The 120296-nt window shown below is 30.0% G+C and overlaps 6 protein-coding genes across 7 annotated transcripts in view; all 6 read left to right on the forward strand.

Moving 5' to 3' along the window:
• The window catches only part of LOC105638570 (uncharacterized), a 5062-nt gene extending 4010 nt beyond the window's left edge, over positions 1-1052 (forward strand). The window contains exon 5 of the mRNA XM_012222390.4: positions 756-1052. Coding sequence (XP_012077780.1) covers positions 756-810 — 55 coding nt within the window. The 3' untranslated portion in view covers positions 811-1052. The remainder of the gene's footprint in view (positions 1-755) is intronic.
• Positions 1053-4948: 3896 nt separating this feature from the next.
• On the forward strand, positions 4949-6878 carry LOC105638607 (putative transcription factor bHLH086). Its single transcript, XM_012222438.4, has 5 exons — positions 4949-5505; positions 5600-5704; positions 6232-6297; positions 6397-6462; positions 6602-6878. Exons 1-5 carry the CDS (start codon positions 4993-4995, stop codon positions 6728-6730), a joined length of 879 nt encoding a protein of 292 aa, XP_012077828.1. The 5' UTR covers positions 4949-4992; the 3' UTR covers positions 6731-6878.
• A 35557-nt stretch (positions 6879-42435) lies between these two features.
• On the forward strand, positions 42436-45607 carry LOC105648200 (ARM repeat superfamily protein). Its single transcript, XM_012234512.4, has 2 exons — positions 42436-43007; positions 44396-45607. Exons 1-2 carry the CDS (start codon positions 42718-42720, stop codon positions 45246-45248), a joined length of 1143 nt encoding a protein of 380 aa, XP_012089902.1. The 5' UTR covers positions 42436-42717; the 3' UTR covers positions 45249-45607.
• Positions 45608-47543: 1936 nt separating this feature from the next.
• On the forward strand, positions 47544-49091 carry LOC105648223 (putative aquaporin NIP-type). The gene is made up of 5 exons (XM_012234544.4): positions 47544-47775; positions 47839-48060; positions 48267-48464; positions 48620-48681; positions 48810-49091. Exons 1-5 carry the CDS (start codon positions 47638-47640, stop codon positions 48979-48981), a joined length of 792 nt encoding a protein of 263 aa, XP_012089934.1. The 5' UTR covers positions 47544-47637; the 3' UTR covers positions 48982-49091.
• A 2249-nt stretch (positions 49092-51340) lies between these two features.
• Positions 51341-79124, forward strand: LOC105648201 (protease Do-like 7). 2 transcript variants are annotated; one of them, XM_012234513.4, is made up of 24 exons: positions 51341-51778; positions 54492-54562; positions 55422-55556; positions 57384-57442; positions 58164-58200; positions 59543-59668; positions 61475-61564; positions 62786-62851; positions 63042-63098; positions 63216-63281; positions 64292-64399; positions 65003-65083; positions 66115-66164; positions 70923-71088; positions 71396-71899; positions 72932-73114; positions 73183-73288; positions 74206-74373; positions 74451-74530; positions 74605-74832; positions 75429-75644; positions 75805-75962; positions 76977-77088; positions 78795-79124. In XM_012234513.4, the coding sequence occupies exons 1-24, from the start codon at positions 51505-51507 to the stop codon at positions 78957-78959; spliced, it is 3306 nt and encodes a 1101-aa protein (XP_012089903.1). In that variant the 5' UTR covers positions 51341-51504; the 3' UTR covers positions 78960-79124. The 2 variants fall into 2 exon arrangements, with proteins under 2 accessions (XP_012089903.1, XP_089576604.1); XM_089720478.1 differs by lacking the exons at positions 51341-51778; positions 54492-54562 and adding an exon at positions 55054-55199.
• Positions 79125-86694: 7570 nt separating this feature from the next.
• On the forward strand, positions 86695-106095 carry LOC105648202 (protease Do-like 7). The gene is given in 26 exon segments (XM_012234514.3): positions 86695-87156; positions 89785-89855; positions 90763-90897; positions 91872-91930; positions 92734-92770; positions 93321-93446; positions 95794-95883; positions 98244-98309; positions 98412-98468; positions 98546-98611; positions 98903-99010; positions 99826-99906; positions 100383-100432; positions 100858-101023; positions 101312-101740; positions 101743-101826; positions 102543-102725; positions 102798-102903; positions 103189-103359; positions 103440-103519; positions 103598-103825; positions 104715-104930; positions 105022-105045; positions 105047-105180; positions 105531-105642; positions 105719-106095. Coding segments are annotated over 26 exon segments (3336 nt in total). The 5' UTR covers positions 86695-86867; the 3' UTR covers positions 105887-106095.
• Positions 106096-120296: the final 14201 nt, after the last annotated feature.

The following is a 120296-nucleotide window of genomic DNA, read 5'->3' on the forward strand; positions in this document are numbered from 1 at the left end:
GGAAGTCTCTAAACTCTATTGGGTCAGCTAACCTTTTTTTGACCATTGAACACCTCGGAATTCTTTTTGTTGAATCTATGCGGTTCAATTTGCCCAAATTACTTCTTTGGGTGTTAAAAATAAATGGATAGAGATGACAAGAGGTAAGGAAAGTGGTTGGATTGTACCACTAGAGAAGGTGGTGTAAAAATGAAGAGGTGCATATTTTAAACATATTGTATTTGATTTTTGATTCTATGTTGTTTGAAGATATTAAGTTTAGGTTTTGGTCGTGATAAAATGAACTACCTTGTGTGTGCAGATATACATAAATCAGAGTCAATAGTTATGGAAATAAAAATTTGCGTTTAATAGGTCAAATTGAAGATGAAAGGTTCAGTATACTCATATTTTTAACTAAGGTGTTAGGGTTGTCCTTGTGCATATAGTTTATCCCAGAATTATGGCTTTATTATTCATTTGTATACCAACTTCAGAATTTTGTGCATTAAGTTAGGAGGAGAAACAATTTATAGACATTATATGTGTTTCTGATCTTATATGCTAGTAATTATATGAATATATAAATGTAAACATAAATTTGAGTGTTGAAAAATTGCAATTTGATTAGACTCGAACTTTTTTGGTCTTAAACCAAAAACCAAGGGGAAAAAGAACACAAATTGACTGATTTAATTAAATTTTGCTGTGTACTCTTACAGAAATGAATACAGTAACATGATATAATGGTGTGAGGTATGAATCTTGAATTGCAGGTTGCCTATCAATTCAATTCCTTTTAGTCAGGCCTCACCTTATCCTGTAGCTTGATAATAAGCTCAGATTTCTGTTGTATGTTTTCTTGGCTGTGGATGAAAACTCTCATGTATATTTTCAGGATATACGCTAGTTTTAACCTTCAGTTTCAGTTAGTAGCAATTGATGTTAAAGGGTCGGAACCTTGGTGAAAGGTTCTGACTCGAACTGAAGAGAAAATTTTAATCATCTAGGTAGTTTCTCTCTTTAACATATGTATCTGAATAACAAGTATTATTGTTTTTGTATTTCTGTCAGGCTATTGTTATTTTTTTTATCATTAGGATTATTGTTAGTTTAGCCTGTAATTAAGTATGAAGTATACCGACCATGGTATATGTTGATCAGTGTAGAATCTTTAAAAGGCGAGCAGGAAGCATAGGTTGATCAATGTAGAATCTTTAAAAGGTGAGCAGGAAGCATACGTTGATCAATGTAGAATCTTTAAAAAGTAACATGTAGAATCTTTAAAAGGTTGAGTAGGAAGTATACCGACCATGTAGCATCTTCAGAAAGTGGTTCTCAATTTTACATGTCCTATTTTAAAGTTTATAAAATATTAAAAGCTTAGCGACTATGAACCAGACACAAAGTACCAGTACTGCGCGTAAAAGTACCTGTTTTTCTTCAGGTTTATCAGAAAGTTCGGGTCACTTTGTTTCTTTATTTTTCAAATTTATTACTCAAATTATTCTAGATGAGAGCCCTGGTAAGAAAAATAGTCAATTAGAAATTAACTTTCCCAAACTCAGCTTCAATTAGGGTTAGAATGAATTTATTTTTTCATGGAACGGTTTCACTCGCTGCAATTAAATTAAATCAAAGAAGAAGTGGTTGGAGAATCGTTGTATCATTCGTCGTCGTCGCTGTGCCAGTAACGTCAACTGCTGGTCATCACGTGCTGGCTGACCACCATTAAAGCCACTGTTTCTTAGTGGTGTTTGAAACTTTCAACTCCTTTTAATTATAATCTATGAACTATTCCTCAATATGCCAATAAAAGAAAGAAATTTGTTTTGGAACTGAATTTATGAAAGAATTTAAATTTACCCTTAAATTTTGTAATATTGTGCAGTTCTTCACACTAATAATAACAATAATAGTGCGCCACTCATGTTTGATTTATGTGTTTGTGCCTTTTGTGACAAAGCCCATGAATAAGAATGTGTCGCTCATGTTTGATGAAATGCCTATATAGGCCCATGGCTACTCTCTGTAGATGTAATAACTAACAACCATGAACCCTGTAAGAAAATAAAAAAGAAATGTAACATATAAATAAAAATCAGGTAAAAAAAGTTGAACTCCCAGACTCAAACCTGACTTGAGGCGGATCAGATAGCGGATGGAGTGAGAAAATTTTCTGGTTGGCTGAGTTCAAATTTTGCAAAACTAGATCCAAGCCCAGCACTGCCCGTCCCTAGTTTTGAATAATACTTCTTGCGATGGAGGCAGGGTAAACATTGGGCTAGTTCGATAAATTTGAATAACATTTTTAACCGAATTTAATTGAATTAATTTTTTAATCGAATTATTTTAGTCGAATTAATTTTGATCATTAATCGAACCGAAGTAAAAAAAATTTAATTAACTGATCGAATTTAATCAAAATTTATGATTCACCGATTTTAATTGAAATAAAAACTAACCAAAGTTATTAATAAAAAATAAACCGAAATAAAAACAAATCGAAATAAAAATAAAAACTAACCGATGATATTTTTTTAATTTTTAATTTTATTATCTACTAAATCAAATGACCTAATTTTAGGAGTCGGTTAATTTGATTAAATTAATTCAAAAATAAAAGATACAGAGGTATTTTATCATCAAAATCAAGTAAAGAATTAATTGTCACTATAAAGATTTATATTTATTAACAATATCACCTTAAAGCAAAAAGATCTAATAATAGTTTTTTTTATTTTAATTTTATTATTTAAAAGAATATATACAATTCTTTTTATTTATTAGAAGATCAGAAAACTCCGTCAACTACAATAATGAATTCTATATATCAATTCTTGTAATATTATTATTAACAAATTATACTTCAGAAAAAGCTTTGTTTTTTTTTTTTTTTTTTTTAAGTTTCCACATGTGTTTCCACTTTGCACGCTTAAATTGAAATAATATAACGACAATAATAAATAGTCAAGTCTCATTGTATAAATATTGTTAAATCATATGAAATATATGTCATATATGATAAAATTTCTTGTTATAAATAAAGAGATTCATATATATATAAATCCGAACTAATAAAAATTTTCCTAAAATAATAAATAGTATTCAAAGTCTAGAACAGCTCAAGGAATCAAATATTCCTTCATAAATGTGCATGTGCTTTTTTGCGTGTATGCCAGTGTTACCATAAGAATAACATTTATGAAAAAGAAAATCGTCTCTTTTGCTCATGAATATAACGATAAATTATTTATTTCTTAATTAATTTAATAGTAGCAAACAAATTTTTAATTTTTGACAAATGATAATAATCTATAATTTCCATCTGAAATGAAAAAGAGAGAGAAACAATTCCAAAAGTAAAACGTGCCAGGTGGAATCTGAAAGTAGTCTAGTAAGCGGTAGGAAGGCTAACTATTTCCCAAGTAATTAATTAAGAAAAATAGAAATCTGAAGATAAGATGAGCAACCATTAAAGAAACAAATGGATAAGGGATTCCAAATTCATTGAAAAACATTTCCTCGAGACAAGGAATTAACAAGTCTTATTATTTCAATGCCAGCTTCTCCCCAAATTCACATTTCTTGTCTTCTAAATAAAACATACATGTGGATTATAATCTTCATTGGGTTTCTAAAATCTGTAATTAAATATCTTTATTTTTTTAAGAGAAATTTCCACTTTTTTGTATACCACTTAAATCTGATAACCATTAAAATTATTGGTTAGAAATGACTATTTAATTTACCATTGAAATTATTATGCTTAAGAGTAATTAATTAGGTTTAATTTTGTGGTCCCTAGTTTACTAGCTTTGAATCTTTAGCCGGTAGTTATCTATATAACACTTTAAATTAAAATTGTTTAAATAACTATTTAATTTAAAATGAGAAAGGAAGACATTAATTGTTTAATTATTCAAATTCTAAGGAAGAAAGTAATACATATGATTGTCAAAAAAAATTTAATTAAAAGATAAAACACTAAATGTTAAAAGTTAATGTTTCATAAAATCTTCCCTCAATTCATAAAGCTATTACCCAACACTATAATTAATACACATAGAGTTTTAATTTGGTCTAAACGTGAAAAGCTGGCTCAAAACAAGACGGGAAGGAACAAACAATAAGAACAAGATCATACTCACTCACATGTGAGGAATTCTTGAAACAAGGCTGAACAGAGGCAAACAATATCCATATTTCTTCTTTAATCACTAATTTATAGCAATCAAGAATTTTAAAAACCAATCTCCCATGACTAGTATAGTGTACACATCAAGCATGGAATTAATGTAACATATATATATATATATATATATATATGAGATTCCACGTGGTGAAGCAAGAAGGGAAAGAGTATAGGAAGCAACCTTTTAGGTTCTTGATCAAGAAAGTGAGAACTGTCTATACTCCATAATATGGGAATCTTGAAAGACGTGGGATGGCTGAAGATCCGGCGAGCCCTTCGCTGCTTTGCTTTGCTATGGCTAATTATTACCTTACTGTGTTTATTCTTCTCTTCCATTTTTATTCACCTCTGCCAGCTAACAATTCTAATACTCCTTTGCAACTTCATTAATCTATTGAATGTGTTTAATAAAATACATTACTTTGTTTGTGCGTTTCTTGTTCCCTTTGCTGTTTTGACTACTGATTAAGATTAGAGTTTACAAAACATAAACATTAGAACTAATTCATAAACATAAACAATTAAAGTAATTCTTGGATTCAAACTAAAAATATCCTTTATTAATATAAAAAAAAGGTGCAAATCAGTACAACTGAGATATTAACATCTGGATTTGCAAGCTCATATATATTTATTTTTGTACATTTCCTGTTTTCTATAGCTATTTAGACATGCAGTTTAACCAGCCTCAATCACACACCTTAATGAATCACCATTAATATAAATAGCCCTTTGTAGCATCTCCATCTTCATATGCTTATAGTTACTTGAAAACCAGAGCCAAGTAACCTCAACTCTCTCTCTCTCTTTCTCTTTAAATGGCACTAGCCAAAGATCGCACTTGGGCTTATAAGTTCCAGGTGGAAGAAGGTGAAACCAACAGTTTTGATCATATCATAAACAGTACTAATAACTTTGCTATGAGCCATTCTTCTTCTTCTCTTGGCAGTCCAAGCAGCGCGAATTCGAACGATTTCTTGTTTCATTCTAATAATAGTGGTATTAGTAATCAAACTGAAGAAGCTCATTCTTTGATCAATTTTGCCGGCGGATTTGATAATTTCATCCATGCTAATGGATCGTTGCTTAGTTTTCAGCATAATAACAATAATTTCAATTACAGCTATAAGTGTAATAGTGTAGATCCTCGTTTATCAGAGGATATTAATTGTTTCCAAACAGCCACTAATTCCAATCCCATGACAAATTTTGGAAAAGAAAATATTGGGGATTGGTTGTACTGTGAGAAAACTATGGGTACTGATGATGATTCCATTATTCAAGAATCTGGAGAAGTGCAAGAAGTCAACTTTCATAAGCGTCCTAATTTGGTAATTTTTTTTTCTTTTATTTTTTTTTAAATTGAAATGGCCTTTTGTTTATCATACAGTTCTTGAGTTAAAAAAATTGTTTTTTGGGTTGCAGGGAGAGAATATGCAGGCTTTGAAGAAGCAATGCAATAGTGCAACTAAGAAGTCAAAAATAACAAAACCATCTCCGTCTAAGGATCCGCAAAGTATTGCAGCCAAGGTTTGTTCTTTGTTTCCTTTTCTTTTTCTTTTTCTTTTTTTTTTTTTTAGATTTCATAATCAATTTTATCATGAATCAATTTTCATTTACTATGCTAAGAATTTGTTTACCGAAGTAATGTACTCCTTTAGTTCAAAATATAAATTATTTTTGAGTGATTATTTTATCTCAAAATGCGTTATTTTGAGTATTTTAAAGAGGAATAAATAATGTTCTTTCAATGTTATATAGTCCATTGATGACAATTGGCATCAGTGGTTAATTATTAGCAATTCAAGAGGTAAATGCTAACATTTGGAAATATTAATTAATATTACTCCAATATTACCAAATAAGGCGAAATTTTCCATATAAAATAGAATGCCCACATAGAAAAGTTCCTATATAAAAAAAACGAAGAAAGTACTATTTCCAAACGAATCCTAAGTCAACCTCTTTAGTTTTGCCTTAGTATTAAGCCAAAAAGAAAAATCAACATAGGATTTTTGCTTTTGGGTTCATAAGATAATGTTTAATTTTCTAATCAGAATCGACGAGAGCGGATTAGCGAGCGGCTTAAGATATTACAGGAGCTGGTGCCTAATGGCTCAAAGGTACTCATGAATTATGAATATTATTAATTATCTATTTCAAGAAAGAATAACAATTTTCTGTACACAATAGTTGCCAATTCTTGATAATTTCTTCCGCAGGTTGATTTAGTTACCATGTTAGAGAAAGCCATTAGTTATGTCAAGTTTCTTCAATTGCAAGTAAAGGTAATAACCTAATCAAAAACATATTTTAGCCTTTTTTTTTTTTTTTTTTTTTTTTTTACCTTAATGATTTTCATATGTATGGTGTTAAAACCATAATAATTGACCTTGTTTTGAAAAAAGTTATTTTCTGATATTGTAGGTGTTGGCAACAGATGAATTTTGGCCGGTTCAAGGTGGGAAAGCTCCCGATATTTCTCAAGTAAAGGAAGCCATTGATGCCATCCTTTCATCTCAAAAAGACAGGAATTCAAGTTCAAGTTCAAAGTAATTAATTTAATGGTAATTATCCAAGAAGAAGATGATGATGAGAAGCAAGAGAAGAAACATTATATATATTGAAAAGATCGAACTTTGCAAGCAAATTATTTTGGAAATTAGAAATGTTGGTTTAATTAATTATTAAGAAATTAGCAAAATCAAAATACATAATTATTTTTGTTTTATTTTCTTCTAAAAAGACTTGTAAGGAATTCATAATATTAATAGATATACTTTTGTGATGTAATGAAACTTGAGATTGCAAATCTTGGTTTCAAGTTTGATCGTAAAAAGTTATATTAGAAAAGGATCAACATATATATTAACCGTATGCTAATTAATTAGAGAGTGAATCTAATTAACAACCATTATGTTATCTTCCTTTTGCTTTTGTTTTGAAGAAACAAAAAATCCAAAATTACAAATTATGGCTCCCATGTTTTTTCCGACTTAGATTTTTCTTTTGGAGAAATTGAGCTAAGTAAATTTCGATTGACAAAAAGCTTTTCTTTTTTTTTTTTTTAACTTCATTAACTAAAAGCTTAACAGAAAGAGTGTTTTGCATGTATTATTATTGAATGAGGAATAAAGGGTCCCAAGATTACATATCTTTAGCCAATCCTAGTAATAACGAGGAAAGTTAATAAACATGGGATAAATTTGTCTAGACAGAGTCTATAATTTCATCCGCTGACTAAACTAATTAAAATAAAAATTTTCGTTCAAATGAGAATATTTCTGATAAAAAAAGAAACAAGAAAGTAAATAATAAAATCACAATTTCAACAACAAAAATTAACGATATAATACAACCAGCTAAAATTGAAACTACGCTAAAATGGTAGGTTTTGACCTCCAAATAGCTAGGAGGCTTAGATTTCAGGTCAATTTAGAGATAGGATAATAATTTCATAAAATAGCAAATTTATTATTATTATTTTTTTGAAATTTAAATATTTTAATAATTTATTATATGTAAAAACACATTTTCAAATTTATAAAGAGTGAATAATTGTTATTTTATTCCTGATTATTCCATTATGTAAACCAAAGAAGTTTAGATTGGTATCATCTGTATCCTCTAAATAATATTTCCATCTAAATCTTATGTTAACTTGATGCCTTTTTATAACTTATGGACTACATATATGGGTTTTGATACTATTGCTACAAGAATTACTTCACTGTAAATCTTGGAAAAAATATTTTTAACCTAATTTTGAAGATTATTATAATCAATATTATTGTTTATCGTTTATTTTTAGTCCATCGGAAATACTTGAAGTTGAAGGGCGACGAAATACTTTGGACGATTGAAAATAAGATAAAATGCTTTGATCTAGTATATTTAGATTACCTCATTTGTAGTGGATTGAAACTAACAAGGCTAATGGCTTGATTTTGGAATTTGGACGTGAAAATAAGTGATTGAAGGTGGATTGAGAAAATTATATAGACATGTGAAACACTTATGGATCAGAATTAGCATGAACTTGTCAAATATATAAATTTAGTAAAATCAAGTGAGACAACAGAACTTAGTGATAGGGTAAGAAGGGGACCATTAGGCAGATGTTGTTTTTAAATGATCATCACATGATTAATCACATGTTCTAATCCCATATAAACCGGTATTCAAACAACTCAAATTAAATGAACCAACAAAATAAAATTAATAAATGTTTACTATATTTATTATTATTATTATTATTATTATTTGGTTAGCAACGAAAGAGTTTCCTTTTTTTTTTTTTTAATTTTATAAAAAAATTGTGTTATTGAGTTAATTGTTTAATACATAGTCTAATGTTTATACTGACGTACATTTTTTAATTTTAGTTTGAATTTTTTTTTTATCAAAAAGGGTTTGTGTTGTATTACATTGACAATTAAGATTTTTGATAAAATATTAAAAAAAACAAATTAATTAAGGTCATGTTCTAATATACTTGGCAGGAATCTGTGAAAGATTAGTGGAACTCCAAGAAATTAAAAAGAAATTTCAAATGAAGATATGTTTGTCTCTTAAGCACCCCAGAGCATCCATCACGCTCATGTTTCCCTTAATTGGGTAATCTTCATTTGCTTTTTATATGGATTAAAGCAAGTCTAACTAATCTTTTTTTTTTATTACCATAAGTGTTTCTGTGTCTTCTTTTTAAATGTTTGACTATTCTCATTTTAAGATTCCGTAGATTTTTTTTACCTATAAATATTTTTTCCGCGGATCAAATTTAAGCGTTTTATTAATTGAGCTACTTGTTATGGGAAATAATAACTAACCCCTTTTTAATTTTAAAAAAGAAGTTTAGTTGCTAGATGCATTAATAGAATTCAGGGGGAGAAGGGAGAGTCTTGGGCCTCAGTCAGCCAGTCTAAAAATCTTATCTTGTAACTAAAAATATCTCGACTTATTTTCTCTCATGGGCTCCTCAATTACCAGTAAAGTTCTTTCAATTTTTGTGGTAATTAAAGTATATTTATCTTCTTCTCCCTTTGAATCCCAAAATTAATAAATGGTATTGAAATTTAAAAGAAGTACTTATTTATAAACATGATTTTTAATTAATAAGAATGTATTGGTCTTATGATCCAAAATACATGGATATGAAAATGAATGTCAAAAAGTCAAAAAAAAAAAAATTCAAAATTAATAAAAGAAGAATATGATCCAAGTAGGAATTTAGGACAAGCTGTTAAGCATGTAATTGCACATGAGAAAGAGAAGAGAGAAAAGAAGTAGTACATGCCATTGGTCATGTGACATGAAAGAATTATTAGCAGGATGGATGTAATTCTACATAATATATAATTTAGTAAATAAATACATGCATCATACCAACTCAAGTAATATACATTATGTTAGCCACATGCACGTGTGATTTAACATGATAATAATAACACTAATAATAATAATAATAATAATAATAATAATATAGTATATGGCTAATACTATAATGAGTTGACAATATATTGCTGAGCTTAATTATTGGTTAACGTGGAAACAGGCTAATACTACACTTTGCATTCCTATTTAATCATTTCTTAATAACTTACATTTCTCATATATATATATACACACACAAGTTCCAAATGGCTAACTTAAATTATAAAGATAATTCTTTTTTTCGACTTCTGAATATTGAGAGAAAATTCAAACATAATCTTATTGTTAGGTTATATATTTTGTGCCTTTTTCTCGGCTTTATAATATTTATTTAAATACTTCAAGAATAGCATAACAAATACCTATGTAACAATACAAGTTTGAGTTAAAGGAAAATATTATTTTAAAAACAAAAAGAAAGGACTCGAAATTTTAGAAATGACCAATTTTCTCTTTTTTATTGGTTGCAATAATAAAATTACTGAACTATTGTTGACACCAGCCTAATCCCAGCCTAAATGGACATGGCCAAGAATGGAGCCACAATAGAATGACAAATCAAGCAAGTGGCCTAAAACCCAACTTTGTAAATATTTTGCAAACCCTGTATTTATACTGTATAGAAACGTGGTAACAGAGAAATAATAAGTTTTTCGATACCCATTAGTGTAATTTAAAATATGCTAAAATAATTTTGGTTATAATTAATTAAAAAAATTAAAAGTTAGATATATTTATAAAATTTATTTTTTAAAATAAATACTACATACATAATTAAACATTTCAAAATTTTAAGTTCTATCTTTTTAAAATTTATTTTTAATAAATATATATGATAAGGAGACATTTAAAAATTTTTGTATTTTATTTTTTAAATATTTGATTTGATTTTAATTTAATTTAAAATATTTTATTTTGGAGAAAAATAAAAAAAAGAAAAAAAATATTTTTTTATTAATATTCCTTATATTTGTATTATTTGAATGGATATATTTTTTAAAAAATAATTTTCAAATAGGATATACATAATATTTTGTTTAGGAGAGAGATAAAAAAGGAAAAAAAAAACGATTAGTTTTATTATTATTTTTTGTTTGTATGATTTGATTGAGTGGGTATATTTTTTTAAAAAATACAATGAACATAATTAAACCTTTCCAAATTTTTAAATTTTTTTACTTTTCACAACTTATGTTAAATAAAATGAACATATGTTTGTGAGAGATTGGCAAATAATTTAAAATTTAAATTTAAAAAATATATGCATATTTTATTGATATATTTATATATTTATATATATTGCAACTTTTTTGTGAGTTATGGAATGAGTTTTATTCTTAATAATAATTTTTTATTTTTATTTTATTTTTTCATTACTAAATCATTTATTTTTTCATTAAATATATAAAAAGTAACATTACAAGTAGCTTGTCCAATAAAGTATAATACAAATTAACCATTTGTATTTATTTTAATCTAAATAAAAACTTATACTTTAATATTATATAGATAAAAAATTAAAAGAGTATAAAAAATAATTATATAACGAGTATAATTAACGTGCAACACACATCATAAAAAGACTAAAATAATAAAAATTATAAATGCTATAAAAATTATATGGAACTATAGATATTTTAGAATATTTACTTTCTTAATACTATTGTAAATTATACGAAATCCAATACATACAAACTTGATTGCACTAGTATTTATTCTCTTTCTCTCCCCTCTATTTCTATCTCTTGATCCCTTTCTTTGAACTAATGGTCCATGGCCCATTAATCTACACTATCCGACCCACATTTACAAAGATTTCGATAGATGTCCAACGGGTCTTGTCCAACCACTTTTAGACCGAACAACTATTATCATTTTTTTTTTTTTTTTAAATCATCCGGTATCCGAAATTCATTAGTTCGATTAATCCAAATTCGCACATGGTAGGCTCACATCAGGGCATAGCACTCTCTCTCCCGAGTATTTAAAAGAACTTCATACTCAGGGCTCGCACTCGAGACCTTTGGTTAAGGGAGAGATAATCTTGTCATCCTATCTCATTATGCATGGCCACCGATTCATTTTGAACCAAAATCAAATCGTACTGTAGATGAATTAAAATTAAATTGTATTGTCAGTTGAAAGTTTTGAGCCGGAACTGGCTGTTTAAGGCAGATTAAAATTCATGTGAATATTCAAATTTGAACCTGAACCGACCTGAAACCAGCGGCTTTGATCCGGTTTCAAACCGAAAATTTTTTATTTTTATTTTCAAAATTATAATCACTTAGTGTATTCTCCATACTTCTAAAAGCCAAATAATATTTTACTACATTATACACTTTATTTTAGATTTTTTTTTAAAATACACTTTACTTAAAAGTTAAAAATCTAAAAAAGTAAAACAGTAAAATAATGAATATTTCGTCTAAAATTATATTGTTTGATAGAAATAGGAGTCTAACTCTTTTTCCTTTTAAATTATTTACTTAGTTCAAAATACATTGTTTGAAGCATTTTAAAAAATTTTCTAACAATGTACTTAATTAATAACATTTAGACAAAATAAAATGATAATTTATTTGATTATTTTGTAAAATTAATTAATTTTATTCTTATATGAATATGAGCATTCTAAAATTTATTTAAAATAAAATTTATCAATATTTTTTAAATTCATATTAATTTTTTCGAAAGAAAGATGTAATATTAGAACTGATTTTTTTTATAAAAAAATAATAGATACATTGTCGAAAACCATGATCGTAACCGTTGATTTATCGAAACCGCACTGGAATTAGCCAGAACTGGAACTGGATTGAAACTAATAGTTTAAAAACCGATATAGGTTCACATTTTAAAAATTTTGAACTGACGATTTAATGAACCGAGCATGCCTACATCTCACTCCTCGGATACAACTATTATCATTTTTAGGTATCTTGACATTAAAATTTTGTATATTATTTTCTTTTGAAAAAGAAAAGAAAAAAGGGCTAGCGATAATTTAGTTTTAAAATTAATTGATACTCTCTCTCTTCTTTTGTCCTCCCTGTTTTTTAAATATGGCCTTGCCCGTTAGACGCCTTCACCTTTAGGAATAGTACCACATTGAAAATCTTTGAGCCTAGAACATTATCGAAAAATGGAAAATAGTTGTGGCAGAAGCCTTGGCCAGGCCCATAACAAGTGATCATGGAAAGCTACTAAGCATATGTATGCGTATATAAACTTGGATGGAGATTTAGTTGGTTCGGTTAACTATTTATCAAATTTAATGTTTATCGATTTATCGATTTACGGATAGAATTTTACTTTTTATTGACTGATTTATTAATTAATCAATTGACCATATAACAATTGGCTTTTTCTTATCAAAAAAAAATTAAACGTCACCATTTTGAATAAATCAGTAAATCGAAAATTCTAAATGTTTTGAGTACTTTACCGAACTATTTTTATTGAATAAACTCAATTTGAATTGGTAAACCGGTAATTATCGAAGTTTATTCACCCCTGAGTTAAACCATATGTCATATGTTGCTTCGTTATTTTCATCAATTCTCTTAGTTCTTTTTTGTCAAGAGAAACGCCTACCTCCACTGGCATAGGAATCCACTTATATACAAAGCGGAAAAGGAAAGGCAAAATAACAATAAATTGTAATAGTTTTTGTAAGATCATAATTAATTATTAACTTGAGATTTATAGTGAATTCATTGCTTGCATTTTGTTAAAATCATGTTTATATTCCCAATCAGATAAGGTATAGTTGGTTTTTTATGTCTTATAATTAAGAAGAAGAGATCTCAAACTCGAATTTGAGTAATGTCAAGTAAAGAACATAAATTTTACTATCAAGCAGTTAATTTGGGCATTAATGATTGACCGATCATTACTTAATCTTTTTAGATTTATTATACTCGAGTTTCTATTTGTATCTGCTACCAGTTTTTTAGTTATCTATAGTTTGGTCTTTTGTTAAATTACATCTATTACAGTCTGTTAGATATTTATGTTGTTTTTTAGTTATTTATGATTTTTTTTTTTTTTGGTTAAATAACAGATGTTTATGCGTATGCTAAGTTATATGTCATATATGGCTCATCAATTCTCTAATTCTTTTTTGCCAAGAGAAATACCTACATGCACCTAGTGTAGGAATCCACTTATATGCCAAGCGCAAAAAAAAAAAAAAAAAAAAAAAAAAAGACAAATTAATAATAAATTGTAATTGTTTTGCAAGATCAACAATTAATTATTGACTTCATTTATAATGGATTCATTGCATGTATTTTATTAAAATTATCTTTGTATTGCCAATCAGATAAGAGTTAGTTGATTTTTATATGTCTTATAAATAAGAAGAAAGAGATCTCGAATTCGAGTGTTGTCCAAGTAAGGAACATAAATTTTATTATCAAGCGGTTAATTTGGATATTAATAATTGACTGATCATAATTGAATCTTTTAGATTTATACGCTCTGACCTTCTATTTACATTTGCTACCAGCTTTTAGTTATTTATGGTTTGGCCTTTTGTTAAATTAGAAATATACTGTTGGTATATTTATTATTGTCTATCAGATATTTATGTGTATGCCAAGCTAGAGATGAACATTCGATCGGTATGGTTAACCGCTTACCAAATTTTCATTTACCGATTACCGATTGAGTATTTACTGTTTATCGACCGATTTAAATATTTATCGAATTTATGATTTATCGATTTACAGATAGAGTTTTACCATTTATTATATTAATCAATTTACTATATGCAAGTTGACTTTTTTAACAAAAAAAATTAAACGATACTGTTTTGAATAAATCAGTAAATCAGAAATTTTGAATTTTTTGAGTACCTTATTGAACCATTCATAGTTTATCAAATTTTGTCTAAAAAATTTACCGATCATTTATCGAGTTACTTTTTATCGAATAACTTTGATCTGGCTCAGTAAATTGATAATTACCGAAGTTTGTCCACCCCTTGTATGTACTCAGGAGAAAGAAAAATAAATCAAATGAATGTGGCCCACTACCATTTAGATATTTGGTATTTTTATTCAAACAAAATAAATAATATTTGCAGATTAAAAAAGTAAAAAATTTAAATTTAAATTAAAAAAAATAAAAATTAATTTCGATACGGTAGAATATAAATATTTTTTAGGGACCTAACTGTTGATTTATACATAGAGATCTAAAAAATTTTGAGGATCAATAATAATGTTTGGTACTAATTTCTATTCAGGATTACAAATTTTCTTAAGAAGCCCCTTTGATATCTCTAAATCTGCAAAGAATTCTCAATGTAAAAATGCAGAGACGAAGGGTTGATATTTGAATAGGAAAAAGAATGGATCACATAGTCCCACATGAATTGATTTATTTGGAAAAACCTTATTCTTTAGAAGATCTATCTCGTATCTGATATTGTATGGTTGTACTCTACAAGAACTCCGAACTATTCTCTTGAAGCTCATCCTCTTCATCATAAATGATCTGCTTGCCTGGAATGACTAGTCCAATAGAGAAATCCCAAGTCATTGGACATTTCGATACAATCAATTAGGGAACTCAAAAGGCGGCATATTTTAGGAGTCTAAACTATATGATTGAATAAATCATTCTCTATCTGTTGCAGGTTGAGGGCTCCTTCTCTTTCTTTAAACTCTGATTTGTATTTTTCACAGAGAAATCTCTATTAAACTACACTGATTTAGTGGATGTCAATCTATATACAGAGTCTTTTAGATTTCTTTAGAGGACGCTCAATTAACTATCGATTGAAATCCCTTTATTCAGTTACATAATTGTCGTACTAATTTAAGCACTGGTCTAACCTAAGCTTCTTTCTTTACATTTGTCTTTCGGAATTCTACGTGCGAGTCCTAAAAATATAAGATTAGACCTCAAATTTGGAGGCTATACTACATATACAGACTTATGTCAGTGTATATTACAGATATACAAATAATGAATTTATGAAAAATATATATAATAATAGTAAGTTGGATTGATTATTCAATTTTACATCAAGAGATCATTACAAATCCCAATAGGCAATAGCCTAGAAACTCCATTCACATAGTAATTACATTTTTTCTCCCCTTAAGTATCACAATCATAATCTTCTAACTGACACCTCCGCGTCATATATTTCTCATATGTCAAACATAGTTTACCCATCTATTTTTTTAAGATTCTAAAATTTCACAATAAAAATCATCTTAAGGTTTTAAATAACATAGCCAGAATTTTGTGTTATGGGAACTGAAATTTTAGAATCTTAGCCCAAAAAAAAAAAAAAAAAAAAAAAAAAAAAAGAAAAGAAAAACATGACACTATATAGAGATTATCCCAAAAAAAAAAAAATTAAAATTCTAATTTAGATGTATAACAAGTTTAATATCGGTTTTAAATTGATTAATGTGATGTGCACAGGCACTCTATTGATGAAATTGCCCCACTATTATCTAAATTTTCAAAATGAAATTGCTTTGAGCGGTTATGTGTAGTTGTCAAGATTGAATGTGCAAATTATTATCCATCATCCAGTGATTTAATTTCATGTCATCATCAGAGATTTATTATCATAAAAATGAAAGCTTCCTGCCTACCATATATACATTTGACTAACACAACTAAAATTCAAATTATTTTCTGTTAAAAATAAACTCGATTCACTGTAAGCATAATTATTGTAATTTTTAAATAATTATTATAAATGAACTTAATTAATTACTCATCGATAAAACGCTTAGCAAAAATATAATATTTTTAAAATTATATATTGAATTCAACTCATAAATCAAAATAACAAAATTTAAAATAAAAATAAAAAACCAAACTAATCGATGTATGCTCACATCTAATTAACAACTTGTATTGATCCATCAATTTCTTTTATTTGATGTGATTATATTGCTTTTGGTTATTAATAAAGTTTTCATCATTTAAAAAAAAATAATAATTAAGGTTAGATTATAAAATAAAACTTGTTACTATATATATATATATATATATATATATATATATATATATATATATATATATATATATTTTTTTTTTTTTTTTCTCTAGTGGATAATTAAAAATACTTTTATTTTAGTTGAAAAACTGTTTTTAATCATACATCGGTGTAGGTTTTTTTTTTTTTTTTTTTTTTTTTTTTTTGAATTATAAATATTTGTTTTTCAATGGTATGCATTTGAAATATAATAACAATATTATTGACAATTACTGTGTAACAAGTTACTAAAATACAAAAAAAATAAATAAATAAGTGGCCAAAGTTGAATTTTCTAAGCAATAAATGTAAAATTGACATGTAAGGTTGTCCTATTTCATCTTTAAAATTTTGACACGTAAGAACATTTCAATTATGCAGACATGTTAATGCTAAATGGCTAAAAACAAAAAACAACGCAAATAGTAACTTGTTAATTAAAAATAACAACTATTCATTATAGACCAATATGCTTGCTTTCAAACCATTAACAAGTTTTGAACAATTTTTTTTTTCTTGTTTTGGGCAAAATAAAAACAATATTAAACGATGTTTGTCCATTGGCTCCATCACTATTTCTAGCCACTAGGACCAAGTACCCATATATTCCTCTTTCTTAAAAAAAATATTTAAAATTAATAAAAGATAAAATAAAAATGCAAAAAAAAAAAAAAAAAAAAAAAGAAAGAATATGTGAAGAAAAAATAAAATTCCTACATGAAATAGATCGCATCATATAAGTAAAGTCTACTCCATATATAAGAGATGATTTGCATATATAATATTAATCTAAATGCAGACTTTGAATTTAATCTAATTTATTTTGATTAATAATAAATAAAACATTTTCACTTAGCTAAATTCCATCAAATATAACTCAATTTGAACTTCCATCAAATTCCATATATTTGTATTCTTATTTTAATTTAAAGAAAAATTATTATTTCATCCTTCAGATTTGACAAAATTAACTAAATAGTCCTTGTAATTTAATAAAATATCTAAATATTCCTGAGATTTGTCTTTGCCTAACCATATAGTCTCTTGTTTTTGCGTTAAATTGTTGTGAAGACTAAAATACCCTCAACTACCTCTCTTTTCCTTGGACCTTTCTCCGCTAAACAAACTCTACCTGAAGCGATGCAACTATTTCAAGCAATCCCATAGTTATTGTATTAATCGTTTGACTTTTTCATATTCAACGATTCGTATATGTTGCACATTCTCGTCTCTCACTCGATAGATACTAGGTGAAAGAAAAAAAAAAAAAAACATGTTATTGTTAATTGTTGTTTCACGGCAAGTTATTTTTCGATAAATTATTTTACGAAAATAAATAAAATTTAAATATATTATAAATTGTTGATTAAATTAAATTTAATTAATTTGTTCTTATGATTTATATTCTTAATAGTTTTCATATATAGAACCCATAATTTATATTTTTTATTTGATAATTTTGATTCATTTCAAATGTAGAGTGCAATTACATAAAAATAAAATAAAATTAGAGTGTCTTGAAAGTTAATATCGTTTGAGTATAATCACTAGAAGTTGGAAATTTGGGGATTTTCATATAATTTAGCCTATATATAATGTTGAATTGATTGATAGGTTTATGTGAGAACTCACACGTGGAGTAAAACTGGAGTGATGGTGAAAACGACACATCAACGAATGCTTTTTCTCAATCAGTTGGCTTTGATATTTTAATTTTTAATTAACTCAATAAAATTATGACTTATTATCTACAAATAACAAGACCGTTACATCTAAAAAGAAAAAAAGAGACCGTTGCATAATCATTGCAATGTCATCCAAAATTAACTAAATTAAAAAATATTACAAAAAGTAATCAATTAAAAAATTTCTACTAAATATTCTTGGTGACTGATTATTTTTCTTAATTAATTCAATCAAGCTAGCTAATTGATAAATTAAAATATATAGTTATTATAATATTGCACCATTTAAAATTTCAGTTGCATAAAAATACAAAATAAATATTAAATTAAAATTTTAAAATAAGGAAAATAAATCGTAAATCATGATGATCCAAGTCTAAGGTCATAAAGATACATACAAACTTACATACTTCAAAAAAATTTTTAATAAACAATTACATTTCAAATCAATCAACAAAATAAATTTATGGGTTTTAAGCTTATTCTAACCCTACAAATGAAGATCACCTAAAAGTCTTTAACACTTATAATTCTAAAAAAAATTGATTTTAGCTTAAACATGATTCATCATTCTCGCAAACATCATTCATCATTGCACATTGGTGGAGGTAGATTTTAGCTTAAACGGTGTTATAGTATAGTTTATACATTTAATTATTTTCTTATAGACATAGACTTATCATCATAAATATCGTTAACTAAATTATCATACTATTAAATTTTTCGCCCCCTAAACTATATTATTTCTCATGTGTACAAATGAGTAACTCAGGTGCACTATGGAGATTCACATCAAATTCTATTCCCCATCACAAAATCACGTTTAGTAAATATTCATCAAATTATTTTTTCAATTGTTCTTATTTTCTTTTCTTATCTCGAGAAGAGACTTTAAGCTTATGTATAGTCTAGCAAGTTTTTTCACTTAGTAGTTCCGAATTAAGATGAGTATATTGTGGAGGTCTAATGGCACAGGTTTAAATGCTTGGCTATATTAAGTTTTTTTCGAATTTTAATAATAAAAGAAATTTTTGCTGATAAAAAATTGCACTTTTAAATTTAATTACCAATTGAACATACATAATCCTTACACAAAACCATTGTCCAAAAAGCAAGCCATGTGTATTAATTGATCAACTAATCCAACACTTATTAACTCAACATTTTGATCTTACTTTCAGACCAAAACTTTTTAAACATCTCAAACATTACCACACCACAGAAGACTTCCTAACAAATCCAACCCCTTAAAAATCATTTAAGGCATGTACGGTAAAATTAACTGTTTTGATAACTGTTAGTTATTTTAATAGCGTTTAGTTATTAGATGTTTGAGTATCATTTTATGAGTTAAACGTTACATGAGTTAATTTTTTATAACATGGTTCTTTAATCTATAAAAACTAATTCAAACATTATATCATCGAACACTATAAAAAATATGATTTAACATTTTGACCAGAAGCTATTTAAAAAATTACTGACGAACATAGTCTTAGTACCATATGACCCTCCAAAAATAACTCTGTACAGGCTATGGGCCTCAAATTTCCATAAAGAGGGCATTTGATCCAATTGTGTTCCATTAGAACAGTCTGCGCTAATGAAGTGTGGGACGTAAATTTTGCTTTCCTTCTAAGCCAAAACGATATTAAGATTTTTTTACCGGGAGCGGGTTTGATGGTACCCTTATGCTGGATAAATTCTCCTTTAAAGCCATGGCTACAGGAGGATAAATTAATTATTCATTAAAAATCAGGTGAAGAATAGCTCAATTAGGTCTCTAAATAGATTCCGTAAAAGCCTATCTCGAACCAACTCTCTATCAAATTGCCTGCATCCACTGAATTATATTTCTCCAAAATTTACACTATAAAAATAGACCTCTAAGAGTGTAATATAGTCAAATTTCAGGCCCTAATGCCATCCCAAACTTTAGATATATTCCCTCTGTTTCAAAAAATTAATCTTATTTCTTTTTCACACATATTAAGAATGAATAGTTAAATTAATTCAACCATAACATTTTTCTTTCTTTTTCCGTATAAACCGCTATATTAATAATCATTTGATTAAATTTTGGAATTGCTTACAGAGTTTTTTAATAAAAAATTAATATATCAAAACATGTTTCAATTATTTTATATTTATATTTGATTAAATAATTAGTAATTCTAGTTATACAAATTATTTTGTAAGATATTATTGGAAAGTTAATAAAAAGATAATTTTCAAAAATAAAAATGGGACTATTATTTTGAGACACCCATTATGAAAAGTGGGACTATTTTTTAGGATGAAATGAGTAAATTTTACAATCTAGTCCTACCGGAAAGTCCTTAAATAACTACTAATACCATTAATTTTGATAATTAATTAAATTAATCATACAATACGTGTTTTTACTCCAGGCGATGCATTGTTTTAAATTCATATAGACACGTTTAATCCATTTGTCTTGATCATTGTTTGGCCGACTAATTAAATTATTCAAAGAAAAGAGGAGTTATAGTTTGACCTTATGATTGCTGAATACTGTCGGCCAAAAGCTGGATGACAGACACCGGTTTAATAGTTTGCCAAAATATAAACTTTTAGTGGTCATTATGCTGGTGGAATATGATACATATAACTTTAAAATTTTGCTGGAGAAAAATGTTTTAATTCAATAGAGTATTTTGTCGTTATATAAACATGCATAATTGATATGGTAAAGGTGTAGAATTAATAATTATTTTAGAGACATTCCTGGCTAGTGCAGATTTATTATTTTACAAGTTTTAATCTTTTTGAAATGTAACGGAGTATAATAAAAATGTTAATATTTTAATTAAATATAGTTTGATTGGTTTTTTCATTTCTCATTAATATTATTTGACTTCGAATCCTCTCGACCATAAGAGTTTTCATCAATTTAATATTCATGTGGCATAGACCGTCATATTATTTCACGAGAGTTGGTGGTTCATGTTATTCGAAACTCTTATCAAGATGTTTTCTATTTTAGTTCTATTCTTCCAAATTGTAAAACTCTCCTGAATGGGTTTTCATCATTTTCGGTTTCTTTTATTAAAAAACCCAATGAATCAGGTTGCTTATTTATTAGCTCGAGCATTAGCTTCTTTACCTGGTTTAATGGAATGAGATTTAATCCATCCAATTTTTTTTTTTTTTTTGATGTATTGGTTTTAGATTTGATTAATTAACTTTGAGTTTTAAAAAAAAAAGTTATTTTACGAATATAGCTCTAATAAAAAGGTTAACAGCCTAACATGGCTTTATTACTTGCTTTGTTGTTTTAAAATTTTTGTTTAAGAATGTGAGAAGTGGTAACTCTTGGATTCAGTTCATTATTTCGACTACAAGAGTTTCACTTTTCACTAATGTAATAATTGATATTTAAAAAGAAAAACTATTTCTGCTGCATAAGTTATAATATTATTTTAACTCATTGGATACTCTAATGAATTAAAAAAAAGAAAAATAAAAAATGTAACTATATTTTTTAGTGAAGCCTCTAAAATCTAAATGATCTACCTAGATGAAACATAGAATTATCAGTTAGGATTAAATTTATGAGTAAGTTCTTTACATTAAGGAATAGATATTTAAGGAGTACTTGGTTTTGTTAGAAATCAATTCGAACATCACGCTTCAAAGTAAATAAAGCAGTAGCTCTAAATAATTAATTTGATATTAATTAATTATTCCAAAATTTTAATTAATTTATTTTTTTGTCACATACTGATAATTAATTTGATGTTATGTGATCTACCAAGATGAAACATAGGAGTAACAAAAGTATCGTTTCAAACTATTTTTTTTATATACTTATATAAGGTTTTTAGATCCGTATTCATTTTAATGGTCCATAATAAATATCTATATCAATTGCATAATATTATTTTTTTTAATGTATGGGAGGACCAGACTAATATTGTGCCATACGCGATAAGAGTAATCTCCATTTTGAATAATATTATTTAATTTGTTAAAATAATATTTTTACCATTTTGCACCAATTAATTTAAGATCGTAATTGGCTTTTTAAAGAACAATCTTTTCAATAAAATAATTTTTGTTCTAATTTTGTTGAGTCTGTAAAGTTTTCTAATGACATTTTCGGTATATTATTTTTTCTAATTTTTAATAACAACTTAAATGGTATAAAAGTTTAAAGTTAAAATTGCAATATGAAAACAGTACCTTTTTGTTAGAAAGAATAAGAATTTGATGATTTTCTCCAAAAAAAAAAAAAAAAGAATTTGATGAATTTCATAACCATATTTAAAATTTTATTAGTTATTTGTGTTGAATATATTATAGGAGTTTTTATAAATTAAAATATTTCAATGACTTAGAAAGAAAAATGAAATTAAAAAGGGATATATATATTTGGATAGAGATTTTCTTTTTTAAAATTTTGTTTTGAACTTTTTTGCATTACTAAAAAAAAAAAAAAGATTATTAGCTTACCAACCCAACCCTTTTTTATGCATAATAAAAACACAGGACACGTGCCGCAATTGGGACAATTGCTAAGTGGATGGAACGTCCATCGATCTGATGTCCACTATCAAGAGACTATAGCTTTCTGATGTGAATAGAAAAAACATAAACCTCGAGATCCCAAGATTTCAAAGACATCTTGTTGATAATTAAAAAAAAAAAAAAAACACACAACACTTCTATAATATGATATTTAACATTTAATGGAGGCATAAATAATATAGATTTCACAAATTTATTTCATTCAAATAATTACTAATTTGATGTAGAGTCTGTTCGGTAAAATTAGTTATTTTGGTAGCTGTTAGCTGTTTTAATAGCGTTTAGCTGTTAGTTATTTGAGTAGTTTTTTTATGAAACACGAGAAGCTAAACGTACGTGAGTTAACTTTTCACAAAACAATATCTTAACTTTTAAAAATACAAATGTTATGTTACCGAATACTATAAAAAAATAATGTTTAACATTTTGATCAATCAAAATGTTAAAAGCAATTTAAAAAGTTATTACTAAACACGACCGTTAAAAAGTTATTGTTGAACACGGCCGAAATTCCTTATGATACGGTGATTTTAATGTAACATTCTCTTTCTATAATAATACGGATATTAGATTTATAAATAGTTTCAATTTAATATTATATTAATAAATGATTTTTGAAACTAACATTATTTTTCTCAATCTCCCACGTAAACAAAATTTATAGATTTAACAAACTCAGCATGTTGAAATAATTGGTGAATAGAGGAGAGTTGCTTATACCTCCTTTTTCAGCAGCAATAATGCATTATTGATCAATAATGCATATCTTAAAGAATGGTTGACTACTAAATTACTTTATGCACAAACATTAATTAAGCTATAATCTTTGAAAGTTAAAACTATAATCTTTGAAAACGTAAAGTGCTTCTATTGGTGCACTTGGTAAATACAAGTACAGATCAAACATCAATAGTATTTTTTTTTTTTTTCATACTTGCGTGTTTAGATCCATGTCTATCTTAATGATTCACGAAAAATCTGATTAATTTTTATTCGTTTTCAGAGATAAAAGAGTTGGTCTGAGAGGATTTACATGGTAAAAAATCGAACTCAGATTTAATTAATCCACGTCATATCATGGTTGGTAGAGGACATTTTTAGGTGGAAGATATATATTTAAATCACTTGCAGCCAACACGTGGAGGGAAGTGTGATGTCACTCAACTTTGAATTATTTATTTATAATAATAATGATTTTGTACTAGAGTATGATTTGTCACGCAAGAAGAAGAAGAAGAAGAAGAAGAAGACAAAGAAGGGAAGAGAGATGGTGATGGTGGGAATTTGGGTGAAGAATCGACTTAAGTATGAACGCCTGTGATTAAAACAAAGTAGCGACGCTCTTCTCATTCGTTAATGTCAAACTCAAATCATATCACGTACCAGCAAATTCAAATCCAATAAGGAATTGTTTTTTAATCATACAAGGCGTATTGTTACATTATTGAAATATATAAGTAAGCACGGGTATAGTTTCAAGTGACAATTTCAAAATAACTGATTCTAATTATAAAAAAAATTGTCACTGAAATCGAATTATTTTTAAGCAGTTTTTAAAATAATTATATATATATATATATATATATATATATATATAATTAGAAAGTCTTGGCTGGATTACCTTATTTTTTGGGGGAAAAAGTTAGGAATTTTATTAAACAGCAACATAGTAATCCTATACCTTACGATAAATTAACATATGGTCAATTAATTAGTATAATTTATAAAGAAGGTCTACAAATCTGTCATGATTTGAAACTTCAAAGAAATTTAAAATATGAAATGCGTAAAACTGAAAGAGAATTAGGATCTTATTGTAAACAATTTGATTATGGCATAACATCTCCTCCAAGATGTGATGGCCAGTGTTCTAGATCACATAAACCTAATAAATATTCTAAACGACATTATAAAAATAAATCTTATCAAAATGACAAATTTGATTCTAATAAAAGAAAATATCATAAAACTTCTTATAACGATTTGACATGTTATACATGTGGTAAGAAGGGACATACGTCTAACTTTTGTAAATTCAATCAAAAATTAAATGCATTAAATTTGGAAAAAGAAGTTTTGAATAAAATCTATAAACTGTATATTGATTCAGATAATTCAGAATCTGAATTTAGAAAAAGTAAAAATCAAATTGATGAATTAGATTCAACAACCAGTTCATCCGAATAAAATATTTTTGTATTATACAGTATCTTTGTATTTCTAGTAAAATTCCTTAGTATATACTTGTTTGATAAACACTACTTATTTTTAAAGTACGATCTAAACAGTAACTGTTTTTGAAAACAGTATTGATATATAGGCTGGAAACCCAGAAGTGCGGGCTACTGGTCCAAAGGACTATTTAATTAGTCGTCTTCTTGGTATAACAACGCCACGTATCATACTTAAAATCATTTTCATAATTTAAATTCATATTTTTTAATTTACTATATATCTCTATCTATAACTACTTTCCTATATTTTGCTCTTGCCTACTTTAAATCTTCCTTGCATCCTTACAAGAACAATGGAGAGAAGGAAAGCTACTGAGAGTAAACACTCACCCATTAAAGCTCTTTCAGAGCAAATTGAGGTTATTACTAAATCCCTTACCACTAAAATATCCCTCTCTAGCGATATGAAACAATGGATTGATACTTATCCTCAATCCACTAAAATCCTTCTAAAGATTTTATATGATATAGTATCTTCTTCAGCGGAAGATACGCAGGTATGACTTCTAAACTTAAACGCGATCATACCCGATCATGGTATGGCTATTCCGTCTCAAACGGTAGACGGTAAAGAATTATCAAATCCGTTAATGGCTGTGGATTTGCCAAAAATCCAATATATTGATTATTTAATTGATTGCTCAGGCTATATGTAAAGACATTGTTTGATTAAATTGTTTAATATCACTATTTTAAAACCCATACTCGAAAAATCAGGCTGGCTTTCTTTTTGCCCTGGGTATATTATAGGTATATTAGTAAGCCCATATAATAGGCCCAAATGGTCTCAATAATATTTTGCATAAAGAAAAAGATAAAATTATATTATCATCATCACCTTCACCTTCACATGGCGATGGTGCAATTCATGATGATATTCCATTATTAAAGTCAAAAGATAAAAGATAAATCAAAGAAAAGAAATGTGAAGATAAAAAGAAAAAAAGTAAAAAGAAGGACAACTCATCGTCCTCATCTTCTTGTAAAAGGCAGAAGGAACCTTATTCCTTCAAATTTGATCTCATAAAAATCCAAGATATTATCTCCAACTAAACAGGTGGCAGACAACCCACTGTTCATCCACAGTAGAGATTCGGTGGCAGACAACCCACTGTTCATCCACAGTAAAGATTCGGTGGCAGACAAGTCACTATTCATCAACAGTAAAAAGTAAATAGTAAAGATTCTTTCTTTTGTTATTTAAAGAGAGCCTCTCCTCTTTGTGAAGGCATTGTCCAATTATAGGCAATCCTAAGCCCAAAAGCTTAGTTAGTAAACCCCTCTCCTCTCTTTCCAACGTCCACTGTAAGGATTCAAGGTTAGAGATTCTTTACACTTTGTAAGTCTAATCTTTTAAATTTTGTATATGTCTTTCAATTTTGTAAATCAAATTTAATCTTTGTAATTAAATAAAGTTTTATATTATTTATAAATTGCTACTTCCTAAAGCCCTGTTAAAGGCTTCCTTCTCTTCTCCCTCCACAATCTGACTTGATTATGGGGATCCCAGGTCAAGGTTGCAGGAACCCTAAACCCTTTAAATTTGTTCTTGCGTAAAATTGTATGTTGTATAAGTATGCTCTGTGGTTGCACTTTAGTGTGATCTTCCACATCAGAAAATTGTAAATTTGTATGTTGATTCTGAAGTAAAATTCATTATTGTGATAATTATAAAATTAAATCATTTCATCATAGCATTTACTTCACTAAAAATTATTCCTTTTACAAGATTCAAATCTGTTAAACGGTCCTAAAAGCTTTTGTTGGTATCAGAGCCAAAGGATTTAGATCTGCTAATTGGTATACATATAAAGCCTTTGTTTTATAACATATCATAGATAGTCTTGACATTGTGCCACTGAATCCGTTCCATTGAACCCGTGTAAGACCCATGAGTGAAGGGCAGTAAAAGGGTATAACCGGAGGGTATAACCGGACAGTTGTCATTAATATTTATGATTCTTATAAAATGGATCCTTTATTATGTAGATCGGCTAGTAGTAATAGATCTGAAGACTCAGATAACTCCGAAATTAAAAGAGTAATAAATAGAAATGAATTAATTTTATAAGATTTTAGTAAAGCTATTGATGAATGGGAAATTCCTAAAGTTGATAAAGAACAAATTTATAAAATTTCTAAATTTAATTTATTTAAAATTGATTATGTTATTAAAACCGAAGAAAGAGATTTTCAATTAAGTAAACCTTTTGAAAGAATAACTCTTTTATCTTCTAAAACTTTGCAACATCATAAAAGTAAAAAATATAAATATATTCATATAGGATTAATTCAAGTGGGAATAAAACCTTTAACCAGAGAAGGATTAAATACTAGTATTCTTGCAGTAGTAAGAGACGCTAGATTTTTAAATTTTCAAGATTCTTTATTAGGATCAGTTGAGACTAGCTTAAGTGAAGGACCGATCTCCTTTGAGGTTTATCCAGATATGACTGTCTCATTAAATGATTTAAATATTTTAGAAAGTATAGTTTTGGAAATTAAAACTCATAATTATAAAATGAAGCAAGGATCAATTCCTATAGCTTTAATTTATAAAATTCATTATAAGGCAATGAATTCAGCTTTTGGTACTAAATATAAACTACAACCTAAAATTGGTGAAACAAGATTTCTTCAAACAGATTTGACTAAAACGAACACAGTAATTTCTAAAACCATCCAATGGAAGGATATAACACTTCCAGATGAATGGATTTTAGAGGGGGTTGTACCTCCTCCAGTTATTGATAAACTAAAACCAAACATCAATTTGCAAAAAATTGAACAATTTGAAGATGGTAAAGTAACTTTAAAATTTAATAGAAGTCAAAGTATGAGGTATGCAGGGTCATCTTCCTCTATAACTACAGATGAAAATGATAAACCTACTTCATCTATACCTTCTGTTATTTATGCTAAATATAAAGAGACTGAGCCTAAACCAATAATTCAAACATTAGTAAAACCGAGATATTCTACTTCGGATATTCCAAACTTAAATCTTAAAATGAAAGGTGTTGATTATAGTAATTCTATACCACAGGCAGTTTATAATCCTGTAGATAACTATGTTAATCAACAATCTAATTTGGTAAATTCATCTCCAGAATCACCAACAGCTTCAGCTATAACTGAAAATGTTAGTGCAATAGACAGAGAATTAAATGTTCTTACTAAAGAAAATATTGAAAAGAATTTAATAAAAGAAATATCTAAAACAAAAAATTTATTAAAAATAAAAAAGATATTAAAAACATATACTTTTGAAGAATTAAAATCTGAATATTTAGAATATAAATTAAATAATCAAACTGAAATTAAATTCTTTGATTGGTATAACTTAATTAAAGAAAATAAATTTGAGAATAGTCTAAACCCAATAACTATTAGAGACAAGAGACCAGAATTTGTAGTAAATGATCAAACAATAAAGAGTGATTTTCCACCTAAAACAATTAGTAAATTAAAACACCATGATAATGAAATTACTTGTGCCCCATACAAAACTGCTCAAGATAATGATGTAAATAAAAAAATAATCGAACAAAATAATTTTAGTAATGCAAGTTTAATTTGTTTAAATACACAATTAAAAAGAATTGAAAACTTATTGGACAATAATATAATTGTGAATGAAACGGTAAATGGTAAAGAAAAAGTACAATCTCATATGTTTAAACCTTTTCAAATTTCCCAATCAAGTAAAAAAGAATTTGTACATCAATTAAAAGATCAATTAAGTAAAATTCAAGTTAGATCTGCGACTACCCAACATGTAGCTCAGGATACTCCTCAATCATCAGCATCAAGAAACATAAATATAATTGAAGAAAACACCAACTCTGATGTTAGTGAACCTGACTCAGAAAATATTCAACAATTTGAAATCAATCCTATAAATCATCATAGAGAAATAGTAAATAGAGCACCAGACTTAGGAATTATTGATAAACCTAATACTATATCTCAATTTAAATATAATGCTTCAACAATCTATGAATGGAACATAGATGGTTTAAGTGAATATAATATCTTAAGTATTTTGCAACAAATGACAATGGCTGCAAATGCTTATAAAACACAGTCAATCATTTCTGATAAAGCTATAGCAGAAATCTTAATTGCTGGATTTACCGGCCAACTTAAAGGATGGTGGGATTATCATCTCACTGACCAACAACATTTAGAAATTCTAAATTCAATTCAAATAAATGATGAAGGTGAACCTATATATGATGAAAATGGTGAAGTAATTCAAGATGCGGTGTCATCTTTAATTCTCACCATTTCACTTCATTTTATAGGAGATCCATCTCACTTAAAAGATAAAAATGCCGAGTTACTTAGTAATTTAAAATGTAAACATTTAGGTGATTTTCAAAATTATAAAACGACTTTTCTCACTAGATTAATGTTAAGGGAAGACTCTAATCAAAGCTTTTGGAAAGAAAAGTTTTTAGCTGGGTTACCTTATTTCTTGGGAGAAAAAGTTAGAAATCATATTAAACAACAACATGGTCAACCTATACCTTATAGTAAGTTAACCTATGGACAATTAATTAGTATAATTCAAAAGGAAGGTTTGCAAATATGTCATGATCTAAAACTTCAAAGAAAGATAAAATATGAAATGCAGAAAACTAAAAAGAATTAGGATCTTTTTGTAAACAATTTGACTATAGTATAACTTCTCCACAGAAATGTGAGGGCCAATGTTCTAAAACCAATAAGCCTAAAAAATATTATAGAAATAAATACTCTAAAAAACAATATAGATATACACCTAGTCAAGATAAATTTTATAGTAAAAAGAGAACAAAATCTTCTTATAGAAACAAAAATAAACAACCTTCTAAATCTACCACTAAAACTTCTTATAAAAATTTAACTTGTTACAATTGTGGTAAAAAAGGGCATACATCTAAATTTTGTAAATTTAATAAAAGATTACATGAATTAAATTTGGAAGAAAACGTTTTAAATAAAATATACGAACTCTATATTGATTTGAATTCTTCGGAATCTGAGACTAATGAAAGTGAAAATCAAATTGATGAATTAGGAACTACTTCAAGTTCTTCTAGTTCATCAAAATTTTCTTTAAACATGTTATCTAAAGATCAAAGCAATTTATTAACAGTAGTTAATGATATTGAAGATCAAGAAACTAAAGCTAAACTTCTTAAAAAACTAATAAACAGTTTTGAAGACGTAGATGAAGTAAAAAATATTACTCCTAAAATTCAGTCTAATATTTATGATTTAACTACCATTTTAAATAAAAATCAACCTAAAAAGGTCGATATAGATGACTCTACTAAAGAATTATATAAAGAAATTAAGATGCTAAAAAATGAAGTAAAAGAATTAAAAACCCAACTTCAACAAAATTCTAAAAAAATAAAAATATTAGAATCTCAACTTATTTCCAGTTCTTCTTCAGAAGAAGACGAACCAGATAATAATTTAAAAATAAATGAATTAGATGAAGATGTAGATTGTAATTTTCTCAATTTATTACAAGAAATCACTTCACGAAAATATTTAGTAAAAATAAACATTCAAATAAATGATTTTGTGATAGATGCAATTGCACTCTTTGACACAGGTGCAGATTTAAACTGTATAAAATCTGATCTAGTTCCTAAAAGATATTGGTTAAAAACTAGTGAAAAATTAAGTACAGCCAATAAATCTAAACTTGAAATTATAGGAAAGACAGATGCAATAATCATAAATCAAGAATTAGAAATAAACACAGTATTTTTACTATCTCCTCAAATAAATTATATGGTCATTTTAGGTACTCCTTTTATAAACCTAATAACACCATACTCAGTAAAAGAAGATTGTATTAAATTCAAAATAAGAAATAGTAGAGCTAGATTAGAATTTACAGAAAAACCTAAAACAAAACAATTAAATTTGTTAAAAGCTCATTCAGTTAAAATATTAGAAATCAATTCTTTAATAAAATCAAAAGAAGAAAATATAAAAGATTTAAATAACAATATCCATTTAAATAGAATTCAAACTCAATTAGGCAGAGATCTTGTTAAACATAAAATTCAAAATCTCCAAACATTAATGGAAAAAGAACTATGTGCTGAGCATCCAAGTGCATTTTGGGATCGTAAACAACACATGGTAGATTTACCATATGAAAAAGATTTTGATGAAAAAACTATTAAAACTAAAGCTCGACCAATTCAGATGAATCCTGAATTAATTGAGCATTGTAAAATAGAAATTCAAGATTTAATAAATAAAAAATTAATTTGTAAATCTAGAAGTCCTTGGTCATGTGCAGCTTTTTATGTCAATAAAAATGCTGAAATTGAACGAGGTGTTCCAAGACTAGTAATAAATTATAAACCATTAAATACAGCTTTAAAATGGATCAGATATCCAATTCCTAATAAAAAAGACCTATTAAAGAAATTATACAATGCAAATATTTTTAGTAAATTTGATATGAAATCTGGTTATTGGCAGATTCAAATTGATCCTAAAGACAGATATAAAACAGCATTCACAGTTCCATTTGGTCAATATGAATGGAATGTAATGCCTTTTGGATTAAAAAATGCTCCTTCTGAATTTCAGAGGATCATGAATGACATATTTAATCCCTATAGTAAATTTTGTATAGTATACATTGATGATGTGTTAATATTTAGTCAAACTATTGATGATCATTTTAAACACTTAAAAACTTTTTGTATGGTAATTAGGCAAAATGGTTTAGCACTTAGTAAAACAAAGATGGATCTATTCAAAACTAAAATTAGATTTTTAGGCCATTATATTGAACAAGGTAAGATTCAACCTATAGAAAGAGCACTTGTTTTTGGTGAAAAATTTCCTGATGAAATTACTAATAAACCCCAATTACAACGTTTTCTTGGTTGTTTAAATTATGTTATTGATTTTTATCCAAATTTAAATTGCATGATAAAACCTTTACATAATAGACTTTGTAAAAATGCTGGTCCTTGGACAACTCAGCATACTCAACTCGTAAAAAAGATAAAATCATTAGTAAAAGAAATTCCTTATTTATATATTCCTGATCCTACTGCTTTTAAAATTGTTGAAACTGATGCTTCTAATATTGGTTATGGCGGAATTTTAAAACAAAAAATTAATAGTAAAGAAAGAATAATCCAATATACTTCAGGTCATTGGACTCCAACTCAATTAAATTATTCTACCATTAAAAAAGAAATTTTAAGCATTGTTATTTGTATAAATAAATTTCAATCTGATCTTTTAAATCAAAAATTTTTACTTCGTATTGATTGTAAATCTGCAAAAGAAGTTTTGCAGAAAGATGTCCAAAACCTTGCCTCTAAACAAATTTTTGCTCGATGGCAAGCGCTTTTAAGTATTTTTGAATTTGACATAGAATATATTAAAGGTAATGATAATAATATTCCAGACTTTCTAACTAGAGAATTCTTACAGAACAATGGGAAGAAAGAAGGATAAAGGGAAAGAAATTAAACAAGATTCCAGCTCTCCAACTAAAGCTCTTTCTGAGCACTCTGAAGATCTTAGTAAAACCTTAACCACTAAAACCACCTCTCCTAAAGACCTTAAAAAATGGATTGAGGAACTTTCTCAATCTCCTGAAGTAATTAAAGCACTGCAGGGAATGGCATCCTCTTCAACAGAGGACCCAGGTATGTCTTCTAAATCTAAAGCGATCGTATCCGCTCATGATACGACTACTCTGTCTCAAACGGTAGACAGTAAAGAGTTATCAAATCCGTTGATGGCTGTGGATTTGCCAAAAATCCAATATAAATCTACTGGTAATATACATAAATGGTTTGATAAAAATTTATTTGATTTTGAAATCGAAGTTGAGGATGGTTATAATCATAATAATCCTTGGCAAATTATAAAAAATTATTATCCTGAGAATTGGTTTTTTATGCCAACAGATTTGTCAAAACCTCAGGCCTATTATAATAATATATTATTAGATACTGAATCAGTAAACATCAAACATACTTTTGATAAAAATGGCATTATTTCTTATTCTTCTATAAAAATAAAACGCGTCATCCATCCTAAGGATTGGCCCGTACCTTCTTTAGTAACACCAGTAAAATTTAAAGGATTACATAAATATAATATGAGTTATAATTATTTTGATTATAAAAAAGCGTGGGATAAGATATTTTGTCTTCAAAATCCCACCACTACTCATTCATGGTTAATATATTTTGATCAAAATATACGCACTGATTTAAAAATCCCAAATTGGTTTAAAAGATGGTGGCAATTTAAAGGAATTTCAGAGGAAATCATTCCTCATGATATCCATTATTTGTACCAGTTCTTTAAAACCCATTATAAACCTAAACCTGAAGAAGTTCATATTCCTTCTTTGATGTATTATTGTATGACCTTCTTTACCCCATGGGTATATCAATGGTATTTTGATTATCAGTATGTTCCAGGAAGCCAAATTCCCATGATAATAAAAAGACATAAAATAAAATGGTGGGGATCATTCAAGAATTCCACCACTGAACATAAAATTAGTCAATGGATCCGCAATAAATTATCCAGCCCATCTAAACCAGCTTTAACCTATGCCCATACATTAGCTATTCAGGATAACCCCCAGTTTGGTATCCAAAAAGCCCAATGTCAGGCTCGGTTAGCTGCAGCTAAAACAGCAGAAGAATATAGATTGATCTGTCAAGAGATGTCTGAACAACTCTCAACCAGTTCAAATCAGCCCATAAAACCATCCACCAGTAAAGCCCACAGTGCATCCTCCAGTAAATCTTCAAACACTACACACCATAAAAGCAAGGGTAAAATCGTTTTACCATCATCCTCATCATCTAGTTCATCTAGTGACGACAGTGATGATAGCGATATCATAAAAATCCGAAGCAAAGCAAGTCAAAAGCAAAAAGATAAAGACAAGAAAGGCAAAGCTAAAGGAAAAAGAAAAGAAAAAATAAAAAGAAAAGCAAAGAAAAAGGACACGTTAACTTCTTCCTCCTCATCATGTTCCGACACATTGTAAAAGAGGCATTTGCAACAGTAAAAGTTAAGTCACCAAGTCATTTTCAAATAGTAAAAGCCAAGGCATCTCCAACAGTAAAGGCCAAGGCATCTCCAACAGTAAAGGCCAAGGCATCTTCCTCAGCCAGTGGCAGACAAGGAACTATTCATTAATAGTAAAGATTCGCCAATTTTCCTATTAAAAAGGGAGCCTCTCCCCTTGTGAAGGCATAAGTTTTAGTCTTTAAGTTATTACCTAGAATCCCTCTCTCCTTCTGTGCTCCTAGTTCAAGTTGTAAGAGTTCAAGTGGAGAAAGTATCTAAAACTATTGTAAGTTTTAAATCTTGTATTTATATTTTGTAAATAAATAAAGTTTGTATTTTATTTTAAACTGCTACGAATATAAGTCCGTGTTTACGGCACCTTTCTCTTCTCCCTCCACACTCTGACTTAATTCTGGGGATCCCAGGTTAAGGTTGCAGGAACCCTAAACCTTAATTAAAATAAATTAATTAAAATTGGTTGAGTTGTTGGTACAAAAAATTATTTGGTAAATTGATTTTGTTTGTGATAAGTATGCTCTGTGGATGCAGCTTAGTCTGATCTTCCACATCAGAAAAACTGTTTAAATTGTATGTTGATTTTATATTTAATGAATTATATAAGTATTCATATAAATCCAATTAATCATAGCATTTTAGTTCATAGTTATAATCTATATTTAAATATTTGTGTATGTATCTATATCAATCCTAGTAATAATCTTTCTTCTCTTCATATTTATGAATTGTAAAGACGTGTTGAATAAAGACTTCTTTGTTTCTTTAAAGACTTGACTAGATTAAAGTAAAGACTTGACTAGCTTTAAAGACTTGACTACAAACTTGTAAAGAATTGCAAAACTTCTCATATATTATTCATTTTCTTTAAATTACTCCTTTTCTGAAGTAAAATTCATTATTGTGATAAATATAAAATTAAATCATTTCATCATAGTATTTACTTCACTAAAAATTATTCCTTTTACAAGATTCAAATCTGTTAAACGGTCCTAAAAGCTTTTGTTGGTAATCCGTAAATCCCTGTTAAAGACTTGACTAGCTTTAAAACTTGACTAGCTTATATATATATATGTTTTACGATTTAAAAAAAATAAAGAAAAGAAACCAAACTGTAAATATATAATTCCATTATGGTTTCAATCTGAAAACTATTGAATATAATTTCAATTTGATTTAAATTTAAAACTAAACCGCAATCATACCAAAATGAGCAACATGAATAAAGGGTGAAAATTATAAATGCAGATATAAATTGAATCCATAAACGAAAAAATAACAATTTAAATACAAATTACAGGATTGAGGATAGACTTTCGAACTTGAGACCAACAATAGGAGTGAAATTTCAAACTGGGCACCAATCAGTTATGGCACTAAGAGTGCACGTTTGGTTTAGCTAATTCATGCAACTGTTTCATATCCAACAGATAAGTTGCAGGTGTTTGGTAAGCTTTTTAATTAGTAACAGACAGCTGATAGAAGTCTCAATCAGCTATTGTTTCTATAAAACTATATTTAAAAACTTTTTCACATGAGCTGGTAGCTGATTCGTATTTATATTATTTTGGACTTCATTAACCTCAGAAGAAAATAATTGTTAATAAAATTATTTTTTTTAAATTAATATTTTCATGATAATTTTGTTTATACTTATTCAAAACTTTTTTAAATATTATTTTGAAATTTTAATTAATATTGTTATTTATATAATAAATTAAAATAAAATTAATATAGTCACCTTAAATTTTTTATATATATATATATATAGAAATGAGGCGGAAATAATGTGATTGCCGATACCATCCTTGTGAAATTTAAGATATTCTAAAATAACCTTAGTTTAACCAATTAAAAAATTTTAAACTAAAAATATATATAATATTTTTATAATTTGATTGGATTTTTTTGATTTTTTTAATAGATAATTAAATATAGTTAGTAAGCATTTCAAAATTTTAAATTTTTACTATTGTTATCTTATTGTGTCTAATTATATTTTATTTCATTATATTATTATGTAAATTAATAATAATAATTTAATAATTTGTTATTATTATTATTATTATTATTATTATTATTATTATTATTATTATTATTATTATTATTTATAATATGGCTTCAACATTATTATTTTAAATAATATATGTAAATGAGACATTTGAAAATTTTTACATTTTTTTCAATTTATTTTAAATAATTATATCTAGATGATTTAGATTTGATTTGGAAAGGATATGGTTAAATTTTTTTAATTACAAATTATGCTCTAATTTGGTTAGCCAAAAAATAAAATAAAAAATTATTATTTTTAAGCATCTCGAATTTAATTGGTTATATTGATATCTTATATAATTCAAATCCTATGTCTATTAAAGAATATAATTTTATTAATAATTTTTTAAAATGCTTTCATGATTTTGATTGGCTAAAAAAATAAAAATAAAAATATATTATTATTTAATATATATATATATATATATAAAATTATGCTTTAATAGTCATTTTATATTTTAACAAGAACAACTACTAAAGTTTTATCAAACACAAATAATGATCAGCTAACTGCTATCAGCCAATAGCTATCAGCCACCAGCTATTAGTAACCGCTATCAGCTGATTAGAACCACCGAACAAACAGGCTATAATTCCCAATAAAAAGTTGTTTTACACCATCATTCTTGGGAAATGGCCTAATAGGTCTATTTATCCAGGATGTTGGATTTATTGTGAACATTTCACATCTAAATTTTGTACTATGGTGTCCCAATTTGTAATTTTACGATTAATTTAACCCCTAAATAGATTTGGAAAAAGAATTCATTCCATAATTGTTTCTAATTATTGTACTCTCTCCGTTCTATTTTGTTTGCTTGTTATTCTTTTTTGAATGTCTCAAAATGTTTGCAATATTTTTAAATTTATATATGTAAACAATTAGTTTTATCACGATAACTTTTATGATCCTTCATCAAATGAAAAACTTTTATTAATACCTTAACGAGTTAAGGGTAAAAAAAGGTAAAATAATTTTTATTGACTAAATTCTTAATATATGTGTTTTATTAAATCATGTAAACAATATGGAACGGGAGAGTATTACATTTAAATATGTCCAATTATAAGATTAAACTGAACACCATTACTGAGATCCTCTCTTTTTTCTTCTCTCAACCCTAACAACAGCCTCTAGTGACTTTGTGTAGGTCATTGCCGGTGATACTTAACATGTATTCCTTCCATCCTATAAAGATAGTATACTATTCCATTTTGGGACATCATAAAATAATGGTTTACTTCTATTTGTTGTGTGCATTTAAAATTCCTTTTTTTTTTTATTTTACCTTTCAATAAATTCACTTTTATATGTAGTTGCATTTAATTACATCTACAAAGTTAGAGCTAATTTACTATGTGAATAAGGGTAAAAAAAATGAAAAATATAAACTGTGAATAAGGGTAAAAAAAATGAAAAATATAAACTATCACAGCATTGATTGCATTTTCTTAAAATTTATAAAAAAGAAAATGTGACGATCTTTTTGGGACATGGTATAATAGCTACTCCATTTATTCCAAAATATAAGTCGTTTTTGATTTGTTATTTTATCACAAAATATAAGTCATTTTGTGTATTTCAAGAAATAATAAATGATATTTTTCCAATGTTGCCCTTTTACACTAAATATAATAAATACTTCACAAATAACTATTGATTTTGAGATAAAGGATAATTTGGTTAAATTACTTTTGAGTTTGTTATAATTTAGTAGAGTTAATTGCTTCTTTAATCCTTGTGCAAAAACTTTAAACGACTTATATTTTAAGACAAAGGGAATATCTTTTTGTCTTCTTTTTTTCTTTCCATTCTTTTTCCTTGTTTTTGTAGCTTTTCCCACCCTTCAGGGCTTGGCTTAATCCATGGTCTCATCCATTTTTACCAAGATAGATTTATGGACCTACTCTTTCTTTGTGCAATTCTATGCATGTGGCCGCTTAAGGAATTCTTGTTTATATATTTTCATATGGAGTTCCAGTATTTCACTTTAAAAGGCCATGAGGGTCCATGAAAAATTAGCAATTTGGAAAATTTCTCTCTGCATTTATTAGTAGATTGCTTAGACAATCTTTTCTTTTCTGGCAACTCACTCTAATTTGGCTTTCAAGACTTCCTCCCAAGATTCAATCTCTAAATCATGATAGCGGTAATAAATAGGTGACACCTATGAGCTTTTTCCTTTCATTGCTCTTCTATTTTGAGTTTGGTGATTTTTCTTATGGTTTTGTATCTTTTTCTAGATCTTGTAATTTAGATTTGATTTCATCAAGTTTATTCTTTGTTCAAAAAATATATATATATATAAGAGATTAAGCCAAATTAATTCAATTTATTTATACTATGTAAATCAATTATTAAATTGAAATATTTATAATAAAAAACTATTTATACAAAAGGGGGTTGGATTTCTCCATTCCTAATCTAATTTGATTTTACACGTTACCTATGTCATAAAATATAGATTAGATATTTGGTAAGATGGTCAGTTTATCCATCCATTTATGAGTTTATTAAAGATGGAAGGGAAATTTACGAAGATGATTAGAGTGTCAAAGGAAGGTAGCATCATTTACTATTTCTGTTACGATACTGCTGATGAAGTGTATGGGTAATCCCATATTGAATAAATACACCTAATACTAAGTGGTATATAAATGAGAAAGGTGAACTAATTAAAATGGCTTAGGCTGTGTTGAAAGTAAGCGCAACCAAAGGCGGATCTAGGAAAAAAAATTATGATCATACCTTTATTATACATTTGGCTTTAGGTTTGATCTTACCTTTAATTGGTTATTTCATAATTTGAAGAGAATACACACAAAAATAGTATTAATTATTAATTATTTAATGTTAATGGACTTGAAATTGAAATAATATCAATAATATGGTAATTTTTATTATAAAATCTTACTAAAATTTTTCAATTTATTTTTTAATAATGACTTTGAGTGAATTTTAATATAGAATTAATTGTTAATTATTTTAGGCATTGATGCAGTGTTATTAAACCCTGCTCAGACATTAACCAGATAAAAAACTGAATGGATTGATCGTTGGTTTAACCGGTGGGTTAATGCTTAATTAGTGGTCATGAAAATATTAATAATATATATTAATTAAATAATTATAATTTAAGATAATTATAATATAATAATAAATAATTAAAAATACTAAGAAATCTGTTTGGATCAATCGATTTTGTGGCCGGTTCAATCACGGGTCAACCGATTCAATCCAGTTCTCTTTCATCAATGATTGATGGAGCTAGAACTAAAATAAAATTAAAAAAAAAAGTCTCATTTTACTCTCTAACTCGTTCAATGTACAAAAAGCCCCAAAATGATTTTTTTTTTTTTTTTTTACAAATTACACTCCAAATTAGTCATATTTGTTCATTTTTCTATCAAATGGACCGGAAATATGTCGTGTGGTTCATGCGGTCAAAGAAAAAAAAAAAAAAAGCTGAATGTTCCTCTTAATCGACCATTAACGTTTGGGGGAGGAAGAATAGTATTTCATTGCTACAAATATAGATCATTGAAAAGAATAATATATGTATTTGGATATTTCTCTATTTAAAAATGGCTGCTTTCATAACTCCACGTTTCATTCCTAAACTTTCGTAATGAATATGCTTCATGATGACTTGAAAGCATGATATTGGGTGGGAATAAGTTATAAGAGGGCTCATTCATATATGTCAATCTATAAAGAAAAAATGAAAATAGCTCTTAAAAATCAAGAAAAGGTTAGTTTGAATATAAATTGTTGAAATCTCAAGATGGAATTTATTTAAATCAGAGATCACATTAGAAAATTAAGATAAGAAATTAATTACATAATTCTTCATTCACTATTTTATATTCAAGAATCAAAACAATAATGTCAACAATAATTTTGCTTTTATTTTTCCAAATTTTCTCTCATGAAAATTAAATCACAAATGGCTAGAGTTTAACCTTACCAAACCAAACCAAACCCTCAACCTCTAATCAATACCCATATTAAACGCATAACATAGGGATGGAAGCAGTGCGGGAGTATTTTAAGGTACCCGCCACATTCCAATCCATTTAAATAAGATAGAGTAGTTATAAATGGGTTTGAGACAGTTACAACTAGTGAAATTACTACTTATAATGAATATGGGTAAGGTATAGATATAGATCTTTGGATATCCACTACCCACTATTGGGTACCCCACGGGTATCCTGTCCACTATTGATAAAGATTGTATTTTAAATAAGTTTGGATTTGGATAGTTAAAATTCGCGGATATCCTACCCGTATAAGGTTATTTTAAACGGGTTTATAACGGGTATGGATGGTAAAAATTTAAATGGATTTGGGTAATGGATATTTAAATGGATACAAATAGTAAAATTCTAAATAGATATGGATATGAGTAGCTTAAATTTTGCGGGTATCTGCCCCGCCTCCATCTCTACGCATAAGTCATCCACCCAAATAACTTTAAATGCTAAATTAATAAATATAGAAAACTTATGTTTGCTGAAAGTTCAGATATCACCACAAACCCCACATCTCTTGATGAGATCCTAAGTTATATTTAAACCAAAGTTGGAAAGCAAACGAGGTATATTTTATATAGAGATTGCATAGGCAAGTCATCATCGCCGTGGACATGGTCAAGGAAGCTATCTCTTTGCCTGTGACTTTTCAGTTGCCCATGAAGAGGAGAGAGAGGGGCGTTTTTCATGGAGAAGAAGAAACACAGAAGGGAAAAGGAAGAATTTGATATCCCACGCACTTCTCTGTCTTCAATGATCATGCACATTGACGAAACAAATTAATGGGTGCATGTACTACCAAGATATAATCTAATATTAAGTGCATATACGACCTGATAATATATATAGATTCGAATCCTCCTCTTTTAATACTCCAAAAAAAAAAAAAATCTAAGCAATATAATAAAGATTGTGATAAATTTGTAAACTAATATATGTTAATTTGATAAGCTTTAAAGTTAATTTTAAATTGTTATTGGCTAAGTAGTTCAATGATTGATTATCCATGAAGGAATTTATCCCTCTTCTCAAAGACGAATGCAGAAATTAAAAACGGCTTACTATCCCAACCAATATATTATTGGTAAAAAAATAATGTAAATATAAAGGATTCTTACTTCCTTCAAATATACTTCTGTTGTAAAAAAAAATTATATTAAATTTGGAAAAGAAGTTAGGGGTTCTTCTTTCAACAAGGGTAGCAATTTGCAGTAGAGTCGTATGGGAATACATTTAAGATTTTCATTTTTAAACCGAATTGAAATTAGGATTGAAGCTGGTTCTTTTAATAGAAAGACGTAGCCATTTTTAGAAATTGAATCTCATCAGCATGCATTGCAATTTGAAATGAACAAATGAACGAAAATTGATATGATAGCTTCGGAATTAGAATCTTTATTTAAGGTCTCGTTGTTTCAAAATAATTAATTCACTGTATTAAAACTGCTATTTCAATGAACCAACAAAGACCAAAATAAATATTGTGAAGTTACCATTTAATATTTGAAGCACAAGTTAGGATTTTATAATCAATTAAGAAAATATCTAAAAGTTAAAACAACAAATTAAAAACAAGAGCTCTCAAAAAAAAAAAAAAAAAAAAAAAAAACAAGGGAAAGTTACCATTTTTCATAATATATAATATATAATATCGCATATATATTTTTAAAAATATATAATTTTGTATTTTTTTGTATCTGTGTTATATTATTATGTCTTTTTTTTATCAATTTTTTATATTTTTTCGTCAATACATTACTATTTTTTCATTGTATTTTTTTTTTTAAATTGATTAATCTATTCTTATATTTATTGACTATTTTGTTATATATTTTATCAAAATTAACTATGTTGTTTTGTATTTTACGAAATACAGAATAATATAACAACATAGTGCAATCAAAAAATAAGAATAAAATTATGTATTTAAAAAAAATACAAGAGCAAAGTCATATATTTTGATAAAGTTCAATAATAAAATAGTAAAAAGAAAAAAAAAGAAAAAGAAAACATAAAACCTCAAAGAAGAATTTACCAAACTAAAAAAAAAATAAAAAAAATAAAAACAACTAAAGAGACCATGCTGCCAACATCAACTACCATCCTATATTTGCTTGCTTATATTGGAAAGCCAAACTACCCTCTCTAGTCTCTAGAAAGCAAAAATAAAATAAAATAAAAAAAGCAAAGCACACCCCACACACGACTCCTCCCTAGCTCCCATCTTTAACTTACTATTTTTAACCGTTGCTTAACGCCTCTCCCATCACTACCACCGCAACCATACGTTTCTTCTCTCTCTCTCTTCTTTCTCTTGCATAAATTCTCGCAGATTTTTTCTCTCTCTTGCCCGGACACATACACGATAGTACTTTCCTCCTCCTCCTCCTTCATCTTCTCTTCTTCTTTTTCTTCTTTTTCTTCTTTTTATTTTTTTTCTTTTGAATGGATTCTTGCACAGAGAACCAGGGCTTTTCTTCCCCCGATACCGGTACGCCTCGAGCTGCCATCTCTTCCGTACAACGAGCTCTGTGGCTCATCCAATCTGACGACCTTGATTCCAAGATTGAAGCTGCTAAAGAAATCCGCCGCCTCACTAAGACCTCTCAGCGGTGTCGCCGCCAATTAGCTCAAGCTGTTAATCCGCTTGTTTCTATGCTTCGAATTGTCGACTCAACTGAGTGCCATGAGTCCGCTCTCCTCGCCCTTCTCAATCTTGCTGTTCAAGACGAGAAGTATGCATTTTCTCTGTTTCTCTTTAAGTTATTCTTGGCCTTGTTTTTTGAAAATTTTTATGAATTTTTAATTTAATTTCATCTTCGTTTTCCATTTTTATTTGTTCAAGTCCTGGGAATTATTTAAGTTCATATGTGCTTTTATGTGTATTATTTGAGATTTCCCGATTTTTTAAACTGAGATATTTTATGTTTTCGAATTTTAAAAGGAAAGTTGTTCTTTGCTTGAGATGCAACTCAACTGTATTTCAGTTTAGACTAACTTTTTGCTTTGTTTCTTCTTAATATATTATTTTTCCTCGGATTCCTCAATATGGGTATTGAAAAAAGAGAATATATTCTTCGGAATCTATTCTTTACTCAATTCTAATCTTCGTAGTAACTTTTTTCTTTTACTTCTAATTACATGGCTTTAATTATATGTCCAAGTGCCTTTATTGGAAAATGAAATTCCAGAAAAAGGGATTCCAAGTTTCATGTTAATTTTTCTTTTATTTTCCTTTTTCTTCATTTTGTGGGCATCCAAACAGAAGGATTGTTTTATATATTGCTAGATGACCTGAATCACGTTTTGGTTAAATAAATACCATATATTATTTCTTTTTGGCATGATATTTTTGTGTCGGTGCTTTTTTCACAAATGAGCTTAATTAGTGTTTATAAAGAAAGAATTGGATGCTTTTTTAGTTGAAAGTTGAAATTCGTTTGATTGGCGGGCGGTGGTTGTTCTTTGCTTCACAGGTTACTCTTTCTTTTTGTCAATTTTATGTCTTTTTAATTTTTCTTTTCTCCTTATCTTTTCTTTGAAGTTATCACAATAACAATGAGATCAGTTTGGTGAGGATGAAAGTTTCTTTCTTTTCTTTTCTTGGTCTTTCTTTTCCATGGAAAAGTTATTATTTACCAAGAAAAATATTCTGTAATTATATTTTTTACCTCACATTTTCTTTCCATATTTCTCAATTCACCTAATAGTTTGATAGTGGGAAAACCAATTCAATAATGCTGCTGTCATAAAGCCTTTATTCTTAAAATAGCAAAACTTTTTGTTTTTATTTTAACACCCGTTTTTTCCATTCGACAATTCAATGAACATTTTGATTGTGGGGAAATCAATCCAATTATAGTGCTGAGAGAAAACTCTTTAACCTTTAGATGATAGAACTTTTTGCTTTTATATAGCACACATTCTCTTGTGGCTGTAGAAATTATGTGGCATAATTGGATGTTGTTCTGTTCTTTTGTTGATTTTCGCTCGCTATTAGTGTTATTTAATTAACATATTCTTTGTCTGTAATAATTTTGTAATGGGGGCTATTTTGATGATTTTTACTGTACATGCACTCTGTTTTGCCAAGACTTCTTATACACATGAATATATTTTGCAGGAATAAAAAGAGCATTGTTGAAGCTGGAGCCTTGGAACCGATAATTGGCTTTCTGCAATCAGATAATTTAAACTTGCAGGAATATGCAACAGCATCTTTGCTTACTCTATCAGCATCTGCTGTTAACAAGCCGATTATAAGTGCTTCTGGTGCCATTCCTCTATTAGTGGAAATCCTTAGATATGGAAGTTTACAAGCTCAGTTTGACGCAGTAATGGCTCTTTCTAATCTTTCAACACATCCGGATAATCTCAACATTATTAAAGAAACTAATCCGATGCCTTCTCTAGTTAGTTTGTTGAAGACATGTAAAAAATCTTCAAAAATAGCTGAAAAATGTTGTGCTCTAATAGAATCCTTAGTGGATTTCGATGAAGGTAGAACTGCATTGACATTGGAGGAAGGTGGAGTTCTTGCCGTTGTTGAAGTACTTGAAAACGGGTCAGTGCAAAGTCGAGAACATGCTGTTGGGGCTTTATTGACAATGTGTCAAAGTGATAGGTGTAAATATAGAGAACCAATTCTTCAAGAAGGTGTTATTCCCGGTCTTCTTGAGCTTACAGTACAAGGAACGCCAAAATCTCAGATAAAAGCGCACACGCTATTGCAGTTACTGAGGGAGACTCCATATCCAAGGTCAGAACTTCAACCAGATACACTACAAAATATTGTGTGCAACATTATTTCGCAGATAGATGGTGATGAACAATCTAGTAAAGCAAAAAAGATGTTAGCTGAGATGGTTCAAGTTAGCATGGAACAGAGTTTGAGACATTTACAACAAAGAGCTATGGTTTGCACACCAAGTGATCTGCCTATTGGCACTTGTACTTCTGAAGTTTCCCTAAAATGATTATTTGGGTATCAAATTTTCTCCCTTTTATCTTTTTTGTCATTTGGGTTTTGTGAGATAAGGCTTTCCTTTATAAAACAGAAAAAGAAAAAAAAAAGTATAGTGAAGAAAAATGCCAGTCCAGGCCCTAGTGTTGGTATCAGGTGACTGGTGAGCAACAATAATCTTGAAGTTGTGTCAGAAGCTGAAATCATAGTCTGTAGTTGTAAAAAACCCAAAAAAAAAAAAAAAAAAAAAAAAAGAGTTGGCTTGTAAAGAAACTATTGTAACAAATATTATACAGTTCGTAAAACCTTCCCTGTCACTTATGTTTCCTTCGATTTCGAAATGAAATGCACCTGATTTTGTTGATCTTGAAACTAATTTTATTTTCCGTTGTCCACAGAACCAGCAGAAAATTTTGAAATATTTTGGCTCTGCTTTACCATTATGACTGGAAATCTCTATTGATACATGAAACAGAACCATAAGGTCTGCTATGTCCCAGGGGTCGGAATTCAATTCACTATGCAGTTTCTTGATAAGGACAGTGTTAGTGAGTGGAATTGGTTATGGGTTGGCCTTCTTTTCAAGATTTATGGGCATGAAGTCATAATCATTATGGTGTTTAATAATTTTTTCTTTCCCCTTTGCTTCTTTTATTAGTTTCTGCAAATGCTTTGTTTGGCTCAACTACTGCTTTCTTTAGTAGGGCAGTTAGGCTGGTTGCTTTGTTTTGGTATAAAAGAATATAAGGAATCATTCTTTTTTTTTTTTTTTTTTTTTTAAGAATATGATTTTTAGCAAGTTTGGTAGGAGAATTGGAAATTAGGAGGCAAGAATCATGAGAATTTAGAAATTTCAGATTCAAAGAGTTGAAAGGAGTTTTCAAATTCCTTGTACCAACCAAGGAGTCTACTCTTTGTAGCAACCTTTCAATTTTGGCTTTCTGGTATTCGTTGCAACCACTTTGTCGTTAGTAATTATATTATATTATATTAAGCTGATCCTAAATGCCTAATCATGTTTTTGACGGCCTCCACTGTTTTTTCGTTTCTATTCATTCAAATTTCACATGCTTTTTTTTTTTTTTTTACTTGATTAATCCGTATTTGTGTTGAATAGATCCACAAAAAGATAAAACGCTCTCTATTTATAAAAAAGAAAAACGCTCACTTTCGAGAAATTAATTTTATATCTAAAGTTTAAATGAACGCTGCGTATAAATAAAATGTAAAATAAAGTTTTCTAGCTTCACAAATTGCTTTTTCATATTTAGACTCTTGCATCAATGACCAACGAACAGTATGACATATTTATAGTACTCCAAGAGTCAAACCGTTGCATGGCAATATGATTGACAACCGATAGAAGTGTTGTTAAATGATTTTATTCGATAGAGGATAGTTAGTGCTTGCTTCCAGGTATATAGTTTTCTAATTAATGCTTGTTTAACAAAATTATAAATCGGCACGTTAAGACATACTTCAGTGATAAATATATTTACGGTATAAAGTCAGGTTCGAATTCTCTTTTTTAATACTAAAAACAATAAATCATTAATCTTAAAGCATGGCCATTTTTCATATGTAAAAGATAATTAAGTTGGCCAACAATAATTATGGGCTTTAATTAAAAAAAAAAAAAAAAAAAACTTCAAGGCATATGTTAACAAATCCCCACTTTGAATTGAAATTTTCAAAATTAATAGAATTTTTTCCACCTTCCCCATCCAAGAGCCTTAATTATTATTTTGAGAAATACTAAGTCTGCTTGCTGAAAAAGATTTGGTCATGATATAAATTGAATTATCTGCAATACTAATCTTTTTTAATTGAAATGTTACTTTAAAAAAAATAAAATTATGAACGAAATGGTACCTCACATCAATATATTTCGTCTTTTCACGAATAATTTGATCTTTTGTTAAATGAATGACACTTTGACGATCATAGTAGACAACAATCATCTATCGATTTAAAAGGCGTTTACCAAATAAATCTCTTCACAAAATAGATCCCTTTATAGCTTCAGCCATTTTTATAATTACAAATTTTTAGCCTGCACAAAAACACATATATACGAATTTAAAATAAAATAAAAAATCGGAAATTGAAAAATAAAATTTAACTAACAAAATGTAGCGCCATCACGTTCTAAGAAAGATCTCCACGTTCACTAAGCTACTGTGTTCAAAAATAAAAATCAAAGTATGGATAAGCCTCCAAATCTTCAACAACTCCCTAAATTAACTCAACTGCATATCCATAATAATAAATCCAAACTCCACCTCATTTATATATACAAACTCAAAAACCTAATTAACAAAAACCCTCAAACCGTCCTGATCCTCTTCTTCTATACTAATTCTTCACATTAGCCCTTCTTAATTACTAGCTTTGCTTTAACAATGCCTGATATAATTGAAGAAGAAACACAGATTTCCAATACAGAAAAAGGGTTAGTGGTGAAATCTAGTAAACCTAATAATCCAAATGACAATACTGCCTCTCGCTCATCTACTTGTTTTGTCACCATCATACAAAAGGTAATTAATTAGTTAATTAATTATTAATTATGAGATTAGCTGATTAATAATCTTATTTTTTAGTTAGTTGCTGAGGTTATTGGAACCTATTTTGTAATATTTGCTGGTTGTGGAGCTGTTGCTGTGAACAAAATCTATGGATCAGTCACATTTCCAGGCATATGTGTGTCTTGGGGTCTAATTGTAATGGTTATGATTTATACCGTTGGTCATGTCTCCGGTGCACATTTTAATCCGGCCGTCACTATTGCTTCTGCCATTTTTCGCCGGTTTCCTTTTCGGGAGGTGAGATATTTCTTAACTAGTCAATTATCCGAAGATAAATATTGAACCAAACATAACGGAAATATTTAGAACAACATCATTCTTGATTTAATTATAATCATTTTTAATAATAGTTATAATTTTAAGAAAAATAAATAAATGAAATGCCCAAATTGGGTATGGATGCTTTTTCTTTGCTCATGAGGTAAGTGTTTTGGTGGTTATAGGTACCATTATACATTGTTGCACAAGTAATTGGATCAATTCTTGCTAGTGGCACATTAGCCTTACTGTTTGATATAACTCCTATGGCATATTTTGGAACCCTACCAGTTGGATCAAATGTGCAGTCATTAGTAATAGAAATCATCATCACCTTCCTCCTCATGTTCGTCGTTTCCGGCGTTAACACTGATGATAGAGCGGTTTGTCATTCTATCCCAACTTTGTATGTATATAATTGAACGAAAATGCGCAAATTTGCAAATTTGCAATTTTTATTTCTATTTTTCTTGAACATATAATTATTTTTCTTTTTGGATTGTCTTGTAAAATTGCTAATTAAATTTGTTTTTCACAGGTTGGAGACCTAGGAGGGATTGCTGTTGGTATGACAATACTGTTGAATGTCTTTGTGGCAGGGTAAATCAATGTCAACTTTTCTACCTTAAGTATATAATTAGTCAAAAATAAATACCAATAAATGATTGTTCAAAATTATATAATTGCACAATTAATAATGAATATTAAGAAATAATTATATCTTGCAGACCAGTTTCAGGAGCTTCAATGAACCCAGCAAGGAGCCTGGGGCCAGCAATAGTTAAGCATACATATAAAGGATTATGGGTATATATAGCAGGGCCAATTGTTGGAGCCATTGCAGGAGCATTTGCATATAACTTGTTAAGATCCACTGATAAGCCACTTGATGATGAGTAAAAGAAGAAGAGGTTATTGAAAAATAGCATGTCAAATAATTAAATTCTTTGTTGATAAAATTGTATTATTATTTATTATTGCTATATTTTAGCAGAGTTTTTTTGTTTTTATTTTTATTTTATTTATTTATTTATTTGTCTCTCTTGCTTTATGTATATATGGAAGAATTGCTGAATTAGTTTGTTGGAATGAACTAGATAAACCTAACTTTAATTCATGCATTAGGATATTTAATATGTAGGTAGCAGAATTTTGAATCAATAGAGGTACCAAAAAATTGGATAAATCAATTTTTTCAATCTGGTTTTATACTGCTTTGGGTATTTATATTTAAATTTCATAATGGTAAATTGTCTTCTTGATTGGCTAAAAAATAAAATAAGAAATTATTATTTTTTAACTAAATCATTAATATTTTCATTAAATTAGAAATTTAATGTCTAATTTTTAGCTCTCTAATATTAATTAATAGAAGTTATCTTATTTTGTATTAGTATTGATATTAATTTAACTCACTAAAAACTTTTAAAAAATTTTTAAAAAGAAACTATACTTAATTGAACATAATTAAGTATTTAATTCCCAGGAAAATTCGAAAGATCCCTTTAACAATTATCATTATTTTTTTTAGAATGTGACTATCATCAATTGAACACTGTTAATCATTTAACTTCTATAAAAATTGTAAAAAATATATAATTAATAAAATCAAAAGGAGTAGTAGCTAACAACATTCATTAATTAATACTATTATAAAATCATTATATATTGTTTCCTTTAAAATATAATTTAATTCCAATTCAATAAATTAAATATTTTAATGTTAGACCATGTCATCAAGCATTCCTTAGTGTGTGTATATATATATATATATATATAAACGATCCTTCCATCTCATTTTCTAGCCGGATCAATGTCTAAACCGATTTTAATAAGCACATCTCTAATGTTAACCGTGATGTCATACGAAATAGAAGGCTAAATTTTTAATAAGATCATGTAAGGATGATCATGGATGGATTCAAATTAGATTATGTAAAATTCACATCCGATTTGTAAAGATATTCAGATATCCACGCACATATCCGCTCTGCTTAGATTCGGATATCCAATTTTATAATGTTTAAAAGAAAAAGAAAAAGAAAATAATAATTTAATAAAAATTAATATTATTTATTGTTCTTAAAAATACAAAACTTCTTAACAATAATTAAAATACTATATACTATGACAATTAGAAGAAACATTAAGAATTATTAAGCGAAAAAGAAATCATGCTAGTTGTCGTAATGTTCAGACTTATATTATTTTGTTTGAAGTAGAGGTTAAAAAAATGTGAAAATGGTGAAATAGTTGGAGATAATGATTTAAAATATAAATGGAAAAGAAAGAAAGAAAAGAGAATAAAGGCAACTGCAACTCTAAAATTATAATCAACAATTTTAGAAATATAAGAAAAAAACAAAATTATCTTTCACGAATTGGATTCATATTGGATTATACTATATTCGTATCCGATCCATATTCACGTGCATTTTATTTTTAAAATTTATATTCGATCCACCACTGTTCGGATTAGATTTTATTCGCTCTATTCGAATCAAATCGGAACAGATATCCAACAGATTGAGATTTGGTCATCCCTAAGAACATGTGTCATATGAATAGAAAGTCAAATTTTAATAAAAACATGTGTTATATGGAATAGAGAGTTGGAATGGTATCCTCTTACATTTTTTTTTTTTTTGCTTTTTTGAGTCCATAATTTAATATGCCAATCATAGAGGAACATTATCTAGAAGACCCTATATCAATAGGATGCATGATTGACAACATCTATTTATTAAATGTCTATTAATTTTTTTTATATACCAAATATATATTAGCATTTGATTGCATTTTTTAAAAAATGTTTTTATTTTTTGATTTGGCAATTAAATAAAAGCAATTCGCTGTAGCATTTGAAATGCTCTAACAGTGATTAAAAATCAAAATCCATTAGTAATAAGTAAACAAATCATAACTTATTTTTTTTTTAACAAAAATTAACGTAAAATTGACACAACAAGTTAATATGTTTAAAAAATAAAAATTTTGTCAATTAAATTCAACAAAGTATACAATATTTTGTGGTAAAAATTAGACAAAATAAAATTATATTACATGAAATTTTACAAATTCTGAAATTGTAACCATATAAATAGATCAAATCTTGAGACTAACTAATTTATTTTTATTTTTACATGTGATATCTTAACTCAATTACTTAGCATAATTACTATTCCTTGCTAAGAACCCATTTATATGATTTTCTATTAAAAAAAAGGACCCATTTATAATTTTAAATGACCTAATATAGGCCAATGGCCCATCGGATTTCATTTCTCAATCTGCAATTGCAATTTTTTAGTAAGATTGACGAAGACAAACACAAACTACCAAAACAAGAAACTACTACGAACTAATAAATGAAGAAGACTTCAAATTCCAAGTCAATCGAATTCTTTTTTCAGATAGAGAGAAATGGAATTGGAATGGGAGAGGGACTCTACCAGGATAGGATCGAGCGAGGATGAGGATGTCGAGGATTTGAACGATGTGCCTTTTAAGGAGAAGACGGACAATGCCGCCGATTGGAGAGAGACGATCAACAAGGTGGTTCCTGCGGTGGTTGTGCTACGTACCACTGCCTGTCGCGCCTTTGACACCGAACTTCCTTCATCCGGCTATGCCACAGGATTCGTTGTCGATAAGCTACGTGGCATCATCCTCACCAATCGCCATGTCGTCAAGCCTGGTACGGTTTCATTCGATCTCAATCATATTATTTACAGAATGGTAGAGTTGTTGTTGAGAAGAAAAAAATTGCTGCTGCCACTCTGCCAGAGCAGAAAATTATGGATGGACTCCGGCTGCGTTTTTCCTTTTTCTTTTTTTCCGAAAACGTTTTTAACTTTTTTTGAAGAAACGTTTTTTTAATAATAATTTTTAACTTATATAAAAAAAATGCATAAAATTAAATGGTATCCTGGGTAGCCCGTCATTGTTGGCTGTGTTCTGTGGTGATGACAGCCATAAATTATTGGGTGTTATAGATTAATCTATATAGTGGTGTTATAGATTTTTGTGATTATTAAGTTTATAGATGACAAAAAATTATTAAGGATTTTAATTTGATTGGTTAAAAAATAAAGGTAATATAATTTTGATTGATCATATTAATTAACTATTTTAATATAAATTCTATTGGATAAAACTAGAAATTAGAAATTATATTATATACTATATCATTTTAATTTTATTGGTTGAAAATTAAGATAATTTAATTTTAATTGTTTATATTATACTGTGTAAGATATATATTAATTATGGTAAGAATATAATATGTTCAATTATTGTTTTTAATAAATATTTAATTTGATTTTACTACATCTAACTAATTTTACAAAAAAATAAAATAAATGTAATTGATTATTATTTATTAAGGAATATATTATAAGATTTATTGTTTGATATAAAGTAAAAAATAAAATTCACTAGAAATGTATATAAAATATGAGATAACACGTTATATTAGCAAACTATATAACATTAAAAGGATTTTTTTTCTCAAAGAAGACAATCATAAAATTAGTTATATGCTCACATACTTTAGCAAAAAGTAAAAAAAAAAAAAAAAAGAAAATACTAAAATTATAAATGATGCTCTGAAACATTGATTAATATTTTAATTATTATAATAGCTAATACCGGTTTCTCAAGTTTTAGTAATATAAATAGTTTATGGTATTATATTATATACGAAAAACCTTAAGTTAATTAAATGTAAATTGTTATAAAAAAATTTAAATTGGTTAATAAGTAATTTTATTTTCATAAATATTTGATTCTGAAATTATAATAATGTTTTATTATTATAAATATATTATTTCCTTAATAAGTTATTTAATTATTCAATTTTTTTATTTTATTATTTCGTCAAATGTTATTTTTCTTATTTTGTGAATGCTCTTAGATTTTTAGTAATATAAATTGTTCATAATATTATAATTTATATAAAAAATAATGAAAACTTATATATATAAATTAAATTATATTTACTTGCAACGTATAAAAATCAACAAGCACAAATAACGTGCAACGTAATTTCTAGAAAACTGGTCTTTATAAGTGTTCCAAATGCTAGACAATATGAATGGCACTTTCCCTGAAAAGAGCCTTGATAATTTTGTCTTTTTATCCAATATTATCTGAATCTGATATTGCATATTTAAATCTTTATACTTGTGAAAATATTCTTATTCTTATCAATATTTTACTCCCTCGCTTTGGTTATATTTGATCGTTTTTAACTTTTTTTCCCATTACTTTTAGAAAAGTATTTCCATTAAACTTTGTAAAATTACTCTTATATTTTCTTAAAATATATGTGATTCACTCATTTTCTTAACTCTGTACAAACGCAAACATTGTCAAATTTAAAAATAAAATTAAATGGAACTAATGTTTATGAATTTACAAATAATGCTTAAAAAATTACAAAAAATTAAAATATACGGATAATTTTAAATTCATCATGGAAGAACAAAACTAACGTAAATTTAAATTTTTAATGATTTCTTTTACATGTGTATATCCACAATAAAAATAATGAAAAATATATTTGGCTTAGATTGGTATTGGCACAATTTTCATTGTAGAAGGTCAAAATGTCTAAAACGCTCTGTGTGTATATTGCGTTTCAAAATCAGCCCCATTAAACATGTTGAGAGCATTATGGATAGTTTGATGAGATTGTGCCAAGCACAAGTTTTGCCATTCAACAGGACTCAATAAAAACTCAAATACTTGTATTAGAGAAAAAATATATATAACTCAATATATAACTGTGCAAGAATTTTATTTAGCAAAGATTGATATCAATCAAATAAGTAGTTAGAAAAAATTGAGGTACTTTTTAGATAATATTTATTATGTAATTGTGGTTTTTATTTATTTTCTATGTGACTACCATAATTGTTTGGCCAGTTTTCATTTGTCTCCATATTCTTTCATAAAGTTTTGTTATTTTTGTTACTAACCTAATTGGGATATGGGTAGGGTTGTAAATTAGTCGAGCTGCTAGTGAGGTGCTCTTGGCTTGGAACAAGATTGCTCCATTTTTTTTCAATAAATTTAAGTAATTGAGCTTGATAGCTCGTTTAATAAATGAGTGAGAGAACTAGTTGTTTAATAAATGAGTGAGAGAACTAGTTGCGAGCCTTAAAACTGCCTTGTTTTGATGTGGGGTTCTCAAATTTATTCTTTTTGTTTTCAGAAGATACTATTTTGTTTTCTCTTTTATACTCTTTTTTCATGGAATTGTTTCATTTCTTCGTTTCTTCGTTCCTAATACGGTAGATATTTATTTTCTTCTCAATTTTTATTTGGCTAGTTGACTCATATAAAGTGTAGCCTTTATGTATAAAGTTGTTTGTTTTAAATCTTTATTTATTCTTTTGGTGTTGTAGGCCCTGTAGTTGCACAAGCGATATTTGTAAACCATGAAGAAATTCCTGTATATCCTATATACAGAGATCCAGTGAGTTGACTCTTTATATTTCATTTGCCTTAAATAAATCCTTCTACAGATATATTATTTTAAATGAAAGATGAATAAAATTAAGTGAAAGAAGAATGAAATTAAGTGGATAGGCAGTAAAGAAAACCCACTAAGGGAAGGTTGAAATGTTCATAGACAGAACGTGTATTCCTTGAATCATTAATATAGAGTTTCAGAATGAAAAAGTAATGGTAAAACTCAAAATATGTTCAGATACTTGCTCTGGTGGGAAGAGGTAAGCATGTAAAAAAAAATTTTTTTGAATGCACAGTTAAAAGCAAAATTGTTTCAAGGTAAAAAAATTTAGATGTTTAGAACCTAATTAGAAGCACCATAGTTGTCTTCTTATGATGAAAAGTAAGCATCGTAAACATTTTTTCAACTAACCCTAAAAAAGAATCTGTTTGTTGCTTCGAATCTTGCTTTATTGTTCTTCTCATACCCACAAGTGCCCTTTTCTGATCACTCTTACATCTCTACATGTTATGGTTACCCCTTTACTAGGTCCTTATATGGGGTTCAAATGTCTTGCACAAAATGGGATCTGGTTATTCTGTGTACCAATTATTCTTCAGTGATGTTAACATTACCTGCTATTTGGATTGAGGGGTTTATGGTATGGGAAATTGGTTAATCAAGTCTATCTAATTTACAATGTGTAGTACTCATGATTAATGATCATATAACTGGGCTGCAAAACATATCCATCGCTGTCTCTGTTTTTCCTCCTGCATGCTGACTTGCTTAGAGGATACGTGCATAACCTGCTTAACTTTGTTGCATCTATTTGTAATTATTTATATATTTTTTTGACGGACACTTTTTCAATTTTACCTAGGTCCATGATTTCGGCTTCTATCATTATGATCCTGGTGCAATACAATTTCTGAACTATGAGGAGATTCCTCTTGCTCCTGAGGCTGCTTGTGTTGGACTCGATATCCGAGTTGTTGGTAATGATAGCTGTGAGAAGGTATTTACTGTGCTTCACATGTCATGTAGTTTTCTGAACCTTAGTTTATTTATTACTTAGTGCAACGTGAGGATTTACATATTCAATTTACAGTAGATGGAGAATTTGTGTTTTGAGAAGAATATAATTTATTGGCAATGATTGGTTTCTGTTGTTGGTCATTACATTTGTTTCTGTATTGCTATATGAAATGTGAGAAATTTGGGAGCATAATAAGCAATTATCCTAGTTGCAGGACAATCCACTGATTGCATAGAATATTAGTAGGTGTAAATTTTGACGTTGGATGCCCAATAGTCAACTTGCCAGGTGTTGTTCACATCTTATTTACTTTATTTGATAAAACTAATTTTTGCTTCCATTTCTTTATATATGTTATCATTGTGCATACTGCAATGGCTCATGCTATTAGTTTTTGCATGACATCCTTTTATTACAATTATCTGTTTGAAATTTTCATTTAATTGTTTACTAGTCGCTGAGATCACATTAGCGCACTCACCCTTGACCTTATTTGGATTCAGAACCTTTGATCTGCTTACACTTTTTGCAAGAGATGTTTCAAGAGGCTAGTGGTGTAGTCACATTGATCACGTGAAGTTCCTTCTTGCTGAAGTTCAGTTTAATGCCTACAGATTGAACTAAATATAAAAATTGTTATCTAATCCTCATGGTTTCATTTGTTGTTCAATGCTGATGTAGATGAAATATAGACGACCTCAGGTTGGAAAATGCTTAGTTTGTCTGGCTTCCTTGCATGGCTACAAAGTCATATCGAGAAATAGGAAAAAGCAAAAGAAAAACCACAGGATGGTGCACCTCTTTTCAAGAGATGATAAATGGTTTTACTAGATGGTTTTAGTGGTACGATGCAAAACAAAAAAAAAAGAGAATGCAAAACATACAAAAACAATGGGAATGAGAAGAAACAGAAGAGCAGTATAGGAAAGAGAAAAGGAGTATAGGAGCAGCAAAGAAATATGAGGAGGAGAATGAGAAAATGTAATTATTCAATCAAATTTTCAATTCAAGCAAACAGGAATGGAGTGCACTTCTTCAAGCACCAAAGATAGCCACTGAACAGGAAATAGGACTCCCTAAAAATGAAGAATTTCTTGATTGAGGTTTAATTCTCTAAATAGGAAAATGCCATTGAAATTTATGTCGAGTCATCAATAAGTTAATAATAACAATTGCTTGTGTACAACACTACTCTTTGATGTAGTTCATATTCCTCACAGGCATAGCTAGAGGTTGAATCTTTTATTCTACCCTATCTATGGGAGAAGACATCTTTGCAATCAGTAATAGTTTATATTTCATTTAAGGCTGGTTAGAAGATTTAATATTGTGTAGGACTTGTTAGTAATTTTCTATGCTGTAACCTTGACAGGCCCTACTTCGTTTTTGAATTGAATAGAAGTGTTTTAGCTGTGAGAATCTAGGGTCCTAACCGACTCTTGTAGAGGAGGCCAAAATCTTGATTACAGCTAACAAACATGTTATAAACTTATTTTTTTTCATGATTGTGCCGTGATAAGTTGTTAGGACAATAATCTGGTTTCTATAATTATGGTCGTCTTCTTCTTCTTCTTCTTTTTATTATTATTGTTTTAAGAAAACTGGACTTCACTCAAATATAATAATTTCATCATCTTATTTGAAACTCTCCTTGTAGTTGTTGTTGTGTCTTCTCCCTCCGTTGTTTTCATTTGTGCTCCTTGAGTCATATGATTGTGATGTTATAAAAATTTGGCTTACTCTGCTCTCATGTTACCCTTAATCCTTCTGCTTAGTGATATTTTCAATTTAAAATTTAATTCACAGGTATCCATTTTGGCTGGTACCATTGCTCGTTTGGATCGGGATGCTCCTACATATAGAAAGTATAGTAATTTTTTGGTCTTTAGCCCAATACTCTTTTAAGTAAAAGGTTCCTTTCAATGGTATGTGATCGACTTTATATAGCATTCTATGTAAGTGATGGTTATGATGCTTACATCTATATAAGTGTTTTTATCATCCAATTGTCGATTCAACCATTTTGATCATATTGGATGATCTTAAACCAATTTATATCTTTCAAAATGTTATCATTGATTGCATGATAGGGTTGTTATTAAGGTAATTTTGGCTCAGGTTTTAATGCTGCAAGCTATATATGTAATGCATAAATCCACACAAAATCATCATATTCACAGTTGCATGTTTTCCCCAAAAAAGCTTGAAGTTCCTACAGTTTTTAGTAAAATCATAGATCCTTGCATTTAACATGATAATCTTTTGTTTTTCTCTTATATGTTTGCATACATGCACAATTTCTTGTTAAAATAATGAAGGTAAGGATGTTGGCTTGAGCTTAATGATGCAAGATTACTTTCTTAAGTTGTGATAAAGTTAGAATGTGGATTGAGGATAAAGTTCTTGGCCTATGTTATGGCTTTTGGACAAGGTGCCAAGCCTTCATACTCTAAAAAATTACAATTAAAGAATTAGTTATTGCTTCTAATATTGATTTGCTCATTATGTAGGGTAGTTCTCTCCAGTGATCATTGGTTCTTCAAACACTTCATCATAGTGGTTAATAATGAATATTTTTTGGTGCAGGGATGGTTATAACGACTTCAATACATTTTACATTCAAGTAAGTAGTTAATTATTTATGCTACTGATTGAAGAATGTGATGAGCATATTTCATTATTTGGTGTTATAACAAAATTTACGATGATCCGGTTAAATTTGAAAATGCATTTGTATAGGCAGCAACATGCGTGTGAGGTTGAGAGGTGTTTGCAATTAGACTTGTGAGGAAAAATCATTTTAGAGGTTTTTGGGACAATTCAAGTGTTTATCAAATGAGTTTCTGAAGAGGTGATAATAGTTAGAAGGAAACCTTCTGAGGAGCATTATTTTAAGGAGGTTGAATAGCTTCTTTGGTCTATGATATGTTAGAAACCTCCAAATACTCTTATGACTAGTAGTTTAAAACTAGTTGACAATTTAGTACGTTCCTACCTGTTTTTACAGGCAAAGACAACTTTATCTTCAAAACTAGCAACTCTCCTTCGAAATCATGGAGACATCATAGAAATTTGCATGGACACCATGGGGTCACAAAACTTTGTGCTTACTTTCCTCTTCCGTGTCCTTAAGTTTTACAGCACTACTTCCACCAAATATGAATAGCTGGGGGGACATGGGCTTGGGGCTTCTAAAAGGATTCTAAAAGAAGCAATATAAGTAAGGAGGGGCATGAAATTTACTGCTATTTGAGCACATAATGTACAAAAAAGCAGTTAATGTTATATTGGTTCTCACATATAGAAAAATACTGTTTATCCTTGTGAAGACAATTGACTAACAGAAGTATTGACCTCAAAATAGAATTGGGCGGATCTTAGATAAAATTTTGGCATGGTCTTACATAGTTCTGGGCTTCTACACATAATGCCTAAAGTTTTAGGTAGGATGATTTTCACCTAATGTAGAAACTCGCTGATATGAGGTGCACTGTTGTAGCCATTATTGCTTTTCTGCTAGCTTGGTCATCATTGTTATTGTCCAGTTTGTTATATTCTTTTATTGTGATGTTTATGCACATGAGAATATGTTCAAGTTTTTGGATTGAATTTTTACATTTTTCTTTCTCATTTTGGAAAGAAAATATAAAGTAGTAATTCCATTAAATTTCCAGAATGGAGCAGAAGTGCTATAGTTGTGAAATAAATTTCTCTGATATTCTGTAGTTTTACAGTTTGAGCGCTTCGTAATAATTTGGTCTTCAAATTCACGTTTTTCTTAGGGACCTTTTGGACACCAAAATACATATCAGGAATCATTACTTTGCCATTGGACATACTATGAAGAAACTAAAACCACATCTTTGTGCTGTTAATGGACTTGTTTCATATAGCAAAAAGTATGCTATCTTACGATTATATTTATGGTATAAATGTCCTTTACTTGTTTTACACATTACTTTTAGGCAGCATCCGGAACTAAGGGTGGTTCTAGCGGTTCACCAGTTATTGATCGACAAGGTAGGGCAGTGGCCCTAAATGCTGGGGGCAGGGTATCAACTTCATCAGCATTCTTTTTACCTTTAGTGCGAGTAAGAATTTTATTATGATTTGATTATTTCATAATGCTTCTTTCTTAGTCTTGTAATTGGCGAAATTTAAATCTAAGCTGAGATGACAAGTTTGTGGTAATAAAATAATGAGATCATTTAACTTGCCTTATTTGCAGTAGTTTTTGAAAAATGTTACTGATAACAGTATTAGTAGCCGTAGCTGGTGAATGTAACAACTATTGTTAAAACCTTGCTTGTTTTGGTCATCTATTAGCAATAGCTGGTTAATGTTGAGTGTTACATTGGATTATCTATCTGTTCAGGAGTTACTTTCTGAACGAAGTCTGATTCATCTAATGATTTTTTTTATTTAGTTAGGCAATTCTATGCAGAGAAATGAGAAGCCATTAAGTTGCTTTTAATAGGAAAACTTAGTGTAATTTTAGGATTGCAGAAAAAAGTTAATGTTGATACTATACATTTTAATAGGATAATTTAGCATAGCCATTAAAAGGTTGAGCATTATCAGGAGTATCAATAGCCCACATTTACTGCTTTTTAACTCTAATGAAACAAGTTGGTCGAAATATAATAGGAGGCTGGGCAGTTTCCCATTTTATTGGGGGAAATCATAGAGTATTTCTTAGTATTTTATGGTTTCATGCTTATATAGGGTTTATTGGGGGAAATCATAGAGTATTTCTTAGTATTTTATGGTTTTATGCTTATATCTAATAAATAAGCTGCTGGCCCAGCATTTCAAAAACGGGGGCAATATTGTAATTTATAGCTTTTATTGGAAAGCCTGTCCCTGTTGCTTTAAGAGTCTTCATATTCATGTTAACTCTTATCTTGAAGTTCTTGTTTGGATGGGATAGTATTATTCCTTTTTATGTTGGAGTCAAAATCTAGAGGATGTGGACTATAATACTTTTGCTTCAGCTTTGTTATTCAATAAAATTATTAGCAAAGTTGTTTCATGCAATTCAACCATTGGTGTAATGCTTGTGAAATGTTGGTTTGATGTCTAAGAATGTTTATTGGAGAAGCCTAAACACTTATCCTTCTATTTGCCGTTCAAACATTTATGAATTGCTATTCACAAGTACTATTCTTCAATTACTATTCTCGTCAGTATTCATGGTATTGTTCACTGACACTGTTCAAAGTGCCATAAGAGCGCCATAACCCTTCATTTTGTGTTCTTTTTGCTTCCTTAACCTATTCCCACACAAACCCTAAAGATTCCCCAACACAGTTTTCCATTCTGGCCCTTAAATAAACTCAAAATCAGCCAAAATAACCTTTTCTAGCGAGCCCCTAAGCTGCCCTGTGTCAATTGAACATCTTTATAATTCTATAGTTTGGATTTTGGAGAATTATTTGAGTAGTAATGGAAAATTTTTTTTCTTTACTTTTTAGAAAAAAATGGTGAGAAACCAAATAAATCTCTACTGTTGATGTTTTAAAGAGTGTGGTATTGCATTTTACCTGTAACCAAGTTGGTCTGACTTTTGAAGGGTGAATAGTTAACTGCCGTCTGTGGTTATTTTGAGAATTATTTGTGGGGTAGTAAAGCAAAATTTTAACTTCTTTTTTTTTTTTTTTTTTTTGTATTTTTAAATTTGAAAGAATCTAGATACTTTATATTGAGGAATTGAAGAACGCCTTGATGCTGGTGATTTAATTTATTGTTGAATTATCAAGGGTTTTAGATCTGACATTATATTTTTGCAGAAGTTTGGCTGCTGTCAACAAATAAAACTTAAACATGAGCACAAGGTCTTGAACAAAATTAGGTAGTTTTACTTTTTGGACAATAAATTTGAAGTATGTAATTTGCAGGTTGTTAGGGCATTGAGACTTATTCAAAACAGCAGAGATTCTAATACAGGTAAAGGGGAGGCAGCTCTAATACCACGTGGTACACTTCAGGTCTGTTGTTATATTTACGTGTTCTGCAATTATTTAAGCATTATATCAGAATTGCTCAACAAAAGCATGGAAATTTTTTGGTTAACAATGTACCTTTTTTTTATATTCTAACTCTGTAATCTTTGTCCTGACTTGATTTAGTAGTGATATGTTCTCGAAAATATGTCTTTTGTTCCCCTTGGTCTCTAGTCTCTTACTTGTGTTTGTTTAAATGATATGTTATATATATTTGTTTGTCTTTATAAATGTTCATATGGGAGGATAATATGCCATTCAAAAGAGGTAGTTGGAAAATCAGGCATTGAGTTGAAAATACAAGTTTTATGAATCAACTTGTCAAGGTCTTGTCTAAAGAATGCAACACATGTTAATAAATCGAGTAAAATTGAAATAGAAATTCTTATGATAATGTGACAACAGGAGTCACTATTTATGGATCTTCCCCTCAAAGTAGTGTAGTTTAAATGGAAATTACTTATAGATTGGAATTCCTGCATGGGCCACAGGCCCACAGTGCAAACCTTGTCATCACCTTACAGTCGATTGTAGTTACCTTTTATTTTCTCTGGGTGTTTCTTGATTATAATATTGATTTAATGATCTCACTGCTTGATATAAATGTTTAGAATAAATTTTCTCTTCCAATTATTTTTTTGACTAATATTGTGCTAAAGTAATCTCCTAAATTTGCCTTCAGTGAAAAGTAAAGTTGGCTTGTGCAATTCTCACATAAACCCAAGTTATTCCTTGGCATTGAGGATATCCCCATGATTTACCAAGCTGCTTTACCCTGAATGATGAAGAGAATAATTGGAAACTAATCTAATGGACAAAAAAAGATTCGATGTGCCCACTAGTGGGTTTCTGTGTCGTAAGTTGAATGGTTGTCTAACAAACTTCGACACATTTGAGGGATTTTTTTTTCTTGGCTTAGTTCTTGTTGTTGTGTGGGATGTGGAGAGGAGGGGAACATGATATATTTGAAATTCTTGAAGAAAACTTGGCCTTAAGGAAGACAGACTAGGAAATTGAGGTTTCATGCACGTCTAAAAAATGGTCAACAATGACCTCTCTAAAAATGCTTCTTTGTTGAGTGCATGTTTATATTTACTCTTCAAGATCCAGGTTTTGATAGTTGTGCATTTGATTGCAATGTTTGGGGTTTTCTTTTTGTATCTGGGGTTTTCTTTTTGTATGTTGTACTAATGATTTATAATTTAGGTGACATTTCACTATAAAGGATTTGATGAAGTTCGGCGTCTTGGTCTTCAACGTGAAACAGAGCAGGTATGTACTTCTTCCTCAAGGATAATTAAGTGTTAAGACTATAATTATGTGATTGCTGTACATAGATGCCTAATCCTGCTTCTTCAAGAGGTGAATTTGGATTACTTGTCCATTTTGTGGTTATTCCTCATGGATAATGGTTACGAACTGTGAGTCAGTGACTCATGGCTCATACTCTTGGCTTGTGTAGATGGTACGCTGTGCTTCTCTACCAGGAGAAACTGGAATGCTTGTTGTTCACTCTGTGGTGAGCACATTTTTTTTTGTTTACTATTGTATAAAATTGTAATTTAAATTTAATCATCCTAATGTTTATTTATGATTAATTATTTTCCACTTCAATTCTTATGATCTTGGATACCAGGTTCCAGGTGGTCCGGCTCATCTGCAGTTACAGCCAGGGGATGTGCTAGTACGTGTGAATGGGGAAGTAAGTTTTGCCTAAAATCACATGACACTCTGTCTCATTGTAACAAGAAAATTTTGATGATATTTGGTGTTATAATTTTGTTGTTAAATGGAATTATGAATGATAAAACTCTTTTAGCTTTAGATTCATATTCATTCCCTCTCTTTCTTTTTAATTTCTTTTATTTTTTCTTATCTGTTGGAATTAAGGCTTAGTTAGTTGAGTTGTGTTTATTTGAGTATGTCCTCTTGTTTCCTTTTTACCTTTGAGCTTTTGTTACTATGAATAGGTTTGCAATATTATGGGATTAACAGTTGATACATGCTTACGGTTGAGTCTTTATAATAACTAGAAAGATTATTCTTAGATATATTGAATGGTTGAAGTTTACCTTTTGTTTGTTCAACCATCCGCTTGATCATAGTTGATAGGTCATATCATTATGATAACATAAGCATATTAATTTAAATTAACAAAAAACTTCAACATTTAGCATAAATGTGTGTGTGTGTACCTAACAAAAATGAAAGCAACCTTATACTTTCATATCATCTCAAAGATAAAAAAAACTTTCAACAAATTCACCATCTGCAAATTTTTGTAGTTGTCAACTATGCTATGACGTAAAATATTACGTCATATGGTCAAAAGAGTTTCATGCTCAAATGAAATATTAAGCATGCTTCATGTATTGTAATGAAAAATATAAAGAAGAATATATGTTGAGATTTGTCATGTGTGATTACATGCTAAATGATGATGGGTAACTTGTTGGTCTGGCTATTTGTTTTTTTTTTTTTTTTTTTTTTTTTTGTCTATTGGAGCCATGGACAGTTGGATCTTGTACTCTACTTAATTTTTCGAACTTATTAGTAGGAATTCTATTGATGTACATCACTTGGTTTCTACTTCACCTCTTTCATAAGGAGTTTATTGGAAAACATTTCATGCCAAATGTGCAAGTTTTGGTTATTTGTCATCATAATATAGTTCTGAAATGTTGACTATATAGTTAAACAACTCTAATGCAGATAACCACTCAATTTTTGAAACTGGAGACATTGCTTGATGATAATGTCGATCAAAAGATTGAAATACAAATTGAAAGGGGTGGCACATCCTTGACCATAAACATAGTGGTAAGACTTATTCTCGATTTATTTATCCTCCATTAATAATAAATTCACATTGGTTTTACTTGCTATAATTTTCATGACTGGAAAACAGTGTGTAGCTATCTTAGAAATACACTTGTTCATTTTATGGACTGAACTTGATCCTACATTCCTAACATCAAATGTGATATATATAATTTGGGTTGAACCAAATGCATCAAAAGGTGCATGTACTGTTTCTAGAAGATGGAGTTTTATCCTAATCGACTTTATCCAGAAATATTAATTTTTTATGTCAAGACATTGATAGCGAAATCTCAAATCAACTTATTGGTTTTATGGTATATCAGTACAAAGGGCAAGGCCAAAGGTTTATATTTGTTTATATATACAAGAATGGTTGAGTAAATCATTTCTTCTATGTTCTTTCAAGGCCTACAAATACAATAGAAAGAAGTGAGAGTTTTAGTAAACATCATATATATTTGTTACAATATGATTTGGTCCTTAGTTGATAGAATTTCATGGTACGTTTGTATTGCATTTAACAACTAATAAAGTGAAAAAGCATCAGCTTGATTTTTCCTGTTGCTTAATGTTAACATATTCAAACTTGATATTTGTCAGGTTCAAAATTTACACTCTATAACTCCTAATCACTTCTTGGAAGTTAGTGGAGCAGTGATTCATCCATTGTCTTATCAACAGGTAGGTTGGACTGATTTAGAGGGTGTTTGGTTTGCTTTTAAGTTGGTTAAACCTACTTTTATGTAGAAAGTCACAAATAGAATAATGTTTGATTAGGCTTTTAAATCGAAAAATCTACTTAAAATATTTACTTCTTTAAACTACTCTTTGAACTAGTGAAATATCTTTAAAACTTTTAAAACTACCAGCACTATCTTTGTTCTTAACAAACCCTTAAACCTCCTATTTAATTAATATATCCTTTTTGGTAATTGTGATAAATTAAGTTACTTGTACCTATTAACCAAACACTTAAACTATTTACAATTATTTTTAAATAATTTTGCCAAACACTAACTATTTATTTTTTATTTTTTAAATTGACTTATTAAGTTCAAAAAAAAAATTTAAATAAATAATTTTGCCAAACACTAACTATTTATTTTTTAAATTGACTTATTAAGTTCAAAACAAAAAAAATGAAATCAAAAGTTAAAAGTAGCCAAAAAAGGGGGAGGGGTTAAAATGGGTTATGACATGGGAATACGATTCAACTAACGCAAAAACTAAACGAGTTAGGGATTAATCTAAATGTGTTCATGCCTCAAACATGTGACCTGTATATGATACGGATTTAAACAGGTTGACTTGTCTAATCCGTTTATTTAAGGATAAAAATGTAATTTATATATAATATGTGGATTAGGCCGGTTATGCGGATTATATGTGTCGTGTTTTTGACCCGTATATGACTCATTTAGTAAAATTTGGTTGAATTTTTTGACTCATATATGATCTATTTAATTAAATTGGTTATATGTATCATGTTCAGATTACTCGTTTAATTTTCGTGTCGTGTTTATGTTGACCTTAATTGTATTGTGTGTTCTCGTTAACCCAATTCGACACCCTTACAAACAAAACACTCTTAATAATTTCAAATAGTTCCTCATGAGTGCGCCTAAAGTGTAGCTTGTGTTCTTATTCTTATTAAAATACTCACTCTTGTTTGTTTAAAAACATCATAATATGTGCTACTTCTTTTGGAACAGGCCAGAAACTTCCGCTTCCATTGTGGTCTTGTATATGTTTCAAATCCTGGGTCAGTCAATTGAGATCTTTTCACATTTTATTTTAATGTTATTTGATATTTTATCACGGAAACTCAAAGTCATACAAAAGGTAGCATTTTATAGCTAAGGAGAATCAATTACCAATGAAGGATTCACCATATGTCTGAAGTTTTAAGGAAGAGAACTTATAACCATAAAGTTATTTGCTGAAAAATAATCTCAAACAGTAACAAGCTTTTTGTTTAGCGTAATATCATATTAACATCAAATGTAGGAGTCAAGTCAATTCTAATATTTTGGGGAAAAAAAATATAGAAGTCAATAATTAATTTTTATATATTGATTTTGAATAAAGATAGCAACTTTATCAAGCCCAAATTGGGCGGGCTTTACTTTACAAAAAGCATCAAGGTGGTAAAATAGTTATTAAAGGTGCGCTTTAGGCGCACCTTACTGAAGGCTCAACGGCTTGTGCCGAAAAGTCCTCAAGCAGGTGACTTCACTTAAGTTATCACCTCTGGGTATAAACGTGCACCTTTTTAGGCCTAAGGCTCAAGAAAGGCATGCCTTTGTGCAACACAAAATCAATAATATGCATTTGTGATCCAGCCTCCTGTCATGACCCAAATCCATGGGCCGGACCAGCATTAGGGCCTAAGTAAGCATAAGGTCCCTAAAGCCCATAGTAAACCTGAACAACTAAACTTAATCAATTCGAAATGAATCACAGGAACAGTAAACCCATATTCTATATAACAAATCTTACGGTCGTTCTCTATCCTAACCCAAATCCAACATTTCAAATATTTCATAACTAGGAACAATTACATTACACAATATCTATAATATGGGCTAACTGGTCCATACATGTACATATAGATCTGTCAATCATCAACCTAAAGTTATCGCTTAACATGATCACACTCGTACAAAATTGGAATTATTATAATCCTATAATAGGGGTTTTCACAATCCTACAACTGCGGAGTTCAATATCAAATACAAATAAATAAGTTCTTGTACATAATGCTCACAATTTAAATAATTACTGGAATTAGGAAATTTCTTTCCTAGCTCTGCGGTGAAGGAAACAGAGCTTTAGCCGGGACAAAGAAGAATCTACTTCCTGGAAAAGTTAAACACAAGAAATGTGAGTTTAATAATGAATGGTAATTATTGCATAATACAAGCATTCACACGAAATGCTTCCTAAAGCACTAAAATGAATACATAGCCGGTCAAGCATATGGCACAACATCAGCATCCACAAGTAATTACACTTTCAGTTAATCAAACAAGTGGAAATTGATCAGTGGCGTCACCGAAAACCCCGATGAGCCATCCTCTCACATGGCTCATCCTCTTATGACGTGTGCACCAGGGAGCCGATCCTCTATACATGGCCGACCGGTCTAATTCTCACTTGACTAGCCCTCTCATTTTTCTTATACTCTCTTTTCTTTCCATACCAACAAGAGGCCACCCTGTGGTTTTTTATAAAATCCATATCATCATATGCACACGGGGACGCCGATCTCCCCATACATGGTTGAAGACCGCCCTCACAAACCCAATGGTGACCCACTTCATCCCAATTCCACACAAACAAGGCATATCATCATCACAACACATCTAATCAAACATTGTATTTAAAGACAAGCACGTTATATAAACAAACATTGTTATGCAAATATTCAAATATACACATATAAATCAAGTACAAAATAATGGATATTTACGCTATAAACTAAATAAATAAGTAATAATTAAAGTAAGAAATGGTAATATTATATAATAATGTATGTATACATGACGCAAATGATGATATACTATTTATTATAACTCGCGGCAATAAGAAAGGGAATACTCTAATCGTAGTTCTGTTTTGTTTTTTTTTTTTTTTTTTTAAAAGCAAAAGACAATCTTGAATAATCTATATGAAGTAGAATTGAAAAGAGAGAAGAATTAACTAAAGAATAAGAAATCATTCTAAATAAATCTAACAATCTATTTATTAAGTATGATTATCTGAGATTCTGCCAAATTTTGGCAGAATCTCCCCTAAAAATAGGACTTTCCACCTGACTAAATGTCATAATAACATCAAATATTTTCAATCAATACACATAGCCCATCCGTTGGGCATTCAATCAAATCAAATACCCATTCTCCTTCAATAACAATATCATAGCTAACAAACCATTTAAATCGTCTATCCATTATACATTACTCATTTTTACATGTATGTCCTTCTAATACAACACAAAAACTCAAATTGCTACCAACTTGCAGAAATCGAAGTTTTCTATGTTAAAATCATGGATTAAACATTAACTAACTAATTCCCATCAAAATCAAATTTACAACTTCAATATACTATACTGAGCTACAACTTACAAAAATAAATTGAAATAACTGCTGCCAAATCCAAAAGTCTAGGCTTCATGATTAAATTTTCATATTTTACACACTAGCTCAAGGAATTCAAAATTTTCTACTTAATACCCATAATATATCCACTGGTTCGCACATAACTTAATAAAATTCAATTTATAACTCATTCAAAATGAAAGTAGTTCAATAATTCCTTCATAGGATAGTAAGAACTTAAGCATATAGCTAACTAGCTATTTTCAACCTAAAGAACCCTTAATTCTCTGTAAAGATTTATAATAGACGCAATAGCAACATAGGAATCAGTTTATATACCAATTTAAAGAGCAAAAATCCGAAATTCCTAATCACATTCACCTAAACAATAGCTTGATGTATAAATTTCTGCAATAGCTCAAGCATTAGTGGCAATGTTGCTGTCATAATCATGCTATATCTATTTTTAAACTAAAATCCCCTTGTTCATGCTAACTTATCCATTAATTTAGCTAATAATTTGAACTAAATTCGAGAATCAAATTTTTCCTTTAAAAAAATGTATAAACAGTAGGAGCTAGGGTCTAAATTTATGCAATAGTTTGATTCATGATTCAAAACCTCCATCTTTGATCAAGGAACTCATAAACTAAACTGATGAAGGTTGGAAATTGACTTACCCAGCTGCGATACATGCTGGAAATCGAAATTTTCTGGTTAGAACAATCGGCAGTGGCTCCTTTGTTCAAAAGCCAATCCTGTTGATGCTAACTTGATCGGAAATGAATAGGATGGTGGCTGGAGAAATGCTAGAGATGAGGAGAGGGCCTGTGATGAGCTGGTGTCGCCAGAAATGGCAAAAGAACAGAGGGAGAGCGTTGTCTCGATCGGAAAAAAACAAAATCGCAGCTTCACCTGTGATCGCTGCACTATAGCCGTAAACAGGAAGGAAGAGAGTGGCGGAGGAACGACAATGGCAAGGAGAAAATTCTCTTAGAAAAAATATTTTCTAAAAACAAAGTCTCAATAGTAATAATTGAAGTTTATATATTTATAATAAAATATATAAGTATCATTAAATTTTAGCATTATGCTTTGATTTTCGAAAAAATTTATGAGTTATTAAATTTATACACTAAATTGATTATACACACACACACACACACACACATATACACCTTTGACATATAAATATAAAATTTTTTCAAAATTTGAAAATTATATAATTTATTACTTAATATTATTGTTTCTTCCTAGAATAGTAACTAATAATATACAAAATTATAGACATACATTTGCAACTAGTGATAAAGAAAATGACATTTAATACTTTATAAAATATTATTAAAAAATGAAGTGGATACACTTGTCCTTGCCTTGCACTCTTCTTATTTTGTCAACCATTTTCTATGCGGGTAGGGTTGCAGTGGGAATGGAATGGAAAAACTTGCACATTCCCTTGATATTCCTATTTCTCAGTGAAATTTTCAGTTGAAAAACAGTGCTGACGGTTAGTTTGATGTGAACTTTTGACTTCTTTTTTTTAATTGAATAAGTAAATTTTGAGATAGTGAAACCATCTTGTTTTTAACAGAGAGTTAAACCTGAAATTAATGGCTAAAAGGAATGTAGATTAGAGTTCTATGAACAAAGACGAAGAGGCAGTATTTTACCTGACTAATGAAAAATAAGAAAATGAAGAAAGCATGGGAGGAGTGTAAAGTCTCAGGGATTCAACCATTCTGTAGCCTGTGAGGGAAAAAAGGATGGCCTAGGAATACATCTGTCTTGGTTATGTCTGAAGACCATATTTCTTTTGGTTACCAAGAAAACTATCTTATCTTTCTCTTTTGAAAAAAACTCTAATTCAATTTTTGGATTTTTCTTAATTAGTTAATTAGTGGGCTTGCCTAATTGATTGGAGCTCATGGATTTAATCATCAATATATAAAATTCTAAATTATTTGATGGAATGCAGTTGCCTTCGTTATTTTTGGATAACGGGTAAAGGATTGAATTTGCAAGCTTTTAAAATCTTCATTCGATGTTTAAAAAAACTGTTATATGCTCTTAAGTTTTTGATAAAAGAGTTGTTTTGTTGTCATTTTTACTTTGGCAAATGTTGTGGATAGCCTTTTCTGCTGTGCATATAAAATGCTTATTCCTAGCATGCATGGGTGACATCGACAAGCGCCTTTTATTATTAGTCTTATGCTCATTGACAATTAAGAGAGAGACTATAAGAAGAAAACCATGAAATTGAATTCTTACAAGCATAAAAACAGTAAAAGAATGAATAGATAAATTATATTATTTCAAAGGAATTGTGGAATAGTAACAGGATTTAAATGGTCCCTGTTGTTTATAAGACCTGTGTAGACCTTTTACTAAATGTTACCACTACCAACATATGACAGATATATGCTATCTAGAGCTGGTGTTCCTCGCCATGCCATCATTAAGAAGTTTTCTGATGCAGAGATATCACGACTTGAAGAGCTAATCTCAGTTTTGCCAAACCTGTCTCCGGGTGCTCAAGTGCCAATAGAGTATATAACCCACAAGGATCGTCATAGAAGCAAGGTATGCAAAAATTATATAACTTGTAACCTAGAGAACATATTCTTCCAACACCCACTTTTTGTTGTTTAAATTTGTGAATGTTTTATATTCAATCAATTAGCACTTATGCTTTGTGTTTGTTCCATAATCTATTCATGTAAATTGGATATCCCAAAAGATGAAATGGGAGTTTTTGACTTTAAGAATATGAACATGGATGATAATTTGTTGTCATGTATTCACATGTAAACCCTTATTTTTTTTCTCCCTGATTAATATCATTCAGGAGATAAGTAGATTTTCTTTTTAACATCTGTGGTAACTGCAGTTTGCGCTGGTCACAACTGATTGCCATCAATGGTATGATACTCCAAAGATATACACTCGTGATGATAGTTTCGGTTTGTGGATAGCAAGACCTGCTATTCAGCCTGAAGCTCTGTTGCTTTCATCTTGTATTGCCAATCCCGGACAAGGTTTAAAAGAAGAAACATTTGCATTTAGTTGTGAATCCAATCTTGTGGAAGACATGCCTCAAAATAACAACTTGGAGTTGACTGACAATATGGGAACTTGTCATGATCATGCTTCTAAGGAAGTTGGTTCCAGAGATGAATGTGATGTTGCAATAAATACACAAGTACTAGGAGATTTGTCCATAAATAACATTGTTGTTCCCAACAGTTCCTCACATGAAGCTGGAGAAATTAAGTTGGAGAATCCAGTAATCACGGAAAATGCAAATTCAAATCACCCTGAGTTTGCAACAGAAGCTGAAGCTAAGGCTCCATCTCCAGACCGTGTGATTGAACCTGCTCTTGTACTGGTTGAGGTAATATGTGAAAAGTTCTAGGCTATTGTTATTTGTTCTCACAACTATGTTATGAAGTCACTATTTCATATCTGTTCTAGCTCTATCAACATTTGTTTTCCAATTAGAAAAAAATGCAACTAAACAGCTACCTTCCACTTTCAACGCTAACATTATTAACTAGGTTGGATATAGCCTTCAGAAAGAGCTTTTTTACTTTTCTACATAGTTTGCTGTGGTTTTAAATATTTTTTGATTGAAAAAAAGTTTGCAGTTAATTATAACTCCAACCTAAATTTATCTATTTCAATTCTCAAGTTTGGGATTGTTCCACTGTGCAATGATTTATGGAAATCTCTATGGCTATAGAATAGAATTCTCCTCCAAAACCTTGAAATCCACTTTTTAATCAGGGAAAAAAAACACTTTATCTTACTATAGTTATCTAGCAATAGTTTAATCTTGTAGCCCTTACCTGGAATGGAATCTGGTTATTTTAATGAAACAAAAATATCTAGTTATGTACTGATTCAAGTTGAGTGATATGCAGAAATTTAATGACCATGAGTAAATTAATTTGTTCCTTGAGCATTCAATCAAATCTTCAGCATTCACGTTAATAGTCTTTGTGGAACCGTAGCCAAGTTGTAGTGGTAAATTGCTATAGTGTTGACTGAAATGTGCAGTTGCCATGCGCCATCACATAATACAACTGATACTCAACTTCTGCACTAGATCTGGCAACCACTAATGCTTCTATATCAGTGCATATTATTCTTTTTTTCAGTACTATGTGCTGGTTCATAGATGTTTTGATTATTCTTATACTACCTTGTTATAATACTTGTGACTTGTTTTTGTTTTCTTTACTCTTTGTTCATTGTGGTACCAAGTTTGGCTTACTTTTGTTCTCATAACTCTGTTTCTTGTGAACTTGTATTCAGAAGAAAGAATTATTGTTTGTTTTGATCAGTTATTTTGATAATCTATGCTGACTCCCTATTAAATCTATCTTATTAGTGAAATAAATGATTGTTTGTTTTGTACTTCCAGGTTAATGTGCCTTCATCGTGTTTGCTTGATGGTGTCAGTTCACAAAATTTTTTTGGAACTGGTGTCATTGTGCATCACTCTCAAGGAATGGGATTGGTTGCAGTTGACCAGAACACAGTTGCAATATCTGCATCTGATGTGATGTTATCCTTTGCTGCATTTCCTATTGAAATTCCGGGACAGGTAAATTTTGTAGTAGGAATGTTCAAAACATTTTTGTGGCATTTCATGCACCGTCTATTTCATTGCAGGTGGTTTTTCTTCATCCCGTTTACAATTTCGCTCTTGTTGCCTATAACCCGTCTGCTCTAGGAGCTGTGGGCGCTTCAATGGTTTGTGCTGCGGAACTTCTTCCTGGTAGGTTTGAGTTTGACTTTATGTAGTTTCCCCCTGCCTTTGGTACTCTTATTAAGAAAAGATTGCGGAGAAAGAAAGAAAGCAGACTGCATGGAGATTTCATGATTTATCATATTTTTTTTTAAGTAGTGGCATATTCTCATCATGGAGTGAATGAGGAGGAATTAGGACTAGAATTAGCTAAGTAGTGCTGAGCTTCTAGTTGTTTGAATTTAGTTTGCTCAAAAATAAAGAAGCTTAAGTCCATCCCAAGTTCGGAGAATTTAGCTTGAGCTTATATCACTGTTGTCTAAGCTCATTAATTAATCTGGTTCAATTTAAGATCAACTCATTTGAGTCATCAACATCTGGCTGCTTCAGTTTTAACCAGTTCAATGAGGATAGGTGCTACTTTATGGCTGCCCTGAGTGAAAGATTTAGAAATCAACAAGCGAGCAAGAAAGTAGGCTTTTTTTAACTGCAGTAATTATGTGGAGGAAAAGCAAATTGAGCCTTTTATTTTTTCTCCATAGCGTCTTACTATCATCAATTCATTGCACTTTATATTTGATTGCAAATAACTGGAAATAATTTGAAGGCATAGTGAACACCTGTTGCTTTTATGGAGAGGTGAAGCCCCTCCCTGTTATCTTTGTTCACAGTGAGATCCTTGGTTCACTGTCTTTCTGATAGATGATATTCAAGAAGGTAGATCCCTGTCCAGAATTGCCTAACAGCTTGTGAGGTTGTAAAGTAAGGTCTAGGAATTTCAATCGTGAGCTATTATTTTCAGGCTTGCTTGATGGATCCACTCTTTTGCAGCCTTACTTGTTTGGTCACACGCCCATGTGCCCTTTTTTCTTGTTTTATTCTCTCCATACTGATTATATTGCTTTACTTTTTTGTTTTAAAGAATTATATTTATACTTTTCGAGCAGAGCCTCCTTTATGTAGTGGAGATCCAGTATATCTTGTGGGGTTGAGAAATCTACAAGCAATATCAAGGAAATCTACTGTAACAAATGCATGTCTCTCATTGCATGTTCCCAAAGCTGATCCTCCTTGTAACAGAGCAATCAATATGGAGGTTATTGAGCTTGATTCTGGTAAGGGAATAGTTCTTAATTACCCATATATCTATTAATTTGTATGGGTGTGGTTCTTATTTTATGCTATAATCCAGATTTTGGTTATATGTTTACGGGAGTTCTAAGCAATAAGCGTGGAAAAGTTCAAGCTCTGTGGGCAAGCTTTTCAGCTAAGGTTGTGACTGTTCTTTTAATTTACTTCATGTTTTGTCTTATATTATGCTACAACTCTCAGATCTTCATTTTCAGAAAAAATCTGGTAGCAGTGCATCAAAAGATCCTCAATTTGTTAAAGGGATTCCAATCTATATGATCAGCCAAGTAGTTGACAAGATCACATCTGGTGCAAATGGACCATCTGTTCTAATAAATGGTGTCAAAAGGCCGATGCCACTTGTTAGGATTTTAGAGGTTGAATTTGTTACTAGATTGCTTTCAAAGGCTCGGAGTTTTGGTTTGAGTGATGATTGGATTCAAGTACGTTTTAATTTTTTTTTTTCTTGTACAGTACATAAATTCCTGTCTTTTCTGTAACCGCAGTCTAAAAATGCATTATCTTCTTAGTGCTTGCTCTTCTTTCACGTGGTTGAAGAAATTTTTGCCAATTTTTCTTTGTTTCTCTTGCTTTACAAGTACACATTACTTGTTTAATGAAATTGCCTAGGTGTCAGTGCATTAATTGGAACTCTTAAATGACCAAGTAGGAGATGTACATTATCAAAATGACAAAAAATAACAATAGTCTTTCTATAAGTTGGTTGTTGTCCAATTTAATATGTTATGATGCTGTGATGCAGAAAGTATGGCATATTTCAGTTTTGAATTTCTTTAATCAAATAACTGCTCTAGTATTTATAAGGGGTTACACTATTGGCTATTACAATTTCTTATGGTTAGCCTTGCTATCCTTTTTCTGTTAATGTTTTTCACATTCAAAATAAATCAAGTCATTCTTATTTCACTACCATCTATTGGTTTCTATGCTTCATAAGTGCTCTTCAACTTAACTTTGCACAAATGCTGTAGGGCTTTGCTATATCATTGTTGTAGATACTAGTGGTTGTTTTCTGTAGGCTTTGATCAAGAAAGATCCAATAAGGCGACAAGTATTACGTGTTAAAGGGTGTTTGGCTGGATCTAAAGCTGAAAATGTATTAAAAGAAGGTGACATGGTGCTGGCAGTGAATAAAGAGCCTGTCACTTGTTTCCGTGATATAGAAAATGCTTGCAAAGCATTAGAGAACAATGCTGACAAGGGTGGGAAACTTAACATGACCATATTTCAACGAGTAAGCAAACACCAAGTGGATATGCACAATGCTTTTAACTCACTGTGTATATATATATATATATATTAATTGGAAAATGTATAGTTTGACATGGTATATGTTTATAATATGTTGGTAATTAATAAATTAATTTGACACCCTTGTCTGCATGATTTTCTAGGGACGTGCAGTTGATATTGTTGTAGAAACAGATATTAGAGATGGAAATGGCACGACACGTATGATAAATTGGTGTGGTTGTATTGTTCAATATCCTCATCTTGCAGTGCGTGCGCTTGGGTTTCTTCCTGAGGAAGGGCATGGTGTATATGTTACAAAGTAAGAATCTTGTTTTTTGCCACAAATATCAAGCTCTTGATTCTAAGATAATGCTAGAATCGGAATGATAGCAACAATGCACTGGGATTTGCTTTTCTTTTAATGCTTTGTATAGCATCAGATGGAAAATATACAATCTTTTTAAAGTAGTTAGCATGTTTACTAAGCAATATCCAAATGTTGAAGAACTGCTTGTGAGCTAAACAAAGCTGGGCTGCATGTTGATTCTAGAAATGTAAAAGTTTGGACAAGGTAATTTTTGAAGCTGGTCAAACATAGTTGACATAAAAATGGGTTGACATGGATCACTGACCATTCAACCCATGAACCTTAGGTGAAACCTTCTAGAACCCCTAAAATGTCAATTGAATGCAATTTTACTACAAATAGACATTATCTTTGCTCTCAAATTACACAAGGGATTCATTTACATTTGAGTAGGGTCAATTAATGTTATTTCAGGGAAGAACTAGAGTATGAGTTTTGAATGAGCGGTTTTTGGGGGTTTTATTAAATTTACTTCACTTTAACTTGTTTTAAAGAATAAAGATAGGAAATTTGGCTCAGTTTTGTACTTCGATAAAAAATAGTCAGAAGAACATAAACCTGATTATTTTGAAGAGTTATCACTATTGCAACTAGTTTGGGACTAAGGCTTCTTGTTGTTATTGTATCATTGTTGCCATATAAATCTAGTATTTTTTAGTACTTCAAATGGTACTTAGATTTAAGTTACATTTTGATTGTTTAATAATCATTCTACACTATATTCTTAATTATATACATTAAGTTGTTCCAAGTTATAATTATAATTAAATTATAATGTTCTTATTATTAATTGGATTTGGATGTAATTTAATCTGTGTTTACATTTTCAAATTGCAATTAAACTGACTTGTTGAATTATTGGCCCTTAGAAAATATTTCGGCCCCACTATTGTTTCAAATGATAATCAATTACATAAGAGTGCTAAAATTACTGAATAAAGTTTTGTAAATTTCTGATTTTCTTAGGTATTATCGTGGAAGTCCTGCAGACAGATATGGTCTATGTGGTCTTCGATGGATAGTTGAAGTCAATGGAAAACCGACTCCTGATTTGGATGCCTTTGCTAATGTGACAAAGGTACAAAACATTCTAGTTCTTTTTGCTTCTCTGAGCAAATATATGCATGCGTGGTTCTGAACTTGTCATCCTTATTTTCAATGCCTCTTATCTTTCTTTTTTTTTTTTTTTTTTTTTTTTTTCTCATTGCTTAATGATTATGGGATTTTTTTTTCTTTTTATGCTGGTAGCTATTATTCTAGAGCATGTGATGTTGCTTTAAGGTTGCTTTAATTTGAAAAACAATGAATCAAAGAAACTTTTCAAGGGACAGATATAGGAAAAGATGAATGAAAAATGAAAGCATTACGTGTATAAGGCTGCATTGATTTGGATGAGATTTATGATATATATTAGTTAGTTAAACTAATAAATGGAGATTAAACTAATTTGATTGAACTTGTGATTTCTCCTGCTATCAAATTGTCCTTTCATTATAATGTATATATCCTTTCATAAACTTGGGACTTTTTGTTCCCATGATTGTTTTGCACTTTGACAATGGATTTGATAGAATAAATTAGGTTCTTGCATATAGCTTCTCCCCACCCACAATGCCAAAAATCGTCCATATTATTCATATACTTGAGTGAACAGTAGGATATAGATTTGTCATTATTTGCATATTTATATCTTGTATTCCTACTCTGATGCTCGTTATATGCTTATTCTTTATACTCGTTTAATTTTTTATTTATATAATATTAAAATATAAATTATTATTTAGATTAAGTTGTTAAAATACATTACACTTCATAGATATAGTAAATATTTTTTTTTTTTGGTTATATGTCATGATTCATATATTAGTTGCTTTCATTTTCTTTTTTAAAGAAAATCCAAATTGAATTATAAAAAATCAGCGTATAGCTTCTATTAGAAGTTTTATCATATTTATTCTTATTTTTTTTTAGCCAATTAAAATCATGAAAGCATTTAAACATTATTAATAAAATTATTTTCTTTAATAGAACTAAGATTTGAATTATATAAGATATCAATATAACTAATAAAATTTGAGATATTTAAAAATAATAATTTTTTATCTTAATTTTAGACCAACTAAATTAGAGTGCAATTTGTAATTAAAGAAATTTAATCATACCCTTTTTAAATCAAAATTTGAATTATCTAGATATATTTATTTAAAAAAAATTCAAAAAAAAAAAATGTAAAAGTTTTCAAATGCCTCATATTTACACATATTAGTTAAGATAATATTGTTGAAGCTAAATTATAAATTATAATAATAATAAATTATTAAAAATTATTAAATTATTATTAATAATTTACAGAATAATAAAATGAAATAAAATATAATTAGACATAGTAAGATAATAATAATAAAAATTTAAAATTTTAAAATGCTTAATTATCTATATATATTTATCTATTAAAAAAAATATATATATATATCCTATCAAATTATAGAAATTATATATATATTTTTAGGTTAAAATTTTTTAATTAGCTAAGAGTAAGGTTATTCTATGATATCTTAAATTTCATAAGGACAATTTCTGCGATCACATTATCCCCTCTCCTATTTCTCCTTTTATATATAGTATAGTATAGTATAGATTTAAACTAATTGATTAACTAATGATGGTGTATATTAGGATTGTTCAATTCGGTCCACTTGGACCTGATTTAAACATATTGTTTGAAAAAGTAACGAATTTGTTATTATATATTTAACTATATTTTTCACTTTTGTATTATATCAGGAATTAGGAAGTGAGGAATTTGTTCGAATAAGAACTATCAACTTGGATGGAAAGCCACAAGTGCTAACATTGAAGCAAGACTTGCATTATTGGCCCACGTGGGAACTGAGATTTGATCCGGACACTGCAATCTGGCGTAGAGAGACAATCAAGGCATTGCAGTAAAGTGCTTGTGTATCCTTTGAAGAGTGAGATTGTGATTGGACCATCAAAAGTCTATTTCATATTGTCAAATTGTAAGTTTCAATTTGCAACCTTATAGTGGTTTTCTGAATGATAAATGTTTCTTAGTTCAAAATTTCAATCCATTTACAAATTGTTCTGGTTTCATCAGAAGAGTCATTTTGCTTGTTGGATATCTTCTATTTTCTTTTAAAAATTACTTCCTCCTTTTCCACCGGTGAGACTTTTGCTTCGTGCAATACAAATAATACTATTATTTGTATTAATGATAAATATTCACATAATACTACATATTGTTACTCTTCAACAATTCTCATGTTTTAGTTAAGCATTTTAGGGTTGAATTTTGTGCATTATTATAATAACACCTAGCTTCTTTTTTTTTTTTTTTTTTTCTCAATTAGGTACATAACAAACATATATGGCTTCTGCCTCAACATATAGCCTCTAATTTTAATTTTGGCCGCTCACTAAATTTACTCCTAGTGCATTATATCTTAGCCATGGTAATGTCAAGCTCTCAAAAGCATCACAATGTACATGAATAATTCTAATTGACAACATTACTCCTGGTGCGAATGATTTTAATACAGAGTAGTGTAATTTTCCAATGGAATGCAAATGACTGATTGTAAAATAACCGCGAGTTTGACTATAATTTTATATTTAATTACAAAAGATTTGTCTTTATATTCTTCTTCATTCATATCAGAAACAAAAGTAGTGTAAAATAAAATGTATAGAATTACTTTTGTTAGCATATCTGTGATGCTAGTTGAGAATAAATAAAGGAAAAGTAAATTGTAGTGAATGAAGAAAGAATGAATGATATAAATGGTGATTAAGGGTTAATTAGTGCACAAAAAAGTTCAAGTAACTAAGTTTACTTATTGAAGAGATATGAAGCTAATTTGCTCTTTTTAATGATATTAAAATCAAAATATGCCTCCCAAGCACAAATGACATATGTGATGAGACGTTACTCCCTCTTTAAATTGATTAGTTTCCTCACCCATCTCACGTGTGATTTTGTGCCAATAATACAAAAACTTGTTTAAAATGTAATTTTATCTAGATAATTGATGGAATATAGATATATAACCTAGCAATAAAGTTAAATTTAAATTTCTTCTCTTCTAATACCTAAAAAAAAAGTTTTATTTTGAACATAGAGTTTCACAGATTTAAAAAGAGATCTCTTTTATTTCTTCAGCTTCAAAAATTATTATTACGTTGATGCAGCCTTGTACATATATACAAGGAAAAGCAAGACATTGAATGAAAGAATAGTTAGGTTATCCATTACAAATGCATGATTGAATAATTTTATTTTTTAAAACTTATAAATGATGATTGAATGATAGTTAGGTTATTTATATTTAATGGATGATTGGCTGTGTATGCAAATATATATATATATATTTAAAAGCAGAGCAATTTGCATTATATAAAATCCAAAATCAAGTGTAAGTCTTCGAAATTGTCAAGTATGAGAATGACAACAATTATTTGGCACGGTTGTAAGAAGATAAGATGTAATGACAGCAATTGTAAGGAGATAAATTGTTTTATATTTTTAGATAATGTCTTTATCATGATAATATTTATTAGTTACATCACATCAAGATAATGCGTTAAATTAAATTAAAATTTAATTAAAATACAAATAACTCAAGCTATAAAATAAGAAATAATTAATTTCTTGAATGAGATTATGTTGATTTTCCATTACATCTGTACTCAACTAGATAAAGTCTTTCCTAACTGATGAGCTCCAGTTCCTTCTAAATGGAGAATTTTTGGTTTTATTCTTGTAATTTCTGTTTTGTAGTTTTTTTGATATGCCTTATAGCAGTTTAGAAAGTTATAGTAGTCTCATATACCAAAGCTGAGTTGCATGGAAATGAGACATGAGATACAAAACGTACGAGATACAATAATTTTTAAAAAAAGTTAGAACATTCACTCGCTTAAAATACACTACACTATTAATATTTCAAATAAATAAACAATCATTTATAATAAACATAAAATAAAAAAACACTAAATTTCTTATCAACGACACAAAAGCAAATTAAAGAAAATATTTCTTTTTTTTTTTAAAAGTCTTCAACTTAATTGAATTTTTGTTTAAAAAAGTTGGAACTTATTTTTTGTAAATTCTCTCCGTTAAATTTGGATCATTGAGTTGGAATTTCCAATTTTTCATTTAGATATCCCTGAAAGACTATATTGATTGGAGCGAAATAGAAGATGTTATCTGTATGGATAGATGAATATTGTGTTTCCCTAACCTTTCTCTTGCCCTTAGCAGAACTTGAGTTTCCTCTACTTGTCATTATAAGAAAATAATATGTAAATTGGAAAATTGAACAAAAAAATTAGAGAGAATAATTAGAAATTGGATTTTGAATAAATTAATTGACAATAATTTGGACAAATAATTAGAGATTGGATTTTGAAAAAATTATTTTGTAATATTTTAGATAATAATTTATAAATCAAAATTGGAGAGATTGTAGAGTAGACAATAATATTGGTAAATAAAAAAACATCGGTTGATTAGCTTGATATACGTAGTATCATATATCATGAGCTAGGTTGCACGAACACGAGATACGAGAACTTATGGATACGATAATTTTTAAAAAGTAAAACATCCATATACTTAGGAAATACTCATATATTAATATTTCAAATAAATAAATAATCATTTATAATAAATCATAAACATAAGATAAAAAATACTTAAATTCTTATTTCAATATAATTAGTTAGATTCTTAAAATTATTATTACTATTGAAAAATACATTAATAGTGTGTATGCAATTTCTTATGTAGGTCATACCATGCATGACTTTTGCTATTGCATACTTTATGAAAAATTTCGGATAATATTTAAAAATACATATTTTAGCATCGTAACTTTTCAGCATATCTCAATAAGATACATTTTTATCATATATAATTTACTATTTTTGAATGATATTATAAAATACTATTTCATCTTTTAATATTACCCTGCACATTGTATAGATTATAAGGGAAAAAAATTATATCTTCAGATAATATCATATAGGAGGAAAAAACTAAATTGATATTAATAAGTAAAAACTATTTTATTTGGAAATAAGAAAGGAATATAAGGGAAAAGAATTGTGATAATTTTTTCTTCAAATTAGAAGGAAAATAAAAAACTATAAAAATAAATTTGTAGAGAAAATTAATTTTATTTTTCTTTTATATCCAAAAAAAATAAGTAACAAATTTTTTTCAAAAGCAAATTTAGTCCCTTCTTATTTTTTCCGATTATTCATGAACAAAAAGATATAAAAATAAATTTAAAAAAAACGCTTCATCACATGATACGAGAACGTAATGCGAGAACGTAATGCGATGCGATAATTTTTAAAAAAGTAGGAGATCCACACGCTTAGGACACACTATACTAAATAAGTATATATTAATATTTGAAATAAATAAACAATCATTTATAATAAATCATAAACATAAAATAAAAAATACTTAATTTATTATTTAAATATAATTAGTTAAATTCTCAAAATTATCATCACCGTTGAAAAGTACATTAATAGTGTGTGTGTATTTTTTTATGCAGGTCATATTAGGGGTGTCAAAAAGGGTCACAACACGCGAACACGATTAGCCTAGCACGCGAAATAAATGGGCTAGTGTTGAGATCAAACGAGTTTGTGCTATAAATGACTCACCAATTTATGACACAAATATAAATATGTTGTATCGCGGGTTGACATGTGGGTTAGGCGAGTGACCTTTTTATTTAAGAGTAAAGAGGTAAGTTTAGTATTAAATATAAATACTCCAACTAAAATCTATTTAAATTTTATTGCTGTATTACTTTTTTATTTTAATTATAAATCTTAAAGAATTTATGCATTTTACACGTGAAAATTTATTTTTAAATATGATTGGAGTTAAATAGGTTAAAAGTTAAAAATAATGTAAGCAGGTTAAGTGAGTCGTATATAGATCAACACGACTTACTTAACCTGTTTATGATATTAAGCGGGTTAAATATGTCACGTTCATGTCAACCGTCTAATTTTCATATTCTATTTATGTCGAAATTATAAAAAATTATTTCATCTTTTAATATTGCTTCGCACATCACGCGAGTTCTGACACTAGTAACAATTTAAAAAAAAAAATCTCCAAAAATGCAAGTAGAAATTAATTATTTATAACTCATTTTAAAAATAGGATCTCAAATCTCAACAAACGCAAGAAATTTTTTTTAAAACAAATCATTAATGATTATAAAATATTTAAAAGAGTCTTAGCTAAGAGCATTATTTTTGATAAATTCAGTTTAAATTATTACATAATTGAAACAATAAATTTTTTTGATAAGAAAACTGAATTAAACACTACTGAAATTCTAAAAATAACCAAAATAATTGATTATTTTGGTTCTTTGCATTGGACTTGATATCGGGGTTACGGTGAAAAAGTATTTCAATGCATTTTTTATTTTTATAATATAGCTTCTATTATATACTTTATAATTAATTTACATATTTTGTTAATAATTTTTATTGTAATTTTTTTAGTAAATAAATATACGTTAACAATACAATAAGAAAGCTATTTAATAAATTAAATTAAATATTTATAAATAATTATAATTTTTTTATTTTTTAGCCAATCCAAATCATGAAAGCATTTTAAAAAATTATTAATAAAATTATATTCTTTAATAGAAATAGGATTTGAATTATATAAGATATCAATATAACGAATTAAATTCGAGATGTTTAAAAATAATAATTTTTATCTTATTTTTTGGCTAATCAAATTAGAATGTAATATGTAATTAAAGAAATTTAACTATACTCTTTTTAAATCATATCTGAATCATCTAGATATATTTATTTAAAATAAATTCAAAAAAATATAAAAATCTTCAAATGCCTCATTTACATATATTATTTACAATAATAATGTTGAAGCTAAATTATAAATTATAATAATAATAAATTATTAAAAATTATTAAATTATTAATAATAATTTAGATAATAATATAAAGAATAAAATATAATTAGACATAATAAAATAACAATAGTAAAAATTTAAAATTTTGAAATGCTTCCTTATCTATATTTATTTATCTATTAAAAAAGTCAAAAAAACATCCAATCAAATTATAGAAATATTATATATATTTTTAGATTAAAAATTTTTAATTGGTTAAAACTAAGGTTAATTTAGAATATCTTAAATTTCACAAGGACAATATCAGTAATTCTATTATTCCCCCCTTATTCCCACTTTTATATATAGTATATAGATTAATTAATTATTTTGACAATTATACCCATTGTTTTTCCTCTAAATTTAGATAATGTATTTTTTTTTGTCATTTTAAGTTAAACAACTAATTAAATAGCTATTTTTATGGAGCACTTCTAATTTAAACCGTTATACAAATAATTATCAATTAACCGCTAATAGAATAGTTAAAAGTTACTAAAAGCCTATTTGGTTCAACGATTCATACCAACTGATAGTTAGTGGCTGATGGTTGATAGCAATTAGCTGATTACTATTAAAATATAAAATGAATATTAAAGGCATAGTTGTTTTTATATATTACTAGTCTTTTGTATGATGTGCGTTGTATGTTGACTATGGTCGTTATATACTCATTTTTTATCCATATAATATTAAACCATAAGTTTTGTTTAAATTTAAATAAATACAAGTAGTTAATTTGTATTGTACTTTACCGTACAAACTACTTGCAACGTTATTTCTTACATAGTAAAATCTTTAGACCTAATCTTTAAAATAACAAATACGATAAAGACAAGTAAAATCAAATTTTGCTAGGTTAGCAATCTAGTAACGACCAAAGAATATGGTAAAAGCACTATCCAAACTAAAACAAATCCCTCTTTGTTCACCTCTATCAATTTCAGAGAAAGCTGTAAAGCGATTAGGTTCTTTCTTAAAAACCATATCATCCTCCACTACCGACATGACTTTTTCAATTGTTTTTTTGGTGGTCTTCTAATAACTGATATCCATAGGCAACTCCTTGCAAAGGCAACATAAGTTTTGCACTATTATTATTTAAATCCAACAAAACTCTATCTTGTTCTGTCTTCTTCAAAGGCTTTAACTTCTTATGAGTCATCATCTTTCGGAGTTTGTTTAGGGTTCCACATCCAAACAACTGGGTTTGATCGGTGTTAAATTTGTTCGGATTGAAGTACTTTTTAATGGTTGAAATGGTTTAATTAAGGAGAGGAAGGCAAGTTTAGAAGCCATGGCAGTATTAATACTAATGGTAACATTTAAGATAAGTGAAATGGAAGAAAATGGGGAGAAAAAAAAGGTTAAAGAGGGGATGGGATAGAGAGAGAAAAGGAGATAATTGAAAATAAAAAAGAAATGACATTTCTTGTCATTTCAAAAAATTCATCTCTATCTCTTTGTTGCTTTCCCATTGATTTAAGATTTTTTTGGATGGAGGAAAAATAAAAGGTGAAAATGCTTTAAAAATTTCAAAATCTCTTGTTTGGCTTGAGTGAAAATATTAAGAGAAATATAAAATAAATTTATTTTACACAATTTTTAGCATAATTTTCACTTCATTTGGTGAGAAAAATGAATAATATCATTTTACGCTTTTATTTTACTTTCACCCTTGTTTTACTTCCTTACTCTTTCCAAACATAACATTAATGACCAAAGCTCCAGCAATTGGATAAAAAAGGACTATTTAGGATGACGAAACCAAACCTTTGATATTCGATCAAACAATGAGACTACTTAAATAATTTGGTCATATTTCAAGAGCTTAATGTGTTGTTTCACCCTGAATTTTATGTTTCATTGCAATTTTACTCCGATTTGAGCTTTATATCAATTTCACCCAAAATTTTGACATTTTATTACAATAACACTCTAAATTATAATCAATACTTAAATTGTAATAATATATATGTTTATCCTTGACGCTAGACTTGAGTTAACTTAATACATTTGTGTTAGTGAAAGAGCTTCGGTTAATAGTAAGGACAATTATTATTATTATTTTTAATATTTTTAAAGTATATCTTTAATTGATGATAAGTAATATCTAAAAATTATTTATTTGATACATGGATGCTGTTTTTTTTAAAAATAAAGAATATAATTATTATTATGATTTGATTTTAATATAAATTTTTAAATAATTATAAAGCAAAGCAAAGCTAATATCATTTAATTTGACTCATAAATTATTAAAGATTGTCACTGCCTTTTTCTTTATCAAAATAGAATATAAGATATCATATAATTAATTATAATTGATAATTGTAGAATAGAAAATATATTTATTTAATAATTAAACTTAATAAACTTGTATGAATGAGTAAACTCGTATTAAGTTAACCAAAAGTCAAGAGCAAGTTTCATAAGTATTAAGTTAACCAAAAGTCAAGAGCAAGTTTCATATTAATGTTTTTTTTTTTTTTTTAAATTTTAGGATGTTATTGTAATAGAAAATCAAAATTTAGGATGAAATTGATATAAAAGTTAAAATAAAGTGAAATTGTAACCAATATAAAATTTAAGCAGCAACGAGCGTATTTCAAGGATAAAATAATGATTTTGCCTTGATTATTTTTGTTGCGATCGTTACAAACAAAAAAAAAAAAAAAAAAAAAATTAAGAGTATCCAAAAACAGTAACAGATTCACTTCCCATACAAAAAAACAAAGTATCTCTTCTCCCTTCTTAAAACAACACTTCCCTGCTAAAAGCCAAATCTCACTTCACCACTCTCTTCTCTCTGTCACTTTCCCTGCAAAACTTCAATTTCCAAAACAGAAAGTGAGGAGCAGAGTTGTTTTTTTCTATGGGGGACCCGCTAGAGAGATTGGGATCGGAGACTGAGGTCGCAGGCCTTGAAACGAAATTGAAAGAGGACCTCTGCATGGAGATCGACCCGCCATTCAAAGAAAACGTTGCCACCGCAGAAGACTGGCGGAGGGCTCTCAATAAGGTGGTCCCCGCCGTGGTTGTATTACGGACAACTGCTTGCCGCGCTTTCGATACTGAGTCGGCTGGTGCTAGTTATGCTACCGGTTTTGTTGTTGATAAGCGTCGTGGGATTATTCTCACTAATCGACATGTCGTAAAGCCTGGTAGGATTATGTTTGTGTGAATTTGAATTGGGATTAATTGGTGTTTGTGTAATTTGGAGGAATTGGCAATGTTAATGTTAGTGAGAATGGTAAAGCTAGAAACCTTACAATGTGCGATCAATAGACATGTTATCAAGCCAGGTAGGGTTATGTTTTGTGTATGTTTTTATGAATTGGTATTAGTTGGCTTGTGTAATTTTGAGTAATTAGTGTTACTAATGTTAATTGTAAAGCTGTAAACTTTATAATGCGTGCGGTAATTATTTCTTGAGAAAATATGGAAATTAGTACTATTGAGCAATTAGAAACATTAATCTTAAGTAAGAATGAGTAAATTTGGAAACTTTATAATGTGTGTGCTTATCGTCCCTTCAGAGAAAATGGATAGTAATTTCAATCAATCGGTGATGTTAATGTTAATGAGAAAGGAAAAGTTATAAACTTTATTATGTGAGTGCTTATTATTGTTTGAGAGAATTGACATTAATAATTTCGAGCAATTAGGAATAGTAATGTTAATGAGAATAAGCAAAGTTAGAAACTTTATAAATAAGACGTGTGTGTCTGGAGATTGTTGGTTGAGAAAATAGGGAAAGTGAAACAATTGATATATATATATAATTTTTTTTTTTTTTTTTTTTTGCTTTTTAGTTATAAGGTAGGCAACGCTTATGTTTTTGGAGTGGGAATCACAGTGCTAGTTCATTTCACCATGATTTGGGTTTTGTATTATGATTGGGAAGAATGAACATTTTCTTAGTAGGAGTGGAGAAATCCAAGAGTCTTCTCAGCTTAGGTGGAAGGCGAAGAAGGCCCCTTAATTCATTTTCTAATTAGAAAAAATTTTGAATTATAATGCAAGGTAGAAACTTTTCATAATATTTGTCAATTAGATTTGTGGATGCTTATGTTGATGGAATTGAGAACTGATTAGTATTAAATTTGCTTGCAAATTATTGTATTTTTTTTAACAATCCATTTCCTTTTAGTTTGTTTCTGTTTCTTTGAAGTAGGGGATTCAGGAGGTTAGACTTTTATGGTATTGGGTTGCCATGAATTCTAATTGGTCCTAATTGTCTGAGTGTTTGCAGTAAAATTGTTATTGAATATAGCATTTTAATTAGTTCCATTTTTAAAATGCTTTTAAATTTACCATAAAAACAAAGCAGTATTCCTTCACACCCCACTTTCTCTTCTGGATTATGAGGTTCCTTTAATGTAGGTTTGATATCGTGGTGATTGCTATATTGCTTATCTCATTGCTGAAGTTTTTGAACTGCCATAATGTCGGTTTGAATATTTCATGTTCTAACTTGAATATCTGATTTTGGAGATTAATATAAGATAGTGATAGTGTTTGGATATGTTCTCGTCAGCAATGAATTTTATTGTGATTATTGTTACGAATTAGTATTAATTCCTTCATATGTTAGAGTGAGATGAGATACTTGCACTGTGAAGGACTTATTACACATTCAGGTTCCACATAAGAAATATTGCAGGTGCCTGGTTCCTGTGAATGAAACTGTGAATTAAATGCTTTGATGAAGAAAAAAGTTAAAGAATATTTGGACTAAAGAACTAATAAAACAGAAAAAGAAAAAAAAGGAGAAGGGGTGGGGGGGGTTGGCGGATGTCAAAAACTACTCTCACTTTTGATATGAATAGTTAGGTTTTACATTCTAAAGAAGGGTTCAAGGTTTTTAATCTTGGAAATTTTGGTATGCTGAGACAGAGAACAAGGTATGTTTTTTGCTATTATGTCATGAGAACTTTCAATTACCTGTGGCATGACATGGCTAGAACAGGAAACAATATTTTTTTTTGTGGTAAAAGAAAATACATGCTGCATGTATTTGGAAATCCATACATGGATGCATAGGTATATGTGTGCATATATATGTGGATGCAATTTGAAGCGATTATGTTGTCCCAGCCGCATTGTCATCATCTCACTTCCTGTTCAGTGACTGCTTCAGCCAAGTCTTCAGAATAGACGCAAACGCAAATTAGAGGCTCAGCCAGTAGCTACGTGCTTATAGGAAGGATCCACTTCTCTAATCGGAGTTTGAAACTTAGCCAATATCTAGACTCGGTTTTAGCTGCTTTACAGATTTGATAATTTGTCTATGGATTGTTCTTTGGATTTCTTCTCATGTTTTATTTATTCTATTTTTGCAAAATGTACTACAGGCATTTTATTCAAGAGCTGGCCTTGATAGGATAGGCATTCTGTTTTTTTGAGAATAAATAACAATTGATGAATACACCTTTTGTATGTGTAATGCTATGTTCACTTTATGTGAATAATCAAGCACATAGGGACATTTCTTGCCTAGGCTGGATTTATCTACACCCATCTTACTTTAGGTGGGTTAAACTTGTGATGGATGGGACCCACCTCATGGGTCACATACACCCAGAATAGGCAAGAATTCTCCCAAGCATAGACAATAGAAGCAAGTTGTGAAGGATTACTGTACTTCATATTTCTTGGATGTCTCAGCAAGCAAATGAATGGTGGCTATGTAACATGGAGCCTATTTTCTTTTTGTTAAAAATTTATTAACCTCACTAACCCTCATTTTTTTGTAAGTACTTAATTTACTTTTTATTTTTGATTTGTAGGACCTGTAGTCGCAGAGGCAATGTTCCTAAACCATGAAGAAATTCCAGTACATCCTGTGTATAGAGATCCTGTAAGTAGAATTTTTTTTTTTTAAAGTTGTTTTCATGAATTTTTTGTGATCATTTTTCAGTTTTTCATTGTGGTTTCAAATATGCATGATACTTTCCCCAGAATGAAAAACTTTAAAGCAACAATCTCCACAATAAAGCCTTAATCCCAAACTAGTTGAATTTAGAAACTTAAAAACGTTATGAGATTTTTATATGCTAAAATGAGTTCAAGAAGTTAAAAATAAGAGACTGATAACTAGGGATTACTATGGTGGCCAACAATCCTTGATTTAATATCTACTTTCACAAGTGCAACTCCATCAATTGTTGTCTGATTCATTTTGAAACCTCATTTGTGAGATGGGGAGGATTTGGTGATAGGAAGAAGAAGTTGAGCCAAAAAAAAAAAAAAAAAAACCGCTTTTAACTTGTACATCGAAATGGATTAAAGAAATAAAACCAAATAACTAAGGTGCTGATGCTTTAGAGATGTTTGTCAGATTAAATGGGGAGAATTTGGTGTTAGAAGGGGTGCTGAATTCCTGCAGATTATGCTTTTTTTGGGAGTAATGTGGGCCATTTTTGTGTTTTAATGTATTGTGGGGAAGATGGTTTTCTTAACTTATTTGTGGGCTCTTGAAGAAGTGTCTTTAGGTGCTATTAAGAATGATTGGAGGTTATGTATTAATTGTTTCCATGTGTTTTGCTTAGTTTAGGATGATACTTATCCTTCAAGCTTTAATCCTTATTCTTTTGGCTTAATATTTGTTTATTTGTACAATAAAGTATGCTTTTCCATTGCATCTCTTATAAAAGGTCAAGGGTGGTTCTAGAACGAATTTGGATTTATAATTATTTTTGGGTAAATCTCATTAATGTGTATATCTTTCGTCTTGGTGTGGTTTTAACATTTTCCATGTATCTCAGGTTCATGATTTTGGCTTCTTTCAATATGATCCTAGTGCAATTCAATTTTTAACCTATGAGGAGATTCCTCTTGCTCCTGAGGCAGCTTGTGTTGGACTTGATATCAGGGTCGTCGGTAATGATAGTGGTGAAAAGGTATTTCCTCATGAAGTTCTTTTCTATTCTTAAGATGGTTTTTTTTTTTTTTTTTTTTCTACTGTTGAAAGGTTTTCTAAATTTACATTTTATTTGTCCATTTAGAGAGGTTGAAGAATTTAAGTACTTTTTTACAATTTGAAAGTTCTGGATCCAAACACAATTCAAAATTGCAATCAGAGAACCCATGTTACTTACAGAATAATGTCCAAAATACATGAAAGAGAACTGACTATAAAATCGAATTACTTCACTATTAAACAAATCAAGACACGTGTTTGAGATCTCAGGAGAAAAGTTGAACTAGTTATTTCAATGCCAAACATTCTCTTGAGAAAAAATTGCAGTTTATAAAACTTAGGCTAGCTTTTAAATATGCATGTGTACTCTTACACTCTGTTTGGAAAGGGGGGATGTGAGGGTAGGGAAGGAAGGGTGGGACGAGATAATGGAATATTCTCGTTTACTTGTTTGGAAACTAGTGAAAGTGAGGGGGGAGAAGAGTTTTAGGGGTTTTTAGCCTCTTGGGTCCACCTCAATCTATCACCCCAAATTGGGGTGAAAATGAGCTGAAAATTAATGGATTTACAATTTTAGCCCTGTAATTACCTTTTATAAGTGAAGGGCAATATAATAATTTGGACACTAAAAAATTAATTTTTCCTTTTTTCCCTCCTCTTTTCACCTTGTTTTCCAAAACTAGAGGGGATAGCAATTTCCACTCACACGCTTTTGGATCTCTCTATCTTCACCCCCTTCCTTTTCTCCCCCCTCTTGGTTTTTTTCCAAACAAAGTGTTAAATAAATTGAGAGGGCATAGAAATGCATATAGAGGGAAAGTAATCCATGCCGGTAGTTCTTTAAGAAAAAAAATTCAATTGTGCAAGCATCAAACAAGTGAAGGCATTACATACTTGGAGAACTCACAATTTTTTTCACTATTGATATTCCTTTGTTGGTTTGCTGAATTTCAGGTTTCTATTTTGGCTGGTACTCTTGCTCGTCTGGATAGGGATGCTCCGCATTACAAAAAGTATGTGATACATTTGAAAATATTGTCTTTGAATGTCCCCTTCATTGTAGGACAATGCAAATTTGCAATAATAAATAAAATGAATTGTTTTGAAGTTTGAACTTGATTCCTTCCATGATTATTGCACGCATAGTACTCTCATTCTCATTATTATTTTTGGTTTTCTTTTAGCCTGCAAGTTCTTATTCATTGTTTCTTCTTTTAATTTGATGGAAGAGAATATGGGATGAGCTACTGATATCTACCCAAATATATTGCATCTTTGATTTGAAAATGATCTAGAGGATGGTTTACATGAAGTATGAGGTGGAACCAAAACAAAGTTCTGACTATTTCCTTTAACTGGCATAATATATTAGATTGGAAGAGAATATGGGATGAGTTAATGATATCTACCCAAATATATTGCGTCTTTGATTTAAAAATGATCTAGAGAATGGTTTAAATGGAGGATGGTTTAAAACAAAGTTCTGACTATTTCCTTTAACTGGCATAATATAGTGGATCATATTTGTTATGAATAATATGTAACTTAAAATTACTTTTATAATTTAATCTATTGACAATATCTCATGAGTCATAGATGGAAAAGGGATGGATGGATAACAAGTGAATTGGCATTTGTCTTGCAAAAACATACGATAGTTGCCCAGATGTAATTATATAGCAGTCCTTTTGGTATTTATGTCCATATTATTGTGCCATATAACCCTGATAGTCAAACCAAGCACATTATTTTTATTGATGCAATTCTATTATTGTCTTTCTAGAACTCTGTTAACCATGAATGTCTTTTGGTGTAGGGATGGGTATAATGACTTCAATACATTCTACATGCAAGTAAGTAGCTCAATTTTGCATACTAGTTCTACCCGTTGCAGATATATAATTTCAATTAGTTCAATAAGTGGGTCACCAATTATTTTGTTGTTTTTACATGTTGCCATTTTTGACTTGACTTTCTCAACTAGGGTACCTCATGGGTGTTGGGGGTGTGAACCACAATAACCTGTTATTTTTCTGTAGGATTGCAATATATATATATGAGGCCATGGTATAATATTTGTGATGACCGAATGGTTTTGGTCATTTTGGTAAATTTTTTTAATATCTAAATGCTTTGAAATGTTAGGAGTTTAAGAAACTAGTTAATTAGCTTAGCTACATAAATTCGTTGTGAATAGGTTAAATATTTTCATTAGACTGCTTTTGGGATTCCAAATTAAATGTCATATCTTTCTCTAATTTTGTTGAATATATTTATGCTGAGAAACCTTCTGTTGCTTCTGTGGAGCATGTGCTCGTTGTTAATTTGTGGTATATTACTTTGGCACGTTGCATGCATCTTGCTACTCCTTGTTGTTTTGACTTTTGTTTTTCTTATATTTAGGCTGCATCTGGTACTAAAGGTGGTTCGAGTGGCTCCCCAGTGATTGATTGGCAAGGCAGGGCAGTGGCCTTGAACGCTGGCAGCAAGTCTTCTAGTGCTTCTGCATTTTTCTTACCTTTAGAACGTGTGAGTGTTCTATTATTTACAATTTACTAGATACTTGGAATGCCATAAAAAAGGTGTAACTAGAGTGTCTAAGGTTGTGAATTAGTTGTGACCAAAATATTTTCAACACAATAAGAGAAAAAATTGCTGTGAAGCAAGGTGAAGGAGAAAATTGCTGAGGGAAGTTAAAATAGATATTTAGAAATGGGGAGGGCTAACCATGCAGAGCCACAACGTACTACCTGGATTGGTGGAGTCGAGAAAGTCATTTTGGGGTTACTCTTTGGCTGTCATCAACTTCCACAATGATGTAAGGAAATGTTTAGGTTGTCTTCTTCTTCATCTCACTCGCCAAGTTCCTCAATGGCATGAAACCTTTAGGTTTATTTATCATATCTAAGTTATACACTTGAGGAGCATCTTTTTTATGTTTAGTGATTAATGTAGTCATGGGGTGTGCCCAAGTGAACGCACCTTAGGCCAAGGATTGATCACATGTTAGGCTTTGGCTTTGCACTTTTGAAATGGGCATGTTGAAGGTGCTGTAATTGATTAATAACTTTAATGCGTTAGTATATTAACTTTAGATACTGACCTTTGTTTTATAGAAGTCTTAAGAACAGGAAGCTCACATCAAGTGCCCTAAGTTGTGTTGTGGTTTCTGTCTTATGTGTGCCTCTTCATAGTAACATATCATGAAAGTCTGATATGTATGCTCCTCATATTAGGCCTGTTTTTCTCTGCATGTTTAAACCCATGCATCCGTAATTGTCAAAATCGCGAGTTAAATTGCATGATTTGTGAGTTTACAAGTCAAAATCAAAGAATCAATTGACATGTACCTAAAATCAAATATGGATAAAATCGCATAATATTGCCTGAAAAAGGTTAAAATCATTGAACAATTTTATGATGTTACTATTTTTTGTTCTTAATATCTTAACTATATTTTATTTTTTAAATGTCATTTTATTAAAATATTATTCTTTCCGTCCCATTTTGTTTACATGGCTTGATAAAACACGCATATCAAGAATTTAGTTAATAAAAATTATTTTGCCTTTTTTTTATCTTTAACTCATTAAGATATTAATAAAAGTTATTCATTTGATGAACAATCATTAAGGTTATTATTGGAAAAATAATTGTTAAAATATATAAATTTGGAAACCTTGCAAACATTTTGGGACATTCCAAAAAGGAATAACAAGCGAACAAAATGGGACAGAGGGAGTATTGTTTATGATATCTAAAACCTTTATGATCCTAGTTTACATTTGGTTTTATCAACATCTCTCTCTTTGATCCTAGGTGAAAAAACGATTTTCATAACCATGCATATTACTTTTATTTTCTGTTGATTTGTTAATATTTGTTTTGTATCTGAAAGGGGTATTCAAGACAGAAACCTTACTTTTTAGCTGCCAAAATAAGATACATTTATATCCAGCAGCTAGTTCGATCTTTTGGTTGAATTTTTCTTTTTTTCTTTTTTTTTTTTTTTTTTTTTTTTTTTTTTTTTGTGGAAAAAAGGCTGAAGGCATAAAAAGAATATAGTCTAGAATATATCAGAAGAGTACAAAGAGTGCACAAGAAAACACAAGCCTTGCTGCTGTAAAGATGAGAAGTTACAACTGGATTCTGCATCATGAATCGATTAATTTGAATTATTTAATTAGTTGTAGTGAAGTATGAGCACTCTCGACCATGTGTAAGTGGCTTGAAAGACAGGAAGATTCATATAGCAGACCTTAGTTAGTTGTCATTGGCTGTCTTATGTTTCTATTTATTAATAACAAATGATCTAAAAGTTCCTGTTTCAAAAATTTCTTTCCCGCAAAAAGTATTTCAAATTCTTTTCCTCTTTATAATTTGCACTACTATTAGTTTGATCAGAGCGGATATTGGAAACAACGGATTCATATAGCTGATCCCTACTAGTTTGGGACAAAGGCTTAGTTATTGTTGTCATTGTTGTTGCGCAGACAAGTAGATGCCAAAACTATGACAATCCTTGGCCAAAGTCATGGTTTACTCCTTTGAGTTTCAAATGGATTCTGGTAGCTGCATTGTTTCCCTTTCAATTATTATTGAATTTTTGAGTTAGTTTAAGGATCGGTACTTGAAATTTATCAGCTGGTGGCATTATGCATTCATGTTGTTGAAAAACTAACTAAGCAAACTGCCTGGTACCCTAGCTGGTAAAGGGAATAGCTGATAGCAGCAGCCCAGTATAATTTAGGATAACCTAAAATTTAAAAAGATTGTGGAATTGGCTATCCTATTAAAGAACAGATGGGAAATCAAAGCTTTTTACACACACCTGATTGGATCTCTTCTCAAATTTACAATGTCATTTGATTTGCAGGTTGTAAGGGCTCTAAGATTTCTGCAGAAGGGGAGAGATTCTTATGCAAATAAATGGGCAGCTGTAACTATACCTCGTGGTACGCTTCAGGTTTGTTGTTGATGTTATCCTTGTAGAGTTTTTGGTCAAATATACTTTACCTTTAACATTTCCAAAAGTAAAATCTTGCAAACCAAAAGGTTGAACATCTGTCTGCAGGTTGGGCATGATTTCTTTTATTGCTAATTTATGTCAATAGAAATTGATACTTCCACTATATAACTCTTGCAATTTGCTGAAAGTCAGCACATCTCTTTTCTTCCTGTCCCTGTTTAAAGTGAAATATTTTGCAGCAGTCATATGAATTATAAAACTTTCTTTTTATTATTCATGTAAAACTGGTATCTGCACTGTGCTACTTTTAAACATATTTTATTCTTTTTAGGGCTGGTTTGGGCCGTTTGGCCTTATAATGTAAGTATCTTACATTGCGAATTGTGGATCTAGATATAGACAGATTTAATGGAAAATCAAATTGAGGGTCATATTGCTACTTATTATGGGGTTCTTTTCCTTGTAAGCTATTTTGAATTTCTGGAAATAAGAGCTTATTAGAGTACAACGAACAAAACCACCACCTTTAGAGGAAAGAAACAAAAAACACCTTTCCTTTTAGAGGAATACTGATTTCGTTTTCTAGTTAGTATGCTAGAGGGATTCTTTTATACCAGGTAGTGGCACTTTAGGGAAATCCAAATTAAATACAAAGGACATGAACAAAACTAATGTTAACTACACAAAAAGGAAAACTAATTCCTTATTCTAAGCTACCCATAAAAGAAACAAGAGAAAACTATAAAGAAAAACTAAATATAATTGGCGTCTTTATTTGTCTGCACATTTCTTGTGCCTCTGAGAAAATATGCACAGTCTTGGTCAAAGGGAACTACCTTCATTAAACTCTGTTCACTGGCTTGCTGCTGCTCCTAATCCCAACATTTTACTGCATTATTTTTTGGACCCTTAGATAGGGAATGCATCTCCTTATAAATCCTAAAAGAAGAATGGACAAATCATGCTTTACACGCTTGATAGAAGCCAAAAAAAAAAAGTCCCTAACTTTTGGTCATGCATGACTACTTGATGTGGGAATAGTTTACTATATCATTACAGGATTACTTGCAAATATGGGATACCTAACATCTCTGAACTTTTGAGAAATTCCTTGTGATGAAGCTTAAATGATTTGCATGGAATATGAGAGTTGCAAGTTGACAGAACCACTAAATGTAATTTAATGATATAGATATTCTATTCTAGTGTGGTAATGATATTTGTCCAGGAAATGAGTTCAAGCATATAAAACTTTGTTAATCCTATTACTCCTTCGAGAGATGGAGTACCTTGGGTTGGGTAGTTGATGAACAGGTTTGGTTAGTAAATTCACTATGCGTGACAGGTTCAGCGGTCTGGGTACCCGCTATATGATACTCGTTTAAGGCTTAAAAAATTTTAATTTTCGGTGGAGGTGAGATTTAAACCCATGACCTCTTCGAGATATTAAAACCACTTACTATTAAGCTTCTCTAAATAACTTTGTTAATATTATGGCACATAAAAGTTATATTTTAATTTTTTTAATAATAGTTATATTTATAATCGGTGAAATACAAATATTTTGAATAGTGATTATGTAATTCCTCATATATAATATTTGAGTTGAACTATGTAATTCCTTATATGTAAATAATTTAGTCATTAATTACATAATGACTTATGTGGAGTAAGACGTTTTATGTACATAAAAAAATATGATTTAGATATTAGACTTATAACTATGCATATGCATATGCATATTAGTATTATGAATACATATATCATTAATTTACCTATTCTATATGAATTAACTATACATAAAGAATATAATCAAACATAAATAATTGAAATAACTATTTAAGTAGGATGGATTGATAAAGAAATTTAAAGCCGTCGAATGAGAAGGTCTATACTATTACAATTTGACTGGCTGTTACGCACAATATCGAGTTTTGGGAAGAGAAGAAATGATATGTCCACAAGCCTAGTATGGCAGAGTTGAGCTTAACTAGTAAGGATGTTTGGAAGTTCAGAAAGGATTGGATAAGAAATGAGTTCATTTATGGGAAGGCTATGATGCACATCCAATTAGAGAATCAACGGAGATGGTTTGGATGTCTATCATTGGCTGATTAATGCTGGTTGGGAAGTTAAACATATCAAAGTTGTGAGTAGAATAAATGAGGGGTAGACCTAGGATGATGAGGGGCGAAGTACTTTAGGACAATTGCTTTATTATGTTAAATGAAATGTTTAAGCTAAAGTGAACATTTTGTGATAACCAGATGGTGGTTGTTGATGCCATGCAAGTACTTCTACATAATGATAGAGGGATTATCATTTTATGATTTAGCATTGATTTTTTTGTTGTCTAGGTGACATTTCTCCACAAAGGATTTGATGAGATACGCCGACTTGGTCTCCAAAGTGAAACTGAGCAGGTATCTAGTTCTTAAGTATTTCTTTATTCTTTTGTTGAAATGGATAAAAGCTATGAAGGTTAGTGGTTCATGGGTACCTTATTGTTCTTTTGACTGCTTTAGATGGTACGGCATGCATCTCCACCAGGGGAAACTGGAATGCTCGTAGTTGACTCTGTGGTGAGTGAAGATATTGCCTAAATTCTTGAAGCAAAAGAATAGAAGGAAAGTGTAGATAATGTTGCCACTTTTTTCAGGTACCAGGTGGCCCCGCTCATACACAGTTGGAGCCAGGTGATGTGCTTGTTCGAGTGAATGGTGAAGTAAGTCATGGATTTAATCACATGGAACTCAATGCTTTATTGCAATTATGTTTTTCTAGATGAGTTTAGGTATTTTAATTGCTGGAGTTATTTTTTTATTATTAATTGCTATCATTATTAAAGATTACGAACTGAAATTGATGCTCTCCTTCATTTCTACTTCTCTCTCTCTCTCTCTCTCTCTCTCTCGCTCTCTCTATCTATCTTTTGTGCCTCTTAGGCTTTAACAAACATTTGATTTTTGCTCTCTTTCTGGCATGTCGTCCTGTAATATAATTTATCTTATGGCAGGTAACTACACAATTTCTTAAGCTGGAGAGTTTGCTTGATGACTATGTTGACCAGAAGATTGAGTTACAGATTGAAAGGGGTGGCACTTCCTTGACCGTCAATTTGGTGGTAAGACTTATTCTTGGCTCCGGCTAACATATTTTCTCCTTATTCTTCTTTCTCTTTAAATTCTTGATATTTGTTACGAACATTTGTTGATTCTTCATTTTTCATAGGAGAATGTTTGAATAAGTTGATTGGTCAAAATTTGAATTCTACCAACTTCATATTTGCTTGATCCTGGTGCAGCATCACGTTTAATGGATGTGCAGATTCATCAATTCAGCAAAACTTGCAAGAAAAACCCTAGTTTTCTGGATATGATGTCAGAATCTATTATAATGGACAAACTAGAGAGCATTAAGTAATTCAGTTAATGATAGAACTGCTGTGTTGATTACTTTCTTGTTAGCACAATGAATTACTAGAAAGTGTGCTTTCTGTGGGCCTTTAAAACAGTTGTCAATTTGTGCCAAAAATGGAGCAGATAAGCTTACAACATTAAAAGGCCATTCCAAATGGAGATTGGCAATTTAGTGAATGTTTATTGTTTTGACAGATAATTTCTTTCACAATCAATTGCTGGTTTTTCTGCACGTTTCCTTGTTTACCATATTAAATATCTATCTGTTTGCGTGCGTACGATCCAAATTTGCCTTTGACATTTCAGCATGCATGAATTTCTGAAATGGGGCTATTGATTGTAAACTCATTTCTCATTAGTGTTGCAGTAAAGGTCCTGCAAAAGAATATGTGCATGTTTGTTTTAGAATGTCTGTTCTTTTGTGGTGGCCTTTGCTGGTTTGTTATTATGCTCTTTTGTCCTTAAGCTGTGATCTCATATCTTTTCTTATGTAACAGTTTTTAACCTATTTATGCTTCAGGTTCAGGATTTGCATTCAATAACTCCTGACTATTTCTTAGAAGTAAGCGGTGCTGTGATACACCCTTTGTCTTACCAACAGGTATGTCGAATTTTGCAGCCTTCTCTGTAATATTTTTCTTTATCACATATTGGATTCTCCGTTTCACTCAATTTATCATAGGGTTGAGCAAGTTTGGATGTATAATATTGAAGCGCTCAGTTTGTTGCTGACCAGTTGGGCAGCTGATGTATTTCATGTAGTTAACATAGTGTGCCGCGTATCTGCCTTCCATATTTTTTGGAGTATTATTCTACATGGTCTGTAGAACATACCATAAATTCTACTGACATTTTTCTGTTGTACATTTTAAGTAGCATCATCTTTGATCTTGCTACCTTACTTGGAGCATATTCTTTTCTATAAGTGATTCCTTTTCCTTGACTTGGTTAATTCACTCTTCCTTTGAACTTAACTAGAGTGTACTGTGTAGAGTCAGATTTGCCTGGGATTGATTTGCAGTCTTATCTATCTTATTATTGTCAACATCTTGAAATTTTACCTTTTGTTTCAAACAGGCTAGAAATTTTCGTTTCCAATGCGGCCTGGTGTACGTTGCGGAACCTGGGTAGGTTTTATTAAATTCATGCTGATATTCTGCTTGTATCACATCTGTTTACTTCTGTATATTAAACGCATTACTTTTGCATTTTTTATTTGTGATTACTCTTTATTTATGTTAACCACAAAAAGAAAGATTTCAATCATAATCTGATATCTGAACTGAATGCATTGCCAGCAATTCTGATCAATGATCCAATGGAAATTAAAATTTTTCTATGAAGTTTAAGAAAGTTGGTAGGCCTTCTATTAGCTGGCTTAAGTTAGAGTAGCTTGTGTTTATTCATCAATATTCAGTCTTTTGACCATACTTGTAGATGTTTAATGTCAATAATTACAGTGAACTGAAGCAATAATGACTAATCTCACAACACCTCATGGAAATATTACAAACGCCCTTTTAAACAATATTGTTTCATTTGCTTGTTGCAGATATATGCTATTTCGAGCTGGAGTTCCTCGCCATGCAATCATTAAGAAGTTTGCTGGTGAGGAGATATCACGGCTTGATGAACTAATTTCTGTTCTCTCTAAGCTGTCCAGGGGTGCTAGAGTTCCATTAGAATATGTTAGCTACACAGATCGTTATCGAAGTAAGGTATGAGATAGCTATCTATTTACCCTTTTGGATTTAGGTAGATAACGTTGTTCCAGTTTTTAATTAAGGGAAATTGTAGAGCAATTCAGTAACTTAACAAGTTGCTGCTCTTCCTCACCTTGCTTTGAATGGCCAAATGCATGCAATGTGAGTGTTATTGATTGTAATTAAAAATGAGCTTTGGGCTGTTGAGTAAATAGTGAAGTCTCTTCACAAGAATATCAGTCTGTGTGGAGTGACACTAAGTATGAGGATATTGGTTTAAATTTGTTGGTTCCTGTGATGCAGTCTGTCCTTGTTACAGTCGATCGCCATGAATGGTATGCCCCTCCACAGATATACACTCGTGATGACAGTTCTGGTTTGTGGACGGCAAAGCCTGCCTTTCAACTTGAGTCACTGCAAGTTTCATCTCATGCTAATGATATGGCACAGGGCCCAACTAGCCAAACTATTTTGCTGAGTGGAGGGGCAACTCATATGGAACATGTAAATCAAGGTGATAACCCAGAATTGACTGACGGTGTTACCAGTATGGAAACCAGTTTTGAACATTCTTCTGTGGAACCACATTCTCGGGATGAATCTGATGTAGGAACAAAGAAGCGGAGGGTATCAGATTTATCTGCCAATGGAATTGCTGTTGCTGACTCTTCCTTACAGATTGAAAGTACAGAAGTGAGGTTGGATAATCCAAGGACCGTGGAAGATGAAGTTTAAGAGACTATCAAGGTGCAACGGCAGCAGCAGCTAATGCATCACTTGCAGAGAGTGTGATAGAACCCACTCTTGTAATGTTTGAGGTAAAACTTGATCCAATCTATGTTATTATTGTCTGCAATCAACCAATCTCTTTTGTTAGTTGAGTTGATTTCTTGTGATATGACTCTTGTTTTTGTTTCCTTGTTAGTCTATCACATGTTTTCATTATTTAAATATTTTTTTAACCAATATGGCTCCTTTATTTTCTTGTACTGATTAAGCTGGTGAAGCAGTAGGCTTAGAAAAATGGCTTAACCTTACGTTACAAATGAATTTTTTCATCCCTCCTGTTCCTTTTCAGCTTATATGTTTTTGAATGTCCTCTGCTCCATTGAGTATGTTTCAGTGTGAAAGTAACCTTGTAGTTCTTGTTGCATTCACAATATTTGATAGTAAAAATAGTACTAGTGGAATCTGATCATCTTTACTTCACATTGGTTTAGATGTTATTACCAAACATAAGCATGCCATTATATGTTTCCATCTAATAGACTTTATATACAATGGCATTTCTGCAAAATAGCTCCTCTCTTAGTTTGTGTTCTGATTCCTGAAGCGCCAATCTATCTTCAGTATATTGTGTTAGAGGTTTAAAAGGCACTATTTTCTGTTACCATTTTATTTAGGTATTCTTTTTGCTATATTAGCAAAACTAGCATGAGTCCTTCAAAGTTTTCTATTCTGTCTGCCTTATGAGATCTTATTTACTTGTAAAAAAATAATATCTAACATGACTTGTTGACATGTATAACTGCAGGTTCATGTTCCACCATCAATTATGCTTGATGGTGTCCATTCACAACATTTTTTTGGTACTGGTGTTGTTATTTATCATTCTCAAGATATGGGATTGGTTGCAGTTGATAGGAATACGGTTGCAATATCCGCATCAGATGTGATGCTGTCATTTGCTGCATTTCCAATTGAAATTCCAGGGGAGGTAAATTCTTTACTAGCAAGTGATACTGAATGAAAGCATATTGTTTTGACTGATTCGTGTGTACCACTCCAGGTGGTTTTTCTTCATCCCGTTCATAATTTTGCTCTTATTGCTTATGACCCCTCGGCCCTTGGAGCTGTTGGTGCCTCAATGGTTCGAGCTGCTGAATTGCTTCCTGGTAGGTTCACCTATACAGCTTTCTGTATTTTCAGCGCTAAAGTTGTCTTTATGTTTTAAGTGTGTACTATATGACTTAGATTCTGATGTTCTCTATTTTTGCTTGGTTCAAATTTTTATCCCCAATTCTTAATCAGGACATCTTTGGTTCAGTTGGTTAGCAAAATTTGTTTTTCAAGTGGAATTTTTTGTTATTCCTTCCTATGAATTCATTTCTGAGTACACTTGTGTCTTCTTTCTTTGGAAATGCTTGCTTTTAAGGACTGATATTTATGTTCTTGGATAGAGCCGACATTACGTCGTGGGGATTCGGTCTATCTTGTGGGTTTAAGTAGAAGCCTACAAGCAACATCAAGAAAATCGATTGTTACCAACCCTTGTGCTGCTTTGAATATTGGCTCAGCTGATTGTCCTCGTTATAGAGCAACAAATATGGAAGTCATAGAACTTGATACTGGTAAGGAATTACATCATAATGAACCAAAATTGAGCTTTGATCTTGTGTTTTAAATCTTCTACTCTAATGGCATCTTCCAGACTTTGGGAGCACATTTTCGGGAGTGCTAACTGATGAGCATGGAAGGGTTCAAGCAATCTGGGGAAGCTTTTCAACTCAGGTATAGCTATTAGTTAGTTGCCATTACCCATGTCTATTCTGAGATCGTGACGTTATGATGCTTTGGTTTTTATTCCAGTTGAAATACGGTTGCAATACCTCAGAAGATCATCAATTTGTTAGAGGCATCCCTATTTATAAAATCAGCCAAGTTCTTGACAAAATTGTACGTGGTGCAAATGGACTACCTCTTCTCATTAATGGTGTCAGAAGGCCAATGCCACTTGTCAGGATTTTGGAGGTTGAGCTTTATCCTACTTTGCTTTCAAAGGCTAGGAGTTTTGGTTTGAGTGATGATTGGGTCCAGGTATATGTTTTTCTGTACAACTAATATGCTCTCTTTCTTGGGAAACATCAATTTTTTTCCATTTGAATTTCTGAAGATGTAAGAGAAAACAATCTTTCTAATTTTCTCATTTTCTCATTTAAGTACTTTGTCAAAATGTAGCATTCACAGGATTTCAGTGAACAATATTTTGATATCGGCTATTAAGTTATCCTAAAACATAAATTTTTTATATGGTTAAAGCCGAGTAATTGAAATTAATACTCATGTTCTATCTAGATTTAATATGACATTTATGGTGCATAGATTTGTGGAATTTGATAGTTTTTATCGTTTGTCAACTGAATGTCTCTTATCTTTGCAATTTCTTCTATGCCCTTTGGCTAACCTGACATTTGTGACTAACTTGATAATAACCAATATATTTCACTCAGTAAATTTACAGAATTTCAAGCTTTATCATTTTGTTAGTCTAGATACTGCATTGATTCTTAGATAAGATACCATCAACCTATTTTTGAACTTCATAGATAAGTTACCATCAACCTATTTTTGAACTTCACTTATTTGAGGGATGGCAAAACCGGATCCATTTAAATTTGGCTTTAAAAAAAAAAAACCCGATCCTCTCATTGAGCGTCCCTTTTGTTTACTTTTAAGCTAAGCCTATGTTTTTTTTTTCTTTAATTTTTTTTAGAATAGAACCCACTCCAAACCTAATCCACTCTGATACGGAGCAGATGTTGGGGTGAGTGGGCGAGTATATATTTAATCTTGCGGGTAGATACAGCTATAAGAAAACCTGCCCCGCACCCGACCTATTGTCATACCTAATTTATATATTTATTCAAGTATAGGAAATGGCTAGCTTCTCGAAGTTGTCAATTGACTAGTTTAATATGTCTTCTAGGCTCTTGTCAAGAAAGATCCAATTAGACGACAAGTTTTACGTGTTAAAGGATGTTTGGCTGGATCAAAAGCTGAAAACCTATTAGAACAAGGGGATATGGTTTTGGCAGTCAACAAAGAGCCTGTTACTTGCTTCCGAGACATAGAAAATGCTTGCCAAGCTTTAGATGAGAGTGGTGGCCATGAAGGGAATCTTAACATGACCATTTTTCGACAGGCAAGAAACTGTATGCTATGTATTCTTCAATTTTTCTGCTCTCATTTGCTTATAAAGGTAAATGATGTGAACATGTTCTTTGTGTTTCCAGGGACGTGAAATTGATCTTCTTGTAGGAAACAGATGTTAGGGATGGGAATGGTACAACACGTGTAATAAATTGGTGTGGTTGCATTGTTCAGGATCCTCATCCAGCAGTCCGTGCTCTTGGATTTCTTCCTGAAGAAGGTCATGGTGTATACGTGGCTAGGTAAGGCTTTTGCTTGAGTTTGCAAAATATTGTAACTTTCTTTAATTTGAAATAGCCATGAGAACAGAGTTCCTGTGACCGACAGGAATTATACTGTTTCCTGTATTGAGTTTTTCCTTGAAGCATTAACGTGCTAGCTTATCCACCTCTAAACTGGGTGTGGCAAAGCTTCATTAGTTCCCAGATTCCCAGAGCATATATAAAGTAGTATCTTTCCAAATAACCTTCAGTCCTGGCCAATAATAGCTTGTTCTTTTTTAAATCAGCCCTGACCACCGAGCAACTTTTATTTAATGATTTGTGTTGTAAAATTTCAGCCAATGATTCGTTTTTTTGTTCTTGGGTTTTAGGTGGTGTCATGGAAGCCCTGTACACAGATATTGTCTATATGCTCTTCAATGGATTGTTGAAATTAATGGAAAACCAACACCTGATTTAGATGCTTTTATTAATGTGACAAAGGTAATATCTTTATTAGTTAAATGTTGAGTTGTGATAACGCATAGTTTTTGCTAATGGTAGTATTAAAACTTATCAGGAATTGGGGCATGGTGAGTTCGTCAGAGTAAGAACTGTCCACCTTAATGGGAAGCCTCGAGTGTTGACATTGAAGCAAGATCTGCATTACTGGCCTACATGGGAATTGAGATTTGACCCCAATACTGCAATGTGGAGTAGACAAACGATCAAGGAATTGGATAAATAAAAAAGGAGTCTGTGCACATACACTTTACTTTAGGAAGGAGAAGGAATAACAAATCATGTAAAGGCTATTGGTAATGGGTGTATATCATATTAGTTTTTACATTTAAAAATATAATGACCACTTATTAGCAAAACTCCTATATTTTGAATTGAATAAGGGAAAATTATAATGTTTTAGGCCTTTATCTATTATTATTATTTTTTTTTTTTTTTTTTTTTGCTTTATTATGCAACTTTTGCCAAATTTACTGTTTATCCTGTGAAACTTTCCTCTCGCTCTTGTATTTTCTCTGACTAGGCATGCACACAGTCCGAACAACCTGATCCAACCAAATTCAATCTGATGGATTGGAAATCATAATGGCTTGGTTGGGTCAAATTCTTTATGGTTCACGGGTTGAATTGAATCATGGTTTGAATGGATAATCTTGTAAATCTGACCTAATCTGGAAAAATTAACAAATGTAATTTTTTGAATTTTTTTAGGCTAAATGCGTCATGGTTAGGTTAAATTCTTTTTGGTTTGTTTCAAAATATAGTTTATTTTCATTTTTTGTATTATAGTTAAATCCTTAAATTGTTTATTATATTTGTATTAAATTTTATATTATTTTCAATAATTCTCATTAAGTCCCACTTATTATTTCAATATTATAATTATTTATGGGCATAATACGAAAGATATACGAATAAAATTGTCCTTTAACCATAATAATTGTTATTTTTTAGTCTGTGTAAAAATAATACGTGTAATATTTTTTTGAAATGGAGGGCGCATTTGTTTACCACACTAATGCGGAAAAAAATTATGAGCTGACGTGATTTTTCTTTTTAAAGAAGTGAACACAACTGTATTATGTAGGGATACGTTGTAAAATTTTAATTAATAAATTTTAAACTCAAGCATTTTCAATCTTTTTTTTTTTATTTTTGAACAAAGAATCAAATATTGAAGAGAAAAGAAGAGAGAACTAAATAGTATATTTTTCCACTCAATTATTAGAATAAAAATTACAAATTTCCTATTTTGTTAAGATTTGGAAAGCAGTAAATAACAGATCCGATTTGATATTTAAAGAAATAAAAAAGAAAAAAAAAAGGTCAACTTGCTCAAATATTATTATAAAGAATCAGAATAATATCATATATATTAATTTCTCATTTAGTATATTCCTATTATGGAAAATCTCTAATCAATAGTTATAGGGCATCATAAATCTCTCTCTATATATAACGTGGTTGATGAGTTGAACCACCATCCTCAATCTCTCTCTCTCTCCTTTACATATTCTGAACTTAACTCTTAGTCTTAGTCTGTCTCTCCCTTTTAACAATGAAGAAGAGAGAACTTATAATGACGCCTTTTGATTATTGTACTTTTGCTTCGAAATATCCGGTGATCCCAGCATTTCAGCGATTTAAAAAACAGCATAAAAAGAACGTGGCCAGGGGCGTTGGTGGTGGAAAGAAAATTTCGGATTTGTTTTGCATGAGTTGCTTGAAAGAGATGATTCAAGTGTCTCCTACATATCTTGAGAATCAAGAATTACTGAAGAAAGCTAATCCTGAGAATCAAGAATTGATGAATCTGATCAGAGATTCACAAAAAGCGGATTTGGAAGCTCTTCAGAAACGCGTTTTGCTTGTCCAGACAATAGTCGAACGTAGGTTGGAAATTTTACGATCAGACGAATTTTAGTTTGTTTTATTTGCTTCGCTTTTTTTTCAGTTAATTAATCTTGATTTTACAATTAGTTATCTATTGTAAAATTAAGTTAATTGACTAGAAACAAAGCAAACAAACAAACTAAAGTTGAGGGTTTTTGTTTGCTATTAGGCCTTCAAAAAATAAATAACTACCAATTATGTGCGAACATGTTTAGAAATTTAATTACTCACTTCGTTTCAAAAAGAGAGTCCATCTTTTTTTCGCATTGTGGTTAATCTTTTAATTGTCTACTAAATTATTTTATTTTCAATAATATTTATTAATTATTAATTATTATTTCAATACGCGTGTTATTTAAGATGAGCATAATAGTAAAATTATATGAATAAAATTATTTTTTAACTATATTTCTTAATCTGCGTGAAAATAAAAAGTGAACGATCTTTTTGAAATGGAGGTAGTAATAAGTTTTAAACTCTAGCATTGCCAATTTTTTATTTTTATTTTTATTTTTTAGTAAAGAATCAAATAATGAAAAGAAAAAAATCCATCATTAATAATAAAAAAATATAAGTTTCCATTTTATTATGCGAGGAGTGGTTTTGAATTCGAATTCTTTCAATCACAATAATTTTCATCAGTTTGGTTATATATATATTATTTCTGTCCAATATTGACCCCTTAGTAAATTTAAAAAAAAAAAAAAAGAAAAATTAATACTATAACCATTCTCAAAAAATAATATCAATAATAATAATACTATAACTTCATTCATATATTCCTTTAAAGAAAAAAAAGAAGCACGTGAATTCAATGGGGGTGTTGCCCACTCAATGGGAGTTAAAACGACTTGACTCCTTTGTTTTATTTTTTACTGCATTTATTATTTTAATTTGCACATTTATTACCACAATCCATAAAGTTTTAAATTTCTGACCTCATAAATCAAGTTCACCTAAACATTATTGCATATGATTTAATCATATTGATTTTAAATTCCACTATTTCCTCGATGGAATCATTTAAATAAAAAAGAAAATCCTTGATAGAAGTTTATAAAAATTCCAAAATGCAATTTTTTTTTTTCCAGCAAGATTATGGTAGGCGCAATTAATAATTAGTGAGCAGATTCTCAACCTCATAATCCCTCATCGTTATCAGTATATGGGAGTGGCATAGAATGTGTGTATGTGTATATACATACAGTGGTCCATCCAAAACTAAGAATTCAGAAATAAGTAGATTTCAGCTCTGCTTATCTTGTACTTTTATCAAGTACAAAGTCATAAATTTACTTATTTACTCAACATTTACTTCTTTTATAAACTTTTCCAGAGGAAACTTTTCTTTTCTTTTCTTTTTTACCTTAAACGGTGTAAAATTGAATATTATTAATTATGTGGTTGAGTGCTCCACATCTCTTTATACAGCCAAATTAATTTTTTATTTTTGAATTATTTGAATTTACATTACTAATTTCACGTTGGCGGTTGACAAGTTCCTTAAAGTTTTTTATTTTTAGATTTGCATGAAAATTAATTTATTGAAGCAAATTCAATTTTATTGTCATTAATTGTAAAAATTAATCATAAATGCATAACCACTAAAAACACTTTTCTTTGCCAATACTTAAAAAGAAAAAACAAGACCACACTATATAAAGAAAAAGGGGAAAAATGAAAATTTCTTGGGGAAAAAAAACATATTCTAATTATTTTTTTTAATTTATAGAAATTAAAAATACAACAATCTTTATACAACATTGCACATAATCATGCATAAGAAAGAACAATAAATTGCTTGTTGCTACACTTAATTAAATTAAAACCATGAAGTAAAAAATAATACCAAAATCAAAGATGAGATGATTAACATTCCTTCCTTTGTAACGTATTGCTAGGGAATATTCCGGTGGAGGAGGGTATTTGTAGTACCATGGAAAATAAGGCAAGATAGGGTTAGGAGGAGGTGGTACATGGAATTGAGGAAAGACATTTGGTACGTCCCAACCGGGTGGTGGATAGTCAATTGAAGGAGGTAGCAAAGACGGAGGCGGCGGGGGCAACAGCGGCTGTTGTGGTGACGGTGGTGGTGGGCATTTTATAGTGGGTATTGGAGGAGGTTGACAAGAATAGGGACATACATTATTAGTAGGTATTGAAGTTTGGGTAGGGATTGTGTTTGTAGTAGTTTGTGACATAAATTTGGAAGGTGAACCAAATAAAATTAAAATGAAAAAAAATTTTGCTTGAATGAAATTTTTTTTGGCCATTTGGGCATTCGATATGGAAAAACAAAAAGGAGAGAATGAGAGAAGCTTAAGTAATAAAAGGCTAAAAGGAGGATAGCATGTGGGTATGGGATGTGTGGTGTGCTATTGAAAGGCTTTGAGGCAAAAATATTTGGTGTGTGAGTGATTGAATCATTATTGGGAATTTTGAAAGCAACCTCTATATATTTGGATAGGTGTATTGTTTTATTTTTTAAAAGACATAAATGGATATTTCTACTTTATTTATTTGGATAGTGACTTTGATTTAACGCTTGGTTGAAATAAAACAAACAATTACTTGCATTTATAGGATATTGTCTTTATTATTGAATTATAATAATTCCAAATTTTTATTATATATTTATATTTAAATTGAATTTGAATATTTGATAAGATTTGTATTAAGAGTTAGATAATAAGAATAAGAGTTTCATTTTCTTATGATCAACAAAATTTGACTCTCTTTCAAAAAAAAAAAAAAAAAAAAAAAAATTTGTGCAATGAAAAGATTGTATGCTTAAAGACAAACAATGCAAATTGTAGGGTATTATGTGTAATCAATGATTGTGTTATCGTATTGTGAAAATTAATCACTCGACAAACTAATTTTAGTATGCTTAAAATCAATTTATTTTAATTATTGGCCAAAAACATAATTTCACCCTGAAACTTTACTCTTTTTTTATGTGGATCTTTGAACTTTACACATATTACAATACGTAGCAAAAATGCAATATGAATTGTCAAAAACAATAATATTAATCCAAATTGTACCCCATATAGCAAAAACCCTGAAATTTACCGAACAAAAATATAATTTTTTAAAAAGATAATCAAAAATACAGATAATATAAACAAATAATTTCATATTTTTCCATAAATAAATATTTTACTTATACATATTTCATATTTATGTGAAACAACCCGAATTTTTATTTTCAAAACATTTTCCAATTAAATTTAATGAACCGACAGCCTAGAAATTTATATTAGTATTTTAGTGCGAACACTGTGAGAAACCAAACCGAAAATCGATTGAAAAAGCCGTAAACCAGTTGAAAATCAAAGATTTGGGCCGAACCGAATCAAATCGAACCGGTTTGACCCAGACCATCTAGAATTCTCTTCTTCCTCTATTTCCAGCGTATGCCTCACTTTCCTCACCCATATTTTTCCTACGCCTTCGACCACCGCGTAGCACCACCAGTGCCACCGCCATCCTCTCCTCTCTTCTTCTTCTTCTTCTTCTTCTTCTTCTCCTTTCTTTTTCTTCTTCTTCTTCCATTCTTTCTTTCCTTTTCCCTTCACTGCATCTGCATCCTTGGCGAGACAGAGCTGTAGCAGCGCCGCGCGACACCTCCAGCTCAATCGGACTCCTCCGCGCGCCACATCCAGCCGCTCCACGTCGCAGCGACTCCACCAGCTCCCTGGATCAGATCGCGCGGCACGAGCAGACCCGGCCTCCCTCTGCCTTCGATCGCGCAAGCATCGCGCCGCATCCAGCTCGTCGCGCCATCGCCACTGCCCAGCCATCGCTCCAACGTGCCTCCGACCACCAGAAATGAGCCTGTCCAGCTCCTTCGCGCTGCCTCTGCCTCCCTCCGCCACTGCCAGTCAACCTCCGGCCACCAGCCTTCATTTCCGGTTAATCAAAATTCCGGTAATAATATATATTGGGTATAATTTAATTTTAGTAATATTAGTTAATTAAATTAATTTTATTATTTGTAGTTAATTAATTTAGTTAATTTAATTTAGTAATTGTGAGTAGTTAATTGAGTTATAATGTAAGTGTTGATTAATTCAAATTACTTGGTTAATTCACGAATTTAATTCTAGTAATAAATAAATTGTTAGGAAATTATGGTTTATGGAATTAAAGAAAAATTTATGAATTAATGTTGATATGGATTATAGGATGTTAAGAATCTAAGTTTTGATGGGAAATGAGTGAAATTTGTGTGTATATATATAAGTCTAAGTTATGGAGAACCTATTGCATTTGGTAGGGAGTAGCTATTGCAGGTAATCGTTACCATTTTTATATGAACTAACGAAGGAATGGATATATTGTTAATATTTTTGTGATGTATACCATTGGTTAATGCTCAATAGCTTCAATCTTGTTAGGTAACGATCGATGGTAAACATAATTTACTATAATCTAGAAATTGTATTTTCGTGGCAAGATGAAGGAAATTTAGGAAGCTTTAGTTATATGTTCAAGTTGTGAGTTGGGTTACCTAGTAGAAGTATTTATGAAATTGTAATTTAATTGAAGCATTGGTTCTTAGTAGCTAGTTTAGAATTTTAGTAAATGTTTAAAGATGTTGTTTATACCTTAAGCAAGGATGATGAAATAAAGGTTTAATAAGGAGTTTTATAATAGTTAGAAGCTAATTAACTTCTGTTTATATGTATATGTATAAACGATTTCATTTATTTGTCAATTAGCTAAAAAAAAAAGCTGATTATATTTACGTAAAGCAATGAATGTTCAATAATATTATTGGAACATGTTTGGAGGTTATTATAAGTTGTGAATTAATAATTGAATGTTGACAATATTATTTAGATGGAGGAAGGGAAATTTAACTGTCTGATCGCCCGACGGATGGGCTGTGTGCATTAGTTGATAAATATATATAATATTGTGACATTTGAGCAGGTAGATAGTCCAATTTTTAGGGGAGGTGCTGCCGAAATTTCTATAGAACTTAGACTTGTTTTAATTAACAATATAATTAATAAGTTTATTTAGATTAATTCTATAACTTGTTATGATTATTTTACTATTATCATGATTGTTCATTTAATTATTCAATTATTTATTTATTTCATCATTGTTGTTTATTGTCAATATTATTTATTTATTTATTTATTTGTTTGTTTGCATTTGAGTATGAATGTCTAATCGTGCATTACATTTCGATATGTAGTTGATCAATATGTCTGCATTTAATTGCAATGTTTGATTAATTGTGTTGTGATATTGTTGTGCTTTGTTTGTGTGGAATTGGGATGAAGTGGGTCACCATGGGTTTGTGAGGACGGTCGATAAAGCATGGATCCTGATTATGATAAATTATGAAACTGGACCGTCGGCCGGGTAAATGGGAGATCGGCGCCCCCGTGTGCACCTACCGTTGTGATCTATATGATATGTAAAACCACAGGTTGGCTTCTTTATTGGGCGCACCTGATAATCTAGATTTGATCGCAGCCCGCAGGGTGGCCTCCTGTTGTGAGCGCCTGATGATCTAGATTTGATGGAGACGACCGGGTAGCCACCTGTTGGTATGGAAAAGAAAAGAGAGAATGAAAAAAACAATGAGAGGGCTGGTCAAGTGAGGATTAGACCGGTCGGCCAGAATGGGGGATCGGCTCCCTTGTGCACACGTGAGAGGATGGGCCATGTGGGAGGACGGCTCATCGGGGGTTTCGGTGACGCCGCAGACCAATTTCCACGTGATGTGATTATATGAAGATGTTTATGATTGTGAGTGCTGGTGATATGCCATTTGAGTGACTGGCTGCGTGAGCATATAACTAGTCGGATGACTAGATTGATATGTTTACACATTTGTGTGACTGCGTGTGTTGTGCAATAATTATTACTCCTTAGAAAACTCACTTGTCTTGTTTGAATTTTTCAGGAAGTAAGTTTCTCTTTAATACGGTTTAAGCTATATTTCTTCGCCACAGGGCTATTAAGAAGTTTTCCTAGTTCCATAATTATTTTACTATGTAATTATATGTATAAAAAGCTATGTATACAAAATAGTTAGTGACTCCGCAGTTGTAGAATTTGTGTACAATTAGTCGTGTATTAACATAGACGATATAATTATGTGAGCCCATATTAAGATGTGATGTATTGTTAATTAGGGCCGAACTGTGGAATTTTGTAGAAGATAAATTTGAGCCGAGATGTAATAAAATCTTGAGATTTATTTATTTAGTAATATGGGCTGAATACTTGAAATTTATATTGGAATAGTAAATTTTAGTGTTTCAGGCTTACTACGGGCCTCGGGGGCCTTAAGCTTACCTGGGCCCTAGTGCCGGTCCGGTCCATGGAAACGGGTCGTGACATTATGCATTTAACCTTTAATTATATGTAACATATTTTACTTATATAGAATTTATTGGTCTTATGCATATCAATGATGGAATATAATTTAATCTCTGAATTTTGATAAAAAAAACTTTATCGCAACTTGAACTTTAAATTAATCTTGTGACACTTTGAATTTCATTTTTTTTACTAATCTCACGTCTTCTTACACTAAAAGAAATAAATTTTAGAATTTTTTAACTTTTATATGTAAATTATTAATTTGATATAAGGTTAATATAATATTTGTATCAATAATTTTATATTTTTAATTGTTCAATAGGTGTTTAATTGATGTAATTTTATAATTTGAGGTGTCCAATAGATCAAATAAAGTAATTAATATATCTAATTTAATAAGTTGAAGTATTTAATAGGTCAACGTAAAATAGAAGATACCATAAAATTTTTTGTAAAAGATACGCGTGAATTTATGTATGGCTGAATACATAAATTCACCCTTTTACTTTTCACAAAAAATCTTCAGTACCCTCAACTTTTATTTTGACTCGTTGAATATTTCAATTTATTAAATTATACTTATTAAATATTTTATTTGACCCATTAACCATCTAAGCTTATAAAATTAGATCAATTAAATATTTATTGAAAAACTAAAAACTGTAAAATTATTGTTCTAAAAATTGTATTAACCATATATCAAATTAATGTTCTATATATAAACATAAAAAACTTTTAAAATTTACTACTTTTAGTTAAAAAACGTGTGAAATTATACCAAAAAATGAAGTTTAAGATGCCAAAGTTTATAATTCAAAATACCACAAAAAAATTTTTTTGTAAAAGTTCAGAGTTTAAATGATGTATTCCACGGTTTATGCATTGAGCTGCAGATCAACTCTACCTAATAATACCTATACATAAATGGTGACATGGACATAAAAAAAAGAGGGAAAAAAAAAAAAAAGGCAAGTAGAGAAAATGACTAATGTGTCCTAATCTTTGTCGTTAAGGAAAATTCCTTCAACTATTTGATAGAAACACTTGTGTTCTTTTCTTTGTTAAATACACAAATTAAAAAAGGTTTAATATTATGCGGAGAATCTTCTGTTGTAGCCAACATCACGAGACAGGAGAAAGTGACCTATTTGAAATTGATACAAATCAAACAATTTCATTTTTTTTTTTAAGGAAAATTGAAGGAAAAATAATGAGCATATACATTTGAATTGTTACAATTCACCCATTTGATTTGAGCTTTATGTAATTATATGTATTTTTTAGTTAAATATTACATCAAAAATAAAACTGATAATACTATATTACGTTCCTCATTAAATTTATATATATATAATTCTAAAGCAAAAAATATTTCAAAAATGTTGATATGGCACTCTACTCATTGAGCACACCTATTTTTCTTTTTCTTATAAATTTTTGAGCTTTTTTTTTTTTTTTTACTATCATTTTTACAATTTGATTGGCCACTAAAATATTTTCTAAATTGAAAAATTAATATTTTATGATATTAATCAATATTTTTGAAATTTAAAAATTAATATTTTTATATTAATCAATACTTTTGAAATTTAATCTTAGCTATCTAACACTATCTAGCTATATATATTATCATTGTTGAGTCTTATGGTTTCATTAATCAATACTTTATGGTTTCATTTTCTTTTTTTTGTTGTTATTTCTTTCGATTCAATTCTTTAGATCATTATGTGTATTCAATTATTCATTAAGTATTTTTATTTTTCATATTTGCCGATAGTTGCTACATCCAAATACTCCAAGACTAGGTATGATGAAATCCTGAAGGAAGATGAGTTCTTATCTGTGTATATTTTTTTTCTTTTAAAATGATGCTTGATTATGAGATTGATTTTTTTTTTTTAACAAATCAGTGCTATTATCTAAGAATTTATTCTCTTGCTTTTATCTGTTGTTAACTGAAACAACCCGAATTTTTATTTTCAAAACATTTTCCAATTAAATTTAATGAACCGACAGCCTAGAAATTTATATTAGTATTTTAGTGCGAACACTGTGAGAAACCAAACCGAAAACCGATTGAAAAAGCCGTAAACCAGTTGAAAATCAAAGATTTGGGCCGAACCGAATCAAATCGAACCGGTTTGACCCAGACCATCTAGAATTCTCTTCTTCCTCTATTTCCAGCGTATGCCTCACTTTCCTCACCCATATTTTTCCTACGCCTTCGACCACCGCGTAGCACCACCAGTGCCACCGCCATCCTCTCCTCTCTTCTTCTTCTTCTTCTTCTTCTTCTTCTCCTTTCTTTTTCTTCTTCTTCTTCCATTCTTTCTTTCCTTTTCCCTTCACTGCATCTGCGTCCTTGGCGAGACAGAGCTGTAGCAGCGCCGCGCGACACCTCCAGCTCAATCGGACTCCTCCGCGCGCCACATCCAGCCGCTCCACGTCGCAGCGACTCCACCAGCTCCCTGGATCAGATCACGCGGCACGAGCAGACCCGGCCTCCCTCTGCCTTCGATCGCGCAAGCATCGCGCTGCATCCAGCTCGTCGCGCCATCGCCACTGCCCAGCCATCGCTCCAACGTGCCTCCGACCACCAGAAATGAGCCTGTCCAGCTCCTTCGCGCTGCCTCCGCCTCCCTCCGCCACTGCCAGTCAACCTCCGGCCACCAGCCTTCATTTCCGGTTAATCAAAATTCCGGTAATAATATATATTGGGTATAATTTAATTTTAGTAATATTAGTTAATTAAATTAATTTTATTATTTGTAGTTAATTAATTTAGTTAATTTAATTTAGTAATTGTGAGTAGTTAATTGAGTTATAATGTAAGTGTTGATTAATTCAAATTACTTGGTTAATTCACGAATTTAATTCTAGTAATAAATAAATTGTTAGGAAATTATGGTTTATGGAATTAAAGAAAAATTTATGAATTAATGTTGATATGGATTATAGGATGTTAAGAATCTAAGTTTTGATGGGAAATGAGTGAAATTTGTGTGTATATATATAAGTCTAAGTTATGGAGAACCTATTGCATTTGGTAGGGAGTAGCTATTGCAGGTAATCGTTACCATTTTTATATGAACTAACGAAGGAATGGATATATTGTTAATATTTTTGTGATGTATACCATTGGTTAATGCTCAATAGCTTCAATCTTGTTAGGTAACGATCGATGGTAAACATAATTTACTATAATCTAGAAATTGTATTTTCGTGGCAAGATGAAGGAAATTTAGGAAGCTTTAGTTATATGTTCAAGTTGTGAGTTGGGTTACCTAGTAGAAGTATTTATGAAATTGTAATTTAATTGAAGCATTGGTTCTTAGTAGCTAGTTTAGAATTTTAGTAAATGTTTAAAGATGTTGTTTATACCTTAAGCAAGGATGGTGAAATAAAGGTTTAATAAGGAGTTTTATAATAGTTAGAAGCTAATTAACTTCTGTTTATATGTATATGTATAAACGATTTCATTTATTTGTCAATTAGCTAAAAAAAAAGCTGATTATATTTACGTAAAGCAATGAATGTTCAATAATATTATTGGAACATGTTTGGAGGTTATTATAAGTTGTGAATTAATAATTGAATGTTGACAATATTATTTAGATGGAGGAAGGGAAATTTAACTGTTTGATCGCCCGACGGATGGGCTGTGTGCATTAGTTGATAAATATATATAATATTGTGATATTTGAGCAGGTAGATAGTCCAATTTTCAGGGGAGGTGCTGCCGAAATTTCTATAGAACTTAGACTTGTTTTAATTAACAATATAATTAATAAGTTTATTTAGATTAATTCTATAACTTGTTATGATTATTTTACTATTATTATGATTGTTCATTTAATTATTCAATTATTTATTTATTTCATCATTGTTGTTTATTGTCAATATTATTTATTTATTTATTTATTTGTTTGTTTGCATTTGAGTATGAATGTCTAATCGTGCATTACATTTCGATATGTAGTTGATCAATATGTCTGCATTTAATTGCAATGTTTGATTAACTGTGTTGTGATAATGCTATGCTTTGTTTGTGTGGAGTTGGGATGAAGTGGATCACCATGGGTTTGTGAGACCGTTACCGTTATATGGATCCATTACCGTTAGCCGGGTAAATGGGAGATCGGCGCCCCCGTGTGCACCTACCGTTACCGTTACCGTTAACCACAGGTTGGCTTCTCGTCGTTGCGCACCGGACAGTCTAGATTTGATCGCAGCCCGCAGGGTGGCCTCCTGTTGTGAGCGCTTGATGATCTAGATTGGATGGAGACCACCGGGTTGCCTCCTGTTGGTATGAAAAAGAAAAGAGAGGATAGAAAAACAATGAGAGGGCTGGTCAAGTGAGGATTAGACCGGTCGGCCAGTATGGGGGATCGGCTCCCTGGTGCACATGTGAGAGGATGAGCCATGTGGGAGGACGGCTCATCGGGGGTTCGGTGACTCCACTGACTAATTTCCACGTGATGTGATTATATGAAGATGTTAATGATTGTGAGTGCTGGTGATTTGCCATTTGTGTGACCGGCTGCGTGAGCATATAGCTAGTCGGATGACTAGATCGATATATTTACACATTTGTGTGACTGCATGTGTTGTGTGATAATTATTTCTGCTTAGAAAACTCACAAGTCTTGCTTGATTTTTTTTCAGGAAGTAAGTTTTTCTTTAATCCGATTTAGGCTATGTTTCTTCGGCGCAGGGCAATAGAGAAATTTTCCTAATCCCATAATTATTTCACTATGTAATTATGTGTATAAAAAGCTATGTATACCAAAGAGTTAGTGACTCCGCAGTTGTAGGATTTACATATATTTAATCGTGAATTAACATAGACAAAATAATTCTGTAAGCCATATTAGAATGTGATGTATTGTAAACTAGGCCCGAACTATAGAATGCTGTAGAAGATAAACTTGGGCCGAGAAATAATAGAATATTGAAATTCATACCGAGATAATAGATTCTAGTGTCTCAGGCTTACTACGGGCCTCGGGGGCGTTAAGCTTACCTGGGCCCTAGTGCCGGTCCGGCCCATGGAGTCGGGTCGTGACAAAGTTGGTATCAGAGCTTAGGTTAGGGATTCTAGGACACAACTGCGGAGTATAGGAAATTTCTTTATGTTGCGATCGGCCGTAACCAGCATAAGGAAGGAAACTTGTGATTTTCCCCTCCAGGGATGGTGGACGCACTAGACCCTATGAGGTGGGAAAATCCACACCTATTGTGTAGATCAATAGGCTATAGAAGAAGTAATTCAAGGTTTGAGGTGAAAACACTAGACAATAAGATACATCTATCGCAGTACCTATAGGGGCTAGAATGGTATCAACCCTCAAGCTAGGGAATAGAGTAATACCTGATGGTAGTGGATTGGCCTGATCACCCAGTACACTACTTTTCATGTGAACTCTATTCCTGTCAGTGAGTAGGATAGTGTAGAGAATAAATAGGATTTTCATTGGTATGGTAGATTCATGAACACAAATAATAACTTTGAGGTCATTAGAAATTTGTGTCTAGTTTTCAACACAGCTACTGAATATCTTTAGAGTTTATTTAAAAATATAAACCTTTTATTTTTGTTTTCATTTTATTTACCTGACATTTTAAATTTAAAACCCCATTTTAATTTTGAATTCAAATTGTGTTATGATAAATAATTTGAAATTGATTATTTATATAGAAAATTATTTTTTTGAAAGCCGTCTATTTATATCACGGGGCGAATTGGATTAGAGCATGAAATGAAATGATTACAAGGATAGTAAAATTTTGAAAGAAGATTGGGAAAAGAAGAATGAGACTGGTGGTGATAATAATAAGTAAGTAGACAGTTAGCAGTCAAGTTTAGAACATGAACGCTGGAAATGTCGGGTAGCCGATTTTGGTATAGAAGGTAAGTGGTGATTAGATGTGGAGTATAGGATTGTTTAATGTAATACATGGAAGACATAACATTAGGAATGGACTTGAATGATTTAAGGGTATAGAAATGATATATATAACGAGTTGTAATATATATATGAGGAGTAAGTGGTAGATAAAAGTTTGAGAATTTATAAACACCTTACTAGACTTGAATAAGGGGAAGATTGATTGACTAAAGATAGATAAAATAAGTAAGTTGATATATGGAGTGGATTCTTATCGTAAATACAATTGATAAAGGTGTAGAAATAGGAAATTATTACGTCTATTGAAATTTAGTATGGTAACAATTGTCTAGTCATTAGCTTGAGTTTTGATATAAGGTGAATGGATGGATAGTATATTTTTAAACTTGAAGATATATAGGTTATAGGATGGAAAATAAAACAATTAACTTATGTATTATAGGTACTAATTAGGGACTTGTTATTGTTACATGATTGAAGTAT

Source organism: Jatropha curcas, chromosome 4 (assembly GCF_041381405.1).
Source record: "Jatropha curcas cultivar XTBG-Jc1 chromosome 4, XTBG_Jcur_1.0, whole genome shotgun sequence".
Lineage (NCBI taxonomy): Eukaryota > Viridiplantae > Streptophyta > Magnoliopsida > Malpighiales > Euphorbiaceae > Jatropha > Jatropha curcas.

What these genes read in the sequence shown, in the direction of transcription:
- LOC105638607 (XM_012222438.4), top strand. Translation starts at nt 4,993, where the DNA reads ATGGCACTAGCCAAAGATCGCACTTGGGCTTATAAGTTCCAGGTGGAA. An exon ending in TGGTGCCTAATGGCTCAAAG is followed by an intron (nt 6,298 to 6,396) that starts GTACTCATGAAT and finishes TTTCTTCCGCAG; the next exon opens with GTTGATTTAGTTACCATGTT. An exon ending in TTCTTCAATTGCAAGTAAAG is followed by an intron (nt 6,463 to 6,601) that starts GTAATAACCTAA and finishes CTGATATTGTAG; the next exon opens with GTGTTGGCAACAGATGAATT.
- LOC105648200 (XM_012234512.4), top strand. Translation starts at nt 42,718, where the DNA reads ATGGATTCTTGCACAGAGAACCAGGGCTTTTCTTCCCCCGATACCGGT. An exon ending in CTTGCTGTTCAAGACGAGAA is followed by an intron (nt 43,008 to 44,395) that starts GTATGCATTTTC and finishes TATATTTTGCAG; the next exon opens with GAATAAAAAGAGCATTGTTG.
- LOC105648223 (XM_012234544.4), top strand. Translation starts at nt 47,638, where the DNA reads ATGCCTGATATAATTGAAGAAGAAACACAGATTTCCAATACAGAAAAA. An exon ending in TTGTCACCATCATACAAAAG is followed by an intron (nt 47,776 to 47,838) that starts GTAATTAATTAG and finishes CTTATTTTTTAG; the next exon opens with TTAGTTGCTGAGGTTATTGG. An exon ending in TTAACACTGATGATAGAGCG is followed by an intron (nt 48,465 to 48,619) that starts GTTTGTCATTCT and finishes TGTTTTTCACAG; the next exon opens with GTTGGAGACCTAGGAGGGAT.
- LOC105648201 (XM_012234513.4), top strand. Translation starts at nt 51,505, where the DNA reads ATGGAATTGGAATGGGAGAGGGACTCTACCAGGATAGGATCGAGCGAG. An exon ending in TGCTTGTTGTTCACTCTGTG is followed by an intron (nt 63,099 to 63,215) that starts GTGAGCACATTT and finishes CTTGGATACCAG; the next exon opens with GTTCCAGGTGGTCCGGCTCA. An exon ending in GGTTATTGAGCTTGATTCTG is followed by an intron (nt 74,374 to 74,450) that starts GTAAGGGAATAG and finishes GCTATAATCCAG; the next exon opens with ATTTTGGTTATATGTTTACG.